We start from the raw sequence: 116814 nt of genomic DNA, 5'->3' as shown, positions 1-116814 counted from the left end.
GCTCCATGGGGTCACTGTCTCCTTTGGGCACCCACCTGCTGCAGCATGGGACCCTCCGTGGGCTGCAGTGGATATCTGCTCCATCATTAACTTCCATGGGCTGAGTGGGAAAGCCTACCTCACCATGGTCTCTACTGTGGGCTGCCAGGCACCCGCAGCACCTCCTCCCCTCCTTCTGCACTGGCCTTGGGGTCTGCAGAGTTATTTCTCCCACATATTCTCACTCCTCTCTCTCTGCTGCTATTGTTCCATCCACTCCCCCCACTTCTGTTATTCCAGAGGTGCTACCACCATCACTGATGGGCTCAGCCTTGGCCAGCGGTGGGTCTTGGAGCCAGCTGGCGTGGGCTTCGTCAGACATAAGGGAAGCTTCTAGCAGCTTCTCATGGAAATCACCCCTGTAACTCCACCCGCCCACCCCGCCCCCCCCCCCCTCCGTAAACCTTGCCACAGAAACCCATTACAGGCATCCCCCCCACCCCCCCTTTTTTTTTCCAACTATAGGTTTTGCCTTCAACTTTGAGAGGTCCACTTCTGTGAAAAGGTGGTTGGCTACCATGAGGGGTAGGGTTAATTTTGAAAGAGAGAAGTCTGCCCTCAGAACACCAGATATTCTTCTCCTGTATGTATGAAGCAGCAAGCAACCAGCAGTGCTAGAATGGATGCTGGTATGTTCACAGCAGATGCATTAGTCTCCTCATAACCAGCACTTCTGACAGATCAGAGGTTCGTTTCTCCCAACATGGATATAATTTGTCCATAATTGCATCAAACCAATGTCATTCAATAGTGTTTCTAGATCTGTTCCTCATGAAGTGCAATATATAATTAGTGAAAATTGGCTTCTTCCTTCAGATAAGGATTTTTGTCCATCATGCAGGCGCTGAACTGTGTGAAATCACTGTATTGCATCACAGCTGCTAAAACTCCAGAGATATTGAGCAAGTTACTTGTGGAACTTTTGTGCTTGGGACTGATTATGTATTTCACCATTGTGGATTATGCAATGATTAAATCCCCGCATTTGGCCCTGATCCTTTGAACTAGTGCCTTCTCCTGCTCTGTCAAACATGTCCTAAACCACTGGAAATTACAGAAGGTAATTTCCCCTGTTTGGTTCTGTTCTTCCTGGGTGATCATCTGTATGGCTATAATGCTTTATTTTCAGCATTTCAGACAAGGGAAGTAATATGTAATAAAACAACATCTCTTTGCAAGGATGAATAAAAATGGCAATTTTGGTAAACTGCTGCCAATCAATTAAAAACTGTCCATATGTTTCTCATCCTATTGGAGGGGACAGGTAAAGATATTATAGACAGCGTCTAACATCAGGGCAAGAGATTAAATTTTTTTAAAAAACTTTTGTTTAATATTAGACCTAAACACATAAGGAAGTGCCTATAGTCTATCTGATCGTAGTCTATCAATCATATAGTTAATGATTATAAAACTCCTTCCCTGTGTCTCTTTTCAGACCTTAATGGAGTGTTTTAAGCCTTACATCTGCATGACTGTTTTGGGATCTTATAGCAGAGCTGCATAGTCAAATAGATCACCATTGTGGGGCTACAGTTCCAAAGCATTTCAAACTGTTTTCCAAATCATGTACAGTTCTGAATTCCCCATGTGCATACGGCTTCTCATATGCAAGATTTTGATGAACACAGACATAACTTTGTTGACACAACTCCACGTTTACCTGGAAACCAGGCATTCTGCTTCCTTGCTGCTCTGCAATGGGGGAGAGTGGAATAATGGAGGAAATAACGCCCATTTTTCTACTGGTACAGGGCTGTTTATCAGGGTTGAACTGTTAAGTCCCTTCAGCACTTCAGACTTCCAGCAGATACTTCTGTGAGTAAAAGCCCTTTGGGATAAAAGAGAGGAGGTGTATTACCGGGAGACAGCAGCCTGGTGACCAGGGAAAGTGGGGACAGAGAGGCTGTAGCTTTGCAGCCCGTGTCCGAGAGTGGTCTGGCTCCCCAGCTCTTCTCTTTAACATCCCCAAACCACTCAGTACTGTCTGTTTCCCAATATTACCTTGGACAAGGCTCAGTTTTCCCTGATGTGTTTCCTCTCCTTTCACAGCCCTGATTGAATGGCTCCACAGCACTGGCACCTAGGCCGTCTTTTCCTCATCTTTTATAATTCGTACAGGAGGGGTTTGGCCTGTTCCCTCTGGTCCCTGGAACAACAGGAGTGGGGGGTTTAGGAAAGGCTGCAAACTTTGTCAATCTGTATTTTGGCTCTTTGTCTTACTGTGAGTGCAGCAACAGGGAGGGAGAGCGGGGCTTGTGAGGGGATCAGAGGAGGGACGGCAGAGGGAGGGAAGAGACAAGTTAGGAAGCTAAAAGAAGAAAAGGAGAGTTAGACAAGACAAAACCAGAAAAAAATTATGTAGGCTTGACCCTGGCTTGGGAAGGAATCCAACTGGTAAATTCATGCTCAGGGAAGGGCCACGTTGAGCTGAAGTTTGAGTACCTCTGCGGGTATTCAGACTGGGCTTTCACATCCTCTCCTGGGCAACCTGTCCCAGCGCTTTGTCACCCTTGCTATGAAAAGGGTTTTTCCCTATGTCTGATGAGAATTTCCCTTTCCATGACTTGTGGCTGTGGCCTCCTCTCTGAGAAGACTCCCGGCACAGGCCTCCCCAACGCAGCCTCGCAGGCCCCAGCGCGGGGAAGCCATGGCCTCCCTCAGCTGGGCAGCCCCTCGCTGACCCCGCTCCGTGCCAGCCTCCTGACCGCATCCGTGTTGGGACACTGAAGGCAACGTACTGGCTCAGCAATGACCACCAACAGCTGGCCCCGAGCAGGCTCTGAGGGGCAGGTCGCTGCCCTGGAGCCTGGCCGGCTGCTAGTTCACTGGTATTGCTGCCCCCCGGCCAGTCCGTACGGCCCCGTTCACAGGTGCTAAGCGAAACGCAGCCAAAGCGGGGTGACAACAGCCACCGTCCCCTTGCCCACAGGGAATAATCGCTTCCCTTGAAGGCATAAGCACCTCCTTGTTTTTATTTTTTTTGCCTTCTGTTTGCATTATGGTGTCGTAAATGTAAAGACTGATAAGATACAGTTATGAGTCATATCAGGACCTAGCAGGCAACTTTCTTCAGCCATTTGCATTAAACCTTTTTTTTTATTATTATTTGTTTTTAAACTAATTTGTGAAGGTACTTTGTATGCACTAAGTACAAATAAAAGGACAGTGCTCCTGAAGTTGAGACCCTCCTCATGGCTTCTGTTCTGAATTGAAATCTTAACCTAATTTCTGAAGTTGAACAAACTATGTGATAGAAGGAGTGTGGTGAGGAAGACCCTGCTGTGATGGGGGCACAGCAGCAGCCCCAGCCTGGTGGGAACCAGAGGTGTCACAAAAACTGCCCAAGGGCAGGATGGAGGTGAGCACTAACTGGGTGACATCATTGCTCTGGTCTCCAGACTGCTTGTGCTTGGCTAGGAACAGGTAGGGGTGTCAGCTCAGGTAAGAAGATTCTGTCCAAAAAGCACCACATGGAGAAGAAATAGAGCTGTAGAGTCAGAAGGGAGACTTGAGATGTAAGGCCACCTCCATCTAGCCAACAGTATCAGTGACCACAGGTTAAGCTGTAATTGCCCAGGAAATGGCAGGAGAAACACCAAAGCTGGGTATGGGTGTAATAGATTTGGGATTGGTGAGAAAAAATAATTAGGTATGAGCTGTTTATTTGGGGCGGGGTGGGGTGGAATTTGGGCAGAGGTAAGGACATGCAGGGGTGGTGGAAAGGTGGGTTCAAAAAAAGGGGGAAAATGGGGAATAAGGTATAAAATGAGGAAGGAGAGCAAGATATGGGAAGATCTTGTGACAGGAGTGTGGCTGTCTCCAGTCAGGGGTAAAGCCAGCCTGTGGGCCCCAGCTCCCTGGGACGCTGGGGCAGCCCCTGTGGATAAGCCACCAGGCTCTCCACCAGGTCTATGCCTGAAAGATAGTGCAGGAGCGGGGAGTAAGAAGGGATAGATAAACTTATAAGGCTTGTCCCTTAACATTAGTGCAGGAGGCAAGGGGGCAGAATCACAATGTAATAGCACTTACTAGTGATTTTTCACTTTTCTTCATAATAATTTAACCAATATGTTAACGTAACCACTGTATCAATACTAATAGTAGTAACAGACTTGTAACTCAATATTAATTAAGGTGATATAATTGCAAAGTAATATTGATAATAATAATGGTGTTTTATTAGCCAAATAAGGTAATACCTTTTTTTTCCATAAGATGTGCTGTATTATCAATAAACATTATAATAATCATAATCAGTTACATCTCAAGACTCCCAACTTACGAGGGAGAGGTGAACTCGGGGAATAATGAGTATATTAGCAAGACAGGAGACAAACTGATCTCTTTTTTTAAGAAGGCTTTGTTAGCAATTTTTGAGATTATTCTTAGCCTAGTGCTTTTGATGCTCTTGATATTAATCAATAGATAAAAAGATACAGTTGATATCTTGACTTCAGAATGTTCTCTTCTAAAGCAGCTGGAGACTTTCCCAGTGCTGACACTAGAGTGAAATAAATGGGAGGGTGGATGCAGAGGAAGGTGAGTTGATAATCTAATGCCCAGTTTTCATATCTTCTTAATGGCAGTTGTTTGGTAGAGACCGGACGGTGTAAATTCCTGCTCAAAAATTAACGAGTAAATAAAAAATCCCAGGTTGTTACCGAACAGCCAGTTGGGGTGTTTTTTGTTTGTTTTAAAATAAAAAAGTGGTGCTGATGGGGAAGATAGAGAATTCTTATGGCCAGTCTGATGCTTCTTGATACCTGCCAATCTAGAAGTAGTTATACGTGATTCAGGTTTAACTATTATCTTTATGGAAAGGAAAAAGCTATCAAGCCAAACCAGTCATTTCAGGTGTTACCTTTCTAGTTAGCTATTTTGTATCATTGCTGTCCTGGTTCAGCTGGGGTGGCTTAATTATCTTCTTAGGAGCTAGGGTGGGGCTGTGTTTTGGCTTTGATGTGAGGCTTTTCAGTTCCTCAGGCCTTGCTAAAATAAAAAAAGCTGGAGGGGCACAAGGAATTGGGAGGGCACACCACCAGGTCAGCTGTCCTGAACTATCCAAAGAGGTATTCCATAGCATGGGACATCACGCCTGTATATATACCTGGGGGCTTGGCTGGGAGGGGCAGGTCATTGCTCGAGGACTGGCTGGGTATCGGTGGGCAGGTGGTGAGCTGTTGCATTGTGCACCATGTGTTCCTTTCTCCCTTTCCCTCTGGATGTTATTCTTTCCCTTCCCCTTTTCATTTTAACTGTTATTGTCATCATTGTTATCATTGTTCTTTCATTTCTATTCTATTTTGACTATTAAATTGTTCTTCTTTCTACCCTCAAATTTTACATTCCCTTCCAATTTTCCTCCCCATCCCTCTGTGTGAGGTGGGAGTGAGTGAGTGGCTGTGTGGTGCTCGATTACCAGCTGGGATTAAACCACAACAATTGCCTAATGCTGACAGACAGTCTTAAAACAGTTCAGAAATGGCTGCATTCTGAGAGCATTGATCTTTATATATTTGTGGTGTTTCAATATGATCTATAAAGCTGTCATAAAAAGAAGTGTACATCACAGCGTGGGATCTTTACTGCCTCCTCCCCTGTGCCTTGTCTAATGGCAGTGGATTTGAGGAGAAGCACCTCCAACATATGCAATGCCATGTGCGCTGCGAAGCTGCTCATATGTACATTAGCCGTACGAGTTTCCCTGAATTCTGATTATTATATAGAGAAATTAATTTCTCTGAATAACAATCTACTCTAGAGTTATTTACATTTCTAGGAAGAAATAATAGGAACACACCTTTTGTGAGAGGTACTGGCAGGCTGAAAAATAGAAGGAATGTAATTCTGAACTGGCTATGACCATGTCCCTGAGTGCTACCTTAAAAGCAGCTACTTAAAGCTCGGGTTACTCTATAACCGCCTGGAGCTGGTAGCAGCTTCTGTGTACACCAGCTGACAAGGACTTGGCCTGCAGCCACCACATTCATCACACAGGTCACAATGGCATTGGAAAGCACCAGCCTTCGGCAGCACCTCAAAGAGTGTACTTGCAGTGATGTCAGAGCCTCTCTCCAGGGTTTTTTCCTGAGCCATGCAAGGCAGCATTAAGATAGCGTGTGATTTAGTGGAATGCTCAGGAGTCACAATATTTGAGTACAGGCTGGCATGGGAAAGTAACAAGATACAGCTATTGCTTATGAAGCAGTATTAATCCACTCTGGACAGTACAGATTCAGTAGAAAATCCAGACCCCATTTCAAGTTGCTTTTAAGCTAACTCTGTTAAATTTATTTTTAACTTATGTAATTTATTTTAACTTACCTAATTTAAGATTAAATAGTTCAGATGTGTAACAAACTGGCAGAAGGTGATGGCAATGAATATATGGTAAAAGAAACTCTAAAGAAACCCATTTCCATGTATACTCAATGATGTTGCTCACACGTCCCCACCAATACTACAGTCTAGATCTCACAAAGCAGTAATCCGGAAAGCCTGATATTGCTGTGTTGGCCAACCAGTAAATATTAATATAGTGTTCTGGTATCATTGCAGGTAGTTACTGAGCTCCTGTGAACATGCCACACTGAAATGAATCTGGCTGGGTTAGGCCCACGTCCCTCTGCCCCCAAGTTTGGCTTATTAAAGTAGAGCACAGCAAATACGCAGTTTCTGTAGGTAACATCAAGAGTTACCTACATTTGACTTTCCTCATTTCACAACCCACACTCCTACCCCTAAAAATACACATACTTCACCCACAGAACCACTACCTCACAGCCTTTTATTTCCTTTTCTTTTGGGCTGAATCTTCTAACCTACTTAAAAAAAAAAAAAATATTCCCCAGCACGCTGTTATCTCTCATTATAGCACCAGGAAGGTGTGCTGGGGCCGAATTGGGCACAATGGAATTTGCCATGGGGAAACCCGCTGATGACAGCGGAACCCGCCCGCGTGTGAATTCCTGCGGCTCCTGCAACCCCTTTATAAGCAGGTGGAGGTGCGGTACGGCTGGCAGGACAAGCAGGCAGCAACTGAGGGACTCACCAGAGCACAGCTACTGTGTGGAGGAGAAATGGTTGGCTTTAGCAGCAAGTGCTTGGTCCTGGTTTCCCTGCTGGGGTTCCTGGCACTGCTCCTGTGTGGCACCTCTGAAGGTGAGTGAACTTACGCGTTCCGCCCCAGGGAGTGGTTCTCGGTGCCACTCTGCAGCGTGCCAGCCACGCTGGGGTGTGTGGCAGGACAAGGGTGAGGTGGAAGGGAGTTGTTTCAGCTAAGTATGCTGCCTTGTGCTCCTCTTCTGTTGCCAGGGAGCTGGGATAGTCAGGTGGCTGGGCAGTGAGTACCCTAGGCAGCATGGCACCGTGGTCCAGATGGGGTTTATTTACTTTGTTGTTTTCCTTCCTTCCAGCACACAGCAACCAGGATTGCTGTCTCTCTTACACCAAAGTGCGTCTGCCTCGGTGGGCCCTAAAGGGCTATACTGAACAGCTCTCCAGTGAAGTCTGTGACATCCATGCAATCATGTAAGTTGCTTTTCAGAAGATCCTCTTGTTTTTTCTGACATGCGTTAACCTTAGGATGTCTGGGCAGAAACAATGATTTGAACATTGTAAGCATCATTTTTCTTGCCTTTTCAAAACGTTAAATTTAATGAATAAATTGTATATTGTATCTGTAAACAAAAGATACAACTTCTTGCTGATAAAGGACTACTAACTGATAGGACAGGTATACAATGTAAATAATAAATCTGACTGTTTAGGAATCAGCTCTGCAAAGACATGCTCTGTCTCCAGCTAAGGACCACTCTAGCCAACACATGGTGCTCCCTTGCCAAAACCTGTTAACAGACACATAAGTGACAAGAGTTTGCTTAATTCAGAGATCGAAATTGTTTTTTCCATAAGATTTTAGCTCTCGTAAATGTTGATCTGTCACCATAGTTTGACAGCAACTGGTCTCCTTAGCCTCACAAATTATTTCTGGCATCCAACAAAGTTCTTTGTCTCACTAGTTCCAATAAATTGAACACAACTTTATGGTGCAAAATATGATCTGTGAGACTGACACAGCGATAACATTTAAATTTCATTAGCTGTTTCTTTTTGTTCATATAGCATTGGAGAGGTTGTGGAGCATCCCATATCTAACCGGCATTTACAAAAGCAGTTGCTGTTGTTTATTATATAAAGTAACTGCAACACATGTTTTTGACCAAAGATATCTTCACAGTATTTACTAGCAGAGATTTCTAATTATTTACTGATCTCTATTTTTTTTTTCCTCCCCAGTTTCCACACCTACAGCGGGCTGAATGCCTGTGTAAATCCTAAGGAGGGCTGGGTGAAGAAGCATCTTCTGTTCCTGAGGTAGGAATCTAAAAATCTGAATACTATGCTGATGAAAACAGAGCATGTATGAAAGCCTGTTTCTTACATCTGCTGAATGCCCCTTCTCACGGCAATAATAAACATTTGTCTTTCCATCTCCTGTCAGACGTGACTACTCCTTTTTAGAATCTTCTCAGGGACCACCACATCATATTTCCCTTTTTCTACCTGAGCTATTCTCTCAGGAAGTACTATATCTTGGAGAGAAACCTGTAATTGATCTGTGGCTGAGCTCATTATCTGTATGTTCTTTCATTCTTTTAACAGCCATAAGCTCAAGAAGATGTCAATGTGATATGGTTTCCAGCAGGGAACTAAACACAGATGTGGCTGAAGCACCACTAGGCTCAATCTCCTGGTTGGGATCATCATCTTGTACATTGATGTGTGCTTCCTCACCACTATCTCTGGCTTTTTCGGAACCGTTGAACTTCTTGGGTTGATTCATATTGCATCACTCTTTTGCTTGAATTAAGCATTTCGTTAAAGCTTCTATTTTTACTAATACATCTATGTTACTAATGTGACATAACAGTTCTGTTTAGTAAGGACTACTACCGTAAGCTGTTGTACAGAGTATGAAATTTGTTCAAGTTTATTGCATGTTATTTTTGTTATTTTCAGCATGTGTAAAGTGGGTTATTTATTCTGTTTATTTTGTTACTTCTTTGGCACTGTTTTGTGCCAAAATGTTTCATTTTAGCTGTAGTCAGCATTAGAACACTTCTTGAACTATTGTTAAATAAAGCCTGCTTGTGGAAAAAATGGAAATTGGAGTTTAAAAAAAATGTTAAAATGTGCACTCTGTGTGATATGTTTATTTTTAAAATTAAAAAAGGTAACTTCCCCTTGAAATTAATTCCTTTCACAGATTCACACAATGGTCAGGGTTGGAAGGGACCTCTGGAGGTCATCTAGTCCAACCCCCTGCTAAAGCAGCTTCACCTGCAGCAGGTTGCACAGAATCGAGTCAAGGTGGGTTTTTAATTACTCTAGACAAGGAGACCCCACAGCCTCCTTTGAATTTGGGCAGCCCATTCCAGTGCTCTGCCACCCTCAAGGTAGAGGTTTTTCTTCATTCAGATGGAACTTCTTCTGTGGCAGTTTGTGCCCGTTGCCCCTCGTCCTGTTGCTGGGCACCACTGAAAAGAGCCTGGCCCCAGCCTCTTGACACTCATCCTTAGACATTTGTAGTCATTGACTAAGTTGTATCTCAATCTTCTTCAGGCCAAATGTTCCCAGCTCTCTCAGCCTCTCCTCATATGGCTCCAGTCTCCATCTCCATAGCCCTCCACCAGACCCTCTCCAGTAGCTCCCAGTCTCCCCTGACCTGGGCAGCCCAGCACTGGACACAGCACTCCAGATGTGCCTCACCAGGGCAGAGCAGAGGGGGGATCACCTCCCTCCACCTGCTGGCCATGGCCCTCCCAGTGCACCCCAGGGTCCCACTGGCCACCTTGGCCACACGGGCACGCTGCTGGCCCATGGGCACCTTGCTGCCCACCAGCACTCCCAGGTCCTTCCCCGCAGAGCTGCCCCCCAGCAGGTCAGCCCCAGCCCGTGCTGGTGCGTGGGGCTGCTCCTCCCCAGGGGCAGGACCCTGCACTTGCCTTTGCTGAACTTCCCCAGGTTCCCTCTGGCCTGCCCAGGTCTGGCTGAATGGCAGCGCAGCCTCCCGGTGCACCAGCCGCTCCTCCCAGTTCCGCACCACCCCCAGACTGGCTGAGGGTGCCCCTGCCCCTCCACCCAGGCCGCTGATGGATGAGCTGCACAGGGCTGGCCCCAGCACTGACCCTGGGGAACACCGTGAGCTACAGGCCTCCAGCTGGCCCCTGCGCCGCTGGTCACAGCCCTCTGAGCTCCGCCATCCCGCCCATTCTCAGCCCACCTCGCTGCCCGCTCGCCTGACCCACACCGCCTGCGCTCACCTGGGAGGGTGTTACGGGAGACAGCGGCAAAAGCCTGGCTGAGAGGTCAGGGTAGGCACCATCCACTGCCCTCCCCTCATCTACCCGGCCAGTCATTCCATCCTAGAAGGCTACTGGACTGGGCAGGCGTGGTTTCCCCTTGGTGAATCCATGTTGACTACTCCTGATAACCTTTTCCTCCACATGCTTTGCATATAAGCCTCCAGCTGTAACAATTACGCAAATGTAGTCACATCCATTAAAGTCACTTTCCACCCTGCTCACTTTGTTTGCCCTATGGGTACTATGACGTCTGTAGGATATAATTCCTTCCTTTCCCCAGAGAGCTGCTATATATGAAGCTTTTGCTTAACATGGAGACCTGTTCTCAGCTCAATTTCATCTTATTCAGACTTGAGAGAATTTCTCTTACTAGTTTATGTATTTATTCGGGAGAAACCTTACACATATTGTTATAGGGTTTGTTCCTGAGAAGGCTTATGATTTTGATAACAGTCTGCTCTTAACTTAAAGGGCTTGTCCACTAAGAATGATTATGGTTTTAATAACACAGTCTGCTCTTGACTTAAGGGACTATCTCTAAAGGAGAAATCTGCAGTGTTTTCCTCCCTTTTACGTGTTTTCTATAGTATCCTGTGACTTCTGGCATACTGAAGTTTTCCTGATGCAGGATCTCTTGATGGAGGTCTGTAGACATTACTGCGGTACAAATGATGCCTGATAAAAGTAATGGGACTAGTAGGTAGGTGGGACGTGGATGCAGGTTGAATGGGGAAGGCTGCTCAGCTTTTTAAGTACTATTACATGGCCCACGAAGGCTTCAGGGATGTGACCAAGTAGGCCGTGTAGGTGTAGTCCTCTCATTGTCAGCACCAGAGTCTTTGAGATAAATCTGTGCCTTGGCTTTTAGTACCTCTTAGTCATAGAGAAAGAAGCATTAGTTTTAATTTAATTTAAACTTAAATGTACAGTATTTTTGGTGTCCTTGAGAGAGGAACTGGTAGGTGTTGGATTTTTATAATGGTGTTCATGAGTGTAAGGCTGTTACTTTTTGATTTCAAAACTTGCTAGAACTTAAGCAATCTGCTTGTGACTACAAATCTGGGAATTGGCAGGTGTCTGTGGGTGAAGCTCTGAAGGAGCAAGATTAATTGGCTTAAATTTCCAGCAGGTGGATTCCATGTCCTTGATACTAAGGATACCATGTGAGAAGCTAACAGCCTCCCAGGGAGGAGTATTTACCTATTGTGTTCCACTGGGTAATCTCCTAATTTCTGAGCAAACCTGCAGGGCTTGCTCTAGCACTAGTGTGGACTCCTGCTTGGGCTCAAAGAGCTCACAGGCTAAATCAGGCACCAACAAAATGGTATAGACACAATGGCTGGATTCATGTTAAAAGCATCAGAAGGTGAGATTCCCTAAGCTTACCTTGGGAACAGGCAGGCATTGGTTGAGAAGTTAGGAACCAGAGCTGTATATAAGCTTGGTATAGAAAAGCCTGGAGTCCAAGCTAGTGAATTCAAAGGAAGGAAGCAAAATAAGAAAGTGAAGACCAATGTGTGAAATTCTGTGCGTAGCTCTTTGTACTTCCAGGCTGGGTCTGTTAAAAATTTTTTATTGCCTCCATAACTCATCCTTCCTCATCAGCCATGGCTCCATTGCTACAAAACTCCAGATGTTTCATCCTCAGAGCTATGATTTGTGGAGGTTTTTTTAGTGCCTCTTATTCTGGTTGATTTTTTTTTTTTAAACCAACCTCACTGGAAGAAAAAAAAATAAAAATTGAAGGCGCATTTTTTAAGTAACCTTATGTGGCCAATTAAGAGTTCTGATGGCTCTGAAAATCATGATAATTTCTAGGAAAGCCTGAATCTTGATTACTTTGGTGTGGCTCTTCTGCATTCTGTAGGCAAGTTTCTTCTTCCTTTATATCTTTGGCCTCATCTCCTAATTCAGCATGTGCAATTTAGTTGAATAATGTGAGATGCAGTATTACATGATCATTTGGGGACTTTTTCTATTCCATTTATCTTTTTTTTTTTTTTTTTTTTTTTTTTCTTCTTGCAAAGTGCCAATGAGGCTTTTCATTATGGCTTGGGTATCATTCAGGTAATGGGTGTGAGAGCTTTCCCTTCAAAGTCTCAGCACAACTTCATACTTCAGTTCCAAAGCCTCCTGCTCTCACTGTATTGAGACTAGTCCTCAGTGATTCTTGTGCCTGCTGGAATATTGTTAATGAATCCTATTTGTACATACTCTTTTCTTTTTGAATTCTGCATTTGTTCCTTCTGTGTTATCAAGTGCAGGTAGCTTTCAGTCAATGCTCATCAAGAGCTGCTGACATTAGAATTTTTAAATATGATATACAATAGATAGGGTGCTGTGGCTGCTATTATATATTAAGCATAGTGTATTGCTCATGTAGCTGCTACTGTAAATAAAACCAGGCACTTGTTTAATAAGTCTTTCCACTTCCTTGAAATTATAGCATTATTCAAAAATTACACAATCCGAAATACATACTTAAGGTAAAAGCATCAGATAAAATTTAGAATACTGTATGCTTACAAAGCAAATCTGTCACAGGAAAAGTAGAGATTAAGATGCTATTGCTAATTGTTGTTACTAAATTTACAAGAGCATTTCTACAGTTTTGCTTATATGATTTCAGTTATACCCCCAAAATAAAGTAACAATTTTATTTGTAAGCATCTGCATCCACATTTCTGTGTTCCTGAAATTTTGCTACTTCCTAATTTCAAATTGAAAACACAATTCATTTTTTTTTTTTTTTACACTATCTTTGTATCAAGGAGACAAGACAGCCTGGGTTGAGATTCCCTGAAAAAACAGGTATGGTCTATATGGTGTCTATATACAGAATTGTGCTGGATACACTTACAACGTACAATCTATACTACAGGGGTTTTATCTACAATCACAGCCATGCAGCTGGACATACAAAAGAGTAAAAGAGGGATTGTACATGGCAGATTTTCCTAGACTAACAGTGCCAGCAAAGGGACATGAAAATCCAAGGAGAAGGAGCTACCCGACTCTCAGAAGAGGTGACTGATACAAGCGGGAACTGATTTTTTATGGGTTTCTATTCTGTGGATCAGTCTGTATCTCAGGTTCTGTTAAATCTGGTTCTTTCCAATTGTTAATATTCTTATTATTGGAAAGGTTTCCAAGGAACATGTCAGATGCAGTCACTAAAGTTCATTAAATATATAATTAATTCCTACATGTATTAGTTTACAAACTTAACCTCTTGGTTAAATCTGTTTGCATGACCTTTGGGTCCAAAGCATTCCAGTGTATCAGGGTTTCACAATACTCTATCTCCTGGAGTATCTTGATTTACCTAAAAATCTAAGCTTCACAATGCTTTTTTCTAGCCCTCACAATTACAGAGAAAGCCTTGGAAAACAAAACATACAGAACATCTCAACAGCTTTTAACATCTAAGCTAGTTGTATGACGTTTTGATATCTGACTCCTGTTTTTGAATGGCAGCTGTAGTAGTGAAATTTAAAGTGAGGGTTATTGGCATGTTTCTTGCAGTGAACACTGCTTTCAGTTATCAGAAATTATGATCTCGAGCCACTTTTTCAGTGGAAAAAAATTGTTCTAGCTGAGGTTGAAGATATGTACGCTCTCTCTATCTGGTTTATAGTTTTTTTCTTCACTTCTTTACTGCTGGAGATGGGTGTAATGGCCCACAGGCTTCAGAGCATACTTAGCTTGCTCAAGAGCTAACATTAACTGTTTCCTGTGCTATGGTGAATGAGAAGACACGGGTAGATAGTTGTAGTAAGATACCAGATAAGCTTTTCTGTTAGTTGGGGGTTTCTCAGCCTGTGAAGAATACCTCACTTGGTAAGACATGCTTATGGCAAGAATGCAGAAAGAGAGACAAACCAGTTTCTGGAAATGGGAACAGTGTGGCCCAGCACTTGGGCTCCCTGGTGAGAAGGCCTAAATGTTACGATCCATTTAACATCCATTTAATATGTAGCTACAGTATAAGGCAAGCTAGGAAGCAAGAAACATTGCGACTGCACTTGGGGTACCATGATTAGTGAAGACATGCACCAAAGTGTACAAAAGACAGGACAAAGTATTTCGCATTTCTGAGTCAAGTACATTTGTGATGCAAATTATGATTGTTTCTGGCCATGTGCCCATAAGTCAAGGCAATACATTTATGTGTAGGCAAAAATTTTATGTATAGGACGGTCTGTTACGACAAAATTGCACTAGACTCTGCCTCTATCTTCTGGATGATAAAATTTAATCAAAACATAGATTGTTCTAGAAGGAACATGAGTTGCAATGGGATACACACTGTACCAAAAATTCATATAACAAATACGGAAGTGACAGTAGATAGCATCATTAGGTACCAAGGGCAGAGACATTACAAATCTGTAAGAAGCTACAGACTCAAACCTGGGGGGAGAGGATAGCAAGGTGCTATGCACTGGCCAGTCAAGCTACCCGAGTTGTGTCAGTGGAGATGGGTTCAAGTAAGTGGTCCATTTTGCAGTGAAATTTTCATTTACAATGTCAAGATTAAAGCAATAGTTTAATATCCTTGCAGCATCGTTGGTCAGGCACAAAGCTAGCGAGAACACTACAAACTTACAATGTAGGCAAATAGGAATTTGGGAACGACAGATAAATCAGAGCTGTGGAGTGGTCAGTGTAGTGATTTCAACTGTTCACTCAACGTGGCAGTATCTCACGTATGAATAAGCTTTGTTATATAGCTGTACTTAATACAAATCAAAATGTTCATGTAAAAGTTTGTCATGCATATCTGAAAAATAATAATACTTTAGCTATACGCCTTCCTACAGTGATTCCTCTTTTGAAATGTACAGTTACTAGAGCTGGTTGAAAAATATATGTTCCAGTGGGCGTCTGAATGTTTCATGTTGTTACAACTGGGAATAAATGGTCAAAATGTCTTTCAGAGACAATGCAAATCTGAGATACAACTGAGATAATGCAAATCTCAAAGATCTGCTCGCTATATAGCATCCTCCAAACTGGTGTGAGAGTGGTTAGTGCTGTATTAATGCTAATTACAATGAATGGATGATACACATAAGTATTGTTTTGCACATCCATATGAAGTACATCAAAATGATGGTAAAGAAACTTAGAAAACAAGAAACAGATAATGCAATGGGGCTACCACATTGAGTGAAGTCATATAGATATGTAGAAAACAAGATGGTTTATGTGAAATGCTTAATGAATTTTGGCATTAGAAAAATGAAACTTAAAAGCCCAAATGAGTTATTTTGACATTTTTGTTATAAACAATGGTGAGATGAATACAGTTTCACTTCAATGTAGCTATGTTTTCTAAAACAAAGAGGCTTTCACTACTTATATTTTTCAATTCTATTTTAGACTTACTAGAAATCCTGTTATTCGTCAGGAGCTTTTTGCCTCTTCCTGACTCAAAGTGGTTTGACCCAATTGTGTGTTAGGTATATGTGGGAGAAGTGCTCTTCTATTTTCCTCGCTAGGTGCATCTGGATAACTCACTGCCTTTCATCTTGCAGCTCAGACAACCTGACCGCAGAATACTTGTGCAATTACCTGATAGCGTCAGCTTTGCCATCTTGACTAGATGATACAGAGCTCTCCTTAACCAAAAGGTCTTCAGTCCCCTACGCTCTGGGCCATGGAAAGAAAAATTAAAGGTGTTTCTGAGTTCTCAGAGAGGGTAAGATGAATATATTATATTCAGGTTTTTTGCATTGAGTTTTTTTTGTTGTCAGGTCTACCCATCAGCTTAGCAAGGTTAAGAGGAAAGGCTCTCCCTTAAAAACTGGACAGCAAGGAAAAACTTTCTTCAGCTAAGTGAAAATTTGCCTGAAACAAGTAAGTATGAAATTTGCCTGACTGCATGGGATATGTAAGCAGTTTGTCAGAAATGGGAGATGGAAGAGCAAAGAAAAGAATTACTGTTCCTTTCTGGTACTTTGTTACTTTCTCACTGTAGGTAAACACCACATGCATCTATTCATGTGAACAGAAACTTGTAGATGACATACTTTCTAGTCAAATAGCAACCAGTAATTTATTTTTTTATTATTATTTGAGGTAACTTTAAATTGATGACGACAGCTGCACAAAGACGAAAACCCATCTTTGGTAAAGAGAGCACTTTGTCCGTTCTACAACACACTGTCAGTTCTTTTTCCCAGCATAGCTCTTACTTAGCAAACAGCAGACTCCCAGAATGTCGTGTTCCTTATACAAGTAATGTAGTTTTAACATTTTTCATGGCTGTAGTGTCATGATTAGCATTGGGAATAACAGAGCAGAAGTGAGAAGAAGCACTAACAATGCATAGAGAAGTGTACATGTATAGCGGTGTCTGTCTGTTCGGGCAAGAGGAAGCAGGTTATCTATGCCAGGATAAAACAACCTTAAAAAAAAATTACATAAACCCATTTAATTCATGAAGCAGAAACAAGGAAATACCTGAGCACAGACCTTCTGCATCTGACAGACCTGACAATTATGAGAAAGGACAGCATGCAAAAATGTCCTTTAGTAAAAGTTCACTGCACCCGTTACTAACATAACAGAAATAGGAAGTGGCTTTCTACATCTTTCCCTTAACTCAGACTACTCTTGGGCTGGCCTTTCTGATTTAGTTCATCATACCACAGACTGACCTACTTCAGAACAAGTGGGTCATGATAGAACTTTAAATCAGGAAGCCTAAACCCCACTCTTCTCTGCAAGCGAGAGTGTGTTTGAGTCAGAAACATTTGCTTCTTGTTATCCTTCTTAGGACGGTACTTTGGCTCAAGAAAAGAGGTTTTCAGAACCTGTGTTGGTAAGAAAAACTCATGGTTCTCAAAAGGAAACATTTCATTGTAATTGTATTAATTTTGCTTCATGCTGCCCAACTTAAGTGTCTCCAGCACTCTAGGTAAGTGTGTATTGCAGCCTTTCAAAGGATTTTGAATATTGACTGGTAGTGAGGTTTATAGTATCTTAACTTTCTGCCACTCCTGCAAACTTCTGACATAAGCAAAAACACACAGGGAGCAACTGATGTGTAAGTTATCTTTCCAGGCTGATAACATCAATACTTTTTAATCTCTGTACAAAAAAGCTGATTATCTCACCCTCGATGAATGTCTCAGGATTTGATTTTTTCTTCCAGTGTAGATATTTTTTAACTCTTTATGGTGTGTATGCAGATTCTTTTAAGCTGGCCTTTCATGCCTTAGAGGCTTTGTGCGCTCTGGATGCTAAAAAATTTCAGGACAATTTTGTCCCAGCAGTCTAAAATGTTTCCTTCTAAAAGCATACAGTAGTTGTCCATTTCCCTGAACATGAAAAGGAGTTGCATTTCTGCTTAACAGTTAAGGTTTAGTGGTGTGTGGTGAGACTTCAGCTCAGTCTGCTGTATCATCAGAGTCCCTGCCTGACTAGTCCTCAAGTAACTGTGTTGAAGTCTTTCTCTTCACTTCCTCACTACAGTTTCTACTGTTGCCTAGGGAATCCTATCTGTGCTACTCTCTATTTTTTTATTTCTTTCCCTTTCATGAGAAAGACATACTGTTAGTTACTCCATTTTGCAGACAGGCTTGTCCTGTCTGGCACTCCAGGAAAAACTTCATCTCAGCATAGTGTTAGCTCTTTGATCCCTGCTCAGGAGGTGGTCAACAATTTTTTTTCTAGTTGCTGTATAGGAATAGAGCAAACAAGTCGATTATGGCTGTGCCTCTTTGGGGCAGTCTGGAGAGCAGGCATGGAGCTAAGAAGGACCGACTTCTGCTGTGCCTCCACTGCTCCTGAATCTTCTGCTTACAGAACTTGCAAGGAAAGGATGCAAGAGCTGAGGCCTGATTTGACTTATCATCTTCCAGAGTCATTGTTGCCTCTTAACCCCAGGTGATGACAAGCTGTGAGGCATGTATGTTCAGATGGAGATTTACAGCAAGAAAGTGAGGGGAGAATGTGCTGAACCACCAAGTATTGACGTCATGGAGCTTTGCAGCCTTTCCATTTCCCTCTCCCCTGTTCAGGCTTTTTCCCTTTCTGTGTCTCATGAAAACAAAACAAAAAAACCCCACTTGTTGGCATATGATATGCAGAGTATTGCAACAATTGATTCAATAAGGCAAATACAACCCTGAAGTACAGAATTTAAGAGAAACTATGTAAATTACAGTTGAACTGCAGATACTCCTGATTTATGCTGTAGAGAAGGAGCAAGCCTTTAAATTTGACTAAAAAATTTAAATGTAGCACTTCCAGTTGGTGTTAAGTAATAATGAAGGCACCAGAAAGGTTGTGTGAATGTGTGTTTACGAAGATCAAAGGTGGTGTTAACATAGGAAGCAGTGCCCATGCCATGTTCATTGTTCAGGTCCCTTAAGTTAAAAGAACAGAAAAATATTTATATTCTGAAATTATAATCTGGGTGGATACATACCATGCTAAACAAATACAAAAAGTTGTTAAGAAACTGGAGACCACCAAGACTCAGGGTAGTTCAAAAAGTTATTTTTGAAGAGGGTTTGGTCCAAGTAAGTCAATTCAGTTGGAAAGCCGTTTGGATTATTTGTTTTCAATAAAAATGTTTCTTATCTGTCTCAAGACTTTCCACATAAAAGCAAGTCAAAAGATTTAAATAAACAAATGGGGATGAAAACCCCAGAGACCACTTTGTCCCCCAGTCATGTCCCAAAGAAAATCTTGAATTGGCCATTGTATTTTACTTCCTGGTTTTCAAAAACCAAAGGACTATCTTCAAAGGGAAGCTGTGGGGAGCCATATGGGTGTTTTTGGAAAAGTCACATATTGTTAAACACTGAGCAGGAGGACTGTCTTCTGTTTGACCCATTGTCAACAATGTGGGCGATGAGATTTGCTAGATGAAAATGTGTTTGCTGCTTCCCCCTATCGATGCTCTACAGTCATTTCTGCATGAAGCTCGACTCAGATTTTTAGCTCTCTTAATACACAATCTTTCAATGATTCAGTGTTAGTTGTCTCTTTTCATATACATGTATTTTTTTCTGTCTTTGATGAAATGGTATTTTCATACACATGTATCTGCCCTGAGTTTACCTTCTAAAAAAAATTAAGCTGATCAGTTTTTTTCATTTTCTTGTTAATCTCTGCCCACTTTCCTGAGTAATTGTCTATTTGCTTTTCAAATAGCTTTACTATATTTGCTGTGCCGTTACTTGTGGCTCTTTAGCACTCCAAATTTTATCATTTTTTAGTGAACGCTAGCCTTTGAAGACCTGATGCTTCCTCTACGGCAGGCCAGAGCCCTCGCAGCTCTGTATGGGTTACACAGCGTCAGCAGCTCTGGTGGATGGCATTCAGGGTGGTCAAGACGAGCTGTTTACAAACCTCAGGAAAGCCTTGCAATACCAACTGAAAGGACAATGAAAGGTGGATAAAATTCAGCGAGGATAACTACTAATCTATGCACTTGGGAGAAAGAAAACCTATGCTTGTATAAATAGCGATGGGGTTCCTGCTAGCTATGCCTACCCTGCTAACATCTTGCAGTTAAAACGGATAGTTCTGCTGAAATAAAATCGCAGTAAAAAGCCCCGGACGTTATGAATTCACAAGAAAGAACTGGGAGTAGGGAAGAAAATGGCGCTCTGCTACCGCCGGCGGCGACCCGCTCCCTCACGGGCCTCCGCTCTCCGCGCCAGCCCTGCAGGTGCCAAAAGCCGGGCTGGGGGCCTTGGAGGGGCCTTGAAAGGACCTTGAACGGGCCGCGGGCCGAGCGCCGCTCCGCCGCCCCGCCATGGTGGGCCCCCGCCGCGGGGCGCATGCGCGCAGGCGCCGTTGGCCGTTGCCATGGCAGGCGGCCCGACGCGCGGGGCCGGCGGCGGCGGAGGATGAGGCTGAGGCGGCTGCTGCTGCGCTACTACCCGCCGGGTGCGGAGCGGGGCGGGGGGGCCGGGCCGGTGCCCTGCCCAGGGCCCTGGCAGCGGTGGGGCCGGGCCGGGCCTGGGGCTGCCGCTGGGCGCCCCTGAGAGGGATGCGCGGCGGGGGCGCTCCGGTGGCGGCGGTTCCCCGCGCCCCTGCCGTGGCTAGGGTGGGGGAAGGCGGGCAGGCCGCGCACCGGCCGCTGGGGTGGCTGGAGGTGCGGGTGTTTCGGCGCTGCGGTTGGTTGAGAGACTCGCAGCTCATCGCCGATCGGGCTGTAATTAACGAGTTATCATTGCAAAATCAGGGCGGTCTGGTTTGCATGACAGTAAGGAGTTCGAAAGCGATGGTAGTTGGTACCAAAAAACGATGTATGTGTTATGAAAAGGCCTGTTAGCAAAAAGTTGGCACGTTTCTTATTTTTTCTCTCTCTGTTTTGTGAGTTTTCTGAGCAGAACCGTGGTTTGAAAAGCTCTGCTGCTGAGCTGTCTTCATCATGAACTCGGGAGACTTTAATGCGTTTTCAGAAGTGAAACAAGATGGAGATGGCCAGCTCTGGGAGTGTAGTGTGATAACAGATCTTTCTTTCAAATGGAAAACTTTTCCTATGGACTTGGTAAAATGCAAAATGACATAAAAATTCATCTAAGTTGCCCTTTGCCACAGAAAACCAATGAGCGGCAGGACTCTTAACAACTGCTTCAAAACAGGAAGCAATGCGGTTAAACATTTTAATACTTCGGCTCAGCAGAAGGCACAAAAGTGCCAGAGCATACCTAGAAATGGGAAGTCTCTTACAATTTTATGTACATTAGTGCACACAGGCCTTTGAGAACACTGAAATAAATGTAACAGGTTTTGTAAAACATGTTTTCCAGGCTTCTTGGAACACCAAAGTACAGCAGGTATCTTCAGGACAGCTTCTTTGAAAACAGACCTGATGAACTCATGCAAAAAGTTTTTTTGGGGAAAAAAGAACTTGTTCATTTCCAGAACAGAAAATGGCTCATAAAGAATAACACTAAATATATTTTATCATATAAACACATTCAGAGTCATTTGTCACCTTGCTAACTCTTAGCAAGAACAGCTAACATCCTTCTAGTTCCAAGAACTGGAAGTAGGTCTGCTGAAGTTAGTAGAGTGATGAAAGTGGAAGTATTCCTGCCTACAGTGCATGTTATGAAATCCTGGACATTTAATTAAGACTCTTTTATTAAATTTTTCTTTTTTAAAGGAATTATTTTGGAATATGTACAAGACAGTGAGCCAAAGACCAGATCTATAGATCTACTTGATCTTAGACCTGAGTAAGTATGGTAATATTTCAGTTAACGGCACTCTGCTGTTTTATAGCACGCTCATGGGCAACTGTATTTGACTGTTTTAAGCATAATTGAGGTCAGCTATGTCTTTGTTCAATAAAACACACACACAGAGAAAAGCAAATAACGTAGTCATTTTCCTACTATTTTAAATACAGAATTTTGGATTCCAGCTGGTCATTACCATCATGCTTCTCTGTTTAGAGTTGAAGCCTCTTTTTGCTTATGGAGTTAGGATTATCAAGATGCCTGTACAAAGCCAGCCGAAATACACAGTGCTTAATGTAATGTTGTGATGAGTGACAGTTAGTTCTTAGGTCCTGTAATAGTATTTCTGGTCTTCAGAATGCTTTCAAAAAGTGGGTCTAACTCAATCCCCAGTTACATTGGTTTAAATCCCTGGAAATAACAACTAGTCATCAGTTCATATCTCTTGTTAATTAATTAATCCTCATAACAACCATAAGCAAGGTGGTGTAAAGTAAGCAAGTAAGTGATTTCCTCTCATATGTTTGTGTGGAAAACCTAAGTATCTGCTTTTGTTGCAAGTAATGGAAATTTTCTGCTTTCTTCTGCTTCAAACTTAATTGCAGTTGGCTTTTTTGAAAGAACAAGTATGAGTGCATAACCTGATTGTCTAGTCTCCTGCAGATGATGAAAGAAATTGCAGGAGCTTGGTATACCTAAAACTCCGGGATTGGCCTAACTGAAGAATTAAAGCTACAATGTATTTCAAAGTCAAGTTTAGATTTAAGTTTGATAGGATATCTTTAAGTGAGATAGAAGGCAGAGGTCACTTCATGAGGAAGCAAATGAGACTTGCTATGTGTAGGACCATACTCAGTCACATCTGCCTCTAGCTTTCAGACAGTTAGAAGGCACCAGTCTGAAACTCGTGTGTGTATTCCTTGTGAGGAATAGGCCAAATTTGTTCTGATGAGAATGTCGATGTAACAAGTTGCTATGTGGAATTAGCTTTAATGCTGCTATGTATAATTTATTCACCAGTGCTTGAAAGGTTATTTGACTGGCTATTTTGTGCATTCAGTGACAGATACAATGGCATGTCACAGAGTCAGAGAATTGTTTAGGTTGGGAGGGACTTCTTGAGACCACCTAAAGCAGGGTCAACTAGAGCAGGTTGACCAGGACTGCGTGTAGTTGGGTTCTGAATATCTTCTGGATGGAGACTCCACAACCTCTCTGTGAAACCTATTCTAGTGTTTGACCACCCTCACAGCAAAAAAGTATATTTTTGTGTTCAGATTGAATTTCCTAGTTGTTTTTGTTGTTTTTATTTGTACTCATTGGCTTTTGTCCTCTCAGTGAATAGTACTGAGAAAAGTGTGGTACCCTCTACTTCATTCCCTCCCATTAGCTATTTGTACACATAAAAAGTATGGAACACTTCACAAATTTGAATTTCACATCTAGTGGATTTATTCACAGAACTTTTTGGCTGGCATCAAACACCATGGAAGGATTATCAAGTTTTATTCAGCTCTCAAACTGTTTCTTCAGTTTTCCTCCAGCTAATGTCTCCCTTTAAGCACCCAAAAGAAAAAACAAAGAGAAATCTGAGAGCCTTAATATGATTCTGATCATAGTAGTCAGCCTATGAGCTCTACTATGCCAGCTCTGGCAGGAAAAGCTTCAGAAATATAAAAAAAATTCCATTAAATAAAGTTGCCAAAATCCATGGAATTCATTAGGCAGAAGGGCATGAAGTAATGTGATTGTCTTAATTGATATGGAAGAGATCTTGCATGTGGCACAAAAGTAGCAGACAATGTAGGCTGCACATACAAGGAAAAATCCAAATTTAAAAATTATTTGGTTTTGCCTACCTGGAACTTCCCAGCTTAGTCGTCTGGGTAAAACCCAAGAAGTCACTTTGTGAAAACCCTAAGTTTTCTGGTGTTACTGAACAGCAATATAAACATTGAGAATACTAATTTATGGGATTGTTAGTGGCTCCCATTTAGAGGACTGATACAGAAAATCCCTTTTAGACTGCAATCATTTACATACTAACAGAAATGTTAGGTTTTCTTGCCAAGACTCATTTTAAGTGTATGTTGGTGCTTTGACTGCCAGGTACTGTCAACCCTGTTTCTCATGGATGGCTAGGAATCAGCAATTTATCTGATGGATAGGATGATGGATATCTGATGGAAAGATGATCCAATTCAAGATGAGCTGTGAACTACTTCCTGGGGGCTTCATGGACATCAGCAGACTGCAGACCACATTTTAGAAGTTATTACCACAACTAAGAGTTACAGGAACAAGCATAGATTTGTGAAGCCACAGACAGAGATAATTTTAACACTTTTCATATATAATTTAACTTGTTGCTTCTTCAGGGGCAATTCATTTGGAATTTATGAAATTCCACTTTAATTTAGATATTCATTCCAAAACTGATAGTTTTGGATACACATCTCCCATGTCTGACCCTCTGTGGAAACCCTTGTGAAACGTAAATTTGTTATCAGGCAAGTTAAATCTTACTGAACAACTTTAGTAAGAGAAGGAAGTACACAAACCAAGGAAGATTTATCCATATTTCTTTAAGCCTTTAGAGAATGAGGCCATAAATGCATATCATTTAATTGCGTACTTCAGTTTCTCTGCAAGTAAATAATATTAGTTTTGTATTTGTAATTATTGCCAGAGGATGAAATCTAGTGGGTTTGAGTTTTCAGGTTTTTAATTGTTTTTTTTTTCCTTCATAATTAGCACAGATGCCATAGCCTTAGTAGATGAAATTCAAAAAGGAGAACCTCTCATCACTTCGTGCAAGGAGCAGGTCATACATTTAGTACGAAGATTGCAAGAGAAGCTAGGGGAAAAAGAGGATCACAAGTTCTATCTGTCTAAGGTCAGAGGCGTCTTTAAGATAATTTTGGGTGTTTTGTGGGGGTTTCAGTTGTGGTGTTGTATGTTTTTACTTCTGCATATTGTGCCTGAGAGCAGAGTTTGGTCTTTTATAACCAATTTCTTGGCTCTTTTCAATCATCTCTGCACTGTTTAGAGTGACTGAGTCTTGCTGGTTTATGTCTGCCAGGAATTCCCCAAAAGGCTGGGAGGTGTAACTCTTCCTAGACACTGTTTGCACAGGTTTATGTACAAAGGTATGTTTCAGATGGAGAGAAATAATACTCTTATTTGTCAAATAAGACTCTATGGACCAGCAACATCCATAGTTATGTTAAAACAAAACCTGTAAATAGACCCCAAGTAAATTAGCTGTTGGGAAAGGCCTAAAATATTTTCATACCCTTGTCTACTTGTTCATCATTTTGTGAAAATTCTGGGGGGTTTATATATTCTGCTACATACAGTACTACGAGTTGTCATTACTTTCTGCTATTACTATCATGTTTGAATATTGATAGTTTGATCTTCAGCTTACAGACAGCACTTAAAAATTTATTTTAAATGAGTCAGCTTTTTAAGAACAATGATTAAAGAGACCTTTCAGAGCTTCAAATCCAGGATTTGTCAGAAGAGAATAGGTTTAATTGTATTTAATCGTGGAAATAAGAATACAATTACTTCCAGAGATTTCATGTTGCGATAGGAAATAATTAAGTGTTATGTCTTTATTGTGTCAGCAGATGGCAACGTGTAGCTGTTAAAAATTGCTGGTCAGTGCTCTGTTACTGTTACCTGAATTTTAGAAAGAAAAGGGAGAAGTTTTGTGTTGGTTTGTTTGGCTAAAAAAAAGCCCTTGCATGGTAATAGATATAGCTTGGATTCTTTTGACCAATAGTACACATCTGGGTGGATTCCGCAGAGATTTGTGTATTTAACCTTGAAAACAGAGCTATGTAATAAGGAATCTTAAATTTGAAAACTTCCTGTTATCTTGTAAGGCGTGCTCTCAACTGAGATAATGCCTTGCTTTTCACAAGTTTTTAAAATTGTTTGTTCATCACAGAGACTGACAAATCATCAAATGCTTATTCAAATTTCAGTGTAAACAATGCATTTGTTCTTTGTTGGGTATAGTGCCACATTTGATCTGTATTTGGAAATACTAGAAGCAGGCAAATCCCATCAGTGCTGGCTTATATCCTTCAATGAAGGGTAGTTAGAAATACGTGAAAAGAATTTGTCTTATATTTCAGTCCCATTTAAGGCTTGTAAATAAAACATGAGTATCAGGTTCTTCTGAGATACTAATAAAGTACAAGAGGTGGGTAGGAATGAGAATTCCTGCCCCCCCACCCCCCACCCCCCCCAATGTTCCATGTGTTTCTGGGGTTTGTAAATGAATATTTTTTCCTTTTGCACTGGAGCATAATCTTAAATGACTGTATAAACCCATTTTTTTGTTATTTCCAGTAATTGTGGTGATGGTGGTGTGTTAGGCACCCTGCAGAGAAACAAGCTTTGTAATAGTTTCTCAGGTTTTGAACCATTACGTAGTAACGGTATGGTGTAGCAATTTGTAGATTTTTGTCTTAGGGACTGCTTTAGCAGATTTTGCAGAACTGGAGTACATTATTTTAATATTGCATTAGGGTTTTATTATTGCATCATTTGCACAAGCAATTCTTGCTGGCTTGGAGTTCTGTGGATGAAGCAACAGCAGCACTGGGCTTTGGAAGAACAGAATTAGTCCCGTGATCTGACACTGAACATAAACCCATCTCATTTTCCTCCCTTTTTTTATAATTGTTAAGTAGGTTTGTTGTTCAGAGCTGCCTGCATGGAGCCCTAAAAATGTCATGGATTGAATTTCCATAAATTTCCATAATTATCCATTCTCATATGCAGATATCTGTATACTGTGGCTGTTTTAAAAAAAAGCAAAGTATTTTTTTTTCATTTCCACATCTTGATTGCCCATTCCCACTGCTGTAGCTGAAAGTACAACTCATCTTACCTTCTCTAGAGAACAGAATTTTCTGTTTCTTTAATATAAAATGTTTTCTGTTTCTCTTCCTCCCTCTCAGTCCTTCACTTGACCATTGCTGTTTCCATTGTGATCAGTCCCTACTCTTCCGAGCAGATCTTTGACCCACTTTTGTTATCTTTTTAGAGACAGGTGGCTGAGAGAGCTACAGATAAGAACAAAAAGTTGAAACTCTGGTAATACATCAGTTATTAAATGACATTGCTCATAAAGCATTTCTTCTTCATTCTTACACTACAGAGAAGACCTAGTGGAACACTGCTGTATTTTTATCATCTGTTTACTTCACTGTCAGCAATTGCTGTGGTTTCCCAGGTTATGATTTTGTTATGCTTCAGACTTGAGCAGAAGCCAGCTTCTAATAGGTGAAAGTTGTTCAAATACAAACCCTCTTATGCAGTAGCCAGTTTATTCAAACATGAACCAGATTGTGTTTTTTTGGTCATTTTCAAAGTCTCGTGGCATGCTGAACTGTATTGGCAGTATCTGAAACCATTTTCACCTATATTTAATAAACCTTAATGTATGTATTATTATAGCTACAAGATTATCTACATGAAATGTATATACTGTCTGATTACAGGACCTTAGAAGCAATGTTTGAAAAACAATGACCTCCACAACCTGCACTACACAGGCAGATACCAAATTTGACATTCTTTCTTTGAATTTTGTTTTGATAAATATCTTTGTGATGGTTCTGCATGCCGTTTTTTTGTCATGGCCTCATAGGATGTAGATGTAGCTTATTTCTGTTCTTTCTGTTTTTTAAAACAAAATCATATACTAGTTGAAAGCATCCCGTAACCTAAAGGACTCAAAATACTCAACTAAGCTGGATCTCTTGATTCACCATATAAGGCTTAATGTTAGTTGGAATTTCTTTCTTCAGTGATCTCACCAGGCATGGTCTCCTCACTCATTTGTTTTTGCCCTTTCAGCTCTGGTCTAGGGTCACTTTGCTGGTCTCAGAGGAGGTAGAGAAAAAGGAATCATAGGGAAAAGACAGTTCATTCAAGTAAAACCTAAATTTGAAATAAATGCTATATAATATCTGCAGCGATAACCTGCTAAAGCATGGGGGATTTTGTAATTGCTAATTTGACAGGAGGAGGAGAAAATATTAACCTATTGAGAATTTTGAGTAATTGTTTTGGGGTTTTTTATCTGTATCAAACGTTATTTTCTTCTCTCTCTCCCTGCTTCTGTTTCAGGTACTTAGAGCACATATATTGCCACTGACCAATGTAGCATTTAACAAATCTGGTTCCCGGTAAGTTGTTTTCAAAGTCAAAATAGGTAATCACTAATTTTATGTTTGTAAATTACATTGTAAGGGAATCTCAGTGCTCTTACCTTGCTGCAAAATGAATTCAGCTGTGCTGCCTATAAGCAGCTTCAAGCATGACTGGGGGTTAGATTTCAGGTCTCCATGGGAGAACCAATAGGAGATGCAAAAATGTAGTGGGTGAGATTCAATTTATGTAATTTTTTTCTTCCAAGGTGATAGTTTGTTGGCAATTACTGTACTTTAGAAGGAAGCACCTTTATGGCAATAAAGTGAATATTACTAAAAGCTAAATGAGTCTTTCACATGAATTCATTTAGGAGTTTCATGTAGTGGAATTACATGTTAATTGATTTAACTGTAGGCATGTGTCTGATCATTTTTTCCTTCATGTCTTGAAAACAGCAGGTTGCTTTCTAGTTGAAATACATTAAAGATTAGAAACAAGTGTTTTTAATGAGTAATCTTAAAAAAAAAAAGAGGAAGTTCTATGGTAATTTACATTTTTGAAAAAAATAAGAGATTCAGGGTCTGAGACAGTGCTAACTGAAATCTGTGGAAACAACTCATTTGACTATGTTCCAGGACCAGTAAGGTATTTACTGTATTCAGAAATGAATTTCTTGTTGCTTTAGCTTTATCACTGGAAGCTATGATAGAACATGCAAAGTATGGGATACTGCATCAGGAGAAGAGCTACGTACACTGGAGGGACATGGAAACGTTGTCTATGCAATAGCATTCAATAATCCCTATGGGTAAATATATTTTCTCTGAGATGCATCATAATTGTTAATCATGTTATTTTGCAAATACAGAACTGTCACTTTAACATAAAACAGGCTATTTCAAATTGAAAGAATTCAAATTCTGAATTTGTAAAGTTCAACTGCAACTAATCACCGTGGGATGACACTGTATATTATTTGCATAAGAGGTACATTCAAACATGTTTTCTGCTATAATTTTTAAAAATTAATTTTAGAAATTCAAAGCATAAATTTCATTAGATATTCAGTGTCTTGAAAAATATGTATATGAGTCAGTTTAATATATTTAAACACAGATTTCTTTCAATAATATCTGCATGATCAGATTTTGTTCTGAACATTAATCATTCTTTTCTGCCTCCATGTAATTAATTGTATATGATGTGAAATATAAATACTTAGGACAGCTTGTGTTGCTTCAGTTAAGGAGAAAGAACATTTCTGTCATAACGAAAGTGGATTTGCCCATTTGGTGTTACTCACTTGTTATTGTTTAGAACGATTTAGAAGTGTCACCGTCATTGAGTAATTTTTACAAGATCCACAGGGTGCTGCTGTATGAATGTCAAATACGAACTTACGCATCTGTTTTCTGCAATAACTGCTCTAGGTTAGAATTGCTACCTGTTAGGTGAAGGGAATTACATGTTAGCTATTGAAGTTTCAATGTTATTTTCTTCCTGAGAAAGCTGTTGTGAGTAAACCATTTTGCTTCTCTGGAAAATAAGAGAAATTAATTCCTATTTTCATACTGAATCACATCACTTCTTTCACTGTCAGATGTCCTATTTATCAATTAAGTGATACATAGTTAACATCAGGAAATAAATGTTAAAGACTTTTTCTTATGCTATTTGGAGCATCATCATTTCCTTCTAAATGAAAAGACTTTATCCAACCTAGAACCCACTCTGACAATATCTGATAGTATTCTTTACTTTTTAAAAGCACTTAATCAAATTCTTTTATATACGTTGAAGAAACAAATGTATGGCAAAAACCTGTGCAAAGATCAATAGAGTGTAACATGAAAGCAGAGAAGCAATATATAGCAAATAAAAACCTTGTGAGAACCTTGAGCTACTTCTACCGTAAAAGTTCAGCAAAAAAAGAACTTTTTTGGTTAATCTTTAAGTTTTGATACAGTGTCCTTTGCTGCATTTTCTGGGTACCTCACTTCAGTCTTGCTTTAACTGCAGTTGGTCACAACTCTTCCACTGACTTCAGTGGGAGTGGAATTTGACCTCTGAAATTTGGGTAAGCTGCTTTTAGAAAGAGTTTATTTATCAAACAGATGCTATCTGATGAAATGACATAACTTTTAAATACAACTGGAAGTACAACAGATAACCTCATCCCTTATGTAGGTTAGTCATCAGTTATGAACACTTCTGTGCACGGTGCTGCCTTCAGAAACTAATTATTTGTGCTAATTTTTTCCCCTTAACATAACTTCTGTTTGTGAAATCCTGCTCCAGGATCTTGTAGTGTGGCAGAATGCACCAAAATGCATGCCAGCTTTGACAACTGGGTATCGTTTCTGTGAGTTCTGCTATCTTGGAAGTCAGTTTCTTTTTAAATAAAAATGACAGGATTTTTTTCTCTTTAGTGACAAGATAGCCACTGGATCTTTTGATAAAACCTGCAAACTGTGGAGTACAGAAACAGGAAAATGTTATCATACTTTCAGAGGACATAGTGCAGAAATAGTGAGTACTGATGGATGTTTCTTATTCCTTTGTTTCCTCACACCACCATTGATGGCCGTGGGTGCCAAGTCCCTGTGACAATGGAAGGGGCAGCTATTCTGCTGCATCTATTCACACATTCAGATATTGTGAACATTTCTGCAGTGCAAGAAAGATGTTCTGACAGTTCTTAAGAAATGCAATAAACCATTGTATACAGTTTGAAATGGTATTTTTATTTTTCACTTGTTCCAATTTCCCTTGTTTACTAAATGTTAAAACATCTTTGAAAAATACCATAGCAGTTGGAATTTTCAATTTGTAGCACATATTTATTCCTTGATTTATTTACATATCTCATTTTTTCCTAGATAACTTGCATTGCCTCTCATATTTGTAGAACTAAATGCACAAGAACATCATTACTTGTATTGCTGTCTTTTACACTAAGACCTGTACTTCACATACAGGACCAATTGGAGCTATAGCAGAAATCATAAGTTATGAACAATTCTGTGCTAATAGATAGGAACAGTGGCTCAGAGGAATTTCTGAAATTTTAAGTGTGTTAACTAGGTATATGTGGGATGCTGAAATGTCAAAGATAATATGAAACGAACCCAGTGTAAGCTTAAAAATGGTTGGTTTCCTTTCCAATGCACTAGGACCCCTATTAGCAATAGCAAATATCTTGATGCACCATGTCACCTGATTTAAAAGATCAGGGCAAATCTAAATGCAGAATGTATTTTTAAATAAAAATAGCTATATAGTCATTATGCAATAAAGCATTTCTGGAAATTGTTTCTGGAAACAATTGGAATTTAATCTGTAGATTGTGAGGCCTATAACTAGTGTGAGAAAATGGTGATTTAGCTTGGTAGTAGGTGAGGTTGGTTTCAGTGAGTTTTTGATTCTCTGGATACTTTGAAACCGTTATCCCTTACAATGGAGAACATGTTTGCTTATTGAGACAGGTTGCAGTGATTTTGCTTCCACAAATCAGATAGGTAAGTACTGGAAGGCCTCTCAATTTCTGCTGACTTCTGTAGGGGTTAGATTAGACCCAAAGTGTTATGAGTTGTGCTAACAAATAATTAGTAGAAGATAATAGCCAGCAGAAGATAATTTGTTAACTGTGCCAGTTAACTATGTGCTCTTAATGAATCAACGTAGTGCTTCTGCTTTGATTTTCATTAAAACTTTATGAACTACTTGTGACAGAAATGAAGCACCTAAATAGTGAATTTTAATTCAGACTTCAGAAAACAATGTGGGAAACCTTCCAGTAAGTCTTTTTAATGTATTGCTACTGCAGAGCAGCCAACTAGTCTGTTTGATTTGAGTAGTCATCCAGAGCTATGGGATAAGGGTTTATTGCTCTTTTAGTGAGCTGTTGGAAGAACTCTGCAATTTCTCTGTATGCCATAAAATATTAAGTCAGGCTTTTGTCTTGTTTAAAAATATTAATCCTGGCTTGGGTTTTTTTTGAGAAAATGTATATCATTACTTTCCAAACTTTTTCCATCCAACGTTTCTTGCTACAGGTATGTTTATCGTTTAATCTTCAGAGCACATTGGTGGCAACTGGGAGCTTGGATACCACTGCCAAATTATGGGATGTAGAGAAGGGAGAAGAAATAGTCACTTTAAGCGTATGTTTGCTTGCCTCATGTTTTTAAAGGTGTTGGCTGCTTTCTTAGTTTTCTAACTGAGATAAAAGTATTTCCTAAATAGTTTCCAAACTTGTAGAGTTTCTTTTACCAGGGGGTCCCACAGTGACTGCAGTTAAAAAGCAGATTAAGAGAACTTGAAGGGAATGACAAAGCTATGGTGTTCTGTAAGAAGTCCTATTTATCAAGACAGATTTTCTCATTTCAGTGGCATTATTGCTATAGGTTAGAATGCCTTCCATTGCTCATTAAAACATGTCGTTATACTGTCAATTATGACCTTGTCTGCATTAACATAAAGTAACTCTGAGAACATTAATGTCAGATGCTACATCTGTATGAATCTTTTTCCTGTGGACATCAGCAGAAGACAGCCATCCAGTTACCTCTAGGTTGTAATGTCTCTTTGGTCTACATGGCTTGCTGGGATTCCACAGGTTCAGATTGGTCTCTGCTGTTTCAATTAATTTCTCTTACATAAATCATAAATAACAGGTAGTGCATAGCCTTGCTTTGGCGTGTGTGGCCTACAGAGTGAGTGAGGTATTTTCTCTTCCTTGACTTTCCCTTCCTTAGAGCCCTGATCAGAGCAAAGAGCAATGGAATGTGTCAACCTTTAGCTTATAAGTATGCTTTCATTTATTTTTCCAACTCTCTCCACCACCATCAATGACAAACTGTACTATAGTTTACTGTAAATAAATTATCTTATTTCAGTATGTATTGTTGAAAAAATGTGATTCTGTTTAAATCAAGTATGGAAAATATGTACTGATGATATCACTGGACAGTTGCTCACTGCTTAAGTGATGTGCCTGACTCTTTGCAGTTGTTGGAATATTGACTATTCCACAGTCCAGTAGATCTTTCTGTCAATATTTTGATATACTGGACAACACAGTAAATAATATATTGAAGGGCTATAGAAGGATTGTGCTGCTGAAAAAAAGCTACATGTTAAACTACATTATTAGAAAAGTCATAATTTGCATCCTCATACCTCTTTTTTAAAATTCTCTCAGGGGCATTCAGCAGAAATCATCGCATTGTCTTTCAACACCACTGGCGACAGGATTATCACGGGCTCCTTTGACCATACAGTAGCAGTGTGGGATGTTGGCACTCGCAGGTACTAAAGTACTAATAAATATAATTTTGCATTACATGTTTTAGTGACAAATGAAAGACTCAACATTGAGGTACAAATTACAGACCCTGTATTTTTGCTTCATTTAGAGTATGCATTCCTTCATTTTATCATTTGTTCCTCCTGTTCCCTATGTTCTGCTGAAAATGAATGCTGCTTCTTAAATGCTTTTGTATATGTTTTTTGTTCTAAATTTCCATCTGATGAGGCAGACAATGGACAGATCTTGTGTTTGTTACTGATGAATTCTCCAAACAGGAAAATAATTCATCAACACAGCAACTAATGGTTTGGAAGGTATTTAGAATTTCTAGATGGATCAGACTCTTTAGGTAGAAAGAAAGTGTATTTTATGTTGTAGTAAATTAGTCTGGCCACATTGTGTTTAAAAACTATACAAGGACTATTTTCCTTGTCACAATCCTTTATATCAGGATAAATTTATAAAAAGGAGAAAATTTGGCCACTGACTGCAAAGAACAAAATGTCTTGATTATGATGCCAGCAAATAATAACGTAGTAGCTAAATATGAACTTGTTGTATTATCCTGACAAATCCACTTGTTTTTTCAACTGGAAACTCAGTATAAGTAGAATAATGAAATGATTGCCCTGATTACTGACAAAGTAATTTGTGAAGATAATGATTCTATTATGTTTTCTGAGGTCATGCCTTTTTTCTTCTTGTGAGAGCAAGGGGAGTATCTCTAAAATTTATATATAAAAGGAAAGTGTGTGTACAGTGATATCTTGGGATAATAAACAACGTGTATCACCTAAAAATGAAAGTGATTATGTGATTTAAAAAATAATATACACATAGTGCATCATTTAAGGCTTGCTCCAAAGCTTTGAGCTTATTCAACACTGGCAGTTTAATGTGTGGCAGGTAAATATTTAGGAGGTACTCAACGAATTGGACCTTTGTATTCAACTTCACTCAGCCTGCAAATATTTTTGTTTGAAAACACCTGCTTCTTCCAGCTTCTTGTGTGAGACTGCAGTGAAGTCAACGCCTTGGGATATTCATGTTGCATTCTCTTCTCCTAAGAAATGAATGTGGACTTCACCTCTGGGTCTGTAGCAGGAAGTGGAATATGAAGGAGAAAATTCTTGTTTAAACACTGGCAGCTCTGGTGATGAGCTAGTGGGCAATATAATGGTGCCAGGCTAGCATTAAGGCTTTTAGATGGCAGTTGGACATGTATACATTTAGTAATAATGAAAAGTTGAGGTCGGAAAGACTGTGAGCAAATCATACTTTGCTGTATACAGATTCAGATAGATTTGTAAAGATCCTGTAGGTGAGGTTGTATGTGCCTGTCTTTCACCGTATGAAATACATCAGAAACACTGCTTTCCAAATCTGAGTTTGAACTTGATGTTTGTTTTAGTGTTGCTGGCTGACTCTGAGTGTCTCTTCCTCAGTTGTATTCTGGGTGGGTATCCAGAATTGTTCTGAGGGAAGTTTATGTAGGGACAAGAAATCTCAAGGAGGTTCAAGATTTTCTTCATAAAATTAAAAAAATCAAACAAACAAAAAAGTGTATTACATCCTTTGTAATACAGGTCTGTATTTCATCAATATTTTCTCCATGTCAGATACAGTCATCTATAGTTCAGCTGGAGGTGTCTTCAGAGCTTCATTTACAAATTAACAGCCTGTAAAACTGAGGTCAGGAGTGGTAGACACCCAAATGCTGAAAGACAGACGGTTTCTTCTTATTTGCAATTATGGTGCAAATATTAGAGCATCCATATATTCAATTTCACTGAAAACTGAAGGCTGATTTTTTGGGTGATTTTTTTTTTCTTTAATAATTTTAATGGAAAATTTTGATGGTATTTGACAAGCCTGTTTTCTGGGTTCTTTCTAATTGTGTGTCTGATAGATGGTGGTTTCTGTGATATGTTCCATATGTTGCTATTTATTCTGTTTATTGACTGGATATTTACATTGAAGCTTGAAACCTGAGCTGCTTTTTTGAAATTTGGAAATGAAAACTTTTACATTTTAAATTAACAATTTTTTCATTATTAGGTATTCTGGGTATTAGGTATTACAATAACAGCAGTCTTATTGGCCAGATAATATGTTCACAAAATTAAGAAGTTTTCTGCTGTTGTTTTCTGCTTGTTGATTTTTGGTTTTATTGTAAAAAGGTCTGGACAATTACAGCAGTGCAATTGTTAGAAAGTAAAAGGAGTGATTCTGTAAAATGACATGAGTATTTTCAAATCTCATTTGAGATGTTTCAAAAAACCCCCAAAATATCAAGTTTTTGTTGCCATAAACAGAAAATTTAGGTGCTCAGATTTGTTTTGCTGTTCATTTAGCATATATATTAATACAACTACCGTTATATATCTTATGCAATGAATAAAAACATTTCAGTCAAACTCATTTTTTTCTAGTTGTTAGTTTATCCATTAGTTAAAGCAGTTTTTTTATTAATGGTACAGTGATATTAATTAGCATTGTGATAATAACTGGGTTTACTAATCCTTTTATATGTATATAAAATTAATCTTCTTTAGGGTTCATTTCTTTATAGGCCATTAATTCACAGGAAGCAATAATGGCTAATTGTACCCTCTGTATTCTGCTAAAGCTGAAGAATTTAATGGAACTAGTGTTTCCAGTCTTGTGCTGCAAGAAGTTTAGGATTAATGCAGATTAGAAATCATATTTCAGTTTGGTGATTATTTGCCTGTTACTTGGGAACACGTACATATTAAGTATCTGATCAAGTTCCATTTAATCTTTGGTGGATTTTATAAAAGGTTTAGATTATATGGAGTTTTAAAGATGTACTGTTTTCTGTTCACTGAAGTAGGATAATGGGAGAGTAATGTGGAAAAACTTGCTGTATGTGCCTTGCATGTAGATGAATAAAAGGAGTCTGTCTCTGGCACTGGAAGGTCAACACATTTCACTGGAAATACATTCACTAAAATATTTTTGAAAGAGAAGAGAGGGCTTTTCCATTTTATTCCTTACTGCCTCTCTGTGTCAAAGATAAAAAAAGGGAATTGATGTAGTACCAGAATCCTAAATGACCTGTACCACTCCATTTAATTGCTTTAATGGATAAAATGGTGAAGACTTGACACCTCAGAGATACCATTTTTTTTACATTTCCTTATAATTTATATTCGTGTATAAAAATCCGCACTAAAAATGTGATTTTTTTTTTTTTTTTGGTAGGGTGTTACATACTTTAATAGGTCACCGAGGAGAGATTAGTAGTGCACAGTTCAGCTGGGACTGTTCTCTCATAGTCACTGGATCAATGGACAAAACATGCAAGGTAAGAAAGTTGAATATGTAGTGAATACAGCTACTTGATATATACATATATATATATTTTGTAAATGGAAAAACATTATTTTAAACTAGTACATGTAATTCACTGAAGAATTTACAAGTAAATACAAAACCTATAAGCTTAATAATTTCAGTGAAGTCCAGTTAAAAAACAATAAATATTTTAAGGCTTGTTCAATCAATACACTGGAGAAAAAAATAGGACTTCATTAAAGTGACTAAACAGTGACTTTTTATTGATTTATATGCAGTTTTCATGTTAATGCATTGTCAGACATCAGAAAGAGCCTATATATGTTGCTTTATGGATCAACTAGATATCTACCAAGTAAACTAGTTAAAATAAGCAAAAAAAAATTACTTTTATTTATCTATGCAGCTGTGGAATGCTATGACTGGGACACATATAGCAACTTTAACAGGTCACAGTGATGAAGTACTGGATGTCTGCTTTGATTATGCTGGCCAGCGTATTGCAACTGCTTCTGCTGATGGTAAGTTAAGTGACAGGGACTGCTATAAGAATTGCAATAGTAGCGTAAAACACCTTTGTCCTTTTCCTTTGGTTTTGCTTTGAATGTAGCTTGATGCAAGAGGAGTATCATGACTCAAAACTATAGATCAAGCAATGTTTGTTGCAGTACAGAAAGTTTGGCATTAAATTTCAGAAGTTTTCCCCAGTGAAAATTTTCTTATTTTTCACACTTTAAACAACTCAACACGTCTTTCCCCTTTAGCTTCAAAATTGCAGGGTAATATCTCACTTGTGGCTGAAAAGGCTTAAATGTTTAGGTAAATAGTTTTTGAATGAATTTAAATGAGTTTTATTTGGGTGGCTCAAATTTAGGCTTAAATGAAAAAGGTAGTTGGAATTTTAATGGTGCATTTGCTATTAGGCTTTCCATATGTACAGCAAGAGAATACACAATAAAGAGGTAGTGAAAGAAGCAATTTTGCTTTGTTATTGGTGTACAGCGGTTTTGTATGCTTATTATTTCTTTAGGAATTGCATAATAATAAATAAATAGATTTTTGTATTTGTCTGTACAGTGTTATATTATAGTGCATACTGACGATACCATATTATTTTTACATACTTAAGTGTTTTGATTTCCATTTTCAGAGACAGGATACTAGACTGGATGAGGGCACTCTGCATCTGATTTGTTGTAGCTGCTAAATTACAACATAAGACAGCGTAAAAAATTTCCTGAAATCAATAGCTTATTAAATATAATTAATAGCTTATTAAATAGAATGAATAGCTGAACTGTAATGAAAGCTTTCAGAATATATTGTACATACATCCTAAATTTACAGACCTCAGTAATCCATGCTGTATGTGGACATTTGTATTCACATGTTAATTTTCTAGCAGAAACCATTAAGAATTCAACCTTTTCCAACCAAATTACAGATCCTTTTTGACATACTTTGTCCTTGGGGGAAACTGTGTTAAGATTGTTTTTCTATTTTAAAATCAAACCTGAGGATGAGGTCATACCAACCTTATCAAAATGTTCTTACTGAAATGCATGCTTAAGGATAACAATCACAAAAGGCTCCTAATCTACAACAGGATCAGCAAGAGTCTATGATGCAAGAACAAAAAAGTGCATTGCAAAGCTGGAGGGGCATGGAGGTGAAATTTCAAAGGTAAGTTTGTTTGTGGTTTGCACCTTTTCTTATTTGATTAGTGACGTTCAATCCATCAGTTATTCCATGACACGGGAATACTGTTAAAGAATGTGGTGGTAAAATCATTAATATTTAAGACTGAGAGGTCTGGCTAAGAAGTTGTCTTTACTAAAGGAACATTCATTTCAAGTAAAAGCTATTTGTAAATGTTATTTATACAAAATACACATACAAAATACAAATACAAAAATGTATTTTTAAAAGCTTAGCTCCCTACTTCTGAGCTAAGATAGTATTGTGTGTGCTAGTCCTATAGGCTTCAAGAGTCATCTTTCCATATTGTCATGTCATTTACTATTTGATTCTTTAGAACTGAAAGTTTGCGGTCAGCAAGCTACTTAAGGAGTCCATCCCTCCCAGGGATCAATACCTGGCTTTGTTAACATTGAAATGACTGTGTTTCCTTACCCCTGTCCTTTTTCTGAAACAGTATATAGGCTGGCTCTCCACTACCGCTTGGCAGAGAACAAGGGGAGCAGAGAGAGAGATGCTGTCCAAATATTTGCCCCCTATGATCATAGTTAATAGAGCTTCTGTCTGACCTGTCCTAAATTGCATTTGTGTTATGCCCTTGGGGCCCCAGATTCTCTGAAAGAATAAGCATGAGTTTTTTTAGTCTTTTGATGGCATCTTAAAGCTATTGCCTCTGAGGCTTTTACTATCACCCTTATTCCTTGCTTCTACAAGATCTGTTCCTCTTTACTTTTTTTCATTTCTCTGCACACCCAATTTATGGAACGGAACAGAAAAAACATATTTCTGTGGCAAAATACACGGAGAGTCTTATTTTCAGAAGTGTGTAAGGGACTTGCAAGTATAAAGCCTGTTTCAAAAATCATTTTGTCATGAGGAGTGTGCTCATGTACTTTGCTGGAAGACTTGTCTGGCTCAATTTTGCATGCCAAAGTTCAGTTCCAAATGCATTTAGTTACTTCCCAAACTGTACATATTTTTAAAACTTTGATATTTGACTGTTGCAACTTTTCATTATTCTTTCAACTGGATAGTTTTCACTTAACTTAGGTTAGTATGCTAAGTCTGTGCTGCTTTTGTTTGATGTATTTTGTAATTGAAATGTTAATATTTTGAAACTGGAGTGGTTCTTAGTGAACAAAACTCACATGTTTTGATTGGATTGATTTGGCAATTATAATCACTCCACTGAGAGCATATTAATTTCAGAAGGGCTAGTCTTTCCTTGCTTAATATAGTTACTGCAATATTTCACGCTCAGTGTCGATGCACTGAGGAATGCAGTCTGAATACGTGCTGACACGTGGGTGGGTTAGGGACAGCTTCCAGCAGGGTCCGTAGTGCTGGCATGATTTCTTTGCTGGAAGTGAGAATCTGCTCATCTGGGAACACATTGAAAAGTCAGTCTATTTCTGCAGATGTTCTGTGTAGCTGTGATCCTTTGGGAAGATTATTACTTGGAAATTGGATTTCTGAGGAACAGGCATTTTGCCCTTAGTAATTAAGCAACTTTGCATTATATAATAAACCTGGATTGTCCAGTTAGTGCTAGGAAAATATACGTGATTATCTGGAAATACATGCAATTTTGACAATGAATGTTAACAAATATGAAGACAAAATGAGTTGCCTTCAGTGGAAGTTTTTCTATTACAGAGACGTATGTTATTTCATGTAGAACTCTATAAAATATGTATAAATTTGGAATTATTGGAATAATAGTAATAACATTTCAATAAAGTTGACTCTAGGGGAGTGCTACCCCTAATTTTAGCTGAAAAGCTGAATGCAACAGTTGCTGGCTTCTGTTCTCATGTTTTAATCACTAGATATGCTTCCTTTTCTAGGCATATTGGCTTGCTAATTAATATAACTCTTTTCTATATTTTTTTAAAGGTATGTTTCAACCCTAAAGGCAATCGTATACTAACAGCCAGCTCTGATAAAACAGCTCGACTCTGGGATGCTGCTACTGGACAGTGCCTTCAGATATTAGAGGGTCATACTGATGAGATATTCTCCTGTGCTTTCAATTACAAAGGCGATATAATCATTACAGGTAACTAATATATTCAGGTTTTTTCTCCTTTTATTTTTGAGACACACTTGAAATCTTGTTATGGTAAAAAAAAATAAGAGTTGGAAAAGTTTCCTGGGACCATGTCTGAAATGCAAGTACCAGCAGTGACTTAAAATACAGTCAAAAAAAGCTAAAACCTCACTTTTGTGAATATGACCATGAACAAATTTGTGTAAAGGCATGGGAATACCCTAGCATCTCTATATGGGCATATACTGGCACCAGACCAGTGACTAAGCCATTTTTTCACAATGCATTGAAGTGAGGGAGGTCTGGATGAGCAAAAGGCAGGAGCACACCTTGTGTGTATTTGGCACTGAACTCTGTTTAGGTTCCCTTATTTCAGGCAAAAAGTTGTGGGAGTGGGAAAAGATGCGAACAGAGTATTTTTGATCGCCTTGATCTTTTGACTGAATTACCAAAATATGGGAGGCAGGATGCTCTCAGCTAAAACTGTTGCTCTAGGTCCTACAGACTGTTGCTAGTCATGGACAGAAAAATAGTTGGCTGGCTTCTCAGCATTCTGGGTAGATTGTTAATGTAGGTGTTAACAAAAATGGCTAAATTGTGTGTTACAGCTAAATTATTCCTTCACAATGTGTGTTTATTACTAGGAAGCAAGGATAACTCCTGTAGAATATGGCACTGACTGAAGAAAAGGAAAGATCCAGTTTGGTGTATGCCTACTTGGCACTGACTGAAGAGAAGGAAAGATGCGGTTTGGTATTTGCCTACTTTGTGAATTTCATAGTCAATAAACTCAGTCTTTCAAACCTGTTTTCTCTCACCCTCTTTGTTCGCCTTCAGCTTTACTGAAGTAGAAAAGTTACCTAGATTTTGATAGATTTGACTTTGCTGATGTCTGGTAGATATGGAATCACAAAACAGTAAATGTTGGAAAGGACCTCCTGGAGATCATCTAGTACAACACCCCTGCCCAAAGCACTGTCAGCCAAGCAGGCTGCCCAGGACTGGCATGGCTTTGAGTATCTCCGAGGACAGAGACTCCAGAGTTTCTCTGGGAAACATGCTTAGTGTCTGATCAGTGTCACAGTAAAAAAGTTGCATTTTCCCCCTTGTGTTTAAATGGAATGTTTTCTTCTCTTTCAATTTATGCATGTTGCCTCTTCACTGGGTACAACCGAGAAGACTCTGGCTCTGTTATCTTAGTCACCTGGGAGAAATCATGATTAGTGTGAATGAATCCAGTAGGATGGCTCCATTTTGTTGTGTGTAATTTTTAACTTGTAACCCTTGTAATAAAATACCCACAGTGTTATAATACTCTCAGGTGTGAAAGGGGTGTTGTTATGCTCTTGTTCTGGGAACTTTTAGTGTAATTTTTTTGTTGTGTGATAAAGTATCAAGTTAAAATGCCAGTTTCACTAATTGTAATACAATGTTCCACTTGGTATTTCTAGAGAAAACCAGCAACCATTTGTGAACTGCACTGCTATTAACTATTGCATGCATGCTGTAGTTAAACTCCCACTCGCCCCCTTTTTGTATTTGCCCCCATTTTTCCGTTCATTCCTTTCCTTTCTGCTGAGCCCTCATTCTCCTATTTTCACCTGAGGTAAAAAATTATGGTGGTGACTCCAATTCTGAATCCCGGTCCAGATATTATGGCCAGCATGAAGAAACTCAACGCACCAAAGATTTGGAGCCAAGGATCATGACATAAACTGAGAAGTGGATGAGGAACTCCTGCAAGTTATTTACCACTCTACAATGAGCTCTTGCCCAGGTTTACCTCTCACCAGCAATCGCTAACAGGTTTCAGCATTGTTCATAAGAAGCTCTCCCTGCTTCTTAGCAGAGTACCTGAAGCTGCAGTTGCTCTTTGCAGGGGAGCAGTGAAAGAGTGGAGCCGACTAGTCTTTTCCAGCAGCCTTGGAAGAAGGATGAAGCACTGAAGTGGGTAGGATTGAACAAGGTATGTGTGTTGACTGAGAGAAAAAAAGGAAGAAAGGAAATGTGCAGCAGAGAATGAACTTGAGGTATGTTGCTTATGTTTACATCTCTGGGTGTTTATGGACTTCTAAATGTTGTTAAATCTAGTAGGAAGTTACTAATGCTGATGTGTTCTGACTGTCTCTGAGTGTTTGCCAGCATTCTTGTGTGTAAATGAAGAAACAAAAGTGCCTGTGATTACTTGGCGAATATCCTCATTGTTTCAAGTAGTATCATTTTGTGGGAAAACTAAGAAATGTGATGCAGATTGCTTAAAATTAAACCTTTACCAGTAGGTAAAGTGGTTGCTATGAATATTACTGTAATGCTTATGGTGTTCCCTTTTCTCTTGTGCAAAGAGTTACGATATCAAAAATGTATCTCAGTAATCTGGAATTGAAAGGGGCAGGAAGGGCAATGTAGTTCTGTGTTACTTCAAAATTGCCTGGTGTCCTCAGGTCGGATTGCACTGCAGCTGTACTCACAGGTGTGTATTTCCAGCTGACAAAAATGGAGGAAAATTGGTGTGATGAAATGTGTATGGATACTGCTACGTACTTAAAACCTGAAATGTTATTTTCTGTGTAACCACCACAAAGGAAAAAAATCATTTGGACTGTGGTTAGGAAGTAGATTTTTTTTTTTCCCCTTAATCTTTCAGGTTGGGTTACTTTTTGTTGCCTTTTCCATTATGACTTTTATATTATACTAGTGATTCAGTGAATCAAACATCTGTAGTAGCTTTTGGCTTTGAGCTGTTATCCTATTTTTTGTAAAATTGTGAGTTGAGGTTTCATAGACTAAGCATTGGACTGGGAGGCCATCTGGGCTCTTATTTCTGACTCCCTAGGTCCACTCAGTAAGTAGAATTGCTTTTCAAGCTAAGTTAGCCAGGTTTCCTGCTCAAATGTGAAATACTTTCACATCTGGTGTGACTCAGCACTGCTGGAAAGTGTGCTGAATTGGCGCATTGTAAGAACTTCTGTAGTACGTAAGGTACCATCATATGAATGCTTTGATATTAGGTTGTCTGCACCTTGGTTTCCCCATATGTAGATTTAATAAATTATACAGATATATGTTAAGAGTGCATTGAATAGACGTATCCTCCTGAAACCATTCTGTGTCCCTGGTAGCAGCTTGATCCCTTTCTCTAATGCCACTTCAGACCCTGCAACCAAAATCAGCTCGTGCGTGCGTGTGCTCTAGCTCTGTTGTCTGGTGCCTCTTTAATCTTATTAAAAAAACATTGGCTGCTACATACCTTGCATTCTCCAAGCTGCTATTTTAATCACTGGGTGGCTGGAGTGGGATGCGGCTTTCAACATTAGCCTGAAATGCTGGCAACCAGGAGTCCCTGTGCCCAGACTGACCAGGATTACTTCGGGAGATGCCCAAGGTGTGCCTTAGCAAGGGCTGTCACAGTGGAAATCATATTTGCTGTATTGTTTCTGTCCTCTAGACCACTGAATCCTTCCATATATAACTGTAAATGTACAAGTTTGTTTTTCAGGGAAAATAGCCCTTAGCCTGTATCATGTGACTTCCCCAGGACAGAACACAAATTTTACAAGAAAAAGATGAGGAAGGATTTCCATGTAAACACACAATTTGTACTTGAGACTCTTGATGTATGCTGTTTCTATCTCCTGAGATTCAAATTGTTTTCTGAATAGGAATGCTCATACCCACTCATGTTTTAAAAGTGGAATTTTGTGAGAATTTCTTTTTCGGCTCCTTCCATGTGATCACTTGCATTTTCTGGGTAGTTTGTGAAAAGATTTGAAACATATCCTGCTTGATAGTATTTTCTAGTTTGCTCCACTTTATTGTCTAATTTTCAGCTGGAGCTGGGAGGGGGGCACAGCATCCACAGGATCAGCCAGACCTGCCTTCACTTCAAATTGTTTTAATTAGTTTGATAGCCCAGCTGACTCGGTTTAACTGTCTGTCCTGCTAAATGCCGTACAGCTGCAAGTTGCTTTCTGAAGGCCTGTTCCTTGTAATGACTGGCTTTACACAAGGTTTGAAAAAATGAAGTAGTGGCATTATAAGCTTATATTTAGTGCAGGCTTAGGAATGGTTCTGCCTTGAATTAAAATTCTTAAATTTGCTAGTATGGATTTGCTTTCCTTCTCAGCTGGAATTTGTTTTATTAAGTAGCTCACGTGGCTTCTCTATTTCAATGGAGTGGTGGGTATTTTTCCTGTCATTTTGGAAGTCGGAGTGCAGGATTCATGGTGGCGTTCCTGTGCTTGCCTGTCATGCAGTTCTGCATGAAACTGGACAAGAGAAACAGCAAAATCGGCCTCTCCAGAAAAGTTACCTGCTGAATTTAATAAGATAACTGTAAACAGGTGACCACTTTTATCACAGACCACAATAAAATGGTTAATTTACCTGAAGATACTGAAAATCTCCAGCGTTATGACAAAATTGAGGTATAGTTTTTCAACTGCTGCTTATCCTAACATTTAAAGTGCCCTAAACAAATCCAAACTAAAAGTTTTAAAATACTTATTTTTCGATAGGTAATTCTCCTGTTTGAATTAATATATCTATAGGCCTCATTCTGCTTGTCATTAGGTGGGTGGTAGAGTCAACAACGGGATAGCGGGCACCTTCCCCCAAAGGCTTCTTGCAGAGTTGAAGGTGGGCGGGGCTGCCCTGACTGGGACCAGTGACACCCTGACTGGGACCAGTGCTGCAGCAGGTGCCAAGGTAAACGTGCCTGCTGCTCCCATGGGTGGCCTCTGGTGGCCAGGGCATCTCCTGAGGCTCACGGGGTTTGTCTGATTGTGGTGCATCTCGTTCAAGCACTTAACCAGCTCCCACTTGAACCTGTGTACAAGTTTTGCATCCTGTCCTTTGATAACATGTTGTCGCTTTTTGCTTGCTTTGAATCCGGCTCCTGTGAGTTTCATTTGTTGAGTCCTGGTTTGTATTGGGAAAGATAGTGAGCAGCCGTCCCCAGCATGCCCTCATGGTATTAACAACCTCCATCACGCTTGTGTATACAGAGGGGCCGAACTGCTTATCGTTTACTCTGATTTTCACCTGAAATTGTGTATAGTATGAAGTTCCCATTTATGTGTATTTAAGATTGACTTTCTTTCAGCCTTTTTTAATGGTGTACAAGTCCTGTTCTGATTTACTCAGCGAAGTGTTGGTTTCCTTTTCTGTTTAGCAGTAGAAAGACCTTTATACTTAGGCAGTAGGGTAGTAAATATCTGTGCAAAATTACACAAGCAGAAGAAACTCCAGAGCTTCTGTCTCCCCACCCCCTGCCCGCTTTTGCAAGTACTGAAAGCAGCTACAGAGAACACTTACAAGAGATTTGGTGTGTTGAGGGTTTTTCTGGCAATGAATATGCAATTTATTTTACTGTGATACTAAGAATGTTATGATTAGCCTTGTATCACTTGAATGAATCATGGAACCTGAGTAAAGCCGTAGCTTTGGAAATGAGGTAAGACCTGGAGCTTGCTCTGACTTGTTCTGGTCAGGGCCATGAGTCAGACTTTTTATCCAGAAGCAGAGCCTTGAGAAGCTACAGGGATGGCAGGCAAATATTATTTAATAGGTTAAAAAACCCACAGCACATTCATGAACTTCTGAAGACGGCAAAGAGGACACACATTATAACATAAATTTATTTCTGAATAAATTGCAACATTAAGAACTACTGTACAGAGAAACTGCATCACACTGTTACAACTCCGTCATGGTATTTGTGCTTTGTAGGATAAGTAAACATTTATTCTATCACAGCAAAAAATTTATACGGACAACTAACTGTATTTGGTTTAAAAATAAATACACTTTCCCATTTATGAACTTAAACAAAGCACTTTAAGTCTGTAGTACTTGGTGCTTGTTATTAACTTCCAGCCTCAGAAACGCTGAGCATTCAGAATTGCCGCTCATGTTAGCGGGAGTTATGGATGTTCAGCAATTCTTAGCAGCAGGCCCAGTGACTGCACAGTTATGTTCAGTGTACGCAATAAATTGACCCTTACCTTGACAGTAAAGTCACCTTCACTGTTTCGTATGTTCTGCACAGTAGATGGAGAATTACTCGTGTTAATGTTCCACGTTAGATTTTGATTTGCTAACAATTTGCGTTTCATAACAAATGAGTGATGCGATCATGCAAGTTTAGGAATGGTTTTAAAGATAAAATTGAGAATATGGCTCTTTTTCATAAATTATTTAAAACTACTTCAAAATTTTCAAAAATATTTAGTGCAAAAGGATAGGTTTTTTTTTTTTCCCCAAGAAATATTACAGAAGCATATATTGTTATATGGAAAATAAAACATCTCTTGAATATTGGAAAAAGCAGGCAGATTTTCTATTATGCTATTTGGGTAGGGAGAGATGAAAAATAAGTATTTTCAAAGAAACAAACTGCAGAAGAGCTGTGATGTGATAAGTTGTATTTACCTTTAAGTTCAAAACCAATCTCTTTGGCAGAGTCAAGAGAATGTATCATTAAGTACATGATACTAACAGATCATCTCAACAAGACAATACCATAGTATATCTTATCAAACAGTTATATAAATGTTATAGTAACGTAAGCTATCGCATACAGTCCAAACGCTTATATCCAAAATGAACAAGTATGCTGAAATTTTAATAATCATTCTGCTTTCTTGTAAGCTATAAAAATTAACATTAAGATTTTGATGATAAGATGGTTCTTATTTCAGATATGCATTTCTTCACCTTATTAGTGATTTGATTAAAATGAAAACAGTATTTTTTTTTCCCCACTGCTTTTAACTGATATGTAGCATGTTACATAGTGCTTGAAATAGAAGCACTTTACGTAACAATTGTACTATCATTACTCCCTCTTACCAGGTAGGGACACTGAGGCACGGAGGTGAAATGACTTGCCTATCGTGGCAGGTCTGTGATGCGACAGGGCTCAGGACCCGCGGCCCTGACTGGCAGAGCTGTGTTCAGGGCTGTGCCAGGTGTAGCTCTACTGAACTGCGCTGCCTCCAAGTGAAAAGGAATAATTTATTTTTTTTTTGTTTTAAGGGGAGTAACTGAGAGTCTAGATTTTACTTCCTTGAGAGCACAACAGGAATCGGGAACTGCTATGGAAGAAAAATTATCACGTGGAAAGAAACTGTGTTTTCAGCAGCTTCTCACTGTGTTGTCTAACTGCAAAGGTGCTAAGCGTTCAGAAGGTTTTAACCCTTAGCAGACTATGGGGAGTTAAAAACAAATTGTTATAGGGACATGGGTGTGTCTAGGCATCCTGGAACATACGCTGGTTCTAATAGTTAAACAGTACAAATATTGGTGTTTTAAAACTGAACGTTGGTGTACTATCCCATTTTAGCTGATTGATTTAATTGAACTGATGAAGATGGAACACATTAGATAATTAAGCCTTTACTGTGTAGTCCATTAATTCAGAAGGCTAAAAATCCATCCCCTCCTAGTACAGTACATCCTATAGCACAATATGTCAAGAGTCTCTCATGATACAGAAAGATACAATACACCTTGGTTTCACTGCTCCTGGTTCAGTTGTGGAATGCACGTGTGCTGATTCTGTAGAGTTTGTATACCGTTGCTTGTTTTATTCGGTGTTGTTTGGAAATCACAGCATTACACAAACCACTGTTTATTTAAACTGGAATAAAACAAAAATTCTGAACAGGTGAACTTTCTTAACCCAGTTCGAGCAGCCAGTCGAACAGGCTCGGTGTCATCTCTCTGCCTTCCTCGCTGAGCTTGCAGTACTGCACCACGGCATGAAAAATATCCCCCACTTTCCAGCACTTCCGTTGAACTAATTGCACAACATCCAAAAACTAAACAAAAAACCAAAACAGAACATGCTTAGGATTTGGTTAATGTTTTGCTAAGGTTTTGTTAAATGAATACACCCAGGCTGCTATAAGAACATCCTTGGTAGATGCACTACTATATGAGGGAGAGGACACAATTCACCGTGCAGAAACGTAAAGGTTCTTTCTATTTATAAAACTTCATTTCTGAAGTTCCATAGCTCTGCAAAGACTGGTCAGGTCTCGTGACATTTTCTAAATTAGCTGCTGTCATCAACTATTTTTTATTTATTGCAATGAAAGTAAGAACAGTGAAAGTGAGCTTGATAAAGGATCACAGCTTTGTTATCGACAGCTCACTGTCAGCATAAATGGAAGTGTGACCATCCATTTTAAAGAAAATATAGCTCCTCGTTACTATTAGCTATATTTTAATTTATATTTTCTGTATTTCCACATACACATCCCATAGTATTTTAAATATTCACATAGTACTGGCGAGAGGGAATTCTGGGTAAATTGTCACATGAAGACATTTATTACAGTTGTGGTTGAATCACAGAGAGTATCTATATTTGATCTTGTTTTAACTTCCGGATAAACCAAAGGTTAAATATATGTTCTTAAGCAGCTGTAAAAAATCCTGAATTTTGTCCACTTTATACTTAATAATGGGCTCACAGTGTCATACATCTGGTCCCATCTTTTTCTGAAGCACATAAATGAAAATCAAAGCTTTTCATTTCTTTGAGTTTCACAATCAATATCTAATTAGCTCGCTGCTCCTACGTTTCCAGTTTTAAACCACACAAGAAAATATTGTATGTCTCTAGTTAGTGTAGCTGTTTGCTATTTACATGCTGAAGCCTAAACTTTTAATATGTATTTTAATGATATTTAATAGGCACGCGATTTCCAAGAGCACTGTTGTAGGCAGGATGTGCTTCATTATTCTCTAGTGTATTTTTGCAATTGAATTAACTGTTTGCCAAAGCACATGGGTAAAGCTGACAGCTGTTTCTTTAATTAGATGCAATTTGGACCGCTGCTGCTGAATGCATTTTAAATTATGTTTATGATTCCCAAATGCATGTACTCAAGAAAATCAAACAATATCTCCGCTACTTAAAACGATCTTCCTATAAAAGACCAAAATACTGATTTGTAATACTTTTTTCATTAATTGATTTGAAAACCGTGACACTTTGGTAAGCCTTAAGGCTTGAGCTGTTCTTGGTGATCTTGGAAATGGGGCTGTTCTGGTCATTCCTGAAATACTGTGGGTGGCATTTGGTGGTATGTACAATGGAGCACCAACTAATCATTCAGGAATAGAAACAGTTTGCGCTTCTTGTGACCATGTTTGACTTCAGTGCTGCTCTTGGTGCTCTGGCTTGGACTAATAGCTCAGAAGGTTTCACAGTTCTGGTAGTCTGATCCTGTCTGCCTCTCCCTGAAAGTAGACTTTGCTTTCAAAATGGTGGCTGGCAGAGGCAAAGCTATGCCTGGGCTAGGAGTGCTGCCACACACAGCACTTTTTTATTGCTAAGCCAGGGGAGGTGCTTCATAATTTCCATGCAATGATGCAAAACATTTCAATCAGTCTAATTTTCCAAGTAGCAGATGTGTGATAGCAAATATGAGTCCACTGGAAACACTGGTTGGTCACTGCCTGGACTAGAACTGTCTCTCAGGATAGTAATAACATAGGGGTACGTCTACACAGACAGGTCTGTTTAGTCTCAGTATGTCGGACAGTGCACCTGAGCCAACAGGTTATTGCTGTTCTGCAGTGAAGTCACTTCTGTACATTTGGGCGGTGGGGCCCATTCCTTGGTGAGCAGCAGTCCTCTCCTGCCAGCACGACGTGACTATAAAGCCAACGCATCTGTCCACGGCAGATCTCACCTAAATGCACAGGAGGGGTCAGGCCCCTGTGACACCCTGTGGTAGCCCCAGCTCTAACTTTATGAACAGCCAGGTGCAAGGTCCGACCTGCCTGAGGCTGCCCTAATCAGTGCAGCAGGCAAGGCAGAACCTGCATAAGGGCTAAAAAATTTCAAAGCTGGAAATCTTAAATCCAACTTTTATCTCGCATCATAGTCAGCTTTTACTGTCAGCGAGTAGAACTTTGTGTGATGTCCACATGCATGAGAGACTTATTTTTTGAGCTATGTGCATAAACGCCATGTAAGCTATCTATCTGCAACCCTTCCAATGCAGCCACGTACAGGACGCTGAATTCTGCCTTGGGCACTGATGCTTAATGCACCACTAATATGAAAAAGCAAACGGATTCATCAAAGCATATTGTAGAGGCTTTGGAGAAGGTCTCATGGTGATACTGTTTGTTGTGCCATAGACAACCTACTAAATATTTCACGTACATTAAATTCCGACACGTTTAACCCTCTCCTCCCTTTCTTAATACACACTAGCATTGCCATCTTGCTGTAATGACATTTTTGCATCTGCTTTTAAGCTCAGTTACTCATATAAATCATAACTGGTACTGTGATTAAGGTGACTTAATAGTATGCCCAATTCTGTAAATACTACCTTTTCAATTCTGTTTTCCTGAGATTTCTTAAAATACATGGTTGGAATTCCAAGTTCAGAAGCAGCTATCCACTGCAGGGTGGCTCGCAGCTCTGCATCGGGGCACTCTGGTTCCAGATCAAAGTTTATCACCAGTAGGTCCTTTTGACAATTAGCTGTTCCCACTGAAAGCCCAGCAGTACTTTCTGGAAAAATATTCTCAACAGTTACTGTGCAATTACTTGTGTTAACTTCAAATGTGTGTTTTACTCGATATGGTTCAACTTACCTTCTGTATTTTCTGTCTGTTCTTTAAGGAAAACCTTTTCTTCTACTAATTCACTTAGAAACAAACAACAACAAAGCTTATTAGTGATATTTAGGAACAGTCTACAACATTGCTTCATGATGGATAAACTTCTCCCTCAATGTAAGACCTAGAAAACTGCAAGAAAAAAGTTACACAGGATGAAAGAATATAATAGTGAATATATTTATGTAATCTGTTACTCAGGAAAAGGTATGGGAATTGCAGCGTTATTCCTTTAATAGGATGAAATACTTGAACTGGTTGCACTGTGCATTACAGTTCACCAGGATCTGTTTATCTCTACAGTTTGCATAGTGACAAGCAGATGACATTATGGTAAGACACAGCAAGTCTCATAACCTGGGTGGAAATACTGAACTTCCACTGTCTGCCTTTTTCAGTGCTATTCTCCCCAGCTGAATCTTTTTAAGTCTTGCTTTCTAGTTTTATCTTTCATCGTTAAACACAATCATAACTATCAATGACATCAGCTACTTCTGGTTTTAAATAGATTAGCTGTTTGGATAAACAATTTCTGTTTACACCTTGCAAAAATTCCCAAAGGTCTTAGTTTCTTAGGTACAATCTCTTTCTTAAACTACAGGAAACAAACTCCAGGCATGCGGTCACTGCTTCAGCTTCCATTTCTGAACACAGCAGCCGTGCTCATGTACTTGTGGCAGGAGAGTGCAAATTCACTATTGATGTTGTAGCTGTTGCACTTGTTCTATCCCTCCCAGAGGGACAGCACTGACAGCACACGCTTCCAGGCGGTCCCATTCTGCGCTCAGTCAGGGGAAATGCTGCAAGCGTAAGGCTTCTGGCATGGGAGGATGCTACTCTTTACCACCCTCATTCACAGGATTTCAGAATCTCCCCCAAGGCTTTAAAGAATTAAGATTATTTATACTTGCGTAGTGGTTATTGCAAGATGTAAGAGGAAAGAAGAAAATGGCAGCATGCAACATATAGTTGTTCATGACTTAGAACACAGGTGCTTAAAACTTCCTTCCCATCAGATTTTTTTCCAGTTTTCTGTTTGAATAGCAGATGTACTTTGTGCCTTGACTTTGACTTGTGGAAGTGCAAACTTCTCACGCCTGTTGGCTAACGCCTGAGAATAGCCCCTGAAAGCTAATGAGGGGAGGCAGAAATTTATCCCTTTGGTCCTCAGACATATAAGGGAGAGTGGTCATCTTTAGGAATGCCTGCAGAGGGTATTGCTGCCTACTGTGACGATGGGAGTATTTTAACGAGGTTAGTCTCTGAATTGGCAGCACAGACAGAATCCGTGTACTTCTACAGAAATGTGAATGCCCAGATTTCTTACAAAAAAAGAGCCTCTCAAAAGCAAGACAGTTGTAGTACAGTCCGGTAACAAGCTGTGAAGATGTTCTGATATCACCAGCTTCACAAAGTTTACATTCCAAGTGTATAGACTGTGATACAGCCTATACGCTTCTGCAGCGGCCATGCCCTGACTGCATCGGGACATTCACCGTCTGGCAGGTTATACCAGGTTGCAGGGTACCAGAATCTTTAGGCAGGTGCTTGCACATCTCTTGATAATTTAATTGATGCTCATTAGAAACATGCCCCAAAACAACAGGCAAGATGTACTTTCGGCCAAATTATTATTATTATTGGGAAGAATGCTATTGTATTTTTTCTCTTTGACTTTAATTGATCCTTATCTGACTTGATTTGGTATTACAGTAGAGTTTTGATAAGATTTGAATTTATTTGGAGAATAAAGTTACCACAATGGGAAACTAATACTGCAGAAAACTTTTAGGCAGAGCGATTGGTGGATCCATATTCTCTTGAGACATCCACCTGGGTGGGCTTTCCTGTGATCTTTCGCTGTCCAGTGTTATCACTCTGCACAGACACCTGCTTGTGTTTTTTTTACCTGAAACTAAGGGCAAGCTCAGCAGCAGCTGCAAAGCAAGGCTTGGCACATTTTAGATGGCATAAACAATTTGCAGTTAAAATTGGACTAAACATCAAGTCTCACTTCGGTGACTACTTACTTAATCATAGGAGAAGATGGCACGTTCTCCTGATAAATTTCCAGGTCCACAATGCCAAGACTGCTAGTTGTACTGCTGTTGCCATTGCTGACAAAGCAAAAGTTTAAATATTAGTGCCAAGCTGCACTGAACGTGTCTCCATACATCTTTTTGAAATTTATTTATGTACAAAGCAAAGTGAGGAGGCTGCCCCCTGTTACGCGGAGTTCCACATGACCGATTATGCTCAGCAATTGGTTCCCAGAATGAAGCACCCTAATCTGCTCAAAATAACAAGGCTTTTATTAAAATAGTTCTAGATGGAGCATGTCTCAAGTGATGATGTAAACTGGAGAGGAAAAACAAAAAAAGTGGACTATCTTCTTGTGAGTGGCTTATGCAACAAAGATTTGGCCTCAGACAAAACCCAGTCTGCATAAGTCCTTGAAAAGACGGATGATCAGGCACAGAGATGTCCTGGAAAAAACCCGCAGAGATTCAGCTACCTCTGAACATGGTAACTTAGAGCAAGGCATTTGGTTGCCCATCATACTACTTACCTGTTCGGTGACTCCACGCCTGTAACCTGCAGCAGTGTCCGTGTATTACATCACATCCCAGATACTATCTGGGATCTGATGGAACCCACAGGTACAGTGATGGCCCCTTATGTTTCTGACTACTCTGAAAGACTGAGATTTTAATTAAAGCCAGAGGTCGTTGGGACCAGTAGTATGTAGAAGTACTCTCTTTGGCTTCTTCACAAGAATGAAGTATTACATCTAAGAATATTTAGAAAAAGTAGTACCAGTTCACTTTATAACATCATCATAAATTTGACAGTGAATGTTTACGTAGATATTGCAATGGTCTCATGAACAGGTTGTGAATTTGCTGGCTGCAAGTCAATGAGCACAAACAAGTTCTGTATGGCGAGTCAACTTGAACCACTTAATTTTTATGGGAAAAGCAACTAATAGAATTTTTTTCTTACATTAGAAGGATTGATTAGACAGTTCCTTTCCCCATCGGGTTTTTCTGAGTCAGTGTCAGCACGCCATGCATTCAGACTTGCTGTAGCAATTTCTGTTTCAATGCAGAGCCAAAAGGCACAATACATTAGCTCTGAGACCAAGGACTTTGTTAAAGGTTGATACTATAATAATGGGATGAATGTTCACCCACACTGACAGACTAGTTTTGTTCAGTATTTTTTCAGCTAGCCTACAGTGCTCTCTGACAGAGACTCCTTCTCTTTCCTACTTTACTACCATACTGTCTTCCCTCCTTTTTGTCTTAATACCCAAGAGAAAGTTGTAATTACTTGACAATGTTTTAAAATCTAATCTAAAAGCACGTGAAGAAAAAAACCCTTGCTCATCTTGAAGTCATGAAAGGGCTGAAGTCAAACTAACATAACTTTATATAAACTCGAACGGCTAGGTAACATTTTTAAATACGTGTCCTGACTTGAATAGCAATAAAAAGCCGCGCATTGCAATGGGAGCTCTGGAGTTTACGCCTACGCAAGGGAACTTGGTCACCCTCCGTTAATCTGCTCCCCTGTGCCAGTCTAAGCAGATCAGGGCTCTGTCTCTGCTCTCAGTGCACAGATACCTGGTGGGAAGAGCAGTCTCATCCATCTCTGCTAAGGAGATGCCAAGAAAACCATTATGCAAATAAATCAAAGGAAAGACCATACCAATTAGCTTGTCCAATGTCCCTTTCATTGTAGGACTGAGGCACTTGAGTGGTGCCAGGAAGATTTTCCTTTGTCTGAATCTAGCTGCTCAACAACAATAAAAAGACCTGGCTGAGAACCAGAATGTGGCTAACTTTACCCCCCCTTTTTAAAAAATAAAGAAATTAACATTGTCATTAGGCTTTCTTTACAGATTCTGAATAAATCTCAAGTGGTTGACCCTCATTCCTGGTGCATGGTAGTCAAGTCGTTGACTTGTCTGATTAGACCATATTGTATACTGAGAGGAGACAATAAGGGTACCTCAGGGATCGCTCGCTGAGTTGTAAGTAGCTACTTGTGTCATCAGGATTGTCCTCATCGTTAGCTAGCTGGGACCAGCTGCCAGTGCTTTCTTCACTGCTGCTGAGATGGTTTGGAAATTCTTCAGCTGTTTTTGTCTCTCCCATGATTTCAGCATCGGGTCTGCTCTGAGGGCTGTTGCTAGTAAGGTGATAAGGAAGGCACATTGATATTTTAATTAGACAAATAAAACAGTGCCACCGGTTTTCAAGCAATGCTGCTCATTAGAGTCAACCAAGCTGCAAAATTATACAGATGCAGGAGACTGGACAAGTGCATAATTTATACACGAAGCCCAGCTGAGCATACTGAGGTGCTCTTAAAAAAGGATCTTATGATGGCTATAACCAAACACAAAACAAAGTAAGCCTTATGCTGAAATATGCAGAGAAAAGCTTTAACTTGTACAAAAAGATTTTACATGAACAAAGCGAACGCTGACTGCATAGGCCTGTTGCTTAATGCACTTGAGGCATGTGGTATTATGGTTACATGGTTAGTGCAGAATGACGGTGTTTCTTGGAAATATAGATTGGTGCTAAATCCCTGTCCCAGTAATGGATGAATACATTTCTTGCCAGGGTTTTCTACCCTGTTGGCCCTGTAGATCCAAAAGAGGTCTGGAAGTAAAAGTAGGAAAGTATTGTGGGTTCTGAATCACTAAGGACTGTTAGCCCTCTGCATTCCTTAGGACCCTTGCTGCTTAGGTTGGGGAAGGATGAAGAATTCTTTTTCTAGGTAGGAGTGCAGCAGGTAGTCAGAAACCAGACTGAATATGGAGCCCAGAGGGAGTTTAGAAAATACAGGGTTAAAGGAAAAAATGCTTTATAATTCTGCATACTGAACATGTCACACACAAATATGCAGAGGCACACGCTTCCACAAATGGACACACAAATGAAAAGTAAAAACTTCATTTATGGTCACTTTTCAGAGCCAAACGGGAGTTTGTGAGTTACTGTAGGGCTTTTGATACGCAGGCAGAAAAGTATATAATACCCCACCCCCTTTTTTTTTTTTTGATGACAAGAAAGAATTAGTTACATATCACTGCAGTACCAGAATAAAAATTAAAGCAAAACTGTAGTTCTATTTACTGGATGGTCTGCGTTTGCAACGTTGTGATTAAAACAGTGTCATGTGTACTGGCAGCCTTCTGCAGGATCCCACTAGAGAAGTTCTCGCCTTCAGACTTTTATCTACAGTCATGGCTGTGGCATCCTGTCTTCAGTTAGAGCAAGGGATCGCTCCCAAAATTCTATTGCTCCCAAGTAATTAATTTGGTTAAGAATATACTGAGGCAGTATCGTTGTGGATATCTCCTTTTGCCGTGTTCTGACTCTCAGGATGGCTGAGAAGTTGCTGCATTAATGCGGGATGCTAGAGGGAGAGGAGCCTGCTGCACGGGGGGAGCAGGATGTGTTTGCCTGAGGACCTCTGCTCTGCCAGGCACTCAGCATCTGCCAGCTGGCTGCGCCTGTCATCCCCGACCCCTCAGGTGCCAAACTCACAATCTGTAGTAACATGAAGGCCCTGAGCAGCCGAGTCGCAGGGCAGTGGTGTTATTCAGGTTTTTAATACAGGGGAGGTAACACTTAATACGTGGTCCCAAATATGAGAGGTTTTTGTGAGTGCTGTTTCTTGGAGTGTTGGGGTTTGTTTGATTTGTTATGCAATTACATATCAGACCAGCGATGCTGTGCACTGACAGCTCCCTACTTCTGAACAGCCAGTTGGAATGGTTTCTGTGTAACTGACAGGACTGGGCCTATTGCACTGCCTACATACAAGAAAAAACTTTTTTTTTTCTTGCTGAAGACCTCTTCCCCAGGCCTGCATGGGCATGGCTTTTTTATTTTTATTTTTTCCCTGTAACTGACTGTATGTTTGCTTGAATGTTTTGCCTTGAGTCCTATGTGCCTGTATCTACACTCGCAAGTAATTTCATTGGGTAGGAGTGGATCAAAGCAATTGGTGCTGATGCTTTTACATCTACGTTATATATATTTTTAGGTTCTTACTTCAGCCTAGACTTGGTCCAGACAGCTGTGCTGCAAATGGCTCACATCCATGTGAAGAACCACTGGAAGCTTTGCTTTCCCTGTCGGGGTACAAGCACATCTGGTACCCACTTGTATGGCTTCTAGTTGACATCCCTTTAAAAGAAATCTGTATCGCACGCTGCGAACGGAGCTGATGTGTGGAAATGGAGACGGGCTGATTCAGAACTGCACTGCATCACTGACCCAAAATGCTCGTGTAGGTGTAGCCTCTGGTCACTAATCCTGCCCTGTCAATCCTATTGCTTTAAACCTCCCATAGCCACTTCTGGAACTCTGCTTCAAAGGCAAAGTTGTTATTAAAGGGCTCGTAAACTACCAAAATAACTTCATTTTCAAACAGTCAAGATTCTAAATAGGTAGATTTCTGAACGTATCGTATTTAAAGCAGGTTGCCTTTGAAGAAAAGGGAAGGTTAGTGGGGGAAAGTATGAAAGAACAGCAACACCAATAATTATTCACCTAATTGCTACCATACACAGGAAAGTATATGCTTTCTCACTTCAAGCAGAGCTTTGTCACTGCTCAGAATAAAATCAGCTACAAAATAATTTCTAACACTAGCACCTGCACTCTTTCTAGCACTCTGAGATAATGGGGTGCTGCAATGCTCCACTCGTCTGGCAATTTACATACCATTAAAGTAACGGATAAGATGAAGAGAAAGAGCCTTGCTCTTAACCTCCTAGCATCCACAGCAGTCCTATGCCTTTGCACTGCACTCTCACACTGGGTTTACACCTTGCCTTAACCAAAGCAAGTTGCAGATTTCTCAGCAAAAAGAGTACAGCTGTAAGGAGAGGCTGCTAAGCTGTGGTATAAACTTTATGAAATTAAAAGAAAATTAATTTTTATTCTTTATCTGAATTCTATCAGAGAAGTCTTGAAAAATAGGAGGTAAGGGGTGCTTTTAATTAATATTTTATTTCCTCCACTAAGGAATTTTTATTACTTGTAGCTCCAGACTCTAAACTCAAAACTGAACTTCAAGCTCTTGGAAGCCTGATCTGGATTCCAGGTACACAAAGCACAGCAGAGAACTACAGGTCAAATTCTGCTATCTTCTGTTTTACAGTAGCACAGATTTTTATTTATTTATTTTTCAGTTGAGGTATCAGCCAGTGCTAAATGAAAGCTTAAACTTTGCCCATCTTTCCTGTCTCAACTATGGAAGACTGAAACATCTGTAGAGAGAAAACTTGTCTGTGCAGCATTAGGCGTGAATCTTAGACCCATAGCATCGTCGTAGTCAATGTAAGCGTGCGCCAGAAATCGGTGCTGTGAGGGATGACTGGGTGATTTGATGCCATTAGAAACCTGTAGTCAGAACTTAACCTGTTTATTTCATTAAAAGTGCTTTTCTCTTTACCTTCTATTATTGAAGTAATTTTTACTGGGAAATTGACACAAACACCAAAGCAATGTGCTGATTTGTTATTTTATTACTTACCTATTTGGTAGGGCACTGGAAACTGTGTTTTTCCCATCAAAAGCTTCTGGAGGTTTTTCTTTGCTTTGGTGCTCCTTTCCAGCAGGGCCACATGAAGTTAAGTCTTTATCTGGCTCATCTCGTTGATCGGTTTCTATCTGAATTAAAGGCACTTCCCTGTGCTGACCTGCAGGGAGGTATCCAGGGCTCTTCATCTGCTCTTTTGTCTCACCCAGACTTACTCCATCCCTTTTGGGTTTTGACCGAATTTGAGTTGCGCTTTGGGGATGTTTGCTTTCCAGCACATGTTCTCGGCTTGTATAATCGAGGGAATCCTGCTGGACAACAATTAAATTTTTACCGCTTTCAACAATATTTGCAGCCAGTCTGTTTGCGTATTGCTCCACATGTGGTGGGGAATCACTGTGAAACTGGTCTGCCTCGGCAGCATCTACTTCATCTGCTATGATTTTGTTCTTGCGCATCAGGGATTCGATCGAACTTGCCCACGTCTCGTGAATCAACATATCTGTGATCTGGTCAGTCTTGCACCTCTGGTACAGGCATGAGTCAGACTTGCAAAGACCTGAAGAAGCCACGGTACTGACTGGCTGTACACTTAAGGAATCTTGGCGATGGTGAGCAAATCCGTCTAATGAATTTGCTTTAACTGGGACATTAACTGTTAGCCTAGAGCCTGATGATCTGCTGTCAGGCATGGATGATTGCCTAAAGCAAAAAGGTGGTCGTAGAGCGGGTGGTAGCAAACTGCCACACCAGTCCTTTGAATTCCGAGGGGAAGATACATTATCTTTATTTTCCTTTTCTATTTCTCTTAGCATATACCTATAAAATTCTTCTGTTATGCTTTCTGTGCTGGACTGTTTGGATGGGCAACTTGGTCTTACATTAAGATGACCATTTTTCTTGGCTACTTGTTGCAAAGCAGAAGTTAAGATGTTGTTTGCATTTTTTCCTGCATAGTAATCCAGTAATAAATCAAAACCTCTTCCTTCACTTTCCATCTGGTTCACCATAAATCTTGAAAATTCATCAGTAATGCTTTCACAACTAGACTGCTTTGAGACAGAACTTGTCTGGCTCACAGGCTGACCAAAGGTGTTCATTAGGCCTAGAGTATTGAAAGAGGCTTTGGAATCGGAGTCCTCCTCTGGTATGCTCTCGCAGCTTGAGGCCTTGGCTCGGCTCCATCTTTCACAGTGCAGCCTGTTCCTGGGGTGGTTTGGACCTTGCCAGATACTATCCACCATGGAGAGTTCAGTGAGGTTCATGATCTTGGCAGCCACTTCGTTTGCAAAGATATTGACCGAGTCTGGTGTATCCTCAAGGTTTATAGATTCATCTACTACCCGATTCATCAACCTTTCCTTTAGTTCAGGGTGCTCATCTGTTTTTCTTTTGATCTCACTAAGTCTAGGTGCCCTGTGCTTCCGAACAACCGAACCATTAGCGTGGGTCTCCTTTTTCCTTTTCATCGTTCTGCATGACAGACTCTGGGTCACCAGATACTCGCTGCCTCTCTTCCACGCGCAGAACCAGGGCTGCTTTCCGTTTGAGTTTTCAAGACAAATGGCAGCGATTTCTGTTGCCATAGAGACAACCGTTTCTGCCAATTCCTCTGCAAAATCTGTTATACAGTATTTGTCCCTTGCATGTTTCACCTGCAGCACAGGCTGTGAAGGAAGCAAGACATGATTTCCCAGTAACGACAAGCTAACCTGGACATCGTTGTTCAGCACAGCATCACACTTATGCTTGGCCTGGTTTTCTGCATTCAGGGTGGCACTGGAAGACAGCTGTTCTTGAACACCATGGCTGCATTCGTTGTTTGCAAAGGTATTTTCTTTGTCTGAAAATGATCTGTAGTCTTTCTTCTTCTGATGATTGTTACTCTGATTTGGGGATTTGTAACAGTCTCGTGCGGTTCTTTTCAGGTATCTCTTCTTGGGAGATGTTTTTGCCACAAGTGTGTTATGCCCTGTAGCTTTGCTTGTTGGTACTGAATTCAGTGTGGCACTTTCCTTGCTGTTTACATCTTTCATAGTACTTCTCCTAGTGTTTGTGACATTTCCAAGATCTTTGCTAGCACTAGTGCTGTAGCATGTACCAAATGGCTTAACAGCAGGCTGATCGAGGTGGCTGTGTGAAGTTTCACATGCTGTTGCCTGTGTTGACCATCCTTCTGTTCTTGTTACTTTCTCTGCTTTTGTGCCCTCGGAAAAGAGAGGAGAACATTCTTCAACTTGTCTTATGTCGTTCATCTTCTTACAAGTGAAATATATTACGTTAAAAAGCAACTTGTTTGCAGTCTCCATGAAAACGTCTTGTGTACTTGAGCTATTTCCTGAATGGGGGTGTAGCTGTCTCTTCTTCCTAACCTCTTCCATAGAATGCCGTAGAATAACATTGGATAAGTTTTGTGCGAGTTCATCCCTGATTACTTCATCAGTGTGTGGAATCAGTGGCCTTGCTGCTGTTTCAATAATTTTTCCATTTATGGATTCCATAAAATGACCTACATTCTTGTATGTGTTGGGTTTTGTCAAAATTATTGATGCCTCTTTGAGAAGTGCCTCCGCAATGCTATCGTTTAGCTTCTCCATGCTGCTTCCTATAGCTATGCTACAGTGAAGAGTAATGGCTGCAGAAGCCTGGGCAGCAGACAGAAGTCCACTCGAAGCTGCAGGGTACTTCTCCTCCTTCGTTTCCCCCAAACCACAGACAGCTACAGCACTTGCTACCTGAGTCATGCCACACAGCGCAGATGGAAATGAATAATCTGTGGCAGCACAGTCATCAAGTAGCTGTGAAGGTGCTGGGTGCAGCTCTTCATTATCAGCTGCTCTGCTTTTAGGGTCTGGGGCTTCCTGATCCCGCCTGAATTTCTCTGCAGCCTGGGGACTGGAAATGGTTCCGATAACAGTGGCTGCACAAGCCAGAGCCACTTCCAGTGCACTCTGGCCGTGTCCGTTTGAATGTTCCTCCTCAAAGTGATCTGAAACTTCAGCAGAACTTTCTGATTCGGTCCAGTGGCACAGGCTGGGGAAGGCAGACCCTGGCCAGTCGGGTATGTTCTCAGAACTGTCTGGACTTTGGACTATGACGATCTTTGGGAGTTCATTCCACGACCGGGAACCAGATAAATCTTCTGACTTACAGGAGCTTCCTACAGAGACGCTGACTGCAGCCTCCTCACTGAAAGTGGGTTGAGACTGTGACAGTCTAATGAATGCATCTTGTAGAACAGATTCTGCTAAATTTGTGGCATACTGACCTGTAGTTGCCTGCTCATTTTGTGAGGGAGGATCCATCTGCCGGATACCTGCGCCATCCTCTCCGTCTGCCTTACTGTTGTGTTTCACTGTTGGGTCACACAGAGGCCCCAGATCCTCTTTAGCCATTTTGGTTGAAGACTCCTCTTCCAACACGTGCACTAAGCAGGAATTTTCAACGACAGTAGTCAAATCGGTAGCACTAAAGGATGAAGTAGCTCTTGCAGCTAATTCCTTCTGCCACAGTATTTCCTGGTCTGACTTATCCTCAGGTTGTAGGATGCCATTTTCAGCCACAACATTCACAGCTTCAGAGGCTCTAGTAGCTGCATTGTCGTTAGTAATGCAGTTCCCTTCAGGAATGAATGGCAACCTGGCTTTTCTGTAGTGGAGATTTTCAAATCCCTTGCCTTTACTTTTCTTGACATCTGAAGATGCTTCTGAAACACTTAATTTTTCATGACCTATTGAAAGAAAAAACAGAAATTAGTTTTTGCAGAGTACCCATAACTTTAAAAAGAAAACAGCTGTGCAACTGTGTAACACATCACTGCTCTGTAAAACTACTGCACAACCATGCATCCTTGTCTTTGAACAACCATGTAAAAATACGAATGGCTGCCTATTGTCTAAATTACAAATAAATATATGCATGACTTATCATCAAGTGCAATTTCTGTTCACATTGCCATGGCAGTTTTGCAGGACGAACGACAGCAGAATTCTGCTCAGCCCCATTGTTCTCACCAGTTTTATATTCATCAGTCTCGTTGTCATCCTCGAGGTGCTCTGATGCTGTAAGGAAATCTTCTTCTATTGAGGACACTGAGCAGTTTGTGTCATCCTCGGGCTTTAAGATACGAGCTTCTATCTGCAGCTGTCTCTCCTGAACAAGCTCAAGTCCAATCAGAAACTTGTTTATTTCAAAAATGATGCAGCTTGCGCTGTTTTTCCTGTCCCCCCTTGCACACTGAACCAAGCAGACATCTGCCAGCCAAGGACACTAAAGGAGAAAAGAATCTCAAATAGTTATTTAAGTAAAAAAAAAAAAAAAAATTAAAAAAACCCCAAACAACTTGTTAAGCTTCCCTCTCTAAATACCTCAGGAATGTTCTGTTGCAGAGATGCAATACAAGTTGTCATTAGGTGTTTGTAATGCAGTGTGCAGTTACTGTATGCTAAAATAAGACTGCTTGGACCGACAGCTTTTGTTGTACCAGGTTTTAGTAGAACCCAGCGGTATCACAAGGGCATCTTTATTTTGTTGAAATTACCAAGCTGTTTGTTTTCAATCAAGTTCCTGTTCTAATGACAGAGACTTATCTTCGTGTATCCGTGTCAGAGCCAGCCATCTGACATACTGTTATTAATAACCTCACACCACCCGGCATTACCTGTCTCTCGAGGGAATTGTTTGTGGGCACAAATTCCTTTTCAGGATAATTTCTGTTGCAATGCTTGTTTGAAGGTAGCCCTGCAAGGACTGGCTGGCGAGATTGTGAGGAGCAGGTCACCTTTAAATGCTTCTACAGACTGCTTTAAAGTAGTGCTGTGTTTTGTTTCTTTGCCCTTCTTCCCCTCGTACCTATTTTTGCCCAAAGCCCCGTTATTTCAGACCAGTGTAACTTCCCACTCGAAATGGGGCTCCACTGTGCACCGTGCTGAGCTTTTATATAAAACTGTCTTACCCAGAGAAGCTGTACAATTAAGTTGAAAGTTGGACAGAAACCGAGAGAAAGGAACTCCTTTTATCCTCATTTTATTGATATTAAAACTGCTGGGTATTTATACAACCACAGAGCTAAGTTGGTATCTCTGCAGGGGACTGTGTTTGTGGTATGGATGCGCTCTGAAGCCAAGCCAAGCTTTGCAGCTTGTGATCTTGTGCTTTAACTCCAGGGCCCCAGGAAGGAGCCAGCTTGAGCGGAACCTGCTCTGGGTTAAGGCAGTCGATTTTAAGCTCTGCAGAAGATGCCCCGGACCCCCTGTGCACTTGCACAGTATCTAGCATAATGCAACCCCATCCTAGACCTTTTGAGTGTGAATGCAAAGCAAATATCTAGTAATAAAGGCAATGGGATGAGTATTATGTTGGAATAGCACATTTCATTAGTGTGGTCTTCCTTTCCACCTAAAAATGTGTCTGAACAGAAAACCAGGTAAATTAGAGTGTTAAAAGTAAACCAGAAAACATACATTTTTTGAACTAGCTGCAGATAAACTGTTGCTGACTCAGACTTGAACATACACCATATTGTGAAAAACGTTATCAAAACCAGATGCAGCCTTAGATCAAACATTCCCCTGCTGTTTCTCCAGCCCGCTGTTTGCAGGGCTGTACTTGTGAAAAGGGCTGAGGGGGGACGGAATAAAAATCCTTGTATGAAAACTGTGCGAGGCTCCTTACTAATGATATTCTCTGGAAAGTCAAAGAAACCTAAGGATGAACACAGCATGTGCTCTACCTGGTCAATAAATCTCACCCAGTCTCAATGCAAAGCTTTACTCATAAAGCAGAAATTCAGCTTGGTTCTCTTTGCCTCTTGCCTGCACCCTCTTTGAGAAGGCTGCCAGTCTCACTGGCCACAGTTGTTCGGTGATGGGCGTTACTGGGGTACCTGAGCCATCTTGTTGAGTCCCCGAAACACCCTTGTGTGCATTGCAGTGCTGCTGCCCAGGGAAATGGGGTCTGGAGCTCCATTGCTCCTGCCACAGGCTTGTACTCTTATTTTTTAAAATTTTTCTGAAGTCAGCCATTAGTCACAAGTGGCAAGAAAGCTCAATAGCCAGGCAATTTCTCTCTTGAAGGATCAGCTTATTGGTATAACATAAAATTCAATGATATTTGCAATACAGCTGTTTCAGGGCCTGCTTCGTAAAAACTTCATACACAAGTTAATTTTTTTTTTTTGGGGGGGGGGGAACTTTCTGTCTTTTTTTTTTTTTTGTTTTGTTTTTTGGCAGCAGATAAAACTGGAGATACCTGTTTACATTTTAAGTTTGCTGAGACAGTTTTGGACTCCAGGATAACTTGCAGTTTTAATGAAGTTGTTCCCAGTTTATGCTTGGCCAAATGAAATCTGAATGAGGCAGAAAAATACTAAAGCATTTTTCGTTCTCTTTCTCTTTACACAGAAATGAACAGGCATAAAGTATGACAACAATGGAAAGGAAGAAAAAGCTTTTTATTACAATAAGGAGTTAAGCTTCTGAAACTTGTGTATTAAAATGCCTTTAAGCAAATGTTATTGTTTGCTTCCTTCCTCTATGCGGTGCCATTAAGGGGAATTCTTGGCCTCCAGATCACAGATAGGGAACATTTCATTGGCAATAATGGCAGTGAAGGAGTTAGCATGAGAACTTTGCCTTTAGCTCCTTTTAAATGTTAAGTTTTAATTAATGCATTAATTACTTTTTAAGTTGACACAAGCTAAATGGTGTATCAGCTCTGATATGGTTAATGTAGCTTGGCGTTTTCCATTGTCATGTTACAGAAGCTTACAGAAGCCTCTAGGATCTTCAGGTCCTAGCGTTAGCTCTTTTCCAAGGTGCACACGTGGGAGAAGATGGATTGGGAGTAAAAGTGGGAAATAACAAGCCTTCACTTGAAAGGGAGTCTGCAGGAGCTGCCCTGATCTAGCTATATGAACGGAAATAGCGTTACATCTTTCCTCTCTCCCCTCTGTGCCACCCTTCTGACTCCTGCTACTCTTGAAATCTGGGCTTATGGATCACGTCTGCCAGCAGTGTTTGCTTTCCCTTGAAGGATCAGCCACTAATATGGCTTAAAGCACTATCGGCTGCAATCCAGACACGCACTGTATCAAGAGGGAATAGCAGGATCTCGGCCCTATCTTTGTGCCACCCCCCCACCACACACACTTAGCAGAGTTTTATCAGACAGATTTACTTTTTGTGTTTGCAGATTCCCACTCATCTCTTAAACTGGTGCAAGGTCTTGGCTTTCAGCTTCCTTTCTTCCTCTTTTCCAATTCCATCCTTCGCAGGTGTGATGTGATTTTAAAGATTTGATTCCTACCTGGATTTGATTAAATTTGATTCCTACCTGGGGAACTTCATAATCGGCCTGAAGGTTTCCTGATGCTAATCCACTCAGCAGGACTATTTCATTTTCCTTTGGTGGCTGTACGTTCATTGAACTGATGAGTTTGGGGAGATTTGGAGAGATGCTGATCAACCTCTGTAGTATGAAAGATAGATTTTGCTCTCAGGTAATGAAATCTGAGTTGCACAGTTACATTCATAAGTAGCAAAATGAAATAACACTTACAGGCAGCCCTTTAGAAAGCTTACTTGAACGGATTGATTAAAAATAGAGCTGCCAGCATTCAAATGCATGTTCTTTCTTTTGAGCCACCAGGCAAGACAACGGGAACAGTATAAATTTCTGCACAAGTGTCCAGCAGGACAATCTGTCATCCCTTACATTGTCATATGCTAAGCAGCTCGATTGTATCTGTTCATCTAAATGCTTGCCCTTCCGATTACAAGTGAGTTCCTAAGAGACTGAGAACCCTGTGCTTGTAATTGTCTAAAACAAAAACGATGCACTAAGTATGGTAATGAGCACAGGGCCAATCTTCCCGTTTCTCTCCAGGCGTATGACAGGCAAGAAACCGAAGGGAAAGTTAGCTGGAAACAGCTGATCAAATTGATGCAATGCTAAAGCTGGAATAATGGAAGTCTTTAATACACAGATGAAATATGCATTTCTTTGCTGTTCCACTGAATACCCTCATGACCTTTCATTTGTAATGATACAATCATTTTCAGTCTGTTATGTATTTGCTAGAGGCAAAAGTGGTAATAGTCAATTGGTGATGCTGTGTAACAGAGGAGATTAGTATGGTGACACTGCTAGGCATCCCCAGTGTGTGCAGGAGGCATCTGCGCTCATTTGTGTTCAAAGGCCAGACCAAAAGGACAACACCTACCCTGCGAGCACTTGCAATCCTTTTCTACCAGGGATCTCTGTGTGCTTGCTTTGTGAACAGGGAATCGAGGATGACCCCTTACAGAGTGAGTAAATGCCACCTCGATTTTATGCACTAACCCAGCCCATCAAATGGTAAAGCCATTAGGGGAATGCAGATCTGGGGCACCTAGCCTTATGCCTTATTTACTATGCAATTCAACGATACTTCACTGTTGCTTTTTAATCTTCAAAAAATAAGCTTGTGGTGCTGTTATTTTTCCTCAGACTGAATTAGATACCATAAAACTTTCTGGCTTAGCAAATCTAATTCAATTTTGGGAAACAATTCACTTTTCAGTTGACTGATCTTCAGATGAAGCTAAGTATTTATGTTTGACATAACTAAATTTGGTGCTTCAATTCAGTTTGACATTTCAGTATAGTACAAAAAAGTTCTCGTCATTTTCTTTTTTCAAATTATAACCTTTCTATTCTCACACACATTTCTTTACGTATCTCTATTTTTCTACTGCCTAAATTGCCACATTTTATCAGATTTCTTAGGTAGGAAATCATGGCATTTTGTACACCTTTTACTTTAGTTCCTTACCTTTTGTTCAGAATAAAAAATGAAAAGTCCAGAAAGATTATTATTTTTTGCCACAAAGGTTTAACAGGTAATGCAACATCCTAACTGCCAATTAGTAAACAGTTACATATTTCATATGAACAACAGCTATGCTGACATCTTTAAAATTCTTCTATGGTAATGCTTTCACCACATCAGTGTGTTGTACAGAGCCCACCCCGCTCACACTGCACGTTGTACACAGAAACTGCGATGTGCGAGTTTCCTCTTAGGGAAGAATGCACAGCACCTGTGCTAGCTACGCTGAGAGCTAAGGAGCATCATCTTCCAGCCACGGCTCGTACACCCGTTGGGTCTGCACCAGAGGGTACCTGGCTGAAATGCAGCCAAGCCCTGCAGCCTCTGTTGTGGGTCCCCCCACCTGCCTGGTGGGCAGTGCCAGCCGGGGGCATGGTGAGCAATGCTAGCGGGGGGGGCAATGAGGGCAGTGCCAGCCGGGGGCAATGCGGGTAGTGCTTTCAAAGGTGATCTGTGCTTGCGAGGGAGTAAAATCATCTCCAGCCATTGTAAAGGGCAGCTGTATAAAGTTCAGGCAAGTTGGCTTTTACAGATATCCAGCTCTAAGACTGAGGGGAAAAAACTTTTGCTATTTCCTTATGATTTCCTATAGCTTTTGTTCCTTAATAAAGACTGTAAACAACAATAAAACCTTATTAGAAACCCACCAGTGCTTGTGTGGATTCAGTAAAGTTAAAGCTCTCAGTCTGTTCTGCACAGTTAACCTGCTGATTCAACAGAAAAAACATTTTGCTGCAAGAAGCGTATTTATTTTTGACATTTGAATTTTCATGGATACAGGATCCAGAAAACAGCACAGAAAACCAGTTCCTGCTAATAAATAACTCGCGGGAGGCAAAAAGGCCCCAGCATTTAGCCCGTGAGCTAAAAGTAGTTTCAGCAAACCGTAACACTTTACTGAGGAACACCCTGGATACTGTCAGGAGATCCTACCTTTGGTCACCTACCACATATCGCTGCGTCAGTCGTAGGCACCAAGCAAGGATGATGAAAACGAACTGATAAAGGAAGATATAAACTCAAAAGTGACACTAGGTCATATCTTTAAAATATGACTTCCTCAGATCTGAGGGCTTTTTGGAATGGTATGTAATTTAAACAGCATATCACGATGTAGTTTGTATTGGTGTTTGTAAAAGAACTGAGGTGGGTTTTTTTTTTTCTTTTAAATCCCTTTTTTCTACCCTCCAAACTTTCAGTTAAAGAGGTAAAACATACCTTTAGTTCTGTTTTATCTAGACCACTATTCAAGACCACAAAATCAATCGAACTTGACTAAAACTGGTTAGCCAAACAAGACCTAAATGAGTAGAAAATCTTAAAGGCTTTTTGGCAGGAGAAAAAAGTGACATCAGAAATTATTTTTATGTAGTATTATAGCAAAATGAAAAATGGGACGTATGATAAATCTGTGTTCACTTCTCTGGTAAGACTGAAGGCTAAGCAAGAAGTCCACTCACATGGTAATGGCTGTGAATTCACAGGCTGCAACAAACAGATGTTTCTGGGATGGGAGTAAGAAAAGCCATAATATATGGCCTTGGTGTTGAGATAATTTCAGATTCCTGATGTATTGCACTCTGTAAGGGTTAAAAACCTAGGGCTGGCTTTGATTTTTCTGTAGAATTTTGTCCTGGGTTTGTATTGGAGAGTCCTGGCTACCTGAGTAGACCTGCTGTGCATGCAATTAAGACCTAAATTGTTACCTGTTTCACTTGCTCATAGCTGCAGTTGTCTCTGTTTGCATCTAAATTCACAAAACAAACCTGTAATAGGAGAGAAAAAGAAACAGTAGCTTAGAAAGTCATATTTGAATGGCAGCAACCCTTTTAAAGTCAATATGTGTTCCATTTCTAGTCTTGTAGCTGAATCTGGGAAGCCTTTTCCCAGTACAAGAAAGGTATAAAGGTCAGCAAAGAGAACAGCAGGGTAGATGTTAAGAAAGGAGAAAAAAGGAACAAAAGTAAGAATCACGACTTTATCTGCTCTGACAATTAGCTCATCTGATGAATGGGCAAATTTTGCAAGAAACTGTAATACAGAGGGTATTGGAAAAGATAAAGGGAATGATAAAAATGCATTTGATTGTACATCAGATAAACTCTTCATGTCTCATTTTTCCGATGATTTCTTCTTTTCAGGCATTTGTTGCCAAATGTTTCATAAGTGCAATTGTGACTTGCTTTTAGAGTTTTCTCCACATCACGTAACTATTGTAGTATTTCTCTTAATTTCCCAAACTTATGAAATAGAAGTTTAAGACTTTATGGAAATAATTTTTTTTAATCTTGGTTCATGAGCCAATATTCAAGTTTTCAGCAGTGCTAACCAGGCACTCCAATAGGTGGCAGAATAGTTTATTATCTAGTAAGTTTGCCTTTAAAAGTAAAAAAAAAAAAAAAAAAAAGTTTTACTTTTAAAAAGTTAAAATTATTACTTTTAATAATAAAATTATTTTTCCCCTTCTTGGATCATTATGAGTTTCAGCAACCATTTAATGGTAGATTGACTTAAACAGAAATTTCAGATCTAAAGACCATTTCATTTCTGAAGAATTTTACTTTTTTTTACATGACTGGAAGGCTATTTTCTAATTGTCAGGAATAAGAAAATCCGTACTCCAGCTTTATTTCTGCATTAGAAGCAGGGACTCCAAAGCTAGGCTGACTGTCCTACTTCTGAGCACTGTGGATAATATTTAGAAGTCTGTGAGAGTTTAGAGTTGTCTTGATTTAAACCAAAACCTGGCACAGATTCAGGGCTGAGCTGAGCCAATACGTGATTCCAAATACACTGAAGGTCCAGAATTTACCTTTGAAGAGCTGAGCGGTTTTGTTTTTAATTTCTTTTCCAGTAAACAGTAAATGCTTCTTTCCCTACTTCTGTGTTAATTTCCCCTAGAAAAATAAAATGCTCTAAATTATCCCCTTCACAATATTCTTGTTAGGCATCCAAGCTCCTGTTAGATGCCTGCTTTTACCCCAAGACAACAGTGATTTCGGTTTATATATGCACATACCATATGTACAGATTATGACCATCTGCAGTAACAGCCAGCACAGCAGATGGAAAGATCCAGCCAGACCTCCCATTGTAAACCAAAAGAACCCCAGTGAAAAAGCAAGCTTTTTGCCCTTTAAATAGTTTAATGGCACCTTTATATGAACTTAAAAACACATTGTCCAACATTTTTACAATTATCGGAAAAAATATTTCTTTGCTTGACAATGTCAACAAGCAGGACATGCCACTGTCATATGCATTTTGTGGCTGACTAACTTTTAAGACATAGTTATAAAAATTTCTGAGCTATGAAGTATTGCAAATACCCTCTAGCAACATAATGTGGGAGTTACGTAATGTCCTAACCATGTTACAGTTAATTATACAGACAAAAATTTGTCTTGCTTTCCACTGGGGTTTTACGTATAGGCATTTTGCTTAGCAGCAATGGGTAGTTATTACAAAGGATTAGAAAATTACGCTCTTGATTGGCACATGTACCTGCCCAGCACCCACAGTGATATGTGCTCGTGAGTCCGCAGGTGCACAGCGGTGCGTTTGCTCAGGGGACCATTGCTTTGGTGATCAGGGTGGGAGTGCTGGAAGGTACGGGGCCAGTTTCTGGTCCTCTCAAGCATGTTCACTACTGAAGGCAGGGCTGTTCTTAAGAGCTTTGTTTCCAAGCCCCCATGCCAGAGCGGTAAGGTCTAGTATTGGGCTGCATTCGGTGTGAAAGCTTTGTGAAAAAGCTGCGTGGGGGCAGTCGTGTCGCACGTGCATTCCAGCCAAACACTCAGCTCTCTGGTAAACCTTGTTTTGTCATTTGCTACCTACACGTTGGTACAATGGCGCATGCCTTTGCTGTGCTATACGCCGCACTCCCACCAGTGACACTCAGTACCATCCTAAAGGTATGCCCTCTCTGAGCAGCCCAAAAATCACCATCTCTGTTTCATGTGGCGTGGATGGTGTGTAACTTAGTGATGCCTCACTAGAAGAAATAATAGTACAAGCAGGAATATCTACTATTTAAAGTCATATTCTCTTTGTTTCATCTTTTTTAGAAGATTTTTTTAATCTTCTAAACCCCATTGAACTTATAAGATATATTATATCTTTATATGTATACACATTATATACATATATATGTATTAAAAGTCCTTCTAAGGACCCAAAGAACTTATATTATAAAACCTATGGCGATACTATATCCAGTTTCCAAATACACTTTTCAAATTCCATTGACATTGATTTATCCACCACCAATGCAGGCTCTTAGTGTTTTCCTGTTCTGTGGATTTTGCAGTTTTAATTATAGACAATTTTTAAACAAAAATAGTTTTGCACTGGTGAAAGACACTGAAGAATTAATTTACTCTTTCCGTTTCGCTGTTTGCTTTGAGATTAGCTGTGCTTTGGGCAGGAGGTGGGATGAGATGGTTACTGTAATCATAAATTAACTCTACAGCTCCACCCTTGCAGGCTCTGCACTACTTTACTTTCCAGGGAGTTCACTGTGAGGATATTTTTCTTGGGGATACTTCACTAGAGGTGCTCAGAAAGATCCATCTGAAAACTCTCTCACTGTTTTCTGCTTACATGATACAAAATTTAAGCTCTCGTTAGCTTGCATTGCTTGATGAACTTCTAGTAATCATCAGACACCTCCGTCAAAACAAGGCAAAACACTATATAGTTCATAAACTGTAGGAGGGAAATATTGCACAGGTTATGAAGAAAAAGCCAAGTTCAGGTCAGCATTTGTTAACCTCAATTTAATTCCGACTTTCCCCCCTTGGACCAGATGAAGGTTAATTTAAGTAGAACCTAGCCTTGTCCTAATCGTAGTATCTTTAAATATCAGTTGTTTCCCATACACTTCTCCTTTACATCTTACATCCTTGTCTTCCTAAAAACATTTTTTCTTTTCCAAAATGTGTCTGCTCTCCACTCATACGGAGTTACTGTCAGCTACTGTCCGGAAACCACGCAGAAATGCCAAGATGCTGCCTGTTCTGCTGACTTAGGAAATAATTATTTTGGGGGCAGAAAGCAACTAAAATTAAATGGTGTTATGTAATACAAAAAGTTTAAAGACCACCACCCAAATTCTGTCTTTACACAGTGAGACAATCACCCACAACTTTAGGTTCAGTAGTGTTTCCAGTGTAGAAATCCCGTTTACTCAAATGAGAACAATCTGCTCCCTTTGATGAACATGTACCACTGCACTCCAAGCTAGAATCTCAGTAGCGGCGGAAAGCTGCTTGCTACATATCCAGGAACCATTTAATACACAACCACGTTGCAAATAGCAACTCTTCTACTATGTGCATTCTTGTACAGGAGTAACATGAATCCATTTCTGACCCCCAAGCCTCTCTTCATAACATTCTCCAAGGATTTCTACTACTCTAGTACCAGGCAGATTATCATCACTAACTTGATGAACTTTGATCGCAAAGAAGTCTGCTTTCCAGACTCATCTAAAAAACAAATAGGAGAAACTTTTTTTTTTTTTTTCTTCCCTATTTTGCATGGTAATTTCTGTGGCTGGGAAGATGTGTATAGAGTAAATTCTCTAGATCAGCAGTTTCCAGTCCTGAAATCTACTGTGTAGTCAGTGTAGGAATTACAGACACCTCAGTGTCCACTATCTGCAAACTAAGACTATTACTTCTTAAAAGAGCTACATGTTAAGAAATAACTTGTTTACAAAGCACTTAAGGATATAATGTACTATACACACAATACATTTTACTCATTGACAGATGGCCTCAGGGAACTGCTAAAAGCATAATACTGTTCTCTCACTTTGGAAGAGTAAAGCAACTTTTTTTTTTTTTTTTAAGAGTACTGATGCTGGCAAGCAGCTGAATGACAAGCAAAGAAATACATTATTGTCTATAGTTTCCATATTTTTGGGGCTATGACTGTGCAGTTAAAGACAGTATCAAATGCCACCATGGGGGCAGGACAACTTCAGATGGCACCTGCACCCGTGCAGCTGATCCTGCCCAGCCTTGGCCCAGGTGCCACCAGCAGGCAGGGTCTGGTGCCAGCACCTCAGCACCAGCTAAGCTTCTGTGGATGCATTTGAACCTGCAGGGGAACTGTGCAGAGCTCACTGCAACCTGTGCTGTCCTGGCTGGTATGTCAGTATGTAAATGCTGCCTGGAGACTGAGTTTATAGGGTCTTTACATCCCAGGTCTGTGCTTTCTCCATCCTCTCATCCATCTCTCTGTCTTCTGTCACACCATCAAGTCTACTTAGACATGCAAGGTGCTGATTCAGACAGCCCAGGAGGGAGTTAGAGGAAATAACTGGTTTGGGACTGCACTCCAACCTGCCCATAAAACCCACCCTTAATTTCCTACAAACAGATGTGAAGATGACAATTAGTCCCAGGAGAGATTGCAGGAGAAAATAATTCAGAGCAGCCAGTTCCTGGGTGCAAAGGAAAAACATAGTTTAAATGCCTGAGCCTGAGGCCGTGCGGGATGTATCCGTGTTCTGTCCAACAGTGGTTCTGTCAACAAAAACAGCTGAAGCACTGATGAGGATGCCGTCCTCACCAGCAAAGAGCTGCAGCAGCAACTCTATTTCCACAGCGGGAGAGGCAAGTTCAAACTGTGCTGTTCCTGGCACTTGAAGCTTTCCCCAGCGACACGCCGACATGATCTTGTTCGCTCTGAGTGTCTGTTGCTGCCAGGAGCCGCGCGGTGGGAGCGGGCAGGCAGCTATGGCAGGGCGCTCCGCTGGCTCCTCCGTCCTGGGTTTGGTGATGCAGGTGTGAAGCTCTCACGATGTGACTTTTAAATCAGTATGTCTCGGACTGTGCTTCCTTGTCTCTTCCCTTGCCCCTCGTGCCCAATGCGACTATCACGCATCTTACATTAAAGCAGTGATGTTGTAATTATTTGGCATTATCCTTTGAGAAATGAAAGGCTTGGCATTTATTTCCACATTCTTTCCCCTCTCTGTTTTGGGCAGGTATTCTTTGCTCTCAGAACGTGTGTTGTTTCTTGTACGCTATTAGGGTGCTGAACACCTCATCCACTTTTTAAATGTAGAACTGTGAAGCTACAGTTTGTGAAGAGGGCTGTGAAATTTTACAGCAACTATGATTACTATGACAGTTGTTTTAAAGGATTTAATGGAGTGTCTGACCTCATTTATTTCTGCTCTCAGCAATAACTCTGTAATGGGATGGCAGTTTTGGAATTCTGAGCCTTATTCTCATCCTAATTTCATCTGTGCAAAAGTAGAAAAACAATTCAGTTGTTCTAAACTTTTATTAGACCAATGTCAGAGTCTCCTGGCTTTAGAAAGATAGTTTAGATCACTGTAATTTCCCCATAGCACAATAACCAAATACAGCAACTCCAAGGCATCACTCACTGGAATGGTGTCTGTTTCACAGAAACAGCCGTGTGTTGTGCTCCCTTAGGAGCTGAAGTCAGCAAAATCCCTAGGAAAAAATATTGGTTTCCTCCCTGCATCTGAGACAAAGCAAACTAACCCACAGAAAATATGAAAGGAGTGGCACTGTGCCATAGTTTGTCTGTTTTCTCTGAGTTTTCTGTGAGCTTTGTCTCATTGGCCAGCAACATTCACATATTTTTCACTTATATTAGGATGGTGTACAATGCATTTTCCAGCAGGTTCTAGCAGTGTAGCCACTGTTTTTTCAGTCTGTATGACAAGACCATTTGTTTTGATGGTTATCAAAATGCTGATCTGCAAAGCTGGTATCAAAAAGGACATTGCATTTATTTTCACTTGAATTATTTATGCTAATGTGAAGGCTAAGAACTCTTGGACTTCATGTGAGAAAGATCTATATATATATATCTCCTGTCTGTAAGGACCCCTAATTACTGACCTCTTTGTTCTTTAAACTTGCAGTTTGCTGAGTCTTGTAATCTCAGTAGAGTTAAGTACCATTTCGTGTTGGTTTTTTTTTAAGAAAGACAAAAAAAAAAAAGCTGTAAAATGATGACTTCTGAGTAAATGTTCTGAGATGTTACATGAGATTACCCTTTAGCTAATAATTAAACAAACTGCCTTAAAATTTTGGAGATCCTAGGAATGCTTTTAGGATCTAGGTTTGGTAGGACTTGTGTGAAATGAGGATGCTTGTGTGAATTCTTTGGGAAGATTGTGGCTTTGGTCATTTCACTGCAATTATTTACGAAAAGAAAACTTTCATAACTGACACCTGAGGCCAGTATGTCTGTGCCTCTCAAGACAACTTGTACAATATAATTCTGATTCATGTGCTGACAAGCCGCTATCAGGTTTTCACTGTGACTCAGGCTCCGAAGAGTTGAAGTCACTCGACACTGCAGCTTCAGAAATTTGAAGTCTCGGGCAAATTAATTGTATTTGATGCGAATCTTGTTATCGATAACTCCATAACTGCCTCAATGACTACGCACATTGGGTGCAAAGCTTACTTCACAGAAATGACTCTGCATCCATCAAAGCCAAAAGCAATATCCAGCCTAATCTTTCTACCCTTTGCTTGTCTCTCATTACCATTAAATAGTTTGTTTCTCTGTCACCATTTTAATTTACATCATGGGATCAAAAGTAGTTCTTGCTGCAGAACAAGTAGAAAGTATTACTGCTTGTGCAAGACTACAAAGTTAATGTACATTTCTATAAAACCTTATGCACCTGCGTTAGTCACCTTAAATCACTTTTTTTCCTAGGCCTTATGCTTATTTATCTTCCTTCTTTCTGTACCCATTTAAATGTCAAGTAGAATCTCAGAGGACCAGATAATATAACTGTGACAGTTAACAAAGCTGAGAAATCTGATTTCAAGTCCAGTCTGAATAAAACAATGATAAATATAAAACAATAAACCATAACTGATACCATCATTTAGCTTTGTTCAAGTTAATCTTTTCTTTTCTATTTCCTGTATTTGAAGATTGTTGGTATGGAAAAATTATGGTTCTATCAGACCACTGCAGGCAGGGGAGGTTATTTTCAAGGACGACTTGTTCTTCCTGTGCAAAATAACAAGTATGACCCCGAGTCCTGTCTGTGGGTTGCACAGAAGCCAGCCCTCCTTTCTCCTTTCCTGCATCCTTTGATGCACGCTGGTGCCTGCTACGCAAATATCAGCACAGTCTAGAACAATATGCCAGTGATCAGGCTGCTCCAGAAAGGCAAAGATAAAACTTTCGAAAACTGTACTTCCAAATTTCAGACACTTCCAGGGAAAAAGATTTCATAGAAATTGTTGAAACTTCCAGTTGTCAAAATGCCATGAAGTTTTTAACTGCTGTGGTTAACTACAGGCCAGACTCTGCTAAATAACTGCACCAAAGAATATAAAATATGTAATGGTTTGGAAAAACGAGCTATTTAACAATGAAACTGAGGTGAAAGACTGACTCCCTGCAGCCCTAAATTTCAATTATTTTGGCAGTGTCTGCCCGGGCCAGTCTTGTTAAGCCAAGAAATGTAACTGCCTGTGGTCTACAAAGCCAAACAGATGCAGTCTTTAATCTTACAAGCAGCCGAAGCAGGGAATTATTGCTATGTTGGATATATGGAGAAGAGAACATTGATGGTGCATTAATAAAGGAATGTTCAGATTTCTGGGACAGTGGAGTATTTGCCTACTACTTTAACACAGAGATAGTTTCATTTGGTACAGTGTTGCTCTAAACTACTACAAGAATCAATCATTTTTCCCAAAGACATTTCTATGTCACGTAGAATGAAAAAAAGGAGATTAAAAAGTTATAAGTACTTAAATCCACTCTGCTTATCTATGCATGTCAAACAGTTCTATGGTGCTCTACAGGCATTTCCAGTACTTGAGAAAGATGAGGAAGTAAATGCTGCTAAGCCTAATTTAAAAATGCAAATTATTTTGCTAAACAAAGATGTCAAGTGAAAACATTCCATAGCAGTGACTATGACAGAATGATCGGACCCAAGTTCCACCTGCTCCGGGTCTCTCGGGTGTATGAATGAGCAGGTATTGCCAAAGCATATCAACTGGATAGCAAGAGTAAATTGTGTCTCATACAACCAGATACAAGTTGTTAGATCAGAAGCAATATCTGAAATAGTGTATTTTTTTAAAACTGATTTAGTTAGCTATTTCTCCCTTGCCTCTACTACTCAATAATGTTTATCACTTCATTATGATACCCAACATGTTTCCCTCCCCCCCCCCCCCTTTTGTGGTATAATTTTAGTGTGCATAATAGTTTAGACTATGTTTCTCATTTTCATCATGTCTTTCACCCAGTGGGGCAGGTCTGCTAAGTATTGGTGTCCCCTGGGCTCAGGTGCCTTCATTCTGGGCTACAGTGGGGGCAGAAGGAACGGGGAGGTGGTACTTCACAGGGCGGCAGACAAAATCAGCAGCTCCACGGTTGCCACATCTCCTGAACCATGTCTCCTGATAAATCTCTACTTAAAGCCTTTTTTGGAGCGGATTTCAGGACTGAATCCAGTAGATCAGAAACTATTGTCTCTGGATTATAAACAGACCTCTCTGCTGCACTGCTTAGTGAGATCCTTCTGTAGTAAAGCCCACCATTCTGTAAGATCTCTCTGCTTTTGAGAAAATGAGGTAGGCACCAAGGAAGGAAACACACAGGTTTGATGATAGGGTTTGACTGAGCTCAGCTGTATGATAGATATGCATCAATGTACATATTGAGAATAAAAATCAGGTTTGTAAAATGTAAGTGATCAGGATAGCGCCCTAAACTCTTCCTTCTCCCCACCAAGACCATCCTGGCCCCAGTGCTGCTTCTTTCTTCCTGGGTCATAATGTTAAATTTTTAAACCAAGACTATCATGTTTTCTCCCCTCTGAAACAGAATGCTCCATCCTTCCCTTACAGCACTTGCATTCAGCGCACAAAAGATCCAGCTACAGCTGAGCAATGTAACAAGCAACAGAAATTACCACGTCATAGTGGATACAGCCTGGTGACTGTTTTTAGCTCCACACACTTTATTGTCATCTAACAGAGACATCCTATAGAAATCTCTAGATTAAGTTAAAGTACAAATAAAAAAATCCACTTATTCTGTGACTGAACCAGTTTGTTCTTTAGAGACTTTTCCCACATAAAACAAAGTCTTAGCAACTAGCTAGTGGTTTCCCCTGCAATTCAGAAGTTAGCATACCCTGTTCTAAAGACTGTGTTCACAACACATGGCATAGCCTCTAAATTCAGCAATTCATAGTCTCTAAATACAGCCTTAAATCTAATAACTTACATTAGTTCAGCTACACAAAGGCCAATGAAGATGAGACACAAACTACTAGGAAAACATTAACAAGAAAGCAGAAACCCAGAAATGTCAGTGCCAGGCTTGTCAGCGTGGATTAGCCCCGAACAGCAGTGATGCCCTCTGCTTTGTGTGTCCCCTCCTAACCCTACGCTTCAAACAAAAGGTTAATTGCCCAACTTCACCAGCTCAGTCTTTCACTGTGGCCTTTGCTCCTGCTAGAACCTGTGGCTCACCAATCTCTCTTTTCATCATTTCCGAGTAAAGTTCTGTAACAAAGATAACATATGGTTGCCAAAAGCTTCAGTCGTTTTAAATTAAACCTTTAGGGGCTGACCTCTGTTCCTGCTGAAGGAGACTGGCGTAGCATCTGCCTGCTCATGTATACTTTACAAATTCCTGGGCAGCTCTGCCCCAGCTGTTACACAGGTTATAAATAGGTACCGCTCTGAAGTAGCAAGATGACTTGAAAAAGAAAACACATTACACGTCCACATGCTTATGAAGTGATCTGGAAAACAGGTGATTGATGATTGGCTGTGTGAGTGCTAGCATCAGAAAAGCCTGCTTACCTACACGTTAATGTTTCAAGGTTAACTTTTCAGATCTTGAGGTGTAAGCTCTGACTGATGCTTTCCCATCGGCAGAGTGTTTATGACGGTGTGGCTTTGCCTTGTTCCACTGTTGCATAAGCAAGGTTTGAGGTCACACTCAGCTGGTGCACTCACAGTCTCCCAGTTTCATCTATATTCATGAAATCATTAGGTACTTTCACCTCTGGGACCTCTGGCCTATTGTCAAATTAGATATCTCCCAGTAAATCTGAAAGTGACTACCGATTGTCACACCGAGACCTCGACCACGTGTACTCACAAGCTATGTCTTAATTGGAAATGGAGATGCAATCTGGTAGCTTTGTGTGGCACATCAAGCACGTCAGCTACTAGATCCTGCAAACCGCAGAGAAGCCACAGGAAGAACACTGGCGGGGCAGAAGCACCAGTTCCTCCTCCTCCCACTGTCAGCACTGGTGGCAACACAGTCTGTCTCCTTATCAAAGCTACCCACCCTCCAGCCTTCTTTTTCCTTCTCACCTGCCTCCCACAGACCATCAGAGCTTAAAATTTGGCTAGAAAAAAATCTGAAGCCCCATGCTCAGCTGCTGCTGCTGGAGGCAGTGGCTGTGGCAGGCTGTTGGACTTGTCTCCATCAACGCACCGGACTCCTCTTTCTATTTCGGCCTCTTGGAGCCATCGGGGGAGGCTCGGTTGCCAAACGTGTCCCTGAAAGGAGTGAGCGTGTAGGTCCGTCTGCTTTTGCATAAGTAGGGCTTTTGGTGCTGCCCTCGCTTTCTCTCTGCCTATTTTTAGAGGACTGCTTTGTGTTAGCACCCATGGAAAAAAAAAAGCGTCTTCTATGATACCACCATCTCTGATCCCACAAATTTTTTGAAAATGAAATCATGAATCACCATGCCTACCATGTTGCAGAATGTGCTGTTCAGTCACCTTAAAAAGATTCTTCAAGTCAGTTAATTTGACATCTTAAATATATGCTCTCAAAACCCTAAATGCCACTGCATAATTAGAAAGCCTTAACTGAACTCTGAAATTTCCTTTTTTACCCCACTTTTCCTTTATTTGCTCGCCCCTCAGCTTGAATTTGCTCTTTGATTGCTCTCAGTTCAGCCTGAAATTATTTGTGTTGGTAAACAGGCAACCAGAAACCATAGCCATGCTTCTTTATGGAGGCTGTAATCCTAGGTATTCTCTTGATCCTTAAAAAAATATTGAACCAAACTGATTTAAATCTAATTCAACTAGTCTGTCAAACAATTTTTATACACATGAATCCACAAAATTGCTTTGCGACAATGTTTTGCCTAATTACATGTAGTTTTGGACAGGTTTCGGTCTTGCCCTAGTTGAAGTCTGATCTATTGATTTCCAGAATCCAGTAGGAAATAGTAAAGATAAAAAATTTCCTCTCACAGAGTTATTTAAGCAGCATTCAGGGAAAAAAATAGGGAGCGAGGGCGAGGTGGTGCAGATCTGGTAGGACTTATCTTACCCAAATACACTGTTTAAGAAGCAAGCTGGGAAATTCTTTAAGGTGTTCATAATACATAAAGTGATTTTAACCAAAAAAACTCATTTTGGTGGATTTGATACCAATTCTTCCCAAATACTTAGAATGATTACTTAGCAAAACAGTACCTTTAGATTCTAAGTAGAGGTTACTTAGAAAAACTACCCACCTTTGCATACCATCAGTTAAAAAAAAGAGTGGAATATCTCAGTCAAACATCTTCTGCTGGAATCTGGAGGTGGCCACCGCATCATAATTATTGAAACCATCCCTAATCCTTGCATGTCGGGCAGAAGCACCCATGCTTCTGCACACTCACCCATTCTCACAAGCTCTGTATTCCCAGAGCCAGACTACACAGCTGCTGAAATCATGGATGTTTTTCTTCTAAATTAAATAGTGGCAGACAGAAATAAAGATCTTTCTGTCCATGAGTCAGTTGGGTTATTAGCTTTATCATTACCATTTTTAGGCTCTGCAGCTTAGAAAGATGAGTTGTTCATTCCATGTATTTGTATATGTGGCTGGAGAAAAAATATCTGAATAAAACTTTTGAGGGGTTTAGAACAAACCCCTTAAAGCAAGAATCCCTTAGCTTTCGATTTCTCATATATAAAATGATGAAGCTGGAAATTAAAAAGATTTTCTGGTCTGAACCTTCTTGTTCCCCCTAGACGAGCTTCTCCCAGGACAACATTTGCTTTCTTCACAGCCTTATGAAACCTGTAGGTCCAGAGCAGTGATGGAAACTGGTCTGTGAGGCTCCCTGGCGTGCTTTCTGTGGCATCATCCCTGCACTGGGCTTGTAATGCAGAAAGGGGTCTAGAAGGTCCTACAGTGATGATGAAAGTCAGGGCTTTTGTAGCTCCCAGTTTCTTTGCAGAGGAACAAAGAGATGAGAAATCCTGGTATCCAGTTGTGGACTGGATTGCATCTTTTTGGAAAAGGAGCTAGAAACCCCAGCCTAAGCCAGTTTCCTGCAATACTACCAAGAGTGGCGTTTTAGGTAATTTCAGTAACAGTGTGTGGCATGGTTCCTGATTGTTCTCTAACTTACACTGATGCTTTGAGAAGGTAAATGCCTCTACAAAACAGGAACCCCTATCCCTGCTTTTGCTTACCCCTGGTAACTTTTTCTTAGTGTGTCTAGGAAAAAAAAAAAAGCTGTGTGTAAACACTGTAATAGTAAAATGGATGTCGTATGGACAGCTGTAGCGGATCTTTCAGTTCAAAGGGCACATGAACATACACTTTGTCTATACAAGGTCCTGAGTTCTGGAGAAGAAAACACCTATGGCAAAACACTTGACTGCAATTAGGTGCAACTTACAGTGGAAGTTAGAGTTCATGCTCTGAATGCAAAGAGCACAAAGCTGTGCAGAACTCCCAACCCTAGTATGTTCTTGAATATTCACGCCATCATCAGGCGTGTGTGTTTATCTGGGGAATGAAATAACTGCTCATTTTACTTAACAGAAGCGCTAATGCTGCAGCCAGAAGCAGACTGAGCTGGAACAGAGGCAGTCAGACAAGCCGCCTGGAGGCAGACAGTCTTTGCACTCACTCAGGCCCACTCACAAATTTCTCAGCTATTTATAAAGATATACCTGTGCAGTCACACCCCCTCGAATGAAGACGACATGAGGATTATCTGAAGCAGGAGTCTGTGCGTGGCTTTCTTGTGCATCCAGTTTAATAATGCCTAACGTGTGATCTTCATTCATCTTCCTTCTGGTTTGATACTGTGCTTCTATAAAATGTCTTCATGCAGAGCAGTGAGGTTTGTGACACCTACATTATAAAGCATGTAGAGGAAAAGACACTTCCCCACGGTTTCTGGGAGAGAGAGATCCCAACTGTTCACAAACTACCAGCTGAAATTTGTTCAGTGTCAGGTAATATTCTAGAAAGTGTTTGCCCACCTTTTGTTGCTGCATTATTATATTTTTTGCCTGTTTTCTGTCATTACTATTATTTAGCCTCCCATTGCTCCACTGCTGAGTAGCTTTGGGAAGCAGGTGGGATTTTGTTTCCTGCCTTGCCATTGAATTGGTGGGCTGTCCTGGGATGCGAGAACCTAACTGGCTACTTCCCAAGTGTTTCCCTTCCCTGCACATAGAGATAAAAGCCTACTGAAGAAGGGTGTGTTACAAGGATTGACGTCTCAGTTTTGAGGACATCAGAGATATTTCACAAAAATTAAGGAAACCGAAAATTACCAGTTGTTACTTCTATGTCAGTTACTTGCTTTTAGATTACAATTTCCTTTCCCCCACTATTTAAATTTTGGTGACTTATTTTCCTTGCCCTTGGCTCCCATCACTACTTTTTGGAGTCATTAACAGTTATAACTAGTATGCATAATTTAACTTTTTGGTAGATAGGAGACTGGGAATGGTATAAGAAATGTAGCTCTCCTCTACACACAGTAGAATTCGATCCTTTATATTTCAATGCTTAAAGAGAATCTTGAGTTGGTGGTCTTATATGACGTGTTTGGAATAGCCTGACTCAGAATAAAAAAAGTATCTTCTGGAAGACAGAGCTAATTATCCATTAACATTTGGATGCAATGCTTGTCTTACATTAATTTCCATGCTTGCCAAAATGATTCTGGCAGAGGAACCAGCTGTGAAATGTAGAAATAAAAATACTAGTTTGGAAGTACTAGATATGCCACGTAGCTGCCTGGAAAAGGATGCACATGAATGGAAGTGTGAGACAGCACTATTACACAGGCGGGAGAATTTACAAGTGATACGAAGCAGCTCAGGCACACCTTCTGCACTGTAATCTAAATAACAAAAAAGACTTCATGACAGGTATCCTTCAGCTATACAGTGGTACCTGCCTTATCTCACCAAAGTGAGATCAGGCTACTGCAAACCATCAAAAAATCCGTCCTTGTCAAAGCAGGGCCATTGCACTCACAGCTTCTCTGTCCAGAACTTCAACAGGGCGCAGGGCGGGTTGGGGAAACATCAACTTGAAGCTATGTCTGGGCCTTCCTTCTGTTGTACAGTCCTTCGCATGATTAGAGAGTGACAATTTCCCTCTCTAGCTTTGAATGGAGAAAGTATTTTCCCACTTCTTGTCCTGTATTTTCATTAGGATGGCCACAAAAATCACATTACTCCTTTCAGATTCTATGTAAGAATCTCTGCCGTGAGCTGCACAACTGCTGTCTAAGATGCAGACGAGATTTTCAACTGCTCTCCTTGCAAGCCCTGATGGAACATTTCCAGAAGCAGACAACCCAGTATATACTACCTTCTGTGAGTCACCCAAGTTCACTAAATAAGGTCCTGATGTGATTTTCCTGTGTCTCCCCAACCCAGCCACAATTCTTTTTTAGGTACACATTGTACGTTGTCAGAAGGCTGAGTTATACTGCTCTGCCTCCAGCATTTTTAGCGACTATATACCTGGAATTTAGTCACAATTACTCTTCAGAAGTGCGTATTTCAAATGAATTGGTGGATATATGTGTCTTGATATTTTAGAGACTATCCTTATTTTAATGGCTGGACCGCACTAATGAATCAATCCAAGTCATCTCTTCATAATCCATTGCTTCAAAAACAGCTGTGAATATTTTCTTCCCATTAAGGTTTATTCCTCTGGGTTTGATGCAATTAATTGTCACTTATGACTTAAAGAAAATATGCCAATAAATATTTATGCCACATGCACCATCTGCTTTCTCTGGTGCCCTGTATACTTAATGCTTAACAAATTTCTGTAAGCCTCACCCTGCAATTTATGTTAAAGGGAGCCTGTGGTTATAACGGCAGCACGCGGTCACAGATGCCCACTCTGGAGGCAGCACAAGAATCCTATTTTTTGATAAAGCAGACCGTGGAGGCACCGAGGATATGACAGTGTGAAATGCTGAAGGGGACACAGCTGCAATACCATGCTTGATCCTCCCGGTGTTTATTTATAGCGTTGTCAGAGTAAGGCTAAGCATCCGGTTCTCTTAAATACAGATAGGAAAACACTGGTGTGTGAGAGCATCACAGAGGGTCCAGAAAGAAGACAGCAGATCTAGACAAATAATTAAAGAGTGTCTAAGTCTGAAGTTACAAGAGAAGAAAACCTACTGTCAATCTTCCTCACCCCAAAATTCATGAAATGGCTTTTGGCTGCTGTATAAAATACGTGCGTGATACTGAAAATGTGGAAAACCAACGCTTTAAGGGCATATTTACTTTCTGCCTTGACATTAGCTCATATGTGAAGATAGGTTTTTTCAGAGCTAAGTATGTATAAGAGCAAAAAGAGAAACATATTGTACAGATGATACAAGCAATCCTTTCAGTAGTCTTTTAAACTAGTGCTCAGCCTTCCCGCACCGCACTCCATCAGGCACAGAGTAACTGGTGAAGAGGAGGGTTTCTAATTTCTCTGTGCAAGCCAGAGAGAGGCTCTCTGGAAGGTACAATTCCTTACCACAGCAGCACGAAACACCCACGCATGCCTGAGGAAGGATGAAGGACTAAGACTCAATGCCACAATTTAGCCTGCAGCTGTTGATTCCGGCTCCTTGTCAGGATATAATTAAGGTATCGTCTGGCTGAATAGGAAGACAGGACTTAAAACTAAAAATACCTCTAGTAATTATGGCTTAGATCTGGAAAGAATGGATGGATTTTGATTTCTGAAAAAGACAATGCTGTTCTTGAAGATAGCTGAGTAATTAATGACTGAAAGGCAAAGTAAACACGCTTGTAATCCCCTGTCTATGTAACGTACTGCTGAGGCTGTGCATGCAGCCTCATGAGGGAGGACAAACATCTTAGTATGTAGGTCTGTCTGTCTATTTTATGCAAACAAATAGGGCTTTGCTATGTTTCTTAGGAAATTTAAATCTTCATTCAAACACTATAAAACAAATCGGTTGTTTCATCTCTGTGGTCACTATTCAGGAACACACGTATGGTTTTGCTTTAAAAAGCCCAATAAACAAACAAACAAAAAAACCTTCTTTGGGATCCAGGATTGCCCTTCCATCCGTGGCTGTATAAATTGCCTTGTTGACTATACCAAGAAGAAGAAACAGCCTCCTTTTCTGAACTCCTGTAAGCCTAGATCCCCACTCTTCAGTAATGGCACACTTTCATTCTTTGGAGACTCCGGAGAACTTAGTGGAGACAGGAGCCCCAGTTAAAAGATACAAAATCCCAGTCCCAGAGCTTAAGATTTCAACACCCTGACCAGCATCCACTGTATTGTTAGCAAGTTACCTGGAAGGAATTCCGGTATCAAAGACTGATGTAAAATATAAATCTGTACATTTGTATCTAAACTTCTAAAGATACGTAGCATCAAACCTCTAAAAAGACTTGAGTGAAGAAATGAATGAAAACTACTCATAATCTACTTTAATTCAGTCGAAAGCTGTTCTCTTTTTCCTCCTCACAATATACCTTGCCAAACATTTTCTCTTTCTGCATATGTTATCATTTGTTTGAATTAATTTGTGGGAGCTGTTTCCTGGATGTTTGTGTTCCATCGCTTGAGTGAGCATTGGAATTTGAAGAATTGGCCAGAAAAATGAATTTCTTAATTTCATAGTTACTTTTTTCTCTGAATCAACTTACTACATGTTTGTACAAATGCCAAGGCAGTAAAAAAGATGAAGTAGGGGCTGGGGGAAGAGCTGAGACCGCAAAAGTCCTGATCAGACCAGCGCAAATTAACGCGTAATGGCATCCTTCACTTCCTCCTGAACCTGTTTAAAAGCTCATGGCTAAACTGCAGTGATACTGGTAGTGCTCAGGTACCTGCTTAGGACAGCGAAGCTATGCAGCAGCAAGGTAAGCGGCCAGTTCTGGAAATTCAGCTGCTATGATGGCAAGATGACATTCTTCATTATCTCAGTAAACTGAAAGATCATAGCCAGCATGATCCATAATTCCATCACCTTTTTGCTTTCTTAACAATCTGTTTTATTTCTCACCAAGGCAACAGCCTTGCCACCCTTCACTAACACAACCGTATCTTCCTTTCCTTGAGATGTTACTGTCTGTCTCGCAGACTGGGTATGTTCTCCTGTACTCAACTAACAACCCCAAGCTGCAATTCTTCCTCCACCTGTGCTGTGGATGGAGTAGGGTTCTTCCAAGTGGTGTAAGCCCACCCAGCGGCTGGTTCCTGTCTCTGCCATCCCCACTCCCCTAACGCTGTCCCCCACTCTCCTTTCTGCCACCACCAGCGCTCATCAGACTGCTTAGAGGAAAAGTGCAAATGGCACGGGGTCAGACAAAAGCAGCCAACACTTAAACGAGAGGGTATTTTAACAAGACTGAATGTGACTGAAGTTTGGGCTGCCGTCCTTCCCCCTTCCCTCTGGCCATGCGTTCCTGCTGCTCCCTTGGCCTGGATCTAACCAACATACAGCTGCATCTGTCTATGCATGTAGCCTACGTTATATGTACACTTGTATGGAGTATTCTGGTGTAAGCATTCATGCTGTTACAGAGCAGGAGCGCTTGCAAGCAGAAAAGTTGCTGGACTATTTCAAGAATGTTTCAAATCTGTGAACCCTTTAATGAAACTGTTCTCTCACCCATCTGCCTGGAAAGTCAGATTTTTTTTCAGTTATGAGGAAACACAAAATGAGCTTTAGAGCCCTTGACACATCCTGGTTCTTTAAAATGTGGAATCTTGTTATGCTAAAATAAGAAATGAGCAGGTTTTTATTGCTTTGTTTTAAATGAAAAGCAGAGATCTTTTACCTACCCTATCTATCACTGCCATTTAATGGTGTAAATTTTGTGTTTCTACTTCTCCAGAATAATGGACAAGAAGTCTGCAGCATTTCTGCCAAAGTCTGGGAATCCCATTACCCCTCACACAGAAGCACACTGCTTGGGAAGGGAGGGGAAGGGAGTATTTTCCTAGATCAGTGGTTCTCAAGTGCAATTTGAGCCTTGTTACACCGTATGGATCGGGCAGGCCTGTTTCCCAGCCTCCATGGTGGGACAGGGTGGTTGTGTGAAGAGGAAGAGGGGATGATGCCACATTCAGGGGGTGGGGCGGGGAGGATTACTGGAGTCTGGGTTTTGAGACAAAATCTTTCTCAATGCAAATGTAATTTTTAATTGCTTTTCCATCTGTTGCTGGTCTAGAGTATGGAGTCCAGAGAATTTCTGGAAAATTTACTGCTATGATTTATGCATCATGTACATGAATGCCATATGTCTTGCAGGACTAAATACCATCTTCTTTTGGTTTTGTTTTGTGTCCTCCTTTTTCTTAATTAATTCTTTTCATTAAGAATTCCTAAAAGACAATTAAGATACATCTTCAGCAGCATCACAATACTACTTTAATCATGCTTGTGCTTACTGCACAGGCATTGAAAAGAAAAAATGTCAAATCTTAGGAAATGCTAAGAATCATAAATTACTTTCCTGTCTGCAAGATTAAGACTTTGCACTTTAGGAGAGTCCAATGCTAGAAGAAACTATAAATCATCTAATTAAGGAAGGAATTAAATTTCTTAACTTGTACTAACATAAGCCAACCACAAATGTTCAGCACTGGTAATTAAATAATCTAGATCTTTGGAGGGAAAGTTAGAAGCAAAGTATCTATCAGTTTTTTCTTCTTAAATAAGGTTTGCTTAAAAGTGTGTCCAAAGCAGGGAACACTTGATGTAGGTCCAGAGAATGACAGTTGACAATAATGGAGTGCACAAAGTTATATATAATTATGTGAAACTACGTTTATTTTATGAGGTCTCTCCGTGGGGTAATCTCACATTACCGATATTTTAATTACATTTGTAAGTCACTATGTGCAGCTTATGAATGATTATGTCTCATGAATCCATGTATTTTATTATATTAGGTGGATTTAGATTAAGTTCTCATTCAGTGGAAACAAACGTAACAAAACTTTCATACATAAACTGACTTTAAAATTTATACTATCTAATTATAATATTTGCATGAAACAATGTATTCTAATTTGCAGCAGTAAACTGCTGCTAAACAGTATCATTGTTAATTGAACTAAGTTTAATTTAATGTTTAGAAATTACTCAAATATTCTCTGAAGAGGAAAAAAACATAACATAGATGTAGAAGATGTTCTTTGAGGGAGTTTAACTTTTTTAGCCGACAGCATGGCAAAATCAGATAGACTTGACTTAAGGAGGGTAGCACACTTCAGCCCAGGGATGTTTTAAAGAGAGATGGCAGGATGTTTTATTCCAATACAGAAATGAAAACAAACAGCATTTCTACCTAGGATTTACCTGCACTCTCTCCCACTGTGCCTTCACTTCAAGCACACAGAGATCTCTTTCAGCTGCCCCTCCCTGACCAGTCTCCATGGGAAGTCTCCCTAGAAAGCCTAGGACAGTTAGCCCTGTCCCCCTGGACTCAATCCCACTGTATCTAATCTGATTTCTGAAATGTAAACACAGAGAGCTGGATAAAAATGGTATGTACAGAAAGTAGAAAAGGAAAGTTAGGACAAGGCAATCTTTCAAACTGTTCACATCAGACCCATTATACACAGAACACATCTTTCCATAGACAACTCACCAACATCCCGCTAAGATGGCATAAAACAAGGAGAACGGACACCAATGACTAGAAACACTGGATTAAATATGGACACACTAGCATTTCTTCTATTATGGTGAGGTACCAGAATATGATTTTTTTCAGAGCTCAGGAGCTGTCCAACATAAGCAAACAAGAAATACTGTTCCTCTAACATGATTTCTTATTTTCATATCATAATGGCTATATTTTCATTAACCAATTTGCAAATGAATAGAGAATTACATGTAGCAAAATGCCCATTCTGCTTAAAAAAAGTTATCTCTTTGAAAAAAGTAGTCTGCTATAACTGAATTAAATATTTAGTGTTTTTATAAATCAATGTTAGTATACTTGGTGAGCACATGTAGGACTGCCATCAGCTTATTTTCACTTCTACTAACTGTGCTAATCTGTAATGGGACATAATGAGGATAATATTTATGAAAGCTATGTTCATATGGTCTTGTTGCATTTATAGTTACAGTAAGATTAGACTCCTTATAACTAAACATAAACTCTTCCAAATGAAAACCGAACACTATAGCTACATGTATTACCAGCTATCTTTGGGAAAGGCAGCTGTTAATGATACAGTACACTGGAGATTTCTTTTTTCCTTCTGCAAACCTAACGACAACTTTCAGAGGCAGTTTGAGTCTCTGACACCATAGGTAACAGCAATTCATAAAATCTTTCACATGAACAAAAAGATAGAACATATTTTCTGCTAAGGGCAGTCTGGTTTGCTTGCTAATTGAGAAGCTGGGGAAACCACTCCATGTTTATATCCTTCTTCCTCCCTCATTCCTGCAGCTTCTGCTCGTTTAGTGTCAGTCATTGGAAAGGACTCTGAATGAAATGCTTTGCAGGTTCTGAGTATGATACTGACCTAATGCTTAATCCTTGCACAGCGGTTAAGTATCCCCTGGTCCCTGGTTATGTACTGTGCACAGCCAAATGAACGACCCATGTATCTAAGGTGGGGAGAGCAATTCTGAAAAAATCATCTATGTGCTTACACTCTGATCCACACATGAAATCTGATGATTAATGTCAAAGTTTTCTAGTTTACTGCATGTCTTTACATCAGTTGTGCAACTTTTTAGGCATGCAGATTATAATTCTGTACTGTACTACCACTGAGAATAAATTAACTAGGAATATGAACAAAACTTCAGTTCTGCTCGTAACAGTTTATGAGTAACTATTTAACAGTATCTCAAAAATATAATTTCCAGGGACTGATCAAGAAATAAGCTTCCAGGTTATCAAATACCTTTTCTCTTGATGTGAACACTAATGTTCCAAAATAATATTTAACTTCTTAGCTTCTAAGTTAATGCTCTCTCTATATGATACATTTTATTGTACATTCCACTTCAATCTCATTAATGCAAAATTCTTTCAGTAGCATCTCTTTTCTTCAATAGTGATAACTGTAAATTGCAGAATAAACTAGGTACTAACATTTTGCTTTGAAAACCGTGAAACTGTGTGTGCGTGCGTGTGGTTGGCACTGTGTTCAGAAAGCCATACAGGGAAAGCTGACTGTCCTATATGCACACTAGGCAAGCAGCAGGTGATGGGAGAAGGTGACTTGGCAGGCCTTGTGTCAAAGCAGAGCCTAATATTCCTCCCATGTAAGAAAGGGCTCAGTCATGGTCTTGTAGTTTAGGATGGCACGAGGAGCTGTGGGGCAGTTCTGTCCCCTGGAAGCCTCACGGAGTGCCTTTGCCCACCCTCTGCCTACAAGCAGAAGTATACCATCACTTACTATAGTAACACAAGCTATTTTCTTAGGAAAGAGCTTTGTATAGTCATTTCTTTGACAAAGAGGGGATTAAAAGAAAATTATCACCTTGTGTGACTTTGTCAGGGAAAGTTGTGGGCATTCAGCACATGTGAGATTTAGGTCTGTGACTTGCTGAAGCCCCTTATCTCAGAACTTCTTTTTGGGATTGTAATAAAAAGTAATTTCAGTATTTCTGCTTCTTCCCTCAGATCTGCAGAACGGTAAGAGTGATGCTTATTCTCCCTACAAGGTGACTGACCAGGGCTAGATGAAACCTGACCTGTGCTTCCAAGAGGACAAGTGTGTATCAAGCAGCTATATTGGGTATTTTTAAATCAAATCTGAGTATAGTCTTGCTTTAACAAGCCATCTTTTCTCAGTAGTTCCATCCTAACAGAGACAGATATAATTTCCTATAAGATTCAAAGAAACACAAAGAATAAAGTCATAGCTCAACATATCAAAAAGCAAGTCATAATTCATTTTTATATTATTATTTGGACTCATAATTTCCTCTGAGAAAATAAACCTTTTCTTAGGGTACGAAATACGAAACAGTAAAACCAAGTGGCTGTGGTCCATGTTTTTTGCACTAAAAGCAATCCTTTCCTATATCAAACAAGAAGGATACCACTAACCACCTGCCTGATGACCCCATTCTGCTTAAGAAAGTATTCAAGATATAGTTCAAGTGACAGCATTCCAGCTGCAATTGAACAATGATTGTACTTCATAACACTGTGACCCTTTTGTTTGGGAGAACACATGCGGAACGGTCCAAGAACAGGAAGCTGCTGTCTGGTTTTGGTAGTCTCAGAAATAAGTACCACTGAACATTACTCCTTAATGTCCCCTTCCTTGTGTCACCCAGCATCATTCAAAACAGACACAGGAGTCTGTTTAGTTTCTCACTTTATAACCTGTATGGTTCCTTACTAGCACACGCTGATTAGGTTGTATATTTTGCTCATTCTTTCTTGTGGAAACTGATAGTCCCATGGACGGTGTGACAGTGAACTGATCTGTAAAACCTTTGGCCATATTCCTAAGTTTTAACTGCTGTAATTGCACTGTTGTATCACTCCTGCTGTTCTCAAGCATGCTGCATCACCCCCAGGCAAAGATACAAAGCCTCCAGTCATCACCACCATGGGATGGAGATTCAGCTTCTTGACGGCAGGTGCCTGGGTTCATCAGCTAGAGCTGAAATGTACATGTCCTCGAGGGAATCCCCCAGCAGGCTCCATGAGAGCCTCAGCTGGGCTTTAGGTGGTGTGCAGCGAAAGCAGTGCTGGAAACCTTTCGCCTGAATTAAAACTGCTCTCTTCTACAGTTTTTGTTGGCTTACGGAGGCCAAGGAGTAGTAATCACATGGGATTCTGAGTAAGGATCTGCTCTCCTGAGCCCTTCATCAAATAAAAAATAATTACAATCATAGCAATGAACTTCTACCCAGTTTCATGTAGACAGTATGTAAAGCAACATAACAACTCCTATTTCTTCATGTACGCTCTTAATCAAAAGCTGTTATAACCCACAATAGTGAGACTGAAATTTCATTTCAAATGTAAAATAATTCTGTTTGAGTTCTTTAGCAGCTTCTCCTCATCTAATACGGAAAGAGTTTTCTCTCTAATTGTGTATCTCTATGCCTTCAGGAACATTGAGCAGCTTTTTAAACATCTGCTCTTTCCAACCTGCCTCTTAACAAGTTACGATTTGGAATAATTTTCTCTTTGGCTTATTTTTCTTTCCTGTCAGTTGCAGACAATGAACATAAGAAAATACAGAGGGCCACAAAGTCTGAAGGCCAAATGTGGGGAAACTTCTGCAGTAATCTTAATAATGTGCTCTGTATAGAAATCTGTATGCATTTTTGCTTTGTATGTTAGCTTTTACCAGAAAGATGGAAATTACAGAAACTATAGACAGACTGCTATAATTTCAGTATCAGTTAGTCACTGACTTGTTTTAATTTAACACGTACTGTGGCTGGCCCCACACCCTGCACAAATAACTCTCAGTGGACTTTTCCCCAGAGGAGATTACAGCAAGTACTTACTGAGGCACAGTTGCTTTCTGACTTGTCCTCCAGAAAGCCAATTTGGCATGGCGTCCTCTGATTCTGCAGCCAGTAGTCTGTTGATTCTAGCAGACTGTTACTGCAGAGAATCTGTTAAAATAGTTAAAAAGTTAAAATAATTAAAAAAGTACTCAGTCCTACTGTGCTTTGGGGGCCTGAACTCTATTGTTGTAACTCAAAGGAAATCTTGCCTACAAAATTTGGCGGGGGGGCACCACTGGCACCACTGTTCCTTTTGGACCTGTCCAGTTAATGCACCTTAAATCAAGTGATTTATATATCCCCTAAAGTATTAGCCTATTTTCTTTCAGAACTGGAAGTCCTTGGAGATACTTGAAGGAGATGCTTAAGCCCAAAATTTTTATTGGAGAATATTGCTAGGAGTTTTGTTCTGTGTTAAAGTGATGAACATAGATTGTGGGAAAACTAATTATTTGATTATACCGGAGTGCACAAACTTGCAGCCTTTATGATTTACTGTATCTCTCACCACAATAGATCAGTACTATTCCTTCTGCCAGCAGCCTCATTTCTGAGACCACCTAGGCTACAAACTCTTTCTTCTTAAACACATTTTTCTGCTTTCTGAGAAGCTAAACTACTTATGACCTGCTGTAATGAGTACTGAGCACAGTCAGTACCCTGAGACCAAAACTTTGTGTTTAATCTTTCTTTGTTGACTTAGCCTACAGCCTGTGCCACAAGCTTTGCTCAAACAAAACCAAAATGGGGCTACAGATATCCAGACTATAAAGAGCTAAAGCCAGTTTTGCAAGTCTGATGCTTAGATTGACCTGAATTAACGCACTTGCTGCCTCTGTACTAATATTCTCCCATGAAAAAGAGGGACCCTTAGTATTTTTAAACCAGCTAGGTAACAGCAGGAAGAGAATAGCTGCAACAACGATGCTGCTACTTACAGAAAATTTTGCACGTCGTCGTCTTCCCCAGGCAGCAATGTTAACAAGTATGCTTGTGAAATGGGGGTATGTTTGTACTTGTTTGTACTTCTCGCAGTTCTTGCATTACATGGAAATAGGCTGTACTCTAGCTCTTTAGCCTTTTATTTTAATAGTGATATTTTAAAATATAAATTTGTTGCTCTACCTGGAAAATGATCTACCCTGAGTATTTTACTGCATGTTTTGCATTGACACACCTTTGCCCTACTTCAGGAACACTTGATCTGTAAGCCTACATCACTTCCCTACAAGGAGAAGTGAGAGGAGCTCCTGAGGCATCTTCACTTCTCAGGGAAGATGAATGACTGCAGAAAGCTGATCTGGACAGCTGACACAATTTTCTAATACTCAGGGGCAATCCAGCAGTAAGCTTATTAACACCCACAGCCTAACACCCACTCTTAATTTTTATCTTTCTGGCAGAAAGCCAGTTAGCTAGTTAATACTGCACTGCCTGTATTATTCTATATTGATGTCTGAATAAAAGTCAGCAGAGGGTGGATGAGGAGGTAATGGGGAACACCACAGCCTATGTTTGGCTGGCCTCAGAGCCCTTCGTCAGTGCCCGCCACAAGGGCTGTGCACCTCTGTGGGCATTGTTCCTCAGTACTCCAGCCCTGCTGTGGGATTTCTTTCAAAGAGCTTCTGAATATAGATTTAGGGTTCACAAAATACTCAGAAAAAGGACTGTGCCCAAAGACTGTTCTGAGAATGACAAAGGCTCACGAATGCTTCACATCAACACCAGTCTCTTCTTGGAGGCTGCTAGCTAATCTTGTTTCCCAGTTGAATTACTCTGCCCTCAATAAATTTTATAACCTCCTGTCTCAGTGCAAAAAGATTCCTGCCACCATAACTAACTCTGAGACTAGATGGGGAAAATAATATATTTCATATCCCACAGAAACAATTTCCTGTTAGTGTTATAAATGGCTCTTTTTTATTATTATTAAGAAATATTTTCAAATGTGGAAATACTGAACCATTTTAAACTAGTTGGTACAATCTAGAATCAAGCATTTTTTCCCTCTTTTTCAAAAATTACCATCTTCTGAGGCTTTTACAAAGACGTAAAGAATAGAACTTATATGTACATTCACACACACACACATATTATGTATGATTTCAGATTTCATCTGATTCTGGATCTTGTCACCCTCAAGGACTGAAGTTCTAATTACCTATTAAGACAATTCTGCATACATAGGAAACAGTTTTCTTTAGCTTAAATAGCTTTTGCTGTAACAAGCAGTAATTTCCTTAAAAATCACAGTAAATTTGCCTTTCAGCTTTAATCACTGTATATCTTTCTTTCCCAAATCTCAGTCAGTTCCTGAGAAACTGGAATGGGCAGAAATCATCATGCAGAAAGAAGCTTCAGAAATCCTTGGTACTACTCTTCATCTCATGAGGACTTGGTGTGCACACCCAGCATTTCAGATCAGCTAGATCATAGCAGATGTATATTGTAGTTGGTAAACCCATGACAAGAGCTGGGCAGTCCAAACTTCACCTGTTTCTCCTCCTATGGGATGTTCAATGACCCTTGGTAGTTCTACCTTTCTTTCAGAGGATGCATTTATCAGGAAGCAAATACTGGTAAAGCACCAGCAGAAAAAAAAATAACTCTCCTGAACAAATGTTTCGATCAGGTCAGGTCATAGTTGCCAAGCTGGGGTCACTCCAGGATGGTTTATAAGTTGCAAGGCTTTGTAGTACATTTAATTTTTGCATGCAGCTTTTCATAATAGACTTTGAAGTCAAGGACAGCATGTGATTTTTAAGTAACTTCAAGGAGATAAACAACAACAGTAGGATGATGTTTTCCCTGGGCCAGATTATGGTCTCATGTGTGCATAAGTAGTTCTGCACATGCACTGGAGAACACAGCCAGAAATGTGAAGAAGGGCACAACAGACATAACGTTTCCAGGCTGGAGAATATAATTTGCAGCATTTTGGATTTGAAGAAGACAGGGGACAAAACCAAAACCAGATATACTTGAGTCCATGCAGCAGAAGCTGATGGAGGTCGGCAATCTAAGGAATATAGGTCAGACCAAAGTCATCTGAAAAGCCTCTGGAAATTACTCATGAAAGATAGCTCTGTGGGAAAGGGAGGTGTACAGGGATATGTGGGAGGCCTCCTTGCATGGGGTCTCATTCTACACATACCTAAATATGTGTAGAAAAAGTGTTCAGGAGATGGGAGGTGACATTTGAGTAAAGGGTGGCAGGAACAAGGTGTAAACTTTGGATAAGTTTATGAACCTACCTTATGAAATGCAACTTTCTGCATTAGGACCATTACAGACATGTTGTTGCTCAGAACCTTCCCATTAGTGCTTCTTTGGAGGAAGGGTAATTTGGGCCACCCTGCAATGCTGACTGCACACACCTGCTATGCAAAAATGAACTTTGGGGCATATTTCTTTGGTAACAGACAGTAATATTATCACGGTCAAAGACAAACATACGGTAAGAGTGAATGTAATACTGCTTAGAGCATCTCAATATTGTAAGGCAGTTCTCCTCGTTAACTAGGGGCATGTGTTTATATAAAGTGGGAGTTTGGATATATATTAAGACTTTCTGGGATATTCATGCTTTTAAAGGAATATACTGAAGTCCTTAAAGCAAACTAATGTATGACTGCGATGATCAAAACTGTATAAGCTTGAAGGAGCTGGCCTAAATTAACAGGGCTAATTAATTAATCAAATGCAATGTGAGAACTGGTATTCCTCAGAGATGTAATTCTACCAGTACATTCAGATTGTAATTTTTGCATTTAAGCATATTTTTAAAATACGCTGAGCTGGTCTATATGAAAGGATAAGAAACCTAAGCCCCTACTATTTCAGCTGTCAGTCAGCATCCTTCTATTCTATAGCCTGCACTTTTCAGGCAAACATTATAACTTGCCAAATTTTCCTCCTCTCTTGTACTTCTCTTCATTCTTACCTAATTGAGACAAGTTCCGGGCCAATCCCACTGACATACATTGTTAGCAGTTTTGCTGAATTCAGCAAGGATGCTTCTGATTTGCAATGATACAACTGAAAGCAGAACTTGGTTCATTGACCATACTTCTATGTACCAGCTGCACACACTATACTGCTGGGTATCTGCTTCAGAGCAGGATCATCACACTCAGAAAATAATTCAGGATGAATCTGCATCATGTGCTAAATGTGAAATCAGCAGTAATTCAAGGTTCTAAAAAAAAAGTTTTCCACTCTCATCTAGAGACTCAGCCGTCAGCATTACTCAGTGTGTTGTGAATCAATGAACTAAATCAGCCTCTAGCAGAGTGTGGATTAGAAAAGTCACTCTTTCCCAGAGGAAAATATTGCATATGAGTTTAGTGTAACAGCTTCCTGCTCCCTGATTTAGATCATAAGACATTAAAATACAGTAAATATCTATAGCTGAGACAACATTAAAAAGGCTCTGCTCCACAAATGAAACATCTGCGTCTTCATGGCTGATCATCTTAATTGCTTTGGTTAATTACTACTCATCAAAAAAGATATGAAAGTGGGACATACCAAATAAGATGAGATATCGAGGGGCACATCTTCCACATTTGTTCAGATCGATCTGTGTAGTAACAGGCCACATTTCATATGGCTCCCGACAGGAGCCATTCATGCCAGCTACAATTACTCAAACCTGCAAGTCAACTGTTTAAACTGTTCCCTTGCAGCAGGAGCCCATAGTGTTCCACTCCACCACCAATTACACATCTAACTTAAAAATCACTGTAACACAAGCTAAAAGAGAAGGTAATGGCCTATTTTTGGTAATTCTTTATCCTTTTCCCCACACAAAAAAAGAATGGTAATACATTCTGTGACAATGCTGTAAAGCCCAAAATATCCTGCTGTTTGTCAGAAGTGTTGGCAGAAGTGAATCACTTCTTTCAGTGTGCCGACAATCATAAAATTTACTCGTGTTACAGTGAAAAGTTCAGATGTAAGGGATCAGACAGGTGAAGCAGCTCTAAATCATGTGGTAAAGGCTAGCCTTTAAAAGGGAGTGGTGCTTCTGAAGGTGACCAAGCTGGGAGCATTTGTAAACACAGTGGTGGCACTTCTCAGTGCTGTGCCACTTGTCCTTCAGTATATAAAACAGATGACTCTGAGATTAAACAAAAAATTAAGCTGTTCTCCTGCACAATGGGTTTTCTGTCTATTTCTGCCTCTATGAAGATTCCAACTACAGTCGGCAGCATTTGTTAAAAATCAGGTATTGTTCTGCAAATAAACAAACCCTTTGGTCAAATGAAATATTGATACTTGGTCTTTTAGCCATGTTGGCGTGAGCTGGAGAAGCCCAGTTGCAGCTTACGCATCAGTCTGTTGAGCTCTTTTTTTATATAATTGATTTTACATTTAAGAAAATTTCCATAGGCAGACAAAGCTCCCTCCCCAGAGCCACAGTACAGTTTTCAGGATGAGGAAAATAAATCTTCTACATTTTTTATCTTTCTCTCTCTGTGCTTACGTGTATAAATATATATTGTTGTTGTATCGGGGGGAAAAAAAACGAACAAAAGGAAAGCATTATTATTACTAGTGGAAGGAAAAGGAAAAACAGTAAGAATTATGGGAAGACTGAATGAACTGTGAAATTTTATAACATTTCTGTGTTAGGACAAAAGCTTTCTTATCAGCTCTAGAATTACGCCTGTGGGAGACAGTAGAGCTCTGAGGGTTATTGCAAAGTGAGAGATGAAAGATGGCCTGCCCTCCTCAACGGGTCTTTGGCAGTGTCCCCTTCCTCAGGCTGCACTGCCGTAACCTGGCCCTGGGGAGGAGGAATAAAAGCAAGCATCCATGGCCTTCACCTGTGTATTCTCAGTTGTACCAAAATTACCTACATGCATAAAATAATGTCAGTCATATCTGACTTCTCCTAATGACATACATGCACACACAGGCACTGCTTTTTTTTCCCCTGCCACATCCTCTAAATTAAATAACTATGTATAAACCCATTTTGAGGCAACAAACCCAGCAATGGTCAAAGCTGTACTACCTTCTGGGTTGCTGAAACCCTTCCAGTCAGATATTAGGGAAGGCAGAAAAGCTTTTCATGAAGGACCCTCCATCGTATTGACCTGAGAGAAGCAAAGCTCTAGACCCTCAGGCTAGGTCCCAGAAATTTGCCACCTATTGAAAAGCAGTCCTGAAAGTATGCACGGCTTTTATTTCATATTGTCAGATAATGAGGAAAAATAGAAATGTTTATCTCCCATATATGCATAATGTATTTTGGGACAGACAAGTATAGACCAGGCAGACAAAATTGCAAGGCACGATAACAGCACCCAAAATTTATTTCTCTGTATCAGTCCTTTTCTTTTTTAGGTATCAGTTATATTTTGTATTCCCCAATAAAGACAAAAGCTAAAAAGCAAAGCTATAACCTGGGATATATCTGTCTTTGAAAATAACATAAACTTAGAAGTTACCTTCTTACATGCTGTGACAGAGCTTCCCAAACTGCTTGCCAAACTGTCTGTGCTGCTGCCCTGGTGCTCTGGAACTTCAGGCATCAGTGGAGATTCAAAGTTGCTGAAGAACAGAAAAGAAACAAATGCCCAAAAACCTTTCCAGTGACTCAGCCACACAGATACCTCAAATGATACCAACATACAGTTCAGTAAAGTGATGTAACTTAGATTACAAGAAGCTGTCTATACTCTCCTTGCTGACGTTAGTAGTCTATTTATTACCTGGTTTTCCCTTTTTGGATACAAAATAGCAGACCAATGTCTTCTGAAGACTACAAGATAGCATATAGCTGCCTATTATCACATCTGCCCCTTTTGAATGACACTGTAAAAAGTGGTCCTAGCTTGTTTTCATAAGCAGGCAGCTTGGAGCAGAAAATTAAATACTTGCTGCATTAATTCAGCTTGACAGACAAAATAATTTTTTGCTATATTTTCACCTGCCTGGATAGAAGTAAAGGGGTAGTGATTAAAGTGTAAAAAACACGATGGGGAGCAGTTGAATTAATTCTGTAATTTAGATGGAATATCTTGATATGTTGTAGGTTTGGAGCAAAGGTAAGCAAAAGCAATGCAAGTACACTGTTTTGCGAGTCAGTTGTACAAAACGAAACTATATTTACTTTGGGACTGTGCAGATGTGAAATACAAAACCATAAAAATAAGCTTCCACAGTCAAGTTATTTGTGTGCACAGCTGGTACTACCCCTCACACTTTTCTTTTGGAATAGTTTAGGCCACTTGTGTAAGATGTCCATCCATACAACAGATCAAACTGTCACAGCTCAAGCTTCTCTGCCTGGACATGATGTGATCGCAATTAAAGACCATCCAGTGCAAAAGGGCTATTTCTCCAGAAACATACTAGGAAAAGAGCATCCTACATGACCAAGTTCTGCTTCCCAAATTGGGTCTCTAGAGTGCTCTTCGTTTATTGCAAGTCAACTATGAGAAGACATGGAACACGTTGTGCTGGATCATAACAGGCGACCAGGTTACTGTGCCTTAACAAATAATCTTTCATCAATTGTGATAACAGACCATGTGCCATTTCCTGGTACACTCAATTAAAAACTAAAATGCATTTTCGTAAGTTGCCTTCACTGGAGTTTAAACCGGTATGTTAAAAGGACACTACTTTCATTTTTTTGCCTAAATCCACACTCAAACATCAGTAAATCTACCTTTTTCTCAAAGATTCATGTATGTATATTTCACTTGATACTGCTTAGGACCAGTTATGAATATACCCACTTTCACTTGACAAGTAACTGTCAATAAGAATTTTGCTGATATGTGTGGTGCTACTCTGTAATTATTTTAGAAAAGTGTATGTGCTGGAATTAGAAGAGTGAATGAAAAATATAAAACTAACTTAGCACTTATTAATTGCTAACTGGGGGGAAGCTTCCTGAGCTGCAGGGAAGGACTGAATACAGATGCACGAGTGAGATCAGTAGGTTAACTGAGTTCACTTGCTAAGTGTGGTACTACTTAATACTCTAAGATACTAGCACCATTTATATCTAGAAAGGAGACTTTTCTCTGTTTACAAAATTCTGTTCCATTGCTCAGATTATATACATAAACAGTAACTCTTTACTATTCTTTATTCTTTAAGAGGGTGAGGGATATTAAACATATGAAGTCATTCTGGTTTTACATTTTCATTAAAATAAGAACGTCATATTCAGAGGGTCAAATATTGTATAAGTTAAGTGCCCTCCTTGGTAAGCCCACATTTAGATGCAGCTTCTGTACTAGGTAACACTCGGTACTCCCAGCAGCAGTGGTGCACTGCCTCTTTTTATAGGATGCATCGCTTCTGCAATCTAATAGTAAATCACAAATGAAGTCTGGCCTGCAGGTTGAAGTACTAGGCCCGTTGTTTTCTCCTGCTCTTCACTGAGAGGAAGAATGAGTGACTTTGCCACCGCTTTGCCCTCAGGGAGCTGACATACTGATAATGACTATACTCTGAGTTACATTGTGTGCAGGGAGCTGAAATTCTAGTGCACAAAGTGTCGCTGAATCTAGAAGCAACAAATGTGATAGTGTGGCCACTAACTGAAGGCCTTTGGGGACTGTAATTAAATAGTATAAATAAAATAGTAATTAAAGCATAGCTGGAAAATATAGTTGAGGAGTCACATTCTGGAGTATTAACAAATTTGTGCTCTCTCTGGATGATGCTCCAGTAAGGGGTTACACATTACACGTTCCATACTTTATGTGTATAAAGCTGCCTTTCTAGTCATGTGGCAATCAAAAAGATCTGTTAAATATCCTTAAGTGTTTAAAATCTGTGTTCTTTCCAAAATAAACCCACTTTTGATTTGTAATGCTTGTTTAAAGTATGTGATGAGGGACATAAATGTAGAACGCCGTTAAATGTTTTGAACGAGAAAAGGCTCCATCTCAGACTGAAGTTTAGACAGGCAACAACAACTGCTTTTGGTGTTACTGAAATCTGGTAATCCTAAATTCTCTTGTTAGCTATCCCAGTCATCAGAGCTGTATGTCACATCCAGCTGATTACTCAGAGCACAAGGTAAAATCAGCAACTGCGTTTCACACGACAAGGGATAACACATTTACGAGTATCTGTAACACTTCCAGAGCTTCTTTCTTATCTTAGGGTTCCTGTTTCCTGTACTGTTAACTGTAGAGCAGAACCCTTACTCTCACGCTGCATTGCAGTGCATCTCTAGTGTTGTGCCAGTCATGAAATCCAGGCTCCCACTGTTTGCAAACCAGATTCATGCAGTCGGGGTTCAGAGTGACTGAAAAGCAGAGTGATTTTAACAACGAAATGCTAAATTATGAGAGCTAAATTCAGAAACAGTTTTAGACTCCACAGCCTTTTCCTCAGTGAGTTTATGGGTATACAATTTCTAAAAAAAAGTATAGAGAAACATACCCCTACACTTTGGCCACCACTGATGGTCAGCTACATACCTCTAGGTATCACACAAAGTAGGTATGTAGCAGTACACACTAACTGATGGAAAAATGAGCATCTAGCTGAGCTTCTTCAGGCTGGGCATCCAACGTCGCAAACCTGAGTCTTCCCTAATTCAGGGAGGTGCAGTGTATGAGGCTCTGTCTAGCTAGCTTCAGATTCACGGGTCTTTCTTTCAACAGGGAACACGGGTTTGGGCTTTCAACATCTCTTTTTCAATTATCTCATCTCTCAGTTAGATCAAAGTTTCCTCTTTTTCTTTATCCTGTGGCCACCTTTTCTAAGCTGGGATTTTCAACACCTGTGTGATTTCTTAAGAGACCCTCCTCAGGCCATACAGCTCTGCCACGTTCACTCTAGTAAAGCCAGTAAGATAAACCTACTTTCCATTAACTCCCCAGGGAAAAACTATTCTGTCTTTGAGGAGCTGCCTGCTCTCATTAGTACCTCAACAGCAGGAAGCTGATAGAAGCTGCTGCAGAGATGTAGCCACCTCATCATCAAATGATACCTCTGCATTCACGTACTATACTCATTAGTTCACTTTAAGAGTTTACACAAAGCACTAGACTTTCAAGGCATCTGGCACAGATGAGAGCCTTTTTACTGCGACATAAAGCAAGCTGTTGAAAGTTTCAGTTCCTAATTCTCACCTTTGCTTGGTTCCCCTTGTTTATTATGTGTTGGAGAATGCTCATCTGACTTAGATGTGTGCATCTAATTTAGAGCTGTCATGGAAGGCCACAGGCATAACAAGGGAATTCTGTCAAAGGATGGCTCATTTGGGGATTTTTCCTTTGGTGTGAGAGATCCTAATTTACCATTCAGCTTTTGAAACAGAAGCTGGGAACCTGGACCTTCCATCTTAAGAAGTATGCCATTTTCACTTTAATATTTCCATTAACAGAAGAGTCTCCACAGTCACTTATTTGCCACCAGGTGCTTTCTTACTGTTTCATAATTTATGACTGATACTTTTTTCCTACAAAGCTAAATGCTATCACAAAGAATGCAACAAATTTCTTGGAAATTAGAAGACTGTAGTAAATAGCTATGAGGTTTATGGGACTAACTATAGTAACAATACATCCTTTATTATTGACCAAAATGCAAAACAATTGCTTCTATTTTCATACATTGAATAATTCAAAAATACTGACCTTGATGACTCAAGACTTAATAAAAAAACCACAGCTGCTCCTAAAAATAATTATCTTCTTTGCAGATGTGGCAGATGGTGCTACATCAACTGAGAAGAGGTAATTTAAAGAATTCCCCAGGTTATCATTAAAGAAAATTAATCTTGTGAAACAATATCAGAAACTTCTATTTCCTACCATCTTGAACGAGCATAACCAGCTTCCAAAAACTTGCTGTTCAATAATCATTCCTAAGAAGCAATTTCAATATATAATAAATGACCATTATATGTATATTCCGAATCGATGCTATTATAGCCTAGTGCTTTTCATCTTTCCATTATGACTCCTAATCTCAGTGTTTTGAACATACAAAACATACTGATCCATGAAAAAGATAATTTTGATGAAGGAAGCAAACTGAACAAACACAGTGAGGTTTCTCAGTGCAATTAACCCTAAGCTATAGTCGGCTACATTTCTAATGTTTTGCTAACATTTGTACTGAACACCATGAAGAACAAAAAAAGGAATGAATTGTATTTTGAAACAGAAATATGAGACAAGTGAAAGCATGGCAAAATACGCTAGCATATTCTTACTTTTACACTCACAAATAAACCCCAAAGCTATTCAGAAACTGAGGAAGGCAGCTAGCTTAATCCAGACCTTAAGCAAACAGCAGTTTTGAAAGGCATGCAGTACTCAAACAGCATCCCTTAACTTCAAAGCCTTTCCAAAGTGGACAGACTAGGCAAACTCTTTCCTCATGCTACGTTTCAGATTTTACAATTTTTAAATTTACCTTTACATGTAAAGAGGTCAATAAAGTCACTAGCAGTAAAATCTTTAGATGTAACAGTGTCGAAGTTACTATTTTAATCCATATGATTGGTTTTTATTCAGTCTGGACCATGTGTATACTTCAATCAGGGCACAGATGGTTAGTCAAACAGACACTCTATAAATACCTCAAACAAATGTCTTTCTGATTTTGTTATGGATTTGGAACCCATGTGCAGAATATAATCACTGGCAATATCAGGGTCAGATCTTCTAAGGTGTTCATAGACTTGGTTCAGTCTTCTTTGGCTGCTGTTGACTTCACTGGGAACAGAAAATACTGAATACTTCCCATCGTTATCAGACCTGAGTGTCTATATGCAGTCAAGCAGGTACAGGATTGGGCTGCTAGTTTTACAGACCAGTGTACTAAAAAGAGTAGAAGTTAAAGTGCTTTATATTCAGATTGCTCATTTCATAATGTCACTGGGGTACTCTTGATTTAAGTTTCATTTTTATTGGTGATACATCTGCAAAAAGACCAGGTCTTTAGATCTGTGCCAATGAAAAAAGGGAGCAGAGAAAAGACAACTCATACTATGGTACGCCACACAATAAAAAAGACTTTTCCTTCCATGTTCACAGACCTCTGAATCTCCATTATTCTGCTCCAAATTTTTTAAAAAACAAACAAATATAGAAGCCTTTGGAAATACTAACAATGATCAGCCTTCTTTCAAGACATGTTTTAAAAATATAAAAGAACTGATGACTTTTACTGAAGAGTCAACGTAAACCAAACTAACTAAATTTTATATGATTTACTTAGAAATATTCCTTCCTTCCTTTACTGATTTAATTCTTAAAGGAAAAATAACAAGGTTTTATGCACAAGCCTGACAACCTTCTCCACGTTCAATAATTATGGCAGGTTTACTCAGATAAAAGAGTAGACAATCAAATCAAAGAGTTGACAATCAGGAGCTGAATGACAGATGATTGGGTTGCTTGGTGGTTTTGGGGTTTTTTTCTTCTTTTTTTCTTTTCTTTTTTTTGTTATGGTTAACGTATTTCAGCAGTTTACTGACAGAGAGCCAACCCAATATAAACTGGGTGCTTGCATACAGCTGATAGTGATCTTGCCTTTTTCCCAGCTATCCCCAGATTTGACATAACTTTAGGACAATTCCAGGTGGACCTTTTTTGTGCTGGTAGAATGGCTACTTACTAAAGAAACCTTCTAGAAAGGACAGGCTTGGACCTTGGTCAGAAGAGGCTACAGAAAAAGCACACGAGGAACCGTGAGTTCTCTTCCTGCATAAAGCAATGAAAGAAAACACCTTGAACGCTACATAGGATGCAGCATTTGTAGCAGACTCTTTAAAAAGCTCCTGATTTGGAGGATTTTTAGAAGGTATAAGAAGCCCTGGATCAACAGCTAGCAACCAGACAAGGTCTGATGAGGAAGAATGACTGAACCTGGGAAAGATTAAGGAACAGACCTTTAAATTCAGGGAGGGCTAAAGAACTGCACTTTAAGAGAGATGGGCTGAAAGCCAGCCAAGACTGCTTTTCTGCCCTGAAAGCAAGGAGCCCATCCTCAGCTCTGGAATGCCAGCTACGGGGGGGGAGTTGAGACACTCTTGAGGGTTTGATTGCAAGAAAGGTAAGAAATCTTGTTAAAAGAAGGATTCTTCAATCTAATTAGTCAGTCTGTATGTAACTTAAGTGGGTAGTGCTGATTGGGAAGATGATTTTAGAGAGATACAGACTGAATTCACTATTTTCAGGCACAGGCATTACAGAAACAACACAATAAGGTTGTTTCATTTCCCCTACAGCAAAGCAGCCGGCTTGCAGCTATTTAAGCCTACTAAGTCATCAAGAAGCAACACAAAATCAGAAATATTCTTTAAAAGATGTCCCACTAAAAATTCCTTGTTCAGTTAGCATGTGTAAGTGTGCTGTACAATAGCACTTGTCCTTGTGCTGTAGGAAGGAGGATAAAGAAGAAACACTTGTTTATCCTCTCAAACAGGAATGTTCATGACTGTGTATTCATTAAACAACTTATATTACTACTGCACTTTTGATGGCAATGCCTATTCTTAATATAGATTACATTGTTAGTGCAGCACAGTGTAATATTCCAAGGGTGTCATGCTATCTGTTCTTACTTCTTTTAAAGATAATGGAAAAAACATTGTGATGCAGCTGGAATCTGGTGGAATTTGGTCTGAATTAAATGCATAATAAATGTGCAAGCAGCTCCCACTGATTTCAACTAGAAATGGAAATTCTCAGCCCTTTTCAAGATGAAGTCAAAGATGTTGCAAATTAGGCTTTCGTGCCATAAACCACGGAGTAATTCTTAAAAAGTCTGTTTTAAACGTTTCTTGTATCTAACAAACAGCTCATGTTCTCTGAGTGCTCCTCACCCTTTTGCTATGTACAAACTGTCAGGTGGGCATTTCAGAAGAACCAGTGGAACGTGACATAGGAAGAAACTGGTGATTTCATGTGGAGGATGTTAATCTTGACTAGTTCAAGTAATTTTTTGGCATCTTGTTTATATTTTCACAGTTGAGCTTCTCAACCAGCTTTTTGCCACTGGCTGATGCAGTGAGTTTCTGATTCTGAGCATTAGAGCAACCAGAGTCAAATAGTGATAAAACAGACCTCAAAGCCCAGCACATGCAATCAAGTATTTCACTGACAACTTTTTTTAAAAGCTACCATTTAAAGATCTCAAATCTACTTTATAAAATATTTTCATTAATTAAATTCAAAACAGATACTAAGTATTTCTGAAAGGAAATGTGACAAAGATGTTCATAACTTAAAAGTAAATGCATATGTCATGATTTTATTTGAATAGAAAATGCATGTAGCTAATCAAAACTTGTTAGCTGTTCCAGTGTTTTCCTTGTTAGACTGTAAAAGTGTAATTGAAATGTGGCAGGTACTCTGGATTATGCGCATGACAGGAAGGTGAACGTTGCTTTCATGTTTGAATGGCATATTTCTAATGTTTGGCAGACTTTCTGGAATATTTTGTACCAACTTTCCTCAGATATAATAAATCTGGCTTTGGAAATTTGAGATTAACAGAGGGCTGACATGTCCCCAGGTATTTAAGGGAGAAGTCTGGGAGTTTCCTATTGTTGCAGAATCATTTCCAGCTATTTTAAAAAAAGATAAAGGGCCATGCTGTTAGTGAAAAGGGACTGGTGGTACTGGAAACCAAGTTCTTCAACACAGACTCTGAATTATAGAACACCTTGAGATCTTGGGGGGAAAAAACCCCGAAACTATACATATGACCAGCTGAGAGGCCATAGTATCATGCTGTTACAAATCATGAGATCCTACAGTTGACTTCACTATAGCGTAGTTGAAGATGCAGTTAATGTTTCTGAATACTGAAGAAAACGATAACAAAATATTTATTCCAAATGCCTGAAGACTCCCCAGACACCAGTAAGCCACAGAACTAATCAGTGAAGCATGATAACCTCTTTTTATTTTTCCTTTTTTAAATGTTTTTTTCTTTTTTTGGGGGGGCATTTCTGAGATACAAGTCAATCCAAGTGGAGGGATAAAGAACAGGATGAAGTGATTCTCTTACCGGGAATCTGTGTGGCATGCAACTAGCTGAACTGGTGTTACGCCACGTCTTTTATAAGACAGGGACAGTGCTAGTGCAGAACGATCCTTCCTACCACCAAATAACCACACTAGCCTGTGTGGTTGTTCTAATTAATGAAGGAGGGAGCATTTTAAGTTAAATGGTCAGATTACCCTAATCCTCAACATAATGGTCACTTGCAGATATTTTGGCAAGCCACCAAAGACATTTTGATCTTGTGTCTGGCAGAACAGAAGATCTGAGCAGGTACTATGAACCTACCCCCCTGAATTCTTTGCTTTTGCCCACTCCAGATAGAACCAAGACTTTGCTGCTGTGAGCAAAGCCAGCAGCTTTGGTAGATATTCTTGCATGGATGTCTACTCTTCTTCTGCAGTTCTCAGAAATTACATTACCCAATTGTAAAATAATTTCTACGGCTGTAAGAATGAAGGCAGTTCATAGTCTGTTGTCATTCATTTCCCCAGACAGGCAGCCTGACCAACACATCTGTATTCTAAAAAAATGACTGGTCAAACCTACTGTATGTAGCTGTGATGTTGGTCCTTACTAAACTCAATTTGATTATGGTAAATATTTTACTTTAACAGTATCTGAAGTACGTTCAAAAGTACCTATCTAGTAAATGTATTATTTCTTTGACTCCATTCTGGTTTCCAGACCTTTTTAGCTGAAAGAAAGCCAAATTGGTTTAGATTCCTGCTAATTTTTCCCAATGTTGTTTAGCATTATAATAGCGTTCACAAACCACTATGTTTTTACCTGAACTAATGATACCAGAAAAGTAAAACAATAGTCCAAAAGTAAGTGTCTTCATCTAAAATATTCACAGAAATTTCCTATTCTCTTTAATCCAGTATTGTTTCTATGACCACCTGCAGTTATTTCACAAACTATCTAGTTAAAATGTCAGGGTACATTCTGAAGTTATTTTAATGACAAAGAATACATTCTGTCACTGCTTATTCACAACAAATCTTATTTTAACATAATTTACATGCCTGAAATATTCTTGAACAATTCTGGTTTGCTACTAATGTTCCAAAGGAACACAGATCTTCTCAATTTTGATGTTAAGTTAATATGTCAATAAATAGCAATATGTGATAACTTATAGAAAACAAAGTCTTGAAACCCATTTGTTTCAAAGTATGTTTTTTTTAAAAAGCATAACATTGCCAGAGATGTGAATAAAATTAAGCTGCCTCAGATTACCTTGGCTTTTAATATGATAAAACATGCTTTTGTATAATTCTATCAAGATACTACAAATATTGTCTTTGGCTTAGCTTGCTTGAATTTTGAAAGTTTTTTTCCATGGACTGTAATGTGATTAACAGGATTGTGTGATAGGTATAAAGGCAACTTTCTCAATTTTTTCCTTGCTTATACCATCATAAGGAAAGCATGAGATTTCAGTCCAAGAAGTTATGGTTGAGGTTTTCTTGGCAACATGAACCCTCCTTCTTTCTGCCCCCTAAAATCTACTGCCTTTTTAACTATACATAAGGAACATAGGACATTATCTCTGAGAATCTAAAGGTGACTCAGATCAGTAAGTTATTAACTTAATCTAAATTTTTTCCTTGGGGTCACAATGTAAATAAACTGCAGAGTTTCTTCAGCCACTGCTTTGCAATGAACTTCAGAATAACTATGAAACTGTTGTGACACGTGGGCTTGAAATGCTTGCTCTCGCTGGGATGCACAAGGTCCAGCAGGACTATCTGCATCATCAGCTGAGCTCAGGTTAAGATCTCAGATAACCTTATCGTTGCCTGCAGTGTGATTACGTGAGTAGTTGCTAAATTAGTATCCTTGCATTTACACCTAATGCAAAAATATTGACCAGGCTATGTGTAGACATGGATTTTCAGTTATCCACTTGAAAATCAAGAGGTGATTTGGTTGCAGAGAATCTGAGAGGGATGAAATTGCTCTTTGATGCTGCTTGCTGTTTTTTGTGCTTGGTCCTTGCAGATGCATTACTGGATCTGCAGTTGGATGTTAGTTCAGATACAGACAAGTTCACTTGCACCGCGGTCACAGATCCTACAGTAACTTCAGTGCAGCTGACCATGTAGTTAGATCAGACATTATAAATGGAAAGGACATCTAAATCAACCACCTGTATCACAGCCATTACCTTGTTCAGGCTCCTTTTTTAAAAGTAAAAATAAGAAGGCAGCATGAACTTTTTGTATTTTGTAATGCATCCAAAAGCGCCCAATGACCATAACTCACAGTATGAAGGAAGCTGAAGGTGCTCACTGTCTCTGGGACAGAGACGTCACCCTGATTCAGCAGAATCCAGCAGCAGCCATGCTCTTCCTATTAACTTTATTAACAGCTGAGGTTGCCTCGTTTCATGTCTTTGATGTGTTTACATTTTACTCTGATCAGCACTGCAATGTTGAAGTTCTTTTGATTCAAAGGAACAAAAAATAAAAAGAGGCATGCACTTCAGGTTTTGCAAAATTACTATTGTTTTATTGAGGGATCGCTGTAACAACTTCAGCTGGGGAAAGATGCAGTATAATAGAGAGGTCTAGTTCTTTGGATCCAAAAGCAATCCATGCCAAACCAAACCTGATTCTATGGCTTCTCTTTTTGTTTTTAATTACTAGATTTGGATGATTATTTTAAATGTATTATTTGTTTATTGTCTGCCTCTATTTTTTTCAGTAGTTAATTATTTTTCTAATACCTTATACCTTAACAGCCATGCCTTCTGAATCAGAAAATCATCTGTTGTACTCAGCAAATATGTGCTGTTCCATTATGTACGTTATTGATTTCCATAACCTTAGAAATATGGTTGTACTTCTAAAAGTATCAACATTTTGTAGTTGGTGACTATACTAGTATTTAAATGACATCATGCAAACCACTGATACAGTTCACATACGCTACTTACTTTTAAGAATGTGAATACCGTGACCATTGGATTTCACTGAATTCATGGCATATATTATGCTTAGGGCTGAATTTACTGGCAGGTACAATGCAACCATTTAACTAAGCTCAACTAAGCTCCTTAGTAGCCATGCTATTACTTCTGTATTTTTACATATTCAAGAAAATTACTTTTCTAGTTGAGGGGAGGGTCTTATTCCAGAATATGTGTGAGGATGATGAGTTTTTCATTTCAATATCACAGCACACAAATCTTTTCCTTTTAAAAGTAAATGAGCTGTTCATTTTTATTGGATGTCTACAATGGTAATACACGTTTTTCACTGAGAGGGAAGACATCGCCTTGACAACATAGAAGAGAAGCAATCTATAAGCACGTTTTTGAACTGTTACCCTGCTGATTTGATCTCTTCCCTTTTCATATTGAAATAGCAAAGACAGTTACAAATGACTCTTGGGGGAAAAGAATTCGGACTTAATTTAAACACAGTTCTGAAAACTAAGAGACGTGTCGTCTTTCTTCCTTTAATATTCTGAAGAGCCATTGCATGTAATGAACAGCTCTGCTGCTGGTGGAGATGTGCTGTGCCTGGTGTAGGAAATTATGGTAACTATGCAATCTCACAAGGACCACCTCAGTTTTTCATTGCTGAAAGAAAATACAAGAACAGCCCTTTGGGATATTCTAAGTAAGCTGTGCCGGAACTACAGTACCCAAGTAATTTAAGATTACCGCAGAGATGAGCACTGCAGCCCCCTCGGCCTGCTGAACGCTCTTGCTTCTACAACAGTTCTGTCTGGGTGCTGAACGCTTACATTCAAGCTTTCTGGACTTACCTAGCTCATGCACCCTGTGCTGCCACTCCAGCAGGAAAACTAACCACCATGCAAGAAAAAACCATACAAATCTAACTGGCTACATAGTCACCACTAAGTAATTAGTTCTATACAATATCCTACCACACCAGCATCTGGTGTATCTGTGGGAGAGCCGATCATCATCAGCCAATTATCCAGGTCTAGGCTTCCTAACTGCTGTGCATCTTTCTGTTTAAAAGGTTTGAACTGTAACACAAAGATGTCTTAGTTCAATGAAATCCAGGTTTTCAGCAATTCATAAATCAAAGCTTTCCCAGAAAAGAAAAAACTACCATAATACGCAGAAGCTGGTTATTGCAAGTCCATGTAGCCAACTCAGAGCACAGAGGGTAGGTCCCAGTCTTAAAAGTGACCACTCGGGGTTATACAGGACTTGTTGACCAGTTCTGAATTTGAGTAGCTGGGAAATGTGCATGGCAGCATCAGATTCTGTGTTAGGATTTTTTTGAAAAAAAGTCCTTTTTCTTTCAGCTGTGTACTGAATTGAATCAAGATCTAGGAAGCAAACTTTTTTACGTAGCGGTTAAGAATAATTAGCTATGTAATAAATTGTGATGCCACAACCAAGAGAAAGCATAGCTTTGATTAAAAAACCCACTGACTACCTATTATGTGTCATGGGCATTGGTGATACTTGATAATAATCAGGCAAGTCTTGAAGTGAAGATAATGAATGAGGGAATCTAAAGAGATTAACAAAAATCATCCAAGGTTGACGAGACTAAAAAAGAAGGTTTAAAATTCGTACTGGGCACCAAAAAAATCCCAGCAGTCCTAGTATTAATCTGCACATACTAAATTTGTGCTTGTTATTAGAAGAAAAACAGAAATATCCAGTGTAATTGTTCCCTGTTTCCAGTAAAGTGAGTGGAAGGGAAGGTGTACTGTACATACAGGCTGAAGCACTAACTAATCCACTGGTAAGCCAAGAGGTGGTAAAAAATAAAAAGGAAACAGTCCCCCCAAATTTCTGACACTGAGCTCCTGCTGCCTGTGAAGTGTTCCAAAGGCACTGTCCCTGCCAGGGCCAGGCAGGCTCCCCAGGGAGCACCGCCAGCACCAGGCAGCAGCCTGCACAGTGCGCAGGGGCAGTGGGCGCTGCTGCCGCACATCAGCCAGTCAGTTGGCAGGTAAAGCTATTGTTTGATGCAAAAGTTTAATTCATTTTGCTTCTTCTGAGAGAAAACTGAGACTGCCTTTTCCACTTCTGGGGGAATGCTCAAAACTACTCTTAGTGCTTGTTTTCCTGGTCCTTCATGTTGAAGCTGTTTCCCCATTGTTAAATAACTCAATACCGTCTCTGACAGGCAGCTGCAGCATTCCAGCTGAGCCTGAACGAATGTAAGGTAGAGGAGTGTACATGGAGGGACTGCTGCTGGGATCCCCAGGATCCCAGGTTGGTATCCTCACTGGAGTGAGCTCTCCCAGCCTCTCCTATCAGGCTGTTCCTGCTCCTTAGCACACAAGACACTCTGCTGCCTGAACGTGGAACTTACTGTTCTGATTCCTGGCTGTTCAGGTGCCAGCCATGGCTTAAAATACTGTTCTTTAGAAGGTGCTCCAATTTACAATGTGCATAGACCCAAGTTGTTGGGGAATGGCAAGCTGCATGAAGAAGTGACCTGAAGCAGGTTTTAGTGCTCAGGTTCATTGCCCACAGTGCAGACAAAGGCTCCCACCCCCCAACCATCCCTCCCTCCCACTCACTCACTCAGGGTACAGCGAAACAAACTACATTAACAAGAAAGAGTAATTTACAGAGGGCTGAGTAAGGAGATGGCAAAACACTGCTAACCTAATGGGTGTGCTTATAATGATCACTGGAAGGAGTGATTCCATCATAGCCTAAATCATATACGAAATGAACACCACAGCAGCAAATTATAGACATATCAAACTGTCACTGCTACTTGTTAGAGTTTCTCAAGTCAATCTCAGGGAAGGGTGTTTGAAGGAGGAGAGGACTGAATGCTGAAGAAGAAGGGTGGGTACATATTGGCAGAACTGTGAACAGAGTGACTGACATTAGTACAGGCACTGCAGTCAGAAAAGGGAGAAGTGATGTATGGGAGTAGAGCAGGAACCAAAAGAGGAGATTAATTGACGTTTTCCGGAAAAGAAGTGTGGAGTTTATATGGGAGGCTAAGGTAGCCTGGATTAGAGAATTCAAAACAGATGAGTGGCAAAATAAAGGAAGAAGTGGAGATGCATGTCTGGAAATAAACCATAGCTTTTTGTCACTATAGGGTGTACCAGGTTAGTGAAACAAAGCATGGAAATGACACAGTTCATTTCTTTATTACTTCTGTAAGTCTACCTCCTCCTGTCACCCACAGTTCCACTCATCAACAGATCAGATTCCTCATCCACAGACTTATGACTTTTGACAATTTTAAGTTCTTTCTGGTTTTAGCTGAGTTTTTTCTCCCCTGACCTCACTGAGTGAAAACATTACTGGGAATGGTTGCTTATGTTTGACAACATAGGTTAGCCAGGTTAATGAACTGTTTAAAGTAATTCCCCATGAAAACAGGATGCAGCATGTCATTTCAAGAATTCCCACCAATGACAATCAAACTGACATTGTAAGAAGGTAGTGAATGTCCAAAACGATCACATAGCATTAGATAAATTTTCTGGCTACTGCACTCCAAACATCTGGTAAATTAAACTGCTAATCTGCAAATGAAAAGCATACCCAACAAGTATTAAACTGATACTGGCTCTGCACAAGTGCAGAAAAACAAATTTCATCCTCATATGTGACACTAGCTACTTAGTAATGCATGCAGTTGTCTTGATAATGAAAGTTTTGATATTACACTCTTGTTCAGGAGGTTTCTTCATTTGCTCTCTCTTATTTAAATGAGATTTGTAATACATTTGTTTCTCTTTCAGAGAGGTAGAAAAATATAAACAAATTCTTACTACTGATTCCTGTTGGTTCATGTGCTGCTGTTCTGGTTCTGTTTTTTTTTTTTTTGGTTTTTTTTGGTTTTTTTGTTTGTTTTTTATTCATAATTTCTTCAAAGAAACTGTTATCTTTAGCTTAGTCCCATGACTGTTGAACTTCATAATTTGCGCCTTTGCCTGCAATTTTGTCTCCTTAAAGGATCAAAGTTTTATTTTACTCATTGCTGAAAGCATCTCAGTACAAAGCCACCAAATCTGTTTTCTCTGTTATACAAGATCTGGCCTGCTTTGCTGGACCAAAACAGCAGCTGTCAGCTGAAGTCTGAGACATTAGTGTTACTGCATTAAGTTACCAATGGCAATGAGTGCGTGCCACATGCCTACTGTCTGTAAGAGAGGTCTGATACAGCCACAGCTTTGGGATCTCTTCTTAGCTTCAAATAACTGACCTCTTTGTGCCTGTGGTCAGCCCTAGCATATTCATCAAATGTAAAAAATTCTGGGTTTCCAAAAGGACCCTATAAACCCAGAAGGGCTTCTCTTAGCCATTCTCTGTGCTCTACGTGCCCAAGTTTTCTGCCATGCCAGGTATTACTGAGATACAGCAAAGACACTTCATTTTGCATTGGTGACACAAAACCTTTCACAATACATGGAGAGTAAATTTCTCAGAAATAACCAGACATTCTTTGGGCTTGTCTTTTCACTGTTTAAAATATACAGCCTGCAACTTCTCATCTCTTTTGGGTGGATATACATTTTAATTCTTTTGAACTACTGTTCAGTCTAATGTTGCTTCTAAGCTCCAGCACTGTTTCTAATTCTGAATAACACTTACTGTCCCTCCTTTCTTTCTAGTATTCACCCAAAAGGTGTGTTGAAAACATGTGCCAGTCTAAAAGCCATGTCTGAAGACTCTTATTTGTCAGCTAAGGCTACTTGTAGATATACAGGGTTGGCCAAGAATTGCATATGTGTATAGGTTTAGTTTCATAAGCTTAAGCAGAGAAACTGCAGTTTTACCAAAAAGGGTGCTTGTATCTCCTTAGACATCTGTGCAACAGCACCCCAGTCACTGGCTTACATAGGGGACAGAAGCACAGAAGTTCCTGTCTCATAGCTAAAAAATTCAAGTATTTGTCTTCCTGCCTTTCACCTGAACACGCAAAGTGCAAGGTGGTATATTTCAGACCTTAGTGTGGTTTTGTTTCTCCACCATATAAACCCCCCCAATAAATCACTACAGACCACAGTTCCAGCTTCCCAGCTGCGATGTGTACCAAAAATGCCTTTTAGCTGCTTCAAGCAAGAGACAGCTACCAGTTTTGTGCAGTCCTCCGTACCTGCTCACCTGATCCCCAGGATAAGCGTTCACGGCAAGAAGCTACTGCCAGAAACGTTAATTGCTCTGTGGATGCCCAAAGGCCACCAGCCTGCCCTGCTGTGCTCCACAGTGGCTGCAGGCATCCAGACCCGGGGCTTATACTTTTGCCTTCAGATAAGAAAGCCAAAGCAAGCGAATTAACGTGCACCCTGAGTTTAGGCTGAACTCGGGCAGTGACTGAAGTGTGCGACAGGAGAGTCAGCAAGGTGGGCAGAGCTGTGACCTTGGTTTAGTAAGCTAGCTGTAGGTGGTGAGTAAGATCAGGTGTGAATAGCCACAGAAACAGGCCAATGCCCAAAGTGATTCTGTAGGAAAGACGAAAATGCTACTTGATTTATACAAGTTTGACAGCAAAAACTTTCTTTGGTCTGTAAAGCAAACTCCTAAATGCTGACATATGTTCTTTGTATTTCTTGACAGCTGATGTAACTAGTCCCCAGTTAAAGTTGCCCAAATACTGTATGGTGGCATGATGAGCTGAAGGTGTACGAGGACAATCTATCTGTCCCATGGCTTCCCAGGTGTGCCTTTTCCCCAGGGTTTCCTGGTGAAGACAGGAATGGCCTGAATAAATTATTCGCTGTTCTGGTCACCTTCTTTCCTGGAGTCCTCTGACCCTTATTAGACAGAAAGTATGAA

The 116814-nt window shown here is 40.0% G+C and overlaps 3 protein-coding genes across 9 annotated transcripts; 2 read left to right on the top strand and 1 right to left on the bottom strand.

Moving 5' to 3' along the window:
• Positions 1 to 5039: 5039 nt before the first annotated feature.
• On the top strand, positions 5040 to 9204 carry CCL20 (C-C motif chemokine ligand 20). Its single transcript, XM_080409922.1, is given in 5 exon segments — positions 5040 to 7011; positions 7014 to 7203; positions 7458 to 7572; positions 8341 to 8418; positions 8707 to 9204. Coding segments are annotated over 5 exon segments (471 nt in total). The 5' UTR covers positions 5040 to 6951; the 3' UTR covers positions 8735 to 9204.
• Positions 9205 to 9721: 517 nt separating this feature from the next.
• Positions 9722 to 45694, top strand: DAW1 (dynein assembly factor with WD repeats 1). 4 transcript variants are annotated; one of them, XM_080409514.1, is made up of 15 exons: positions 9722 to 16090; positions 16169 to 17238; positions 19646 to 20321; positions 21550 to 21622; positions 24380 to 24521; positions 27779 to 27837; positions 28488 to 28610; positions 30232 to 30331; positions 31858 to 31965; positions 33006 to 33112; positions 36339 to 36441; positions 36838 to 36952; positions 38038 to 38114; positions 40026 to 40188; positions 40824 to 45694. In XM_080409514.1, exons 3-15 carry the CDS (start codon positions 19994 to 19996, stop codon positions 40856 to 40858), a joined length of 1533 nt encoding a protein of 510 aa, XP_080265640.1. In that variant the 5' UTR covers positions 9722 to 16090; positions 16169 to 17238; positions 19646 to 19993; the 3' UTR covers positions 40859 to 45694. The 4 variants fall into 4 exon arrangements, with proteins under 4 accessions (XP_080265640.1, XP_080265642.1, XP_080265641.1 ...); XM_080409516.1 differs by lacking the exon at positions 28488 to 28610 and having other exon boundaries at positions 16169 to 20321; XM_080409515.1 differs by lacking the exon at positions 31858 to 31965 and having other exon boundaries at positions 16169 to 20321.
• A 1498-nt stretch (positions 45695 to 47192) lies between these two features.
• SPHKAP (SPHK1 interactor, AKAP domain containing) lies at positions 47193 to 107365 on the bottom strand. 4 transcript variants are annotated; one of them, XM_080409511.1, is made up of 11 exons: positions 99509 to 107365; positions 93048 to 93158; positions 68971 to 69030; positions 65728 to 65862; positions 62409 to 62664; positions 58390 to 62125; positions 54841 to 55020; positions 52857 to 52943; positions 50803 to 50855; positions 50535 to 50719; positions 47193 to 47999 (listed from the first exon to the last, which is right to left on the bottom strand). In XM_080409511.1, the coding sequence occupies exons 1-11, from the start codon at positions 99689 to 99691 to the stop codon at positions 47856 to 47858; spliced, it is 5130 nt and encodes a 1709-aa protein (XP_080265637.1). In that variant the 5' UTR covers positions 99692 to 107365; the 3' UTR covers positions 47193 to 47855. The 4 variants fall into 4 exon arrangements, 3 of the variants coding, with proteins under 3 accessions (XP_080265637.1, XP_080265638.1, XP_080265639.1); XM_080409512.1 differs by lacking the exon at positions 52857 to 52943; XR_013931687.1 differs by lacking the exon at positions 47193 to 47999 and having other exon boundaries at positions 50642 to 50719; positions 50803 to 50958.
• Positions 107366 to 116814: the final 9449 nt, after the last annotated feature.

This window comes from Falco punctatus, assembly GCF_963210335.1.
Source record: "Falco punctatus genome assembly, chromosome: 13".
In the NCBI taxonomy this organism is placed as follows: domain Eukaryota; kingdom Metazoa; phylum Chordata; class Aves; order Falconiformes; family Falconidae; genus Falco; species Falco punctatus.
The sequence above is the reverse complement of the archived record's forward strand: the minus strand, read 5'-3'. Positions and strand labels throughout refer to the sequence as shown.

Coding starts and splice junctions, on each gene's coding strand:
- DAW1 (XM_080409514.1), top strand. CDS start 19,994: ATGAATTCACAAGAAAGAACTGGGAGTAGGGAAGAAAATGGCGCTCTG. Junction 24,522..27,778: donor ACAAGTTCTATCTGTCTAAG/GTCAGAGGCGTC, acceptor CTTCTGTTTCAG/GTACTTAGAGCACATATATT. Junction 40,189..40,823: donor AGGCGATATAATCATTACAG/GTAACTAATATA, acceptor GTTTATTACTAG/GAAGCAAGGATAACTCCTGT.
- SPHKAP (XM_080409511.1), bottom strand. CDS start 99,691: ATGTTGGTATCATTTGAGGTATCTGTGTGGCTGAGTCACTGGAAAGGT. Junction 52,944..54,840: donor CTCAGCGAGCGATCCCTGAG/GTACCCTTATTG, acceptor TTGCTTTGTCAG/CAATGGCAACAGCAGTACAA. Junction 48,000..50,534: donor AGGAAAACAGAATTGAAAAG/GTAGTATTTACA, acceptor TTTTTTGTTTAG/TTTTTGGATGTTGTGCAATT.